The sequence below is a fragment of the Arvicanthis niloticus genome, chromosome 6 (assembly GCF_011762505.2).
Source record: "Arvicanthis niloticus isolate mArvNil1 chromosome 6, mArvNil1.pat.X, whole genome shotgun sequence".
Classification (NCBI taxonomy): Eukaryota; Metazoa; Chordata; class Mammalia; order Rodentia; family Muridae; genus Arvicanthis; species Arvicanthis niloticus.
Window position 1 is genome coordinate 72,175,305 of NC_047663.1, and position 143,425 is coordinate 72,318,729.

Genomic DNA, 143,425 nt, shown 5'->3' on the forward strand with positions numbered 1-143,425 from the left:
CCCACGTCTTTCCTTCTGGATCCAGTGGGAGCTTTACTTCTTCCTGTGCCAGTTCATCCTCTCCATGTCCCTGGAGAGTCACATCTAGGCTCATGGTGCGATCCTCAGCTTCACTCTGTGCCTGAGGCAATAGCAACAGGCTTAGATTAAATTGTACAGATGCTGGAAGCTTCCTGGACTAGGCCTAGGTTAGCAGACGGAGGCAGTAAGCCTGGGAAACAATTACAACAGGAGAATAAAAGCTACCTTTCCAAGTCTGTCTTTGCTTTTACTAGTCTGTGTTGCCTTACACATTGCAATCTCCACTTTGCCACCGAACATAAGGGAATGTAAAAATATTCTTTTGTTTTGAAAATCCCTAACACAAACATCTTCAACTCCAGGAAGTACTCCATTAATGTCAAGTGAAATAAGCCAACTAAGTTCCTTAGTCTTGTAAATATGACCCATGTTTTACTTATTGGTTGTCTAGGTCTTCCATACAAACAAACCAGGCCACCACAAGTCTGACAATGACATCAAGTTACTTGATTAAACTTACTAGACAAAGGATAACACCAACCTTTCACTTCAGAAATGTGTCAAAGGTGCAATTGGGTCCAGGGAATGAGTGTATTACCCAATAGGTCGACCATATCGAGAATTAGTCAGAACTTGTAAAACAGGCAGAATTCCTTGCATGGTCCTAGCACACACATTCCTGAAGAGTTACTGTGACTATGGTCTTATCTTGAAATGTATGGATAGAAATAAACTGCAATAAATGTAACTTTTATTCGCCTGATGTAATTCTCATCTCTGAGGCTTATTGCCTCATTCTGCTAACCTAAGCCTAGTTCTGGAAACGTCTAGCCTGTTTTCTAGGCCTAGAATGTTTCTAGCCTCTGAGACTTACTGCTGAATAAGCTCACCCCTCCCTTGTTCTTTCTGATCTCAGGATGGCTGGTCAACTCAGCTGTTCTGGCCCAAACTTGTCTCCAAGCTGACTGATTCAATCTGGCTTCTCTCAGCTTCTCCCGAATTGCTCTATCTGGGCTCAAACTAACTCTAGCAATCTGTTCTAGTCTTCTGGCTTCTTCTCATTCTCTGGCTCATTCTGTCTTCGCCTGTATCTAGCATGTTCTCTGTCACTCTGTCTTTCACCCCTCATGTAGCCTCTCTTTCCTCTCTTCGCATAAGAGTTGGGGCAGATCCTGTTCTGTCAAATCTTTCTGATTCTTTATCTGTCACTCAATTAGACATCACTTTCAAACATGGCTGCTTCCTTCTACACACTAACTTTACCTCCATTGTTTGGAATTAAAGGTGTGGTAAGAGTGTGTCTGTATTCCATCCAGAAGGATTAAATGTGTATGCTAAGAACTGTGTAGCAGCCACCAGCGGTCATGAATGAACTGGGTTCACCTGAAAGGAGGGCTGGAAATGAAAAAGAGATGGGGGAGGGGGGGCAGGGGTTGTGAAAGAAACATGAAGCCAAGACACAGTTCTCTGATCTAGGCTCAAAGTTTAATATTCAGCACTTCGTGTGTATAGGGAAAACTCCACCGAACCTATCCTTTGTTTCAGCTTGATAATGTCACAAGGCAAGCTCAGAGGGCAGCCTATTCTTCTAAGCTCCTGTAGGTAGTTGTAAGTGCAGCCAGGGTGGCTGACTCCACCTGGGTCCTTAAGGTCCTGTGGCAAACAAGGTGTTTCCAGCCTGCTCAAGGCTGGGGGAGGGCACAGGACTGAGCCACACCACAACTAGAAAAAAATTTCTTTTTTCTTCTTCTTCTTCTTCTTCTTCTTCTTCTTCTTCTTCTTCTTCTTCTTCTTCTTCTTCTTCTTCTTCTTCTTCTCTTCCTCCTCCTCCTCCTTCTTTCTCCTCCTCCTTCTTCTTTTTCAGCAAACAACACAGTCTCGAGGTTCACAGTGTTAGCAAATAGCCTGCAACACTGACTCATAATTAGAAAAAGAAATATGAGCAAGGGTTGAGGTTCTTATCACACAGAACAGTTTTCCTGACTGAAAATGCAAGTCCAAATCCTAACTGATGGTTTGGAAGCTCACATAGGCCTTCATTGACATCACCAGTGCCGCCAAGGTACCAAGCTCGGGCGTAGGCCTGGGGGATTAATGGAAGACAGACAGACTCACGTCATTCATTAAGAGGGAATGCCAAAACTTTTACTGAGCCGGTTCATTATATACACCAAGCCAGGGAAGAAAAAACACAAACAGGAACTCAACCTGGGGGGCAATGAGCTGTCAAGTGTAAATACCCTGCCTGGGGCACCATGCTTACATCAGGATGTTTTGATTTTAGAAAAACTGCAGAATGTTACTTGGTAGACAGCAGCACAGGAAATGTCTCAGCCAGGGCATGGCAGCCCTTCTTGGTCCTACACTTTATGATCTTGGGGTCTCAGTCTCATTAGCCACAGGCTGGCCACCAGCACAGCTGGTTCTGACATCTGGGTGTCACCTAGTACAAGTGAACTGACCATGCCTTCAGGAGTTTGCCAAATGGTACCCACTTCTCACTTACCTTCAGTGGTTTTGTCCATCTTTGTAGTAGTGCAGACGGCAGGGCACCATCTTGCTTTGGTCACAAAAGTGCTTCAATTTGTTGTCCTTTCTAAAAAAAAAAAAATGTTCGCCCCGTGTAGGGCTAGAACTCATGATTTGAGAGTAAGAGTCTTGAGCTTTATCAGTTTTAATTATTATTGTTTTATGAAAATGCCACTGACATCCAAAAGTGCTGTAGTCTTGCCGATGTAATAGATTCAAGAAACGGGAGTGACATGAGTTTACTTCGCAAACTTTTAAGTTCCAATTCAGTTCCTTTTTTTTTTTTTTTTTTTAATCTAGGGACAGTTTTTCAAAAAAACAGTATTTTGTGGAAGCGGAGAGCAGTTTAAAACTGTTTCCGCCCGGTTTCGAACCGGGGACCTTTCGCGTGTGAGGCGAACGTGATAACCACTACACTACGGAAACCAACTGGTAGAAAAGGCTGACTGGCAAATTCTTAAAGCTACAACTTAATTGGCTTGTGTCTACTTCCCAAAACCAGATTTGTCCCTTGAAGACTCGTGATCTTAGTGTGCTCGCTCAATTGGAGGAGCTCTGACTCACGGTATCCAACTAAATCTGCCCTCAGAGAATATGGTGCATCAATTATTTATGACTCACAAACTAACAAAACAAGCAAAAAAGCCAGAAGAGAAATGCTTTGAGGACAACAGGGATAGGATTCTCTAACAAGGTCCATAACACAGTTCGGGACTCTCCTTCCTCTTGGAAATTCTCACGAATTCAAATCTCAAAAACGTTTCGGATGAAAGACATGAAAGGTGTGCACAGCCCACATAAAGTATTAAATACATAGCACTTAGAAAATATTTTTAAAAGAGAACACACGGACTTATTTCAAAACCCAAAGGATATACAAAAGACTACGTATTCGGAAAAGTGTCTTTATTGACCGTTTAGCCGTCCTGGAGAAATTCTACTGTCTCCTACAGACAAGAATATGGTAGAGTAGCTAAACCTTAACACCTTTCCCAGATACTAGAAAACGTTCTGATCGTTTAACATGATGATATCCTCACAAAATCCTGTGAGGCAACAACTATGATTTATTTTATGTGATTTACTTCCTATTACTATATATTTACTTTATATAGACATTCAAAGTACCAAATACACTTAACACTGCTTGCCCTCCTATATACTCCAGTGTTCAGCAATCTGCATTTTTAAAACTTAATACATTCCGAAGATTCTTTTTCATATAGCTGAATAGTGTTCCATTTACTATGAACGTGGATATTAATAATAAATAATGGGACAAGTGACCAGTTGACAAGGTTTTTGTTTTGTTTGCTGATTGGTGGGTGATTGCTTTCTGGGCAGGGTTTTACTTTGTAGTCCAGGTTATATAAACCTGGAATTTGTCACAATTCTCCTGCCTCAGCCTCTCTGGGCTTATAGGAATGCTGTAGTTCGCCCGCAAGGCTGCAGTTTCTAAAACCGGCATAAAAATGTCCGGTTCAGCTGGAGGGTGGAGCCTCTCTAACTCCAGTCTTATCCTGTTTCGTCAGGCTCCGCCCAGGATCCTACTTGGAGAGACCCCCGGAGTCTCAAACGAACAAGTTTCGGGTCTAGAGGGGCCGGAAACATTTGAGGAGGCTGAGCGGGCCCGCCCCTCAGCTTCCGGCACTGGTCCTGGGAGTCCCTTCAGCAGTCGTCCGTGCCTGGTCGGTAGGATGGCGTTAGGCCGCTGCGGTTGTAGCACGGAGAACAGGGCGCTGCTCAACGTCCTCGCTACCCTCCGCCGTCTGTCCCCGCTGGCAGGGCATGGGGGCTTCTTCCGCTCCGTACGCGTTCTTCGCGGCCAGTCATCACCGAGATGTGGGCCTCCGCCGTCCTAGCCCTCCCGTCCTGTTCCCGCGTGTCAGCTAGAGCGTCTCCTCCTCGTTTCCTGTCGCTCCGGAGTCCGGGGCGGGGCGTGGGAGAAGGGGGCGTACCTCGGAGGGAACTCGTGAGTTCAGGTCGTGTGGAGACGCCGGAAACGTTGGGAGGGAGGCCGGAAGCTGGGGGGCGGGGCCAGGAAGTGAGGAGGGGCGGGGGTTTATGAGGAGGCCCGGGGAGCGTTGGGGCAGATTTGCACTCAGGTCCACCTGAGCTACTTGTCGGTGGTGCTCACCTCTGTCCCCTCCCCTCTGAGAGACAAGGTTGTCGTCGGGGGGTAGGGGACTGTGTTTGGCGGGGTGGGCTGGTCGGAGGACATTCCTTTGGCCTCGCCGCAGGCAAGGTGTGGAGAGGCTGGGCTTGGGGTGGGGACGGGTCTTCTGGGCTTCAGAGAAGGGAGACCCCCCCCGCCCCACCCCCGCTCCCCCCACCGCACTTCTACACTGGCTGACTGGACACTAAGATGGCTGCCGTTGCCATGACACCCAACCCTGTGCAGACCCTTCAGGAGGAGGCGGTGTGCGCCATCTGCCTCGATTACTTCACGGACCCCGTGTCCATCGGCTGCGGGCACAACTTCTGCCGAGTGTGTGTAACCCAGTTGTGGGGCGGGGAGGATGAGGAAGACAGAGATGAGTTGGATCGGGAGGAGGAGGAGGAGGTCGGAGAGGAGGAAGAAGTGGAGGCTGTCGGTGCAGGCGGAGGTTGGGACACCCCCATGCGGGATGAAGATTATGAGGGTGACATGGAGGAGGAGGCCGAGGAGGAAGAGGAAGGAGTGTTCTGGAGTAGTGGTATAGGCGGGTCTAACTGGGACAACATGGACTACGTGTGGGAGGAGGAGGAGGAGGAGGAAGAAGAACTGGACTATTACTTGGGGGATGTGGAGGACCTGAGAGGGGAAGATGAGGACGAGGAGGAGGAAGTGCTGGAGGAAGACGAGGAAGAAGAGCTAGACCCGATCACCCAACTGCCGCCACCTCCAGCCCCTCGGAGGTGCTTCACTTGTCCCCAGTGTCGAAAAAGTTTTCCTCGGCGGAGCTTCCGCCCCAACCTGCAGTTGGCCAACATGGTCCAGGTGATTCGTCAGATGCATCCAACCCCTGGTCGAGGGAGTCGTGTGAATGAACAAGGCATCTGTCCGAGACACCAAGAAGCCCTGAAGCTGTTCTGTGAGGTTGATGAAGAAGCCATCTGTGTGGTGTGCCGAGAATCCAGGAGCCACAAACAGCATAGTGTGGTGCCATTGGAAGAGGTAGTGCAGGAGTACAAGGTGAGTAACATAGGGGAGGCAGGATGTAGTAAGGATGGAGAGGAGAAGAAGGGAATTGGGGATGTGATGCGGGTTCTCTCAACAGGACTTTGGTATTGGAAAAGTGATTCTGACTTCAAGGTGGGTAAATGAGAAGGATCCTCTACCATCTTCTGTGGCTTAAGGATAGGGGGCTAGTGACAGGGAGTGCTTCATTGTCAGTCCTGTTTTCTTCTGGATGAATCTTAAGTCTTATCCATGACAGAGTTACTTCTGATGTGAAGAAATGGAGACCTAGAAGAACAAATGAAAGGTCCGAAACAGGAGCTTAGAAATATCTAGTGTCAGATTGCAAAAACACTTGTTTCTCAGTGGGTTCCACACCTATCCTAGGATATGGCTTCGTTGGTTTTTCTCTGCACCCAGTCTCATGTATTAACCAGAAAAGAGAGAGCCTCTTAGGGCAAAACATCTTGCTCAAGTTTCAGTGTGTCTTTGAACTTTCATTACCACAGGCATATTAGTTAATATTCACAGGGCACCTTACGTATAGTCAGAACTGTGCTGGCCACTCTTTATAGATTATCATTTATAATTCATAGTCACTGTGAGTTTGATGTTTGCTATTCTCATTTTATTGATTGGGAAGCAGATTTAAGTTGAGAACCTGGAGGTTTATATGTCGTACAGCTTCAGTGATAGACGTCCCTGTGAACGTCCTCCCCTTGGGGCCTACATCCAACTTGGATATTTTAGTTTGACTTTTCTGACTTGACTGTTCTTGTAATGTAATTTTGTTTGGTTAACTGTCTGGCTCTTTATTTCTCTGATTCTTTGGACATATGTAAAGGACATTTATCTATGAAACAGCCAGCACAGATAGAACTACCTTCAGATTCGAAGCCAGGAGCTAGGAGGAGAGTGGAGCCTCTGTTTTCCGGCTTTGTTGTTTGTGATTCAGTCAGTAACTTCACTTAGGTGATCATCATCACCTCAGCTTTAGAGTCTAAGGCTTCATTGCTGATTGTCCTACTCCTGTTACTACAGGAGGTTTTCAGAAGTACAGTGGGCCTCACTGCAGAAGTTGTGAATCAGTGAGAGTATCTATAGAAAACTCAACTTAAGATGGGCATGGTAGTGCAAGCCTCTAATCCGAACACTTGGGAAAGTGGAAGCAGGAATATGAGTTCAAGGTCACCTTTGACTACATAGCAAGATAGAGGCCAGCCTGAGTTACATGAGACCTGAATTACACAAGACTCAATCTCAGTTTTTTGGTTTTTTGTTTTTTTTTAAAGTCAATTATTTGTTTGCTTATAGTTTTTGAGACATGCTCTCTCTCCAGCCCTTGCTGTTCTGGAACTCCCAATATGTAGACCAAGCTGGTCTCAAACTCACAGCCTTTGCAGGTGTGAGCCACCACTCCTGGCTTACAGTTTTTATTTTGTGTGAGTATGAACCCCATGCAAAGGTTAACAGACAACTTTGGGAATTGAGTCCTCCTTCCACATTGTGGGTTGAACAATGGAACTTATCTTCAGAGCTAAACTATCTTGCCAGCTCAGAGAATTTGTACTGAAGGGAAAAAGGGGGGAGGAGGAAGGCAGGAGTGATAAGCACAGGCCTTTAATTCTAGAACTCTGGCGGCAGAAGCTGGCAGATCTCTGAGTTTGAGGACAGCCTAATCTAAACAGCAAATTCTATGTCAGTGTGGCTGCATAGTGAAGTTCTGTCTAAAACACAACAAAACCTTGTAATACTCTATTTAGATGCTTGTAATTTCTTGTCAATTTAGATAAATATTAAGTGATAAATTTAAGCTATGTAAATTCTGAAGTGATGGAGTAGAAATGACTGGTTCTACTAGTGGAGAAATAGCAATAATATCAAAGGCATAATTTTGTATATACTGTTTTATGGAATGACTGATTTATTACCCCAGTAATACTTCCCCACAACCAGTTGTGTAACAACTGCCTTTTGTACTCAGGGTCAGTTATCTTTTTAGTTCATGGGTCATTATCAGGATGTTACTGGCAGCTTACAATGTAGTTAGCAAATGCTGGATAACGTTTACTGACCTTTTGCCACATGTTAGAAACTTTGCTAAGTTTGCTCTCTGTGAGGTTGACATTCCCGTTTTAAAATTAGGAAATGAAGCATGGCTTGTCTCAAACTACCTAGATGCAGTTTTGGTTCTGCTTGGAGTGAGGGTCAAGGTTCATCCTACATTTTCCCCTAATGAAAAGGAAGGAACAAGTCAAATGTAAAAGACATTAAAAAAGTAAGAGTAAAAGGCAGCATTTATTATACCCATCCTGATCTCTGCTGGAAAAAGACATGGCTATAAATGCCAGGAATGGAAAGCTCATATATCTGATTGCTGTTAGAATTGTAACTAAAAGAAGAAAGCCCTTTTGTTTTTCATGTAGAGGGTAATTGAATGGAAAACAAAGCAGACAGCCAGAGCATAGAAACCAAGAAAAGTGGTAATCCCAGCACTAGGGAGATGAAAGTAGGAGTTTAGAAGTTCAAGCTCATCCTCAGCTACAACACACATTCTAGACTAGCCTGGGCTATATGAGACCCTGCCTCATATAGAAAAAAAAAAAAAGTAAGGAAAGAAAAGTAAGGGTAAGGGACCCTGTAATGTCTGCAAGGCACATTTGTAAATTGTTTATACTCTTGGAAGAAGTATAGCTCTTTCAAGTTCCTTAGACGCACAGAGGAAGTTGGGGTACATAGAGTCAGATTCATGCTTGAGAAGCTGGGCTGTAAAGGAAGACTACCCTGGACTAGTGGAGCAGGCTAATCCCAGGCCAAGGGAATAGCATAGAATCGCAACTCAAGGGCGTGGATAGGGGCCTGTAGGAGGGGACAATAAAGTGTAGGGTTTATCATTTTGAAAGTGGCATACAGTTGCCTTAAGACTTTTAGCATAGGCACAGCATCTCTACAAAAGTGTTTAGATTTGTAGGTGTTGAGGAAGGTGGCTTATCAAATGGAAGTGACCAATGGCAGGAATATTCCTATGGATAGCCTTCATGTGGTGAGGAGCTTAAGCCATGTGTACACCAGCTATTGGGAATAGAGTTCTGCAGCCATAAAGATCCAGCCTCTCAAGAAGGCACACACAGGGCCTATGCATCATGAGTGCAGGGCAGAGTTGGGGGCATTGATGGTCATCTGAGAGAAGGGATGTTGGGAGGAAGGGCATATTTGACACATAACAGTGGTAATAGGAAGCATTGCATCTCCATCGTAGGGAGGTCTGGAAAGAGGATCTGTAGGACAGGTGCTTCTCATTATTTCTCTGACTACCTTCCCTTTTCTGATCCCTCAGGCCAAGCTACAAGGGCATGTGGAACCACTTAGGAAGCATCTAGAGGCTGTGCAGAAGATGAAGGCCAAGGAAGAGAGGAGGGTGACAGAGCTGAAGGTGGGTGATGTGTATGCGTGAACTGACTGATTCTGTTGTCAGGGTAAGGAAGATGAGACTGCCAGATTCTTAGAGATCTGTGGTGATGCAGCCTTCAGAGTCAGGAAGCATGTTCCTTTCCAGTTTGTACAATGTAAAAATTGAGGCATGGCTTATTGAGGCTCGTTCTCTGTATAAAGCTACAGAGGATACCCAGCCCTTGACTCTGGATAGTATAGAAAGCAAGTGAGCAAACATGTACAACAGCTGCCAGAGGAATATCAAGTCCCAGGGTAAACACAGACGCAGGCTGAGCTTCCCTGAACATTAAGGGTTATGGTCTGGAAGGCTTGCTGGATCCTGGGTGAAGGGCAGACTGTTAGGAAAAGGAAGAGTTAGTCACCATCAGTACTGCAGAGACCTCCTGTCCTCCTTGCCGGTGTTCTCAGCCCATTTACATTGGCTTGCCTCCCTCACTTTCCTGTCTGTTTTCAGAAGGTTAGAAGGCCTTGTTGGAATGGACTAGTACTGTGGCCAAGCTAAGCTTCAGCTATCAAATGGGGACACCCTTTCCTCCTTTCCTGGTCACTGTGGGCCTTGCCACTTCTAGAACTCATAGTAGTGCCATCTGCATATTAGGAGTCACTGCTGTGCAGTGTCAGTCACAATGTGCTGTCTAGCCAGCTTCCCAAGCTGTTACTGTTAGGGTCTTCTGAGTTTAGAAAATGTATGTTGGGATCTGTGTTTTTGAGGCAGAGAGTGAAACCGATTTGACAGTCTTACCTTACCTGCTTGTTAGTTCCTGCTCCTTATTCAGGCTAATTAATCTTTGTTTAGAGTAATATTAATGGAAAAAATGTAGTTATTATATAAAATAGTCTAGCCCAGGCAAATGGGATGGGACTAGGCACTTTTCTGTTGTTAGAGGAAACTGAGTATAGCTTGTGTTCCATCTATGTACTCCTTCAAGCTCAAATTGGAAATAGCAGGCACCTCCCCTCCACACCAGTGCACACCCTTTGATTTTGTTTTTGAGATGGGGTTTCTCTGTGTAGCTCTTGCCTTTCTTGGAATTTGTTCTGTAGACCAGGCTTAGCTCAAACTCATATAGCTAGATCTGCCTGCTTCTACCTCCCAAGTGCTGGGACTAAAGTCATGCTCCACCACTTGTTTGTTTGGTTTTTTTATAGTTTTACTTTTCCCAGATTTGAGAGGCAGATACCTGCAGATGTCCATGAGTCTGAGGCCAGCCTAGTCTGCATAGTGACTTCGAGGACAACCACGGCCATATAGGAAGACCCTGTCTCACCACCCCTCTTCCCCAGAAAGTGTTTATTCTTTATATAGTATTGTCTTAGTTACTTTTTCTATTGCTGTGAAGGGACATGATGATGAAGGTAACTTATAAAACGTTTATTGGGCCTCATGGTTCAGGGTAGGAGTAGGTAAACAGAGAATAGTGTGGGCTTTTGAAATCTTAATGCCCACCCAGGTGACTCACCTCTAATAAGGCCACAGCTCCTATAGCCCACCTCCAGTGACACACCTTTCAGTGTAACCACAGCTCCTAATCCTCCCAAACAGTTCCACCAACAGGGATCAAGTATGGACCAAGCCTATGGCTGCTGTTCTCACTCAAACCACAAGCATAGCTATTTGGTAGTATTTACATAGTATTGGGTGGGTGTTATGAGACATTTAAAGTATATGGGAAGAAAAGGGATTATTTACATATCTGCTGATTTGAGTCTCCTGGAACCAAACCCACTTGAATATCTAGGAACAGCTGTACCTACAAAATGTTTTTCCTGTTGCCCTAAGTGTATAACATTTACTGTTTGCACCTTTACAGGAGTTTGCTGACTCCTAGTCTAGAGAACTTGAGTGACTGGTCTCTTCTGATGACTGTGACTACTGAGAGGACTTAATTTTGTGGCATCTTCCTTTTGTGTTTTGAGAAAGAGTTTCATACTGTAGCCCAAGCTGGCCTCAGATGGGGTAATTCATTTGTTTTAGTCTTAAGAGTATTTATTATATGCATGAGTCCTCATGTCCAGCTTCACTTCAAATCTTGCTTCCTGAATTCTATCATTTGATAATTTCAAAAATTTCTTACCAGGTACCTACCTGTGGTTGGCACTGTGCCAGCCCCTGATGGCACTGTGGTAAAGGCTTACACAGGTCATATCTGTGGGAACATGTGGCATAGTAGAAGAGAATTTTAAAAGGCACCACAAAGCTGGGCTTTGTGGCTTATCTTTAAACTAGCAAAGGAGGTAAAAGCTAGACAGGAAGATTGTGAGTTTGAGGTCAGCTTGGGCTACAGAGCAGGACTCTGTCTCAAAAACAAAACTTGACTGGCAAGATGGCTTAGTTGGTAAAGGTATCTGCTACCAAGTTTGCTAACCTGAGTATCCCTGAGACCGAGATGGTGAAGGTGAGAACTCACTGTTGCAAGTTGTCCTCTGACCTTTACACATGCGTCCCCACCCCTATCTGCATTATAACAAAGCATTTCCAATACTACACATTCTGGAGATACACAGTGGTACAAAAATCTGGAGAGGAGAAAAGGCTCCTTTGGAACATGGACGCTTCCATCTGAAAAACAAATTAGGTAGATGGGGAAGAGATAAATATTGTAGAAAGCAGTTGGTGAATTTGATCCAGAATGTAAGGAGGACAACCACAGGCTATCTCAGTGGTCTGTACAATAAGACTGAAACTGGGAAGGAGACTTCTCTTCCCATTCCCAGGGCTTGGAGTTAGGGATCATGAGGCTCCTTTGCCTGAGATTGAGAGGCAACAGACAGAAAACTTCAAGTTTACCTTTTTGTGTATTCAGGTAGTGGCCTCTATTCCCATTGCATCTCTCCTTTTTTAAATCTTAGTGTATGGATGTTTTGTATGTATGTATGTATGTATGTATGTATGTATGTATGTATGTATGTATATGCATATATATATGAATGATTGGTTCCTCTAGAGGTCAAAAGAGAACATCAAATCTGAAACTGGAGTTACATACAGATGGCTATGAGCTGCCATGTGGGTGCTGGGAGTCATACTGGGTTCCTCTGGATCATGGAACTGTGTCTCCATGCCCGTCTTTGCAATCTTTCCAGAGCCAGATGAAGTCAGAGCTGGCAGCCGTGGCTTCAGAGTTTGGGCGGCTAACACGGTTTCTGGCTGAAGAGCAGGCAGGACTAGAGCGGCGCCTCCGGGAGATGCATGAAGCTCAGTTAGGACGTGCAGGAGCAGCAGCCAACCGACTTGAAGAGCAGGCTGCCCAGCTAAGCCGCCTGCTTGCTGAAGCCCAAGAACGGAGCCAACAGGGGGGCTTGCGGCTACTGCAAGTGAGCACTGCCCGCCCCCCTCACCCCCTTTTCCCCGGGTCCACACTTTCCCTGCTCCCTAACTCTTTCCATCATTACTGGGGCCTGTGGTAGGTAGGATGGTTATTAGGTCTGTTGGTAGTAGGTTAGTTATGGTAGTTGATAAGTAGCCATGTTCATTGTGAGCCTGGAAGGTGCTGCTTTCTCCCTTCCTGTTCACATTCAGACCTTTCTCTGCTGGAGACTGGGAGAAAGCAGTGGTCCTTGTGCAGCTGACATTTCTTTCTTTTTCCCTTTCCCTCAATTTTTGTCTCTGTTATTCCCAGGACATCAAGGAGACTTTCAATAGGTATGTTCCCACTCCACCCTTTGTAACCCAGTAGTGTCTGGTTCCCCATTCCTGCCTCTCTGAGACTTCCTTTCCTTTTTCCCTTCCTTTTCTCCTCCCCTCCCACCCTCTCTCCCTAGAACCTAAGTTTCTGTTTCTTAGACCCTCTGCTCCTCCTCCCTTAGCTTTCATGGGAAATATCATGCTCCCACCCCCTACCTGGTCCCCCTTCTCCAGGTGTGAAGAGATACAGTTGCAGCCCCCAGAGATTTGGTCCCCTGACCCATGCCAACCCCATAGCCACGACTTCTTGACAGACGCCATCGTGAGGAAAATGAGCCGGATGTTCTGTCAGGCTGCAAGAGGTAGGGAGGTTAATGACCTTCCTTTGCCTTTCTTTTTCCAGCCCTGAGATGAGGTTGGGGAGCTGGGATGCTGTAGACTACTGGAAGTTACTCTGAGGTTCAAGCTAAGAGTTGCTTCCTCAGTAGCCCAGCTAAGTTTTGGATTAGGTGGAAAGTCAGGGATGGGAAGGCCAGTGTTAAGAGAATTATGGGTGAAGGTTAGATCTTGAACTTGGCCTCTAATATAGGGTGGGAGTCAAGAAGAGATGGATAGGGTAGGAGGGGAGGAAAGAGAGGTGTGAGGGGAAGGTGTTTTAGCTCTTCTTTCTCCTTCCAAGTGGACCTGACACTGGACCCTGACACAGCTCACCCAGCTCTGCTGCTGTCTCCTGATCGCCGTGGAGTCCGTTTGGCAGAACGTCGGCAGGAGGTTCCTGAACATTCCAAGCGCTTCTCAGCTGACTGCTGTGTACTAGGGGCCCAGGGCTTCCGCTCTGGCCGGCACTACTGGGAGGTAGAGGTGGGTGGGCGGCGGGGCTGGGCAGTGGGTGCTGCCCGTGAATCAACCCATCATAAAGAAAAAGTGGGCTCTGGGGGGTCCTCTGTTAGCAGTGGGGATGCCAGCTCCTCACGCCATCATCATCGCCGCCGCCGGCTCCATCTGCCTCAGCAGCTCCTGCTCCAGCGGGAAGTGTGGTGTGTGGGCACCCACGGCAAACGATACCAGGCACAGAGCTCAACAGAGCAGACACTGCTGAGCCCATGTGAGAAACCACGGCGCTTCGGCGTGTACCTGGACTATGAGGCCGGGCGCCTGGGCTTCTACAACGCGGATACCTTAGCCCATGTGCACACCTTCTCAGCTGCCTTCCTTGGCGAGCGTGTTTTCCCTTTCTTCCGGGTACTTTCCAAGGGTACCCGCATCAAGCTCTGCCCTTGATCAGCCTACCACCCGCAGGGGCCCCTCTGGTCACCACTGGGGGGGCGGGTGGTGGAGGATAGTTGCCCACTGTTAGGGAGCCACTGTTTGTTACTGAGTTGCTTACTGCTCCCTTTTGAACCCAGGCTGCTTCTCCCTCTAGGAGCCAGAAAAGCCCTCCTAGACTCCCTCCAGCTCAGTCCTTTCTCACCTAACTTTGTCTGACAGGTCTGCATGGGTCCCTGACAATTAACAGCTGCCTGATAATGACCATCCTTCCCTGTCTGCCTAGCTCAATCCAGCTCTTGGGTCCCACTAGGGTCCAGTAGGGGATATGTGGAGATTATAATTTAATTCCTCAACTTCCCTTTTCCACCCCTACTCCTCAACCATTTCTGAGGCTGGAGGGTTTGGGCAAGACACTCCATGTTTTTTGGTGTAAGCTTCAGCTAGGAGTTTTAGATGTTCTCTAGGAAGTCAGGCTGGGCAAAAGGGTAGAGCTGTGTAAAAGTCTACTTTTTGGGGAAGTAGGAATTCTGAGCTTTCCTTCCACCCCCAATTTCTACCTCCATAGACTGGCCGGGAATTTAGCTTCAGTGAGATCTGGAATGGCCAGCATGACATCACATACCATTACCCAATAAATTATTTTCTCTCTGCATCTTAGTTTTCTTATGTAGGAGCCCAAGTCTTCACTGCCAGGGTCTTTCAGTGTCAGTGAAGTTTCTGGCCTTTCCATGCCTTTAGTTCCATTTGGTAAGCCCTGTTAGGGAGCTCGGGACAGGGGTCTGGATCCTTGGGAGACCATTGGGTATAATCTATTTTTCTAGTAACCCCTTGCCTTCTGACACTTAACAGCTTTTGTCCTCTGCTTTCAAAGCTGAGGACAACTCTTGGGGAAAGGTGGGTTGTGTTGGAAAATAAAAAAGTGTTTTATTTGCTGCTTTTGTGGACTCTCTTAAAAGCAGAGGTACATTCCCACAGACAGCCTTAAAGCTGGTTTATCAAGCCCTCACCCTCTTTCCTTACACAGGAAAACATGTCTGCTGTCCTGAATTTGTGAGCTGTTGATGAGGCACAGATTGGTGATATCTGATGTCTTTATTCAGCCGTTCTGTCTATCTCAAAGATGGTTCAGAGCATTAGCTGCTCTTGTAGAACAGGGTTCATCTCCCAGGACTCATATATAGAAGCCAGTTTCAGAAAGCACAGTTTATTTCTAAGACTGTCATAAACTTTTAGCGGGTACCAATGGTCACCTGCCATACTCGCACCAAGTTGTCTGTATAGCCAGCAAACAGAGTCTGTAAGAGAGTGACAACAGGGTCATGTCATCCAGCAGTGAACTTTAGTCCAAAGACCCCCCCCCCCTTCATGATATGCTAAGAGGAAGCTTGCCATATAAATTCAGACATTTTAAGCTTCCACATCATCTTTCCCTAGACAGAAATAGGTTATCAAATAGCCAGCCCATCCTAAATTTATGTTGACATTAGTCTTGTGTCTAAGAGCAAGGAAGACAAACTGGGGAACTGAGCTGAAGGGCCAAATACACTTACCTGGCCATCTGCAGACCATGCCAAAGAGGTACACTGGGGTGGCTCTGCCTTGCTGCTGGTGCTGATAACTTCTTGCTTCAATTCATCTACAATGATCTTGCCCTCCAAGTCCTGAGGAACAGACCAAAAACCCGTAAGGACACTCATTACTCTTACACAGTGACTCTTGGAATCCTTTTTGATAGAACTGGTTAAGATGCCATTGCATGTGAAAACACCTTGCTTGGCAAGGTAAGTTTCACCCAGAAACAACTGTGGAGAAATTTGCCTGGCTATAGGCCAGCTAGCTGGGACCCACAATATGTATACACACAAATAATGAACTGCTTTTAAAAGACCATTTATAATTCAGATTTTCTTTCAAGGTTATGGAGTATCAGCCCTATACTCCACCGCAAAAATTAGGGCCTGTGGCTCAGACCTAATCTGAACTACCTGGGAGACTGAGGCAGGATTGCCAACTTTAACTGATTGCACAACTTAGTGCAAATGAGTCCTTTTTAAACTACCCATCCCAAAAACGTGCTTCATCAACTAAAAAGGGCACTACTTTTACCTTGGAAAGCTTATAAATGCTTAAGTACAAAACCAAAAGTGGTTTAAACAGCAACATTTTAAAGAGTTAAGTGCTTTTTATATACACAGGAATTACAGCTCAGTGGGCTACTGCATACCTCTAATTCTGCATTCAGGAGACAGAGGCAGGCTATCTGTGATCCCCCTGAGGCCAGTCTAGTCTACACTGTATGAACTTGTCTTTTAGTTGTCTAGAAATCCAGATTACAGAATTGAATCCAAGTGGATACTAGCAGCACCGGGAAGGACTCTTCTAAAATGCTGCTAGGGACTGAATTTGGATCTCTTGTATACTAAGTAAGTGTTCTACTAAATACACACTGTTGTCTTCCTGATACACAGCAGCTACTTAACTCCTAAATGGTTATCTGGTGGCTGGATGCCACCTGCACTGTCAAAATAGCCATTAGAATAAACACCCCATAAACTGCTATACATGGGCTTTACTTTTCATTAGGCAGATGCCACCCAGTGCTAAACTGTTAAGAGGGAAAATGAACTTCCTTGGTGCAGATACCAACTTAATGATGGCATCTACTGAGAAAGCAAGTCAATGTGCTATGCAACCACAGATCATACTTACCCAGATCTTGATACTGGGGCCAGTGGCAGCACAGAGCCAGTAGCGGTTGGGGCTGAAGCACAAGGCATTGATGATGTCCCCACCATCTAATGTGTAAAGGTGCTTGCCTTCATTGAGATCCCACAGCATAGCCTGGCCATCCTGATAGAATGATAGAAAAGGTTGAGTTAGGTCACAGTGCTCATGTCCCCAAGTCCTTTCCTCTAATGCATTAATACCTTACTAAATGTATCAAAACCCAAACTTTCAAAGCAATCATCTTTGGTATACTCTTCTACGCATTTTAAGATAATGCTTAGTCCCAGCTTAGTGCATGCTACCAGATAAAAGCTTCTCTGTAAAGGATAGGACAAGCCCCAAATACCTTGCCTCCAGAAGCACAGAGGGATCCATCTGGAGAGACAGTCACTGTGTTCAGATAGCCAGTGTGGCCAATGTGGTTGGTCTTTAGCTTGCAGTTAGCCAGATTCCACACCTAAAAAACCCCAGAAGTCTGTGGGTGACCAGGACAAAGGTCTACACACAACAAGAAAGGCACGGACACCTTTAAAGGGATCATTTAACAGGCACGTTGTGCAAGCCTATGTATATTGTCCCAGTATTTGGGTGACTGAGACAGGAGGACAGCTTAGATGGCACAGGCCAGTAAGGGATACAGAATGAAACCTGGCCTCAAAAACAAACCACATCCCTAAAGTATTCAGATTAACCATCAAAAGCCAAAGTCAAACTAATGTTCAAAATATTCCAAATCAGAATGCATTACTGAGAGAAATGGGGACATTTTGGATTTTCAGCAAGGATATGCCCTTGCTTGAAGCCTACCTTAACCAGCTTGTCCCATCCACAGGAGACAATGATGGGGTTGCTGCTGTTCGGGGAGAAGCGGACACAAGACACCCATTCTGAATGACTCTCATCCTAAGGAAGAAGCAGGGGAAGGTTAAGAGGAGGCAGTCTTTCCAGATTACAGATCTCTATCATACTTCCCTCAGTGGGACAGCACTCTTGCACTCACTTCTCAGAAGTGAAATCTTTAGGCCAACAGACTAGTTGGCAAAGCCACCTGCTGACATTTTTTTGACTCCTAAGATGACCCCAGAGCTCACCCACTACTCATGGAGCACAGGACCAGGCACAGCTCAGAAACAGCCTCTGGATTTCAGCAAAGCAACTCAGATGGCATGTTGTGGTCATCACTGTTGGGCCTGGCTTGTGGCCCCTTAAACATACACCTCTATGAGGGGGGTGAGACTTTTAAGATCATTTAACCCTTAGGGCAGTTATAGGAGACATCTGGGTATCTGCTCATGTGCCAAGACCCTGCCCAAATGATGCCTTGGTGTGGGTTTCCATGGCCCAACCTAATATGGAATGAAAGGGAGGTAAAAAAAAAAAAAAAAAAAAAAACCTCTAGCTGGGAATGGTGGCCTTTTAACCCCAGCAATTTGGAAGCACATGGATCTCAACCAGACTAAGCAAATTAAGTCCAAGTCCAAGACAGCCAGGCCTACACAAAACCCCCATCTCAAAAAACTCCAACTCCTCTAAGTCCCATGCCAGTCACAAGCCAGCAGGCATGCAAACAGCTTAAAACAAAACCCCAGACAGGACTAATAATACATAACAAAAAGTTTAAGAGCCTGGTGGCTCTTATCCCACAGCTTTATCCCAACATCTAGGAGTCAGATCACTTCAGGCCACCAGGACTACATATCCACCTCAAACAACAAAGCCCCCAGGGGATAGGAGATAGTCTTGAACATGTGGTCCCTACCACCCTTACCCCTTTACCTGGACAGTGTACTTGCAGACACCCAGAGTATTCCATAACTTTATGGTCTTGTCTCGGGACCCAGAGACAATCTGCCGGTTGTCAGAGGAGAAGGCCACGCTCAGCACATCCTTGGTATGGCCCACAAATCGTCTCGTGGTAGTGCCCCTAAGAGGGAGAACCTGGTCACTTTCTAGACAGGCTTTACTCATCTAGTTAAGAGCCTTTTCTTAGCTTCATCCTTGCCCTGTAGGCTCTATTATTCCACACAATCCACACGTGGCCTAGAAGTTATTAGCCCAGGCCATGTCTGATATGTACCAGAGAACCCATTCAGAATTGCAGGACATGTCCTCATTCCCTTGTGGGGATTGGTTGACAATGTCTTCTTGTCATCACTAGGATCCTCTATTACATCTCCAAATACCCGTCTAAGACAAGTTACAAGATGAGACACTTAAAAAAAAAAATAGCCTAGCCCATGGTACCCAGTTTAAAAACAAAACAAAACAAAAAAAACTGCCGGGCAGTGGTGGTACATGCCTTTAATCCCAGCACTTGGGAGGCAGAGGCAGGTGGATTTCTGAGTTCGAGGCCAGCCTGGTCTAGAGTGAGTGCCAGGACAGCCAGGACTACACAGAGAAACCCTGTCTCAAAACCTTAAAAAAAAAAAAAAAAAAAAAGCTACAAGGGAAGCCAAACACCTCATAATGTTGCTTCACCCTCTAAAAAACAACCAATTACCAAGGGGAGACCACACCCTGGGGAATCTACCCCAAATTTTGCCCACTTTCCCCCAAGGTCCCAAAGCAGCTACTTGCGTTGTGAGATCCCAGAGGCGCAGTGTTCCATCCCAGGAGCCTGAGAGGGCAAACTGACCATCAGAGGAGATAACGACATCACTAACAAAGTGAGAGTGACCTCGCAGAGCACGTTGTGGTATGCCATAGTTGGTCTCATCCCTGGTCAGTTTCCACATGATGATGGTCTTGTCTAAAAAGGTTGGAAAAAGGGAAAGAAATCTCATGAGGAATCCCCAAAGCCTACTTACTGTGCACAATTTACAGTCTTAAGGCCACTGGTGTGGTAAATGGGAGAGAAACTGCAAGTTGTAAATAAAAGGGGCTTACTACTCTAGAATACAAGAGACGTAGATCTAAGCTGTAATTAGAGACCGTGGACACACACTTCCTGGGGTTGAGATGTAAGTTCCCCATAGAAAACTTATTTAATATGGTTCCCTGTATGCGTCTATGGTGTTCAGAAGTGGGTGTCAAGTCCCCTGGAACTAGTTGCAAACGACTGCAAGATACCGTGCAGGTTCTGGGAAGCAAACCTTACCCTTAGCTATCCTAGCCTTATTTAGTCCATAGTACTTAACAGCAGAAGCACTGTCATTTGGGTGTAGGATCAGCAGAGACAGCCTTTCGAGCCTCCGAGAGTTAACAGAAATGCCGAAGTTATGGCAGCATCAGACCCAATCCTAGCCAGGAACCATTTCGACTTACACAGAAACTAATAGAAAGCCCGATAAGACTAACATTAAGTAGGGGAGAGGATGAGCATAATTTTGGGTGGGTAGGGAGGATCCGGGAGAGACAAAACACACTTAGATATATCATGAAAGAAAAGTAATAGCATTAGTTACAAGGAAAGAAAACCTAGGATAGGATGGACGATCCCGGAAATCTAGAAAACAAGGCACCTACAGAGTTTACCCACGTCTATAGAGTTTAGGGCCAGGCGGCAGCAGCTCAGAAACAGCCTCTGGATTTCAGCAAAGCAACTCAGATGGCATGTTGGGGTCATCATTGCTCCGCCTGGCTTGTAACCCCGTAACTACTTTAAACACCTCTCCAGGAAACAAGCGAGAGATTTAAAATCGCCAACTTTGGAGGTGGCGGGCGTTGTGCAGATTGCGCGGCATGCCTCGGCTTCCGTTCATGTGTAAAGGGTCGCCCTGGCTGGGGCCCAAGTTGGGGTCTGCACGCCCCAACTAACACCTGGGCTGGGAAATGGACCAAGCCAGACAACACGCGCGTCACTTTGCTTAGCCATGAGACATGCAGTCCCCAGGACACAGGATGTTTCACCCGGCATGCAGCCCGTACCTCGAGACGCCGACAGGATCATGTCCGGGAACTGCGGTGTGGTGGCGATCTGTGTTACCCATCCATTATGGCCCTTAAGGGTCCCACGAAGGGTCATCTGCTCGGTCATGGCTGCAGCTGATGCGAGTGTCGCCGCAGCGACAAGGATGGCACCGGATAGCTCAAGGAGCCTGGCACCGCAGCGGCTGCCACCACGACCCTGCGGAGAAAAAGAAAGACCGACGTCCGCCGGAACAGGAAATAGTCGGAGAGCAAGGCGGGGATTCCCATGATTCACTGCTGCCCAAAGAAGGCTGCACTAAGTGGGAGGAACTGGGTGAAGAAGGTCGCAGTATCGTCGTTTCTTCTGCCACGCCAAATAGTTTGGCAGCGCTGTACAAATGCATTCCGAAGCCAGATGCACCAGGTTTTTAGAAAGGCTTCCCGGAAGATTAAAACGCCGTGGCAGCAGAAGTGGGGCTGACGGCACACTACAAAACTACGGCGGCCTCTCCGCCCCTACGTGGCAGAGGCGGAGCTCCGCCCTTTCCGCTTCGTGTTCCGTTCCTCCGTTGGAGACGTCGGCTCCAACTTTGACTTACCGAAGTACAGTTAAAGTTTCAATTAAAGGCATGTGCCACCAAATCTGGCCTTTTTTGGTTTAAAGGCAAAGTTTCATGTAGTGGAGGATAGTCTTAAACTTGGCTATGTTGCCAAGGATGGTTTTGAACTGATTTTTTGCTTTAGTCTCCCAAGTACTGGAATTATAATCCGGGCCGCCGCTGGGCGAGGCTATAGAGGAAGTGCTGGGTTCAGATTTCTGAAGACTCTGTTGGAAGTCCTTTCTGTGCTTCTGATCACTCCTCAGAAGAGCCTGCTAGTCTGTCTTGTGTAGCCCTCAAAGAAGTGTTCGTGGAAGGGAAGGCAGAGGAACACTGTTAACCTGGCAGCCTGATGACCTTCCCCTCAACACTTGTTCAAATTATGTAGTGTTTCCAAATGTCACAGATCTCTCCTGAAAAAAATTTAACTGTATGTTTTAAAGTGTTTGTGAGTGCGCTTGTGATTGCCACAGTGCACAGGTTGAAGTCAGGAATTTTCTCTCCTGCCATGTGTGTTTGCCTACAGCCGACTTTACCTCTTGTTCAGCTTAAATATTTTTTTTAAAAAGGAGCACAGGTCAGGAAGGTAAGCAGCTACTAATGTCTATGTGAACTAAAGGATACATTTAATTATTCTAGTGCTATGGGTTGAACTCCAGCGTGCTAGGAGACTTATGCAGTTACATCTACCTCCAACTCCCAACCTTGTTAAGTTTTTGTTTGTTTTTAAGACAGTCTCACTGTGTAAAAAGCAAAGCTGGTCTGGAACTCACCTGCCTCTGAGTGCTGGGAATGCTGGTATTAAAGGAATTTGTCGGACTGAAGAGATCCACACGATCCACACATCCCCTTCCCCCGCCCCCCCCCCCCCCCCCCCCCCCCCCCCCCCCCCCCCCCCGCAGTTAAAAGCCTTGGCTGCTTTTCTAAGAGGACTTGGGTTTGATCCCAGCACCACATAATAGCACACAACAGTCTGTACCTCCAGAGGCTCCAACAATCTCATACAGACACACGTGTAAGCAAAACACCAGTGCACATAAAAGTAAATCATTAAAAAAAAACCAACAGTTTAGTGGAATTCATCACCACTTTTTTTTGTTTTGTTTTGTTTTTGTTTGTTTGTTTGTTTGTTTCAAGACAGGGTTTCTCTGTGTAGCCCTGGCTGTCCTGGAACTCACTCTGTAGACCAGGCTGGCCTCAAACTCAGAAATCCACCTGCCTCTGCCTCCTAAGTGCTGGGATTAAAGGCGTGCGCCACCACCGCCCGGCCCTTGTTTAGTTTTGATACAGGATCTGCATAACTCAAATTGGCCTTAAATTTTTGATCCCCCTTCCTCAGCCTGCCAAGTAACTGGGATTATAGACATAAAACACCAGGCCCTAGATATAAGTATTTGTTTTTCTTTTTTTCCTCTTTCCTTCTCTCTCTTTCCTTCTCTTTCTTTCTCTTCCTTCCTTTCTTTCTCTCTCTCTCTCTCTCTCTCTCTCTCTCTCTCTCTCTCTCTCTCTTTCTCTTTCCCTCCCTCCCTCTCCCACCCCCCCTCTCTCTCTCTTTCTTTCTTTCTTTCTTTCTTTCTTTCTTTCTTTCTTTCTTCTTTCTTTCTTTCTTTCTTCCTGAGACGGTGTGTCTCTATGTATCCCTGTTTGTAGACCATACTGGCTTGTTTTTCTATTTGTAAATTGCATTGAGTTTAATTTCTCCTCCTCCTCCTCCTCTTCCCTTTTTGTGTTTCCAGACTCTCTAGACCAGGCTGGCCCTGAACTCAGCTCTGTGACCTACCTCACCTGCCTCTGCCTCCCACGTGCTGGGATTAAAGACATGCACCACCGTCACCTGGCTGAGTTTAGTTTCTTATCTGTGATATGAGATTGAAATCAGTACTCATATAAATATGGTAGTGTGGAGAATAAAGGAATATAGGAGACTAAACATGGTGTCAGAGGTTTGGGGATCCGAGTATTCAGGACTCAGAGGTAGGAGGATCATTGTGATGTCATGGCCAATCTAGTCTATTTAGTAAGTTCCAGGCAGACCAGTTTAGGTCATAGATAAGAACAGAAGGAAGAAAGAAGCCGGATGGCCATTTTGTTTTTTTTGCAGTTTACGTCTTATCTTGGTGGAGTAAGATATTGTGCTTGAGTCTGGAGGGAAGCCATAGGCAGATGTGAAAGCACAGTATCTTGTGGGTATGTGGGGAAATGTTCTATTGCAAAGGCTCTTGGCTGGTATCTGAAGGCTGTGCAGTGAGAGGCAGCACAGAATTTCCTAGGATTAGGGCAGGACCTTAGCAAGGTGCACTGGAAGGCATTTGGAAAAGAAAGTATATGTTAGGTAAATGTAGTGGCAGAGCTGCAGCCCCCTGTGGTTGCTCAGGAGAGTAAAGGCTAGGGTTTCTCAATTAAGACCACTTGCTCTGCTGGCCTGTTGCAGACTCCTGTTGTAGTCTCTGTGGATTATGCAGGGTACTATCTTGGATGTATTTCTTCACAAGGCACCAGAGGGGTACCTTCTTAGCACCCGAGGTTGTGCATCACCTGTCCCCTTGGTAAGCCCAACTGGCTGTCTTTCATTTGTCCAAGTCTTAAGTCACTCTTGTGTTTCTCTGGTGGTCCTGAAAGTCACCTGTCCTTCCTTACCTTATAGCTAGTTCCCTGCTCTAAAATTAAGTGGGTCATGGGAGCACTTGTCTATCTCTCTGTACTACACTACATTGGTGAGGCACTACACCCACATACCAGCTTCCTTAGTGCAAACTGACATTTCCACTGGGGAAAAAAGTGTCCTTCTCTTTTTCTTTTGTTTTTGGGGATTGAATCCAGGGTTTCTGTCTTGCAAGATAAGCATGCTGCCTGTGAGCTACATCCTAAGACCCTTTTCTTCCTTTCTTTTTTATTCCCATTTTCCTCACCTTCCTCTTTAGCTTTATTCCCTTCCTGAGACAAGGTTTCACCATGCAGCTCCCTGGCTGACCTTTACTTTCCGAGTGTTTACATTATCGTCATGCTCCACCAGACCCTGCTCGCTGCTGTTTTTCTTCATCTCTGCCTAGGGTATCCCTAGGAAACAGCACATTTCTCAGCTAGCACTAGAAGTCTGAGTTTAAAATGAACCCTTCCCAGACCTGCCTGAGACGGGAGTGCTGCAGATCCTTCTCCCAGGTGTAAGTTGGGGCCACGGTGTGTGTGTGTGTGTGTGTGTGTGTGTGTGTTGGGGGGCAGCCTCGCCCACATAGACCCTGTTTTCCACAGAGTCCCTGCTTACATTATTCTGCCTCTATCCCTCTCAGGAGCCATCCTCCTTCCTAGGATTACAAGACCAGGACTGAGGCTTGAGACCTGAAGCTGCCTTCATCCTTATGCACTCTTCCAGCTCCCATCCCTTGCTTTCAGATGTGATTCTGGCAGCATCTCATTCTACTGGGCCCTACAGGGAGAGTTTAGGGGTTGTTTCGGAACCCATGTTGGCCGAGATGGTGGTGTCAACTATCGAACACTGAAAAAAAAGTGTGTGAGGAAAAGTGTGTGACCAGATTCTGAAGGACTGGGGTTTCCCTTGCTAGTCTTCCTTCAGTTCCTTCACAGAGACTAAAGATGATGTGTGCAGGCCATTATGGCCTCTGGAGGACAGTAGAGCCTGGTGGGTCAGCTGTATCGTAATGCTGTTGACCTCTTGAGGTGAAGCTTGGGGTTCGGGCCAGATGAACAGCGGGCACCCTGTCTGCCCGCACCCAGTGGAGCTGAGCAGCTCCTCATCACTTGCTTTCCGAAGCTAAATGCCATTGGCAACTGTGCCTAGTTGAGGCCAAGAAACCCTGACTCTGAGGGAGGAATCGTAGAATCACAGATTCCTGGCTCCTTCTGGCAGAGACTTCTCCAGCTACAGGATATTTGAGTATCAGCCATGTTTCTCCCAAGTAAGCCTGCAAATCTTGGGAATGACTTTCGGTTTTGTTCTCACCCACTGTCCTATCCTCCGGTCATTCAGAGTTGGAAAGCCTATTTGATACCCCCCAACCCCCAGCACACACATACACACACACAGACACACACACACAGACACGCACATACACAGACACACACATACATACACACAGACACATACACACACAGACACAGACACAGACACAGACACAGACAGACAGACACACACACTACTTTTGGGGGAAAAGATTCAGGGTTGGCCCATACCGTGTTGGCAGAACCCTTCCTGGCTGTGCCCATTGTTCCTTGCCTGAAGTTCTGTGCCTTCTTCTCTCATGTCTTCATGAACTGCTTTCATCCCACACAAGGGCAGCATCTCTTGAGAAACTGGAAAGGCTTCTGAGAAAGCCTATCTCTTTCTTTTGTAGAAACCCACAGGAGCTACCCAGTATACATCAGAGAGCTCCGCTGTTCTACAGGAGCTCTGTGACCTTGGGCTCCACCCACTTTTGCCAGCATTTAGTCCTCTGAAGGTGGTGGCCCTTTATAGAGAAGTGAGGGACAGAGAGCTGTGTGGTCAGGATCAGTCAGTTAAAGCCCTGGCAGATGACTTTCCATGTTTCAAGATAATGGCTTAACCCTTTCTCCTGGCTATGCAGATTTCTGGTGAGTGGTTCCATAAGGCCTCTATGTGGTCACACCCATCATTTTCCTCTACTCAAGCTTTTACATGTTATTCTTCTGCCTAGAAAACCCTCTAGATCCTACCATCCTCAGACAAAACTAAATTTCCTTGGTTCACCTGAGGTTGCTGGAAGTGCTTGGTGACTGGCAGGTCAAGGTCACGTTCCTTTGGCACTCTCAAGCCACGCTTGTAGTCATTGGTTCCAAGCTCAGTGCATACTTACTGGACTCTTCCGGCTCCCTTCATGAATTTCTTGGGGATGGGACCACTCTACTTCTGCCGACATTTTGTATTCTCAGTACCATGTTGAGGGTTTGGCCTGTAGAAGATTCTAATCTTCATGGTCAGCTTCACAGACTTACTATTAAATGGCAAAAAGGGAGGACATTCCCAGATAGAGAGGTCAGTAGGGTACAGAGTCTTGGCTTTGAGAACTTAGGTGGTAGACAGAGAAACCCTAGATAGACAAGGACCACTAGTGAAAAAAGTGTTGTTAAAGAGTCAGAATTTTGTCCTGAAGTCTCAAGTGATTCTGCAGAGTGGCTTGGGACTTTGTGGTTCTTCATAAAACTATTACCCTATAGTCAGTCTTTCTCTGTCTGTCTGTCTGTCTGTCTGTCTTTCCTTCTCCTCTTTCTCCTTTTTTTTTTTTTTTTTTTTTTTTTTTTTTTTTTTTTGGTTTTTCAATGCAAGGGTTCTTTGTGTAGACTTGGTTGTCCTGGAACTCACTCTGTAGACCAGACTGGCCTGGAACTCACACACATCCGCCTGCCTCTCCCTCCTAAGTGCTGGGATTAAAGGCATGGCCACCAGCGCCCAGCAGCAGCTGCCTTTTATCACGTATGAATTCTAGATCTTGATTTTGTATCTGCTTTGCCTGTCATAGTCCTTATTTTCTCAGCTGGATATGACATAACAGCTCTAACATTTAAAACATATTGAGGGGATCCTGCTGCCTCCATTCTGAGCTCTGGAGAAGTGGGTGTCATATCCATTATTCCACAGATGCTGTGGGCACTGTTAGTAAGGTTCTGGCTAGACCTTCCACCGAGAGCATCTGATTGCCAATGCCATGCCCTGGCTATAGGTCCTCAGTCTATACTACTAAGTCTACAGGGCTTGCTTTTTTGTTGTTGTTTGTTTTTTTTGGTTTTGTTTTGTTTTTTTTTGAGACAGGGTTTCTCTGTGTAGCCCTGGCTGTCCTGGAACTCACTCAGTAGACCAGGCTGGCCTCAAACTTAGAAATCTGCCTGCCTCTGCCTCCCAAGTGCTGGGATTCGTGTGCCACCACTGCCCAACATCAGGGCTTGCATTTACACTAGTGGTTCTCAATTGGATATTTAAACAATTTTAAAAAATGTGTATGGGAGTTTTTTGCTTGCGTTTGTGTCTGTTCACCATATGTGCAGTGCCCAAACAGACCAGAAGAGGGCGCGGGATCCCCTGGAACTGATGTTACAAGGGGTTGTGAGCTGTGGGTGCTGAGGACAGGAGCTGGGTTTTGGGGAAGAGTAGCCAGTGCTCTTAACAGCTGAGCCGGCTCTTCAGCTCTGTGGCGATGTTTTTTTGGATGTCTCCACAGGTGATATTTTGTACTGTCTGGAGACATTTGATGCTGTCACAACTGGTGTGTGTGGGGGGGTAGTGTTACTGCTGTTAACTGGAATCTGACAAATCAGAGAAGAGCCCCTCAAACCCAAACAATTACCTTGTTCAAAGTATCACTTGTGTGCTTTAGAAACTTTAAGCTAGTCAAAGCATGGACCAGGTCTCCATGTCATGTAGGTGCTGGGAATTGAACCCTGGTTCTCTGGAAGGACAGCTAGTGCTCTTTAGCGGCTGAGCCGTCCCCAGCCCACTGAGAATATCTTTGTAATAAAATGTTCCCCCAAATCAAAATTCCTCTGTCGCTCTTAATGGTTTCTCTGCTTTTCCAAGAAGAACCTGAAGCCCATGAACTCAGAAAGTTGAGCCCTGGGCCTTCCACTCTTCAATCTTCTAGGCAGCCATCACTATCTGCATTACAGACTCCTAGAGAAGAAAACATTTGAAAAATGTAGAGAAATTAAAGGCAAAAAAAAAAAATCAGTAAAAAAGCAAAACAAGTTAAAAGGAAATAATGTCAGGGAGTGTAGCTCTGTGGTAGAACCCTGAGTAGCACATGCAGAGCCCTGTACTTACTCCCCAGCACTAGTAAATAGGAAATAAATTTGACTTTCACCTGGAATTCTGTTTGAAAGAACTCAACATCTAAGAACTACCTGAAGGAGCTCAGGAGAGCAATGGAGGTTAGAAAGCTGGGTCTGAGGCTGAGCACCCACACGACCTGACCCACACTCAGCGTGCTTACTGTCTATCACCCGTGACTTCAACTCCAGCAGTGTCTGCTGCCTCTGATTTCCAAGAGCTCCTGCAGTCATGCTCATACGCCCCTCAAAGACACACGAGCAAACACATAATTAAAAATTATGTTGTTGAGATCGGGTCTTGTTATATAGCACTGGCCTAGCATTAACAAGCCAATGAAGCTGAAGATGAGCTGACAGAGACCTGTCTACTTCTAGCTCCCGAGTGCTGGCAATTAAGACATTCGTCACCATTCCCAGCATTAAAAGTCCGGGACGTGCTTCACTTGATAGGCTGCCTGTCTAGCAGGTATGAAGCCTTGGGTGTGATATCACGAGCATCATGAATTGGCCACAGTGCAGTGGCACATGCCCTGCACTTTCAGTCCTTAGGAGGAGGGTACAGAAGGATATGCATAATCGTATGTGGAAGAAGGCAAACATGGGAGATCTGTGTGCCCCACTGACTGAGATCCACAGTACACAGAGCATGCAATGGATAATCTTACTAGATCTTGCTGCCTTTTCTAAGCAGAGGGAAGTGGTGCTATCTCCTCATGGCTAGAGTGAGGTCCTCATAGGGGCCAGAGGGGTCATTGTGAAGAGGTGTTTGAGTAAAGGGCAGATACCAGGCCAGGTTTAGCATGGGTTTCCCAGAAAATGACCGTGGCACCATATTGTTACAAATTAGAGTTAGAAATTAATGAGAGATCAGTCAGACCTTATCGGCTGGCTCCAGGCCCGTGCACTTTCTGACTCTTCTGTTCTTTAGGGAGACAGCTCAGCAGAAAGTAGGCTTCCAGCCTCTGCCATTCCACACTCCAGTGGATTGATGGGCTTACCTCTAGGTCATGGTGGTTGCTCCTAACTCCAAGTTGGCTAGGTCTGCCATTATCACCTTTGCTCAGCTGGCCATCCGCTTCCATGGGGGAGCCACTAGCAAGGGTAAATGGGGAAAGATATTCCAATTGCAAAATGTAAATACCCTGCGGGTCTTGCTGACTGTTGGGAAGGAGGTGTGTAAATGGTAAGGGGTGATGACGCCTGTGACATGGAGGCCTGGTTTCAGGACAGACTGAGGACTTTCAGCATGCAGGAGAAAAGCCATCAGGCCTGCACTCTGGGCCTCTGCAGGCCTCATTCCGGTGTTACAAGCACTATCGTTCTCCTTCTCCCATCTCTTTAACTTGCTTACACTGTTTTGTTTTTGTCTTTTAAAGCAATGTCTTACAGCTAAATTGCCTTGACTCTGAGAAGACTGCTCTCCTGAGTGAGTGTGTGGTGTATGTGCTCGCTCGCCTGGGTGTCTGCGGAGTCTCACTCCCAGACTCTGGAGCTCAGTGCTGCCACCCCGTGGCCGCTTCGGTTCCCAGTTTACTCCTCTGTAAATTAAGCACAGATCTCTCTTGGAGATTGATTGACAATCAACAAGTTCCAGGAATTCTCTGTCTCTCCTCCCCTCAGCATGGGGGTTACAGACATGTGAAGTCTTGATCTCGGTCCAAGCAATAACTTCATTTGAGAGAGAGAGAGAGAGAGAGAGAGAGAGAGAGAGAGAGAGAGAGAGAGAGACACACACTGAGGTAGGTGGACGACCTCTGTGTGAGAACACAGAGAGTAACCTAGACAAACATAGTCTTGCGATTCAGGATCTAGAAGGTAGACACGGGCAGAGAGATTGTTCTGGAGAACATATTGGGGTGGGAAGATGCTAGGGTTTAGGGATTTTGTGAGCAGAAATCCAGAACAGTGATGCATATGACGAAGAAAGGTTTATGCAGACTAATGTATTATAAAGTGTCCCCAGACACTAATGACTATCACCTGGGAACTGTTAGAGATTCGAGCTCTTGGGCCCTATAACCAGCTAGGTTACTGTGAGGCTCAAAACTGCTCTAATATCTAATATCTGATTCCCTAAAACTTATTATCCATTCTTTAGGCTTGCATCATTTCTTCTAGGAGCACTTCTTGAAGACCCAAGTCTGGCTCCTTGGCCTGGTGTCAGAGATCCTGGAAGGGACCTGGCTGCCTCTTTTCTATCTTCCTCGAAATTTGGCCGGTGTCTGGTTTTATCCCTCCCTCTATGGGGGCATCTGCTCTGATTATCTCCACGCTGGGTTACAAGGCCTGTGTGCACTCACCTGTTCGAATCCTTGTCACACAAGTCTGGTAGTACCTAGGTATTCTTGGGGTGCTCATGTTAGGCAGAGGTGTAAGAAAGACTGAACACCTGGACTGCCAGGGCTGTGTGAACTAAACGTTTATAACTTGGAGAAGAAATTGAACGTCTAGGAAACATTTAGTTGAAACAAGACAAGAAGGTGCAGCTGGCTGGGCAGGACTTGAACCTTAATCAGGGTCAGAGCATGGGTATTTTTGCATCACATGAAGGCTCTCACAGGTCCCTGGGACACTTTCTCTACTACTTCTAAATGCTTGGAATTACTGGTCTTGCCTCTAGGTAAGTTTTTAAATGTGCGATCTCAGAGGCATATGTGTACTACTTATCACATCTTTATCTTTTTTGTGTGTGTGTGTGTGTGTGTGTGTGGTGCTGGGGCTCAAACATAGGCAACAATTCTTTTTTTTTTTTAATTAAAAAATTAAAATAACTTCAGAGCAAGTCGGGCAACTTGGGGAACTCGGGGTTCCTTTGTCATTGTGGATGATTCATTTTAGATTTTGGACATTAAAATATTTGGAGGCTGTCTGTGAGAAGGCTCAGAGGGTAACGCACTCATCAGGCAATAAACGGGCATTCCAAGAAGTGTTCTACAGGGTACAAAAAGGCACTGCAAAGCAAGCAAAAATCTCCGACTCTGGAGCTCAGTGCTGCCATCTTGTGTCCGCCTCGGTTCCCCGTTTACTCATTTGTAAATTGAGCACCAAATCTCTCTCCCCACCCACCTCTTGTCTTTCTGTTTCTGACTCCCTGACTCCTCCCCTTCCCCTTCCCTCCCCTCTCCCTCTCCCTCCCCTCGTCTCCCCCCCCCCGCCCCCCCATCAAAAGACAACGAGCAATAGTTGGTTCTATTCCTTTCACCATTTGGGAGTTACCTGGGGATCGAACTCAAGTAGCCAGACTTGACGGCAAAGGACCCTTATCCACTAAGCCCTGTCGACAGCCTTCATTTAATTTTCAGTTTAGTATTTTTTTTCATATGATTAGGACATTATATTGATTTTTATTAAAAAATAAATGGGTATGCACGTTTAAGTTATCCCTGGATTTCCCCCTCAGGGCAGTAAAGATATTCTGAAATCTCTGTAATAAGGAGATTCAATCTGATTGGCTCCGATGCACGCTTCCCCACAGGTGACACCAGGACCGTGAGGTAGAAGAGGAGCTAGTCAGGTGAAAGTCCTAAGGGATGGTGCTATCTGGCTTGGATTTTGGCAAATAGGCAGAAGAGAATGCAAGTGTAGGATGGAAAACTGTTCTGGGTAGGGAATGTGCTCACATGGTGGAGGACGGGGGAGGGGGTTGGGGGGGGGTCATAAAGAAAGCAAAGGTTTTCAGGACCACAGGAGCTTGGATGCCCAGCTAGAAAAGCTGGTGGCTTGGCTGAGTTGTGGACTCTGATCCACAAAAGCTGTGAGCACGAGAACACCAAAGGGGGGGGGGTGTGGTGCGGATAAAAGAACAGATTGAAATCAAGTAAGCAGCCCAAATCCAGGTACTTAGTAAGAGACTGGGATTTGAATCCAGGCATTGTGGTTCTCGGCATCCTATTCTGACTAAACCAGATCTTCTTAAGAATTTGCTACTTCATATGTGGCAGAGGATGGCCTTACCTGACAGCAATGGGGAGGGGGGAGACCCTTGGTCCTGGGGAGGTTTGATGCCCCAGCTTGAATGGATGCTGGAGCGATGGGGTGGGAGAGTGTGGGTGGGTGGGGGAGCACTCTCATACAGGTAAAGAGGAGGGGAGGGCAGATGTGAGATGAGGGGTTGGTGGAGGAGTAGGGGTTACCTGGAAGTGGGATATCATGGGATGGGGGGGTTGGTGGAGGGGTAACGGGGAAGTGGGATATTACTTGGGATGTAAACAAATGGAATTATTAATAAAAAAAAAATTTGCTACTTGTGATCCCTTTTGCCCAAGAACCTTTTAGGCAACCTGGGATACAAAAATATATCAATTATATTAGTTGCTTTTCTGTTGCTGTGACAAAATGCCTTAACCAAAAGCAGCTTAAGGAATAAAGGGTTTTTCTATGGTCTATGGTTCCAGGGGTATAGAGTCCATGTTGGTGGGAGACAGGGGCTGCAAGCAGGAGTGTGTGTGTGTGTGTGTGTGTGTGTGTGTGTGTGTGTGTGTGTGTGTGTAAGTAAAGCTGGCTGGTCACGTGTTTATTTGCTGAGGGAAAGGGAGATCAAGAGGGTGAGAGTGAGACTGAAAGCAGGAAGTGCAATCAGGTTATCAACTCTCAGCCCCAGCCCCCAGGGACACACTTCCTCCAGCAAGGCTGAACTGCCCAAAAGTCCCATTGCCCCCTCAAACGGCACCAACTGGGGAACAAGCGTTCAAATACAAGAGCCTGTTGTTAGTACTCTGTCTAAACTCCATCTCCACAGTTACCTGGCAACAGCTAGGTAGGCCTGGCTCACTATATCAGTGTGTGACTGGTCCCTCGGAGGGAAAAGATGCCTCTGCATGGGCCTGCTGAGACATCCCCTTTCCCTATACCTCTCCATACACCCACAGAACATATTCCTTTTATCTCTTTATTTTTTTTATAAACACTTCACTGATGCCGAGACTCAGATATAGAAATCTGCAGGTTTGCATCAGACCAGCTACCAAAGGATATCCATGCTCACTAGCCTAGCCTAGAACTGGTAAGCTCCCCCATCCCCCACTGATCAGAGTAACCATCCACATGGTCCCAGTAAAGATTTCCTGAGCTCAGAGCTAACCCTGCCCTTCCCTGACCCTCGTGCTAGGATTCCTCCCCTTGTGTGAGACACTTGCCCTCTTCTCTGAGACAGTTTCTTTCTCACAGCTGAGTACCCCAGGCCAGGCCTGGACAGACTGTTCTCTCTCTCTCAGGAGCACCGGCTCCAAGCTCTAGTCCCTAGTGTGTCCCCAGGGGTCAGTCTTTCCCCTGCCGCCTGCTAATGTAGGCCTCTTCCCCTGCTCCTCCTTCATTTGCGGCAGCTGCAACCACTTAGTTCAGCCGGTGTACCTGAAGCAGCAGGTTTTAGGACCCCGCTTGCCCCCTTTCCCTCTGTTGTTCTTAGCTCTGCTCTGGGTCTACTCCTTGCACCCTGCCAGGGACCCTCTCTGAGACTTGCTTCCCCACATGCACAACCAGCACAAAGGACTTGGCTGCCTGTGCACTTGAGGGAGTCTCTCTCTCTCTCTCTCTCTCTCTCTCTCTCTCTCTCTCTCTCTCTCTCTGCCTGGGACCTGTAAAGTGAGTGCTAGTGGTGCCTTCTGCCACAAGAACAGCTAACATGAACGTTGCTTTTCCTTGCCCACCGTGCAGACTCTAGCCGCCAGAGGCACTGGGCAGTGACTTCCAGCTGCTAGTAGGAAGCCCTGCCCTGCTGCCACCGCCGCCATTGCCAGGGACCCGACCTGCAGCACCTATGCCCTCAGCTGTGAGGCCATAGCACAACCCCAGGTCGTGACCTGTGGCCCACAGCCCCAACCCACCAGCCATTCAATAGTATGCCACTGCTGCCAGCTTTCTTATTCTGGTCCTAGCCAAATGTTTCTTTGCTAATACAAAAATGTGCTTTTCTCTACCTACACAGTCTGTCAAAGTTACTTAAGACTTTTTCCTATCCTGTCTTAATAGATTTTTACTACTGTTATTAAATTCTATTCAGTTACAACCAATCCTTATGGCGCTTAATCTTGTCAGAAGTTTAAGAATTCCCAAAGCCTCTAACAGTCGACCCAAGATGGTTTCAGAAGACTTGGACACCTAGAAGATACAACCTGGATTGTATGCGATGATATACTAACAAACACAGTGAACAAAAACTGGATGCCCTGAGTCAAATGACTTGGCTAAACCAAGGTAAATCATTTCTTATGTCACACGTATCCATTCCACAGAGAAAAAGCCCTGTGTCTTCTGTGCTTGGAAGCCAAACTGACTTCGCCCAAGAGACCATGGAGACCACTGGAACTGTTGGCTAGTGGACTCTGTCATATTTTAAAATAATATATAACTGGTAGATTATTGTTTACTCTTTCTTAGACTTCTGACTACATTGACAGCTAGGCTTTCACAGATTATCTGTTACCTCATTACCTAAACTCAGTTGCCATCAATTAAATGCTTCATATTTCCTCTTCTTGCTATGCCACTGTCCTAATATTATCTGAGTTCCTATAAACTTGCCTACCTCTAATAAAACATTCCACTATACGATCCAGCAAAGGCTCATCTTGAAGACTGCTCATGTTATTAACTCATGCTGTTATCTCTTTTATAAACTTATAAGCTACAGGAAACCCACTCAGATCTACCTTTCATGGGCCAAATAGATGCCATCCAGATAAGTACATCTGCCTAAAGTTCCCACTTACTACCTATTCCAAAGGGGGGGGGGGATCCCTCTGGGTTTCAAATATATACCTTAGAAATTTTTTTTTTCTCCCAAATGTACTTAATCTTATTCTCTACATCTTGTCAAGTCCAGGCACATTTAGAACAGCTCCAGAGAAGCAATCTCCAGATGTTCCATCTTCTGTCACACACACAGCTGCTTCTACTGGACCTGTTCCTTCTGACCTATCCTCAGATGGCTTCATAGACCCTGGACAGCAGGAAACAGCCAACTCTCCTAAGACAGAACAAACATTCCCCATACCCGTTCTTCTAGGTTCCCCCTAGAGACACATCACCCCCAATGCCAGCAGGAAATAGCCAGATATCACGACAACCCCATTCCTGCTTCACCGTCACCTCTTTCTAATTTTTTTTTTTAATTAAACCAAAACGGGGAATGTTAGTATTCTGTCTAAATTCCACCTCCACAGTTATCTGGCAACAGCCAGGTAGGCCTGGCCCACTATAAAAGGGGCTACTTGCTCCTTTCTCTCTCTCTTACTGTCTGTTAATCTCTTGCTCTCTTGCCTCTAGCTTCTCTGTCTCCTCTCCCCTCCCCCCCTTCCCTTCCCCTTCTCATGGCCAGCCTCTCTACTTTCTCTCTCTCTCTCTCTCTCTCTCTCTCTCTCTCTCTCTCTCTCTGCCTCTACTACCTTCCTGGCCCCCCTCCCCATGCCCTGAATAAACTCTATTCTATACTATACTGGTGTGTGACTGGTCCCTCAGGGGGAAGAGATGCCTCGCATGGGCCCGCTGAGACGTCCCCTTCCCCCATACCTCTCCACACACCCGCAGAACGTACTCTTTTTATCTCTTTATCTTTTTATAAACACTTTACCTGTGGAAGACATTTCTTACTGAAACCACACAATGGGTAGGTATCTAAAATAGAGGTAAGGATAAAACACTTACTGATAAAAAAATCACGAAGAAATTTATTTCATGGCCAGTGAGATGGCTCAGCTGTAAGGGACTTGCTATGGAGCTTGAGGAGCTGTATTTGATGCCCAGGACCTGTCGGGAGCCATAATGGGACAAGCTAATAATGAGCAGATGATCATCCTGAAATGCTTGCCTCGGATTATTATATAATCTGCGGCGAGTGTCCCCATTAGCAAGGCTGTGGTGGACGTGATTTTAGGAAAGATTCCTGCTATTAATATGCTTTTCCCATTATTATTATACATATGCTACTATCACTAAGCAATAGCACTCCCCTTTGTAGCAGATCTTCTCTGCAGATCCACGAAGATGTACTGTCTTATAGTGATGCTATATAGACAAATAGATGACTTCTTAAATCTTAATGATGATCCTATAAGAATTCCTAAAATTATATCAGTGATTATTAAGCTCTTTTATAATGGGACTGCTATTAAGTCCCTCAGGCATAGTCGAAACTGCAAAGAGAACTCTGCCAGTCTCCTGTGTTATCACTTAATTGCCCCAAGAGAGATAGTAACTGGACCTTCTCCTGTTCAGAGTACATTCCAAGAGGTCATAAAACAATTAGCCTAGGTTACTAGAGGGAATCCAAAATTTATTATAGGTACCAGGACAGAAGAGAAAATATTGCCTGGGTTTATCTATACAAAACTTCACTAATTTCTTAAGGTATAGTTTCAAACTTTCTGCGAACCTGTGGAGCTAGACAGGTGATGAATATCTAGTTAGATAATTACTCCTAATGGATATTCATGTAAACATTCTGTGTTGTAAACTTCTATTTCAATTTATGACTTGAATTTTGGTGTGAACTTATGATGAACCTTGTAACATGTGACCATGTACTCTGAAAGATGTATAAGTTCTGAGGACAAAGAGATGAGAGAGTAGTTAGAATGGTGAGTTAGAATAGTTAGAATGGTCAGTTAGAATAGTGAGTTAGAGTGAGTGAGTGAGTGAGTGAGTGTGTGAGTGAGTCAGTTAGCTAGGAGCCCTTTGTCTTTTCCTTTTCTTCTACCCCTGCCTAGAATTTTTTTCCCTTAGAATTTTACTTTGTCAGAATCTCTTCTTCTTCCCCACTCAGGACCTTTCCATGTTTCCCCTCAGATAGCTTTCATAGGATACTTTTTACACTTAATAAACTCTATAGCAACTTTTCTAAGGTGTCTTTTCTTCTTGCAAGTTAGAGCCCAGCAGTTCCTGCTGAGATAGAACAAAGGCCAGAGAAGAGTCCTAATCCTCTGCTGTTAGGCTACAGGTGTTAATCACCCTAGCCTGCAGTCCCATTATCCTCAGAAGAAGTTTTTAGGATAGCACAAGGCTATTTATTTAACACCTTACTGGTCTTAGGGCCAGAATGCTGACTGCAGGTCAGCTACAGTAGCATAGGGGCTGCCTCGGAGAAGAACCGGACGGTGGGAGGAGGAGAAGAAAGAAACAGCAGCTGCAGCTCTCTCTCTCCCCCTCTCACCCCCAAGCTGGGGGCGAGGGGGTTGGCTCCTGGCAAGGACCTATATGGTAGAAAGGAAGAATTGATTCCCTCAAGTTGTCTCCAGCGTCCACTTATATGCTGTAATGTGCACACATGGCTGACTGTAATGACAATTAATTAATTAATTAATTAATGACCTACTTATCTATTTATTTAGATGTGTGGCCTCACTATGTATCCTTGGCTTGCCTGGAACTCACAGAAATTCATCTGCCTGTGCTTCCCCACTGTTGGGATTAAAGGTGTGTGTCACAGCCCAGCAGAGAATGTACAAAATTTTAAAAAACAAAACTCAAACTTAGCCTTTTGTGTTTGTTTGGTTTTGCATATTTTGGGGGTGAGGTTCAAAATAGAGTCTCTCTGTGTAACCTTGGATGTCCTTGAACTCACAGAGATCCATCAGCCTCTGTCTCCCAAGTGCTGGAATTAAAGGTGTGTGCCACCAATGCCCAGATAGGATAGCTGTGAAGTTGTTGCTGTTATTCTGTTTATTTTTTAAAAATGAGATACAGAAGTTATGTGACATATGCAAGGCCATTCACTTAGGAAATCAGTGAAGATTTAGATTCAGGCCTGCTTCCCTCCAGTCTCTACTCTCAGTTCCATGACTCCTAGTTTTGTATTCTTTAGTTAAAATATTGGAACCTAAGTATGTATGACAAAAGGACAGGTTTTGCTTGTATTTTGATGACACTTGGGTGGTAGTTTGTGTTTTTTTTTTTTTTTTTTTAACTTTTTTTTTTTTTCTTGGGTTTTTCTGAGACAGGGTTTCTCTGTATATAGCCCTGGCTGTCCTGAAACTCACTCTGTAGACCAGGCTGGCCTTGAACTCAGAAATCTGCCTGAGTCTGCCTCCCAAGTGTTGGGATTAAAGGTGTGCACACCACTGCCCAGCTAAACTTTTTATTGATTGTGAGTTTCACACCATGAATTCCAATCCCACTTTCCCTAGTACCCACCCTCCACCTACGGAATCTCAACCAAAAGAGAAAATAAAACACACACACACACACACACACACACACACACAAAACCTAAGCACAGAAAACATCTCATCGTGGAAGCTGAGGTGTGTCACAGTGTGTCCCACAGTATACCCCTGTGTCCTCATATCTTCACTTGCAAATGTTCATCTCAATGAGTCATCGGTCTGGTTCGAGGTCTCTAGCTTCTGTGACATCATCAATATTGAATCTTCACTGGGACTCCTCTCAGTTATCCTGCTGTTGCCCTGAGTCATGCAGACCCTGCAGCTTTGGATGAGCAGGGACGGCCCTTTCATGTGCTTCAACAGTTCACAGATGATGTTTTTGGGATGGGCTGACTCAGAGTCCTGGATCTGGGCCTGGCTGGTAGCTGAACTGGTTGGTGCTCTTCCTTTGCTGCACCACAGGGCGAGTTCTCCAGCACTGCTCTAGCTAGACCACCCAATGCTGCCATAGGCAGGAGGCAAGGTCAGCTCTCCTGCCCTCATGTCCTCGGGGCTGGCTCACCCACACCCAATTCTCCAGAGCCAGTTCCACTGAGCTGCCCAGTCGAGACATGGGACCAATTCTCCCAAGTGCTGAAGCTGGTGAGGGGCAGGGCCAACACATCCATTCTCCTGACTCCGGGGCCATTTTTTTTTTTTTTTTTTTTTTTTTTTTTAAAGGCAGTGTCTTATTATGTAGCCCTGGTTGGCCTGAAACTCAATTTGAAGATCAGGCTACTCAAAAATATCTTCCTAGGCGGATTTCTGAGTTCAAGGCCAGCCTGGTCTACAGAGTGAGTTCCAGGACAGCCAGGGCTATACAGAGAAACCCTGTCCTGAAAAACAAAACAAAACAAAACAAAACAAAACAAAACAAAACAAAACATCTTCCTGTCTCCACTTCCTGATTTCTGAGATTAAGGGTGACCCAATTTTACAATTAATTAAAACTAAGAAAAAGTTATAGATTGGTTTGAATAGCTTTAACTCCCGTAGATTTATGTGTTTGGGTGCTTGGCCCACAGAGAGTGGCTAGTAGGAGGTGTGGTCTTGTTGAAGGAAGTGTGTTATTTGTGGAGGGGGGGGTTGCTTTGAGGGCTCCTCTGCTCAGCTTCTGCTGAGTGTGGAATCAGAGCCTCCTCCTGATTGCCTGCCCTTTCTGCTGCCTTCAGATCAAGATGTAGAACTCCATACCTAGCCCCGTTTCTGCCTGCACACTGCCATGCTGCCTACCATAATGATAAGAGACTGAACCTCTGAAACTGTAAGCCAGCCCCAATGTAATTAGTTATTGCCTATATTATTTTCCTGTGCTTGGTGTTCCATACCAGACTAAGACAGGTAATGGAACTGGCTATTACAGTTATTTGACTACAGTCAAACATTTGAGATATTTTGTTGACAATTTAATATTGAAATTCCTTATTATCCTCAAAATTGTGAAAGAGAGGTTATGAGACTTTAATATCTTTATAACTCTCTGAGTGTGGGAAAAACAGCTATTGGTGCTTCTTCCCTGATTTTACAAATACTCTAAAAGGTTGGCTTTTTAAACTAAGGGGGGGGGGAGAATTATACCCTCCAAGGTCACCAAAAGCACATCTTGCTTTTGTGTTGTCTTAAATTTTCTGCAAACTGATGTTAAAGGTCAGTCTGCAGCAGATTGGCACTGGCATCCAGTCACTTCCAGGGTCTATGGAGAGACCCCCCTAACTAATTCTTGGAATGGTCCTGACCCTGTCTTAATTTGGGGTCATGGATCAGTCTGTATTTCTTAAGAAAAAGAAAATGGAGCCCAATGGCTGCCTGAAAGATTGGTCCATCAAGTAGACACAGATCTTGAGCCCAATAATTATGATTCTGATAATGAAGAATCAGATAACAAATCTAGTCAGAGTGTTTTAGCCATGGAAGACCATGAGACTCTAGGCTGTTACTCTATCCAGGGTGTTCTCAAGTCTCATCTCCACCCAACCTAAAAGAGGGGACTTCCACCCCTAGACCAAGCAGAGAGGGGCCACCCAGAACCCCCTCTGTCTGGCGATCTGAATTCTTGCTAAGGCTGCGAGGCTAAGCACTGCAAGGAAATATAAATAAAAGTTAAAAATATGTTTCTGGGTTCCCTGAGGGACAAGCCTGACTGCATAGGGGTTAATGTCGAAAGTATCCCCTCTCCAGGAAAAAGACATCGGGATGGGTATGGCCCTCAGGCCTTACTGGACAACGACAGGAGGACTGGAGCCATTACAAGGTTCCCTTTAATTATTGGAGGTCAGGCCTCTATCCCCGCCTGGGTAAGATTAGAATTGCCACGGTCCTTCTATATTTGGAGAAGAGAGGAGACTTCAGGGACAGCCCTGCTTAACACTGAAGGCCTAAAATTCAGCAATAGGCCTGGCTTACTTGCCTGCTCAAAGTCTTAGGTCTCCATGGAAAAACACTGAAACAGAGGGCTATAAAGTATTGTAAACAGACAGCTTTTGTTGAAATCTACCAGCCTGAGTAGTCATAGACTTTGTATCTGATCCCTGTCAGTCAGCAGTTGGATGAGATACTAAAACAGTTCCACCTTCAACCTTATTTCCTACTCGGCTTGGATAATCATATTGCTGTTAACTTTTGAACCTTGTGTCTCAAGCAGATAAGTTGCCTTCACACAAAGATCTCTCCCAACAAGCCCGGCTACTCGGTACCTCAGATGGGATGAAATTGTGTACCTCACACAGCTGCTTCTACTGGACCTGTTCCTCCTGACCTATCCTCAGATGGGCTCCATAAACCCTGGACAGCAAGACACAGCCAACTCTCCTATATCCCCCATACCCATTCTTCTAGGTTCCCCTTAGAGACACGTCGCCCCCAATGTCAGCAGGAAGTAGCCAGATATCACGACGACGACCCTATTCCTGCTTCACCTCTCTCTTTTCTTTTTAAGTTAACCAAAATGGGGGAAACTGTACTCTCCCCCCCCCCCCCCCCATGAGCTGGACTGAGAGACCTTGGTTGCCACAGCAAGGTCAAGTGATCTAGGTGGAGTTACCCACCTTGGCTGCCCGGAACACAGAAGCAGAACTGAGACATCATCTCAGGGCAAGTCCCTGGGCTTGCCCTGAGACATCTCCGGCCATGACCTGGAATGGACTATGGATTATCCCACCCATCTGGAACCAGGAGGGGTTGTGGGTTGGGTCTTCCCCTTTAAATTGAGAGCCGAACATTAAAGCTTTGGGCCTTGATCAGAGAACTTTGTCTTGGCCTCATCTCTTCTCGCCCTCCTTCCCCTTTCATTCCCAGCCCCCCTTTCAGGTGAATCCAGTTGACTTGTGGCCGCGGGCGGCTACACTAAGGGTTGCCTCGGTCATGGTATCTCTTTACAGCAGTAAAACCCTAACTAAGACAAACATTTTCATAAATATTGTACATAGAATATTATTTTATTTTTTAAAAAAGAATTAATTTGGAAAAGTTTCATGTCTTAATTCTTCTAATATTGTTTATTTTACTTTATGTGTATGTATACATATACTACAGAAAAAAGCTTTGAATCCTCTGGACTGGAGTTAGAAGCTGTAGAGAGCTGCCATCCAGGTGCTGGGAACCAAACCAGGCTCCTCTGTAAGAGCAATGAGTCCATTTAACCTCTGAGCCATCTCTCCAGTGCCAGTTTTCATTATTTTTAAGTGTGTGTGTGTGTGTGTGTGTGTGTGTGTATGCAAGGTACCCATGAAGACCAGAGATGCTGGATCTCCTGGAGATGGGATTATAGGCAGTTGTGAGCTGTCCACTGTGGATGCTAGGAACTGAACTCAGGTCCTCTGCAAGAGCAGTAAGTGCTCTTAGCCAAAGCCCCCACATGCTATTTTTCACACTAACTGAGCTTTCTTTACATTTTTCCTGAGGTCATTGAACTGAGATATTAATATATCTGATGCTACTCAGCAAGGGCCTGGTGTAAGTGCATCCTGCATCTCACAGTGCCAATCTTTTACATTTTAAAATAGAATACACCAGGACACATCCTGAGTGGCAAAATTCAAATAGCTGATAATAGGCCACTCACTTCAGTCTAGTAAAGGAGCAGTGTCAACCCAGGAGTTTGTTAGTGCTGAGTCTACGGAAACTATCCTGGCTAATTTATTTCGTATCATATATTCAGTCTACATACTGTATGTGTATGTATTAAGAATATTCTTAGCCGGGTGGTGGTGGTGCATGCCTTTAATCCCAGCACTTGGGAGGCAGAGGCAGGCACATTTCTGAGTTCGAGGCCAGCCTGGTCTACAGAGTGAGTTCCAGGACAGCCAGGGCTACACAGAGAAACCCTGTCTCGAAAAACAAAAAACAAAACAAAACAAAACAAAACAAAAAAAGGATATTCTTTATGGAAGCACAGTTTGATTTTTATGTCAGCATTTTGGGAAAAAGAAGTACTTTATTTTGGATAAGTTTTGCTTGAATAACCCTTGTTAGCACAAATTGTGACTTTGGACTTAAAACTCTTTTTCTGACTTAAAATGATATTCACTGAATTGACATTTGTGTGTCAATTATACCTGTTATGACAATTTTACTTGTTATGACTAAAATGCTATACTTTCATGAATATTTATGTTATTTACTGGGGATAATTTATCCACTTAGTCACATGTTTTATCATACTGTATCATTATATACAGTGAGTATTCTCTTTATCTGTCACCCTTAATTCTAGGTAGGAGGGATGTTCATTGACTTGCCTGAATTGGAATTCAGTGATAAAAAAGTGCTTTAATAAAGAAAGTGGTAAACTTGTAAGATTTGAAGGCTGGGGGAGTCAGGGACAGATTATCTTTTTTAATTCAAGAATTATTTATTTTAATCATTTAAATGACTTATTTTTGCTGGTATGAGTGTGCTGCCTGTGTGTATGTTCATGCACTATATGGGTACAATACCTATGGGGGCCAGAAGAGGGCATCAGATTCCCTGGGACAGAAGCTAGAGAAGGTTGTGAGTTATAGAGTGGGTGCTGGGAATTGAACCTGGATCGCAGGAAGAGCAGAGGGTGCTCTTAACTGCTAAGTCATCTTGCCAACCCCCAGGTAGTACTTGTTTTGCAGGTGTTTTGGTGAGCTTAGATGAAGTCTTGAGTTCTCAGAATTTTATGAGGCAAATGTATACTTTATATTATGTGTAGGTTTGTATGCTTATTTGTTTATTTGTTTGTTTGTTTATGTGTGTCTGTGGAGGTCAGAGGGTAACTAACATTCAGGAGTCAGTTCACTCCTCCTACCACTGTAGGTCCCAAGCATCATACCTGGGCCATCAGGCTTGATGGCAGCTACCTTTACACACTGAGACATCTGACCAGCCTGGAACATGTCAACTATAGAATACTCTTTTATTAATTTCTTAGGGATGTTGTATGCTTTAAAGATATTTTCTGCTGGGCAGTGGTGGCGCACGCCTTTAATCCCAGCACTTGGGAGGCAGAGGCAGGCGGATTTCTGAGTTCGAGGCCAGTCTGGTCTACAGAGTGAGTTCCAGGACAGCCAGGGCTACACAGAGAAACGCTGTCTCTAAAAACAAACAAACAAACAACCCCCCCTCCCACATTTCTGGGGTGGAGAGATGGCTCAGGGGTTAAGAGCACTGACAACTCTTCTAGAGGTCCTGAGTTCAATTCTTATCAACCACGTGATGATTCACGACCATCTGTAATGGTGTCCAGTGTCCTTTTCTGGTGTGTCTGAAGACAGCTGCAGTGTGCTCACATATACTAAATAAATAAATCTTTAACAAAATGAAATACAAATATTTTCTGAGATTCTTTATATGAATTAGACACACGATTATTTACTACCTACAAAATGATAAGCCTTAGGCTTAATGATGGGGAGAGGATGTCTATTTTTATTTATATTTATTTGTGTGCGTGTGTGTATGACATCTGTATGTTTTTACTTTACAATCTAGTAGTTGAATAGTGAGATTAGTGGATTCAAAATTCTAGGAGTTTCCATTATAACACTGGGGTTTTACTGTATTTAATTTAATTCAGAATACATTTATTTACCATCTGTTAAATGCCTGGCCTTGAACCTTTATTTTATTTATTTAAAACAATTTTTTTTTTTTGAGACAGGTTCTTTTTATGCAGTTCTGGCTGTCCTGGAACTTGTTATGTAGACCAGGCTGAACTCAAACTCACAGATTCTCTCTGCCTCCTGAATGATGGGATTCAAGACATGTGCTATCCCTTGCCTGGGTAGCACAGTAGAGCTGGCCCTGGTGGCACTGCTGCAGGTGAGTGAGTCCAGCCCCTAGCTGACTGCAGCACTCAGCACTCACTATTCAGAGAGCTGGCCCTGCTCTTCACCTGGGGAGTGCTGGAGAGCTGGCCCTGGTGGAATGGGGGAAGGAGAGCTGGTTCCCATCTCTTACAGGTTGCTGCAGGCAGGGGAGCTGGTCCTGGTTGTGCGGGTGCCAGAATTAGCCCACTCCAACATTTCTCGCATCTATGAACTGCTGAAGCACATGAAAGGGCCGGTCCTGCAGAACCAAAGCTGCAGGATCTCCATGACACAGGGCGGCAAGAGGCTATCCAAAGAGGCGTCCCCGTGAGGAGCCAGTATTAATGGTGTAGCAGAAGCCAGAGGCCTCGGACCAGACCAAGGACTCACTACAATGAACATTTGCAGGTAAAGCTCTCTGAGCAAAAGGGTACATCGTGGGGCACACCACAGCTTCCATGGTGAGATTTTTTTTCTTACTTCATTTTTTTCCCCTCTGAGGGGGCAGTTGAAAGGTTGGAGGGCGGATATGGAGGGACAGGAAGGTGAGTGGGATTGGAACACAAAATGTGAGATTCACAAAGAATCAATAAAGATACGTGCTATCACGCCTCCTCTACCTTTATATTTAAAGGAGTAAAGAATCTACTATTTGATATTTATGGTAACAGTTGTTCTATTTTCTTTAAAAATTAAAAATTATTCAGTACATGGACACGCGCGCATGCATGCATGCAAAGGCATGCGTGTGGAAGTCAGAGGACTTGTGGGGTTGGTTCTCCCCTCCTACCCTGTGCCTTCTGGAGCCCGACTTGGGTCCCCAGGTTTGGTGGTAAGCACCTTTACCTGCTGAGCCATCTCACGACCCAAATAATTAACTTTCAAAAAGGATTTTTAGAAAATCCTTTTAAAGTTGTATTTGTGTCTGTGTAAGTATTCACACGTGAGTGGCTTGAAAGCCAGAGAAGGGTGTTAGGTCCATCCCCTGGAGTTGAAGGTAGGTACACATAGCTGTGAGATACCTGATATGAGTGTTGGGGACTGAATTCTGGTCCTATACTAGAGCACCTGTCCTGGAACTTGTGCTGTAGGCCAGGCTGACCTTGAATTCAGAGATCAATCTGCCAACGCCTCTGGAGTGCTGGGGAGGGATTGAAGGCGTGTCCATCCTTGCTCCCGCCTGGGTTTCTTTTTAAAATTTATTTATTTATTTATTTATTTATTTATTTATTTATTCATTCACTTTACAATCCAATATCAGCCCTTCCTCTTCTCCTAGTACCCCCTCATGCAAGTATTCTCCCATTCTACCTCCCCCAAACACCCCAGCCCTCGGCTCACAAAGCAAGTCACTGGACCAGGAGCATCCTGCTGAGGCCAGACAAGGTTGTCCATTCAGGGGTGCAGGATCCACAGGCAGGCAGTCAGCCAACAAGCTCAGAGACAGCTCCTGCTCCAGTTGTTGGGGGACCCACATGAAGACCAAGCAGCTAATCTGCTACATTTGTGCAGGATGTCTAGGTCCAGGTGGTGCTAGCTCTTTGGTTGGTGATTCAGTTTCTGGGAGCCCCCAAGGTGCAGGTTAGTTAACTCTGTTTGTCTTCCTGTGGACTCCCTGTGGCGTCCCTCAATCCTTCTCCCAACTCTTCTGCAAGCCCCCCGCACCCCCAGCGCCATCTAATGTTTGGGTGTGACTCTGCATCTCTGCATCTCTTTTCCTTGCTGCTTGGTGGAGCCTCTCAGAGGCAAAAAAAAAAAAAAAAAAAAAAAAAGGCAGGTTCCTGATTCAGCCATGGCTTTGTGCCTCACCTTGCCAGTGGCATTGCTTACAAGAAGGTTTCTTACTACTGGAATACACTTGCTGTTCAAATTGCCACACATTTGCATAGATGCTTTCTTCCATTTTAGGTCAAAAGTCTCTACTTCAGGGATGCCTCTTTTTATGGGGTAGGTGCATTGAGCACAGTCTCCTGTCTCATTACGTAGTCACAGTGAGGGAGTGTTGCTAGTCAAGTTGATGCAAGGCTTTCTGGTTGAAACTCACATCCCCTTGCCTCTGTCTACCAAGGACCGCAGGTGCATGCCACAACGCCTTGCTCAGGGATGCTGGGTAATATCTTCAATGTGACATTACCTTCACTCACTCCTATTTATTTTATGTATAGCACTTGCCCACTGTGCAAATTTATTTATTTTTCTCTTCTCCAAGATGGATGCTGAGTGAAGGCAGGGGGCTACCAGTCTTGTCTGCTCTTGTTACTCTAACGCCAAGAACGCTGTCTCCTTCTCGGTGCCAGGGAGATGATGGTCTCTAGTCAACCAGTGGGTGCCTGTAACACAAGGATCCAGAGTCAGGAGAGAATCGCTCAGCTGGCCAAGCTCTCGGAACCTATGGAGAGCAACCTTTTCTTTCTTTTCTTGTAATTCATTCTCTCTCTCTCCTTCCTTTATGTAGCTGAGTCTGCCTTAGGGTGAGGCTAGTATCTGAAAGACATTGGCTACCATGGCAGAGAGATGCCATTGGCTTGGAATGGTTCATGGCTGCTACCTTGTGAAGCTGGAGGAAAGACCCTCACTCCTGCCTGAGGTACTGTCTACTGTGACTAAAAGCAAAGCAGAGAGAAAAGAGTGTTTCAGCTTACAACTCTCGGGTCACTCTCCATCACTGAAGGAAGTCAGGGCAGGAACTTAAGGCAGGAACTGAAGAAGAGGTATTGGCTGAAAGCTGCTTACTTTCTCTTTTGGGGGTTGGGGGTTTGAGACAGGGTTTCTCTGTGTAGCCCTGGTTTCCTATAACTCACTCTGTGGACCAAGCTGGCCTTGAACTCAGAGATCTACCTCCCTGGGCCTCCCAAGTGCTGGGATTAAAGGCATGCACCACCCCCACTCTGGCTCAGCCTGTTTTTTTATATACTCCAGGACCTTCCCAGGAGTGGCATCACTCACAATGGGCTGGGCCCTCCTTAATTACAGTCAGTAATTAAGGAAATGTCCCACCGGCTTGCCTGCAAGCCCATTTTCTGGAAATATTTTTCTCCAGAATGGTCCCCTGTTCTCAGATGACTCTAGCTTGTGTAAAGTTGACAGAAAACTGGTCAGCACAGGTTTTCAGAGTGATGCCTTCCTAAGTGAAGAAGTGTGCCGTGGCCACATCGACATTCATACTCTGTGACAGGGATACTGACTCCACCATGTCTGTGGTATGCTGTTTATTTTTTGAATAAACTAATAGACAATTTTTAAATGAGTTATCATTGAGTTGCTGAAAGGGTATATAACTTGCACTTTAATTTTTTAAAAAAGTACTTTTTATTTTTACAGGGATGGGTATGTTTGTTTGCATGTATGACTGTGCACCCCATGTGGAAAGGGAGTTGGATTCCCTTCAACTAGAATTGCGGATGATGCGGGTGCTGGGAATTGAACCCAAGTCCTCTAGAAGAGCAAATAGTGCTTTTAATTGCTGAGCCATTGCTCCAGCCTCTAATTTTAGTGATTTCATTATTGTATATTAGTGATTGTGTGTGTTTATAATAGCATGGAGTAGAGATACAGGGCAGAGATCAGGCAGTTCTCTCCTTTCACTGAGCCCCAGGCTGGAACTCTGCTCATCAGGCTGGTGGCAAAGCTTTCACTGGGTGAATCTTCTTGTAAGTCCCTGGTGCAAGTTTTGCACGATTATTTAGAAAGATTACTTTGCTCACTCATCTTTGATGGCCATGAGCAGGCCTGCGCAGCTAGAACTGGAAGTGAGCCTTAAACATAGTGAAGAGTCCGGGACTCCCCAGAAAGGAGGTCCACTTAAGTCACAGGATAGCACGCACCCAAAGGACACACGAGAGACCGTCTTGCTGTAAAGCACATGAGGTGGTTTATTAAATCAGAGCTCTGGGCCAGCCCATATCCCCATATCTCACATAGGGGATAGAGGGACTGACCTCGTGGCTCAGTGGTCTAGCGCTTATATATGGGCGGGGTGGGGAAAAAGCGAACTTTCACGCGGGTGCACAGGATTGGTTGTTTTACTTTTTTTTGAACACTAGTAGGCCGTACCATGGGGGCAGGGTGTAGTTCCTCTCTTGGCCAGTTTCTGGGATGTTCTTAACAGGCCTTTGTCCTGTAACTCCCCCTCCTCTGTAACTAATTAGATGGACCCAAACCTGCTGGCAGGTGCTTTTCTGCCCAAGGTCTAAGGCGAAAAATTTACACATATTTCATAAAATGGCCTTTATAATTTTTCACTCTACAATAGCAACAGCCCCCATCCACCCCTCAACCCCCACCTCCAACCCCCTGACAACAGGTAAAGAGATACCTTGTTGGTGATGTTCTTATATCAGCCTGGGGTAGAGCAGTTGGCAGTCCTTTGTTCATTGTAGCCTGACGCCTGGCTTGGTGGTAAAAGCTGTTTTATGCCTAGGACACATAAAAATCACATCAAATCTAGGCAGTGCAGCGGAGGAGGTGGAGGAAGACAGAGACTGTCATGCCACGTGGTGAGGACTGGGGAAGATGCCCACAGACCTGTCCTCTGGTGCACAGCGCCCTCTTGTGGCCAGGACACACAGTGCAGACTGAGGATGTCAACAAGGGGCTCTCTCAAGCCTTGTGGTTAGCCTGCAGAGGGAGCCACCACAATGTGTGAGTATGTGGTGTCAGATGAGAAAGAGAAGTGGAGCAACTTGAGCATCATAAAGAGAGACGGAACTGGAGACTCGAGGGTAGAGAGGAGTGGCCAGCCCTGCCACCTGGGGCCATGGTGAAGTCTCAACCCTAGCTGCCACTGAGGGCCATGTTTGGGGGCCTGGCTATTCAGCAGTAGCACGGGTCAGTGTTGATGTCCATGGCTTCTGTCACCACTAGAGAACATGGGGATGTTCCTGGCTGGGGCAGCTGCCTGAGACCATGTGGATGTCCAGGGGCTGTGCAGAACTGGCTCTGCCCCTCACTGGCTTTGACTCTCTGGAGGGCCGGCCCTTCGTTCATGTAGCACAGTGGAGCTGACCCTAGTGGTGGAGGCTTGGGTGAGCTGGCCCAGAGGGCATGAAAGCAAGAGAGCTGACCCTGTCTCCTGCTGATGGTGGCACTGGGTGGCCTAGCCAGAGCTGTGCTGGAGAACTTGTCTTGGTGGTGTGGATAAGGGAGAGCTGGTGTGCTTGCCAGCTCAGCTACCGCTCAGGCCCAGATCCGGGATTCTGAGTTGGCCCACTGCAAAATCTAAATCATCTGCAAATGGTTGAATGAGTGAAAGGGTCGGTCTTGTTTATCCAAAGCTGCAGGATCTCCATGACTCAGGGCAACAACAGGATAACCGATTGATGATGTCACAGAAGCCAGAGACCTCGAACCAGACCAATGTCTCCTTGCGCTGAACATTTATTTGCAAGTGAAGATATACCGTGGGTACACCGTGGGACACACTGTGACACACCACAGCTTCCACAAAGAATCAGTAAATCAAAAAAAGTTAAAAAACCAAAACCAAACAACAAAACAAAAACAACAACAACAAAACCCAAACACACACACACACACACACACACACACACACACACACACACACTCTCTAACATAGCAACAGCTGGTTACCTTCAGGGTCTTGAGTAACTTTTTGGACGTGGATAGTTAGCTTTCCAAGTCTTGTCCTGCAGGTGGCAGTGTTGGGATGAGAATCAAATAGAACAAGACAGGACAAGAATACCTGTCCCAATTTCCTTTCCCCTGGGATGGGGGAAGCGTACCGGAAGTGAGGGAGCTCAGTGGTGTTTCACTGCAAGGTTTTAAGGCACTTACCGATTCTGTTTTTTTCCTTTTAGTATCGCCGTGGGCGATTGGGTGAGGGATTATGTCTTCCTTTACTGTTTCAGCAGTGACTTGAAATGTCAGGAGTTACTAGATACATTAACTTCAGACTGCAGAAATGCTTTAATTTTCAAAGTTCTCTTCAAGTTAATAAAAAAAAAAAATCACATGCTCATATTTCCTCCCAAGAGGAGATTGCTTTTCTACAATTTGGATACCTTTAGGATCAATCTATTTTTCAAGGCAAAAATCAATCATGGAGAAAGGATTTGAATCAACTTTAGGCCTGTGTTCTACTGATTGTCGTGTGTGTGTGTGTGTGTGTGTGTGTGTGTGTGTGTGTGATGCTGCACACATGGAGGTCACAGGACAACCTTCAGCACTTAGTTCTCACTGACATGGGTCTCAGGGATCAAACTCGGGCCATCATCAGTCTTTGTGGCAAACAACTTCATCCACCGAGCTATCTCACAGTCCGAGCCTTGCATTCTGATTATACATGTGTGTATGTGTCGGTGTGTGGGTGTGTCCTTATGAGTGCTTATGCTTTCAGAGACCAGAGGTGTTGGATCCCTGGAGCTGGAGTTAACAAACCCAGGTCCTCTGGAAGAGCTGTGAAGCACGGAGCATCGCCCCAACTCCAGCTGAGCATTCTAAAATGCACCAGTAGGTGGCGCTCACTTATTTCTTATTCATATTAAATTAGCATTCAACTGTGCCTGGCCTTCTGTGATACCTCGTTTTCATTGATAAAAAGCATTCGCTCTACGGCCCTAGTCAAATCTACCTCATGCTTTTGTGTATAAAGGAAGGATCTTGGTTCCTTGCTTGTGAATGCAAACTTCTGGGTCCCACGGCTGTTGTGATCCACTAGGTCTTTCGACTGGCTAGTTCTGGAAACGTGCTGTTCAAGCAAGCAGTTGCAGGTGATCACATGGAACAGCACAGCACTCAGAGAACATTCTGAGTGAGGGATGAGGTTGCGGCGCCATGTTTTAAGATGGATTAATAGCCACTGCTTACAGGGACCTCATTATTTACTGAGCTCGGTGCTAGTGGTTTTATTAATATGCAATTCTTCACACCAAGAGGCAAATGTGTTGTTTTACCTCTTTACATGGGGAGAAAGAAAAGCACACAGGCTTCAAGTAATTGTCACGGAGTCACGCAGCATGTAAATATTGCCACTGTGATTTAAATTAGGTTTCCACAGTGACTGGGTCTGCATTCCTAACAAATGCACAGAAGGGCTTTTGGGGTCTCTCCAGCAAATCTATTTCATGTGTGAAAAGACCTTAAGAGTCTGTGGAATGAACCAAGCTTCAGGCCAGGTTTCTTCAGGGGCCCGAGCTGCATAGCATGGAGTCACAGAAGCCTTCTCCGGTGTTATTTCTGTGACTCCATGCTATGCAGCTCCTCTCTCCCTACCAATTTTATTCACTAGAAGGTAAGGAGTACAGTCTTCTGTACAGTCTTCTGAATGAGTAGGAAAGTTAGGCATGGAGCTGCATGCCTGTGAGGTCAGCTCAGGAGAGTCTGAGGTCAGCTTGGACTGTACAGGGAGACTCTCACTCAAAAAGAAGGGGAAAAGGAAAGATTTGTTTCCAAATCAAAGTTCTTTGCCCTATTCCCAGACCAAGTCAAGCCATCCAGTATTGGGGACCAGGAGATCTCCACTTTAACAAATGCCTTGATGATCTGTTGCCATGTTGGAGAATCGGTGGACCAGAGGCACTCTGTTTTCAGCACAGGTACAGATGCTCCATGGTTTTTAGCTTTGGAGGTCTGTCTTTCCTTGGTTAATGCCTCACCTCAGAGTTATATGATGAAAAGACAGCTTCAAGCAGGGGCTACTGAAAACAGATGAGGAACAGGAAAAAGTTGTGTGTGTGTGTGTGTGTGAGAGACGCTTTTGTGCTGAAGTCCTTATACGTGTTAAGCATATAGCCCAGGCTGGCTTCAGACTTGCTATATGACCAGTGAAGGTTTGGCCTTCATTGTCATCCTCCTGCCTCTACCTCTCTGGGGCAGGGTTATGGATACATACCAACATACCTGGCTTGAGCACTTTTTAAAGTAAGAGACTGTACAGATCCCAGTTTCAGTTTAACATTACAAGCTCAGAAACGAATATATTATTCTTTTTTTTTTTTTTTTTTTTTTTGGCTTTTCGAGACAGGTTTTCTCTGTGTAGTCCTAGCTGTCCTGGAACTCACTCTGTAGACCAGGCTGGCCTCGAACTCAGAAATCCACCTGCCTCTGCCTCCCAAGTGCTGGGATTAAAGGCGTGCGCCACCACTGCCCGGCTATATTATTCTTTAATACAATCTTCAAATACTTGGGGTTTCCTTCTTTCATTTTCAGAATGATGGTACTTAAATTTGTTGCTCAGTGGATCACTTTGAGGAAGTGTTAACATTTCCTCTAGGCTCCGCCCAACCGTTACCTAGCAACAGCCAGGTACAAGCAAGCTATAAAAAGCTCTCTCTCTCTTTCTCTTTCTCTCTCTCCCCCCTCCCTCCCTCTCTCCCTCCTTCCCTCCCTCCCTTCTCCTTCCTCTCTCCTCCCCCACGTGTCCCTGACTGGTTTCTCCCCCTCTTTATCTCTTCCTCTCTCTTTTCTCTTTCTGTCTCCCTCCCTCCTCTGCCTCTACCCTCTCCCAGGTTCCAAATAAACCTTCTGCCGGGTGGTGGTGGCGCACGCCTTTAATCCCAGCACTTGGGAGGCAGAGGCAGGCAGATTTCTGAGTTCGAGGCCAGCCTGGTCTACAGAGTGAGTTCCAGGACAGCCAGGACTACACAGAGAAACCCTGTCTCGAAAAACCAAAACCAAAACCAAAACCAAAACAAACAAACAAACAAACAAACAAAAAAGCCCTTTTATATTAGGCTTGATTGTTCAGGTGATACTTTGGCAGGGCCCCCGGCAGGGCCTCCCTCCCCCACCCCTCATTCCACTGATTTATGATACACAACAGGAAGCAGGCCCAAAAAAGTCCCTCCAGATAAAAAGAATATTCACAGCAACTCAAAGTCCTCTCCCTGCTCTCACTCGGTTACTATTTTTCTGCTCCTCAGATCTAACTACTGTTGTTGTTATTATTATTATTACTATTATTATTCAGACAAGATCTCACTATGCAACTCTGGTTATTCTGGCTCTCCATATGTAGACGAGGTCTGCCTGAACTGAGGCTTTCCTGACTCTGCCTCCAGCTAGCTGGGATTAAATAAATGTGCAACTGTGCCTGGCTGTAACTCACACCTTAATCTTTAACAGAAGGTGATTTTTAAAAAGACAGTCAGCTTTTGTTTTGTTCAATTTCATGTAACTCTTTGGGCACCCGTTATATGCCTGCTGTTGGGGATACAGAATGAATGCTCTTTCTGCCCAGTGGAGTCTATTATTGACAGAAAAGGCAAGACTGAAAATCAGTCATAAAAAGTGGTGATTGTTCTCCGTGTTACATCTTGGAGGGACAGGAGACTGGGCACAGCTGTTTCCTTAAAGACACGCAAAGAAGGCTGGAAAGATGGCTCAGTAGTTAAGAACACACACTGCTCTTGGAAAGGACCCATATTTAGTTCCTAAGTCTTACATCTGGTGGCTCCCAACCACCTGCAATTCCCATCCCAAGAGGATCCACCGCCCTCTGCTGGCCTCTGTGGGCACTGCCCCATAATTAAAAAAAAAAAAAACACCTTTAAAATAACAAGAGACACGACGAGAGTAAAGGAGTAATGGCAAATGTATGAACCAATAAAGAGCTGAATCAACTCAAAGGGGCTTGTTTTTATACCGTCAACAGCAGGATCATGCCACCCCTCCACAAATATAGGATGGTGTACACGTGACCTTCGGAGACGAGTGGGTTTAAACAATCCGTATAGGGCTCTGGCTAAGTCCAAGTAGAAGGACATGTGACATGTCCTGCAGACACTGTAAAATAAAATGGATCTGTTTATGTCTAAATGATGAAGTAGAATTAGATATTTTTTCATGCATTTCGTCTTAGTTAACAGAGAGGTTGCAATACCAACTTTAGCTGATTAAAAGGGGGTTTGTTTCACATGTGGTTTTAAAACAGGAAATGTTTTTGGAGTGCGGTGAACATTCAGACAGATTCCAAAGCAGAAGAAGCTGATACTATGTGACAGTAACACTTTTTGGGGTGAGCCTCTGAACTTGGTCATTTATATTTTTATGAACATGTACACTTTTTTTCTTCTTCTTCTGAGGCAGGTCTCATATAGGCTAGGCGGGCTTTGAACTCATTATGTAGTGGATGATGACCTTGAACTTCTGGCCCTCCTGCTTCTACACACTGTGCTAGGATTCTAGGCCTGTGCCACCACACCTGATTTATATGGTGCTGGGGATTAAGCCCAGGGCTTTGTGCTTGCCAGGAAACACCCTATCAATTAAACTTCACCCCAGCCCTAGGCTATATTCTTAAACCAGCCTGCTATGAATTTCTTAAATGTATAATTTAGAATATGTCTGTTATAACGTTGTAGGTACATTGAACGAAAGAGGAAATATTGGTGGGTGAATTCCGCATGTGCACTAAAGTAAAGCATTTTAAATATTTTCCCATTAGAAATGTGAATGTACGGTCATTTTTCTCTTATGGCCTAAGAAGAATCATAAAGATTTCACTTTGGAAAGCAGGGGACGACAATATTCCTGTCAAGGAAAGTAGAATTTAATGAAAGAGTGTCACACGAACCCCAAAGTGTTCTTTAATGTACACGAGGAAGAACAGATTCTGCAGCTACTTTGAGAAAATGTCTAAACTCCTCGAAGATCAGCTTCATAAATCCTAAGGGCCCGAGGTGGGCTGAAGGGTAGGGACTCCTGATGCTGAGCACATAAGCCTTGCTTGTCACGGCTCCTCCCTTACCTCTCTCCAACACCCATGCTCTTTGCAATGTGACTCTGTGGAGTGAGTCTCTGAACCTGCATTGATTTTTGTGACATCTTTAACAAACAAAATGTATTACAGACGATTATTGTTAGTTGCCAGCCAAGGCGAGACCGAGAAAATAGGTATCAATGAACAATCACTTTTATTATGTTTACTTACTTGTGTATAAGTATGTGGGCACACACTATGGTGTGTGTGTGTGTGTGTGTGTGTGAAAGAAAGAGACAGAGACCGAGACCGAGACAGACAGACAGACACAGAGGCAAACACAGAAACAGAGACAGAAACAGAGAGACAAACACAGAGAGACAGAGACAGAGATACAGACAGACACAGAAGCAGAGACAAAGAGACAGAGACACAGAGAGAGACAGAGACACAGGTAGAGACAGAGAGACAAAGAACAACTGGCTGGAGTTGGTACTTTCCTTCCACCATGTGAATTTGAAGGATTGAACTCAGGTCTTCAGGCTTGGCAGCAAATGCCTTAATCCACTGAGCCATCTTGCTAGCCCAACAGACACTTTTTTGGCCAAAATAAAGAGAGATGTTTGGCATTTTATGGGTAGCGAAATAACCTTACTGTTGTCTGCTTAGACAAAATTATGAAGTGACTAACTTCATCGTATTTATTTGTTGGTTATCTATCTATCTATCTATCTATCTATCTATCTATCTATCTATCTATCTCCAAGATGAGATCTCTTGAAGCTCAGAATGGCCTCAAACTTTCCTTGTGGTTGTGAAGGAATTTGAACCCCTGAATCTTCTTGCTTTCACTTCCCGAGTGTCGGGATTACAGGATGCCACCACTGTACCCGGTGTGCTGCATCTCCTGTAGTCTTGGGGTAACATTGTTGGAGGTTGTCTTTCTGAGATGGTTTCTGTCCAACAGACAACTTCATGGCTGTGCTTGTGAGCATCTGGGTAGCTTCCGAATGTCAGGTCCTTCTCCTTTCTCCTGCAGGGGATGGGTGAGAAAGATGATTTGTTCTCTCTGCTGTGGGTATAATCATACTTGCAGGTGGTCTGGTGTTTCCCACCAGGAATGCCTAATATCCACTATTTTTGTTGTTGTTGTTGTTGTTTTTTTTTTTTTTTCTGAGACAGGGTTTCTCTGTATAGCCCTGGCTGTCCTGGAACTCACTCTGTAGACCAGGCTGCCCTCGAACTCAGAAATCCTCCTGCCTCTGCCTCCCGAGTGCTGGGATTAAAGGCGTGTGCCACCACTGCCCGGCCACTATTTTTTAACATACTATTTTTATTGATTATTTGGGAATTTCACATAATGTATCCCAATCATCCTTATTTCTCAGTCCTCCTGGGTCTGCCACTCCCCACCCTTGTGACTCCTCCTCCTCCTCCTGCCTCTCCTTAAAGAACAGTGACTCCTTCCCCACCCCACCCCTGCCAGTAACTCTCTATGGTGACGAGATACACTTCAACATCCTCATGACAATTTTTAAGAGTTCCCTTCAATGGCTTTCTGTCTAGGTTGTTATTTGTTTGGGGGTAGGGTGGGTGGGAGTGGGTGTGTTGTCACAGAAGCCTCTTATGTCTCTCTTTCTCAGATGTGAGTCTGCAGTCATCCATACCACTGCAGAAGAAGCTTCCTTGTCCTTTACAGTCATCAGGAGCTCAGATCATAGACTTACACATGGTATCTGGTGATAGCACAGATGACAGACATCCACCTGGTCTCCAGTGTCAGCACATGCCATGGACCTCAGCATGGTCCCATGGCAGCTTGCCTCATGGACATAAACACAGCCTTCTGACGTAGCTCTGCCCACAGATACCACCTTAAGCCAGGGTAGTGGCATGGGCCACAGATATCAACATGGCGTCAGGCAGCATCGCAGACACAGACATCTGCATGGCTTTCAGTGGTGACACAGGCCACAGGTAAACTGCAGTAGAAACATGACCCAGGCATGGCCCCCAGTGGCAGCATGGCTTACGGACATCAACATGGCCTTAGGTGGCAGAATAGGCCATGCATATCAACATGGCCTCTCTGGCAGCATCCATCCGGCATCAGTGTGGTTCAGCCTCTTTCCACAGAGTAAATCCCACTCTGTTGCCCCATTGCTCATTGCACTGGAAACCAGCAGCGTGTCACTCAGTGTGTGTGTGTATCTCTCTGTGTGTGTATCTATATTTCTTTTTTCCCCTCCCATACAGCTTTACATGAAAATACTGCCACGAGTCATTGGTCTTGACTAATGGCGGCCTCTCTGGTCTCTGAAGCACTGGACCATTGCCGAGACTTCTTAGATCATAGCTGTGCTTCAGGTTTTCATCTTCTGTGGGGATGACATGCTCCTGGTTCTGGTTCTGCAGCACCAGCTTCTTAACGAGGCCCGGCAGCTTGTAGGTGTTGGGGTTGACTAACTGGACGCACTGGATCTGGGCCCTGATGGCAGCCAAGTTGACTGGGCCACCCCAAGCAGTAGGCACTTTCCTGGCAGCCACCCTGGGTAGTGGGCCCAATATCCACTATTATTAAGTATTTCCGAGAGTTCAAATGGAAAACAAATGATTTTATTAAAAAATGAATACATAGATTATTACTTGCATATTACTTCGAAATCTAAGAAAGTCAGTGAGGATTATTAGAAGGGTCTGAAGCAGTGACTCAGTTGGTGAACACTTTCTGTGCATGTAGAGGGCCCCTGGATCTTAAATAACAAGCTGGTCTCTGTGAGGCTTGCTTGTAATTCCACCAGTGGTGAGATGGGCAGAGACAGAAGGACCTTGGAAGCTCTCACAACAGATCACCTAGCCTACTTGGTGATGTTCCAGGCCAGTGAGCGACCCTGTCTCAGGCAAAAGGGGAAAGTGCCTGAGGAATAACACTCAAGGCTGTCTTCTGATTTCCACATGCCTGTGCACATGTGTGCATGCTTCACACACTCTGCCCCCTCTCCCCCAACTTTCTTACAAGGGGGGTTTCTGTAAGACAGTTGGCATTAAAATCAAGTTGTAAAATTCAAGGCTTATTCTTTAAAATCAACACTCAGCCAAAAATACAAAAAGGAAGAATTTTTAAAAAAGACAGGATAGAACTAAATGTTTAGGGATTGGTGAAGCGTGTGGGCATACATAAATAAAATTATGAAGCATCAGTGAGAGACTTGAAGGAAAGCTTGAATAAATGGTAAGGCACATCACGTGACTCAATGTTCCGGCCCTTTAAATTCTAATAAAAAAAAACCACCAGGTTTTAAAAGTAGATGATATCAATCTAAGGCCACCTGGCAAGCTTAATAAAGGGGTGTGGAAATTTTGTAAGACTGAAGGGTGACTGACAGAGCTAGAGAAAAGAGTTGTCATTAAGACAGTATGAGTCTTTTGTAGCAACAGAAATTGTCCTCTGGCTTGGGGATATACAAAGTTGTCATTTAAATGGACTTAACGCTTCTTTCTTTCTTTCTTTCTTTCTTTCTTTCTTTCTTTCTTTCTTTCTTCAAAGTATTATTTATTTTATATATGAGTACATTGTAGCTGTCTTCAGACGCACCAGAAGAGGGCATCCGATCCCATTATAGATGGTTGTGGTTGCTGGGAATTGAACTCAGGAAGAGCAGTCAGTGCCCTTAACCACTGAGCCATCTTCGCAGCCTGGACTTAACGGTTCTTATGATACGAAGCTGAGAATGCATCATTCCCGCCCCGACAACAAGAAAAACAAGAGGCAAATGGTAAATATTATGACTTTCGTTGAGTCATTTGGAGATAAGGTTAATGATGAGTCACATAACATAATCCAAGAGAGATGAGCTTGAGTTTGGAGAGAGAGCAGACAGAGTCCCTGTCAGAGAGGAGAAGCTGCCAACGTGAAGCGGGCGAGAAGGAACCAGCCAAGTTGTAAAACATTGCTGAAATGCCCGGGTGGGTGAGTGAGTGAATCGGGGCTAGCTGAGGGAGCAAAGGGATCCACATTCAGCTGCAAAGTCTGTTCCAGAGAGTCCCCGAGTTCCCACAGTATGTACACGAGTGATATCTGAGGCAGTGAGAGGCTGGCTGTCTCCAGCTGATATCCAGGGATAGGTGCCTATCAATGACTTTGGAACGTGACATGCCTTCTCATCAACTTGGAGTTTTCACATACAAGCTGAGGTGTCAGGGCAGAGCAGGCGATTCTAGGACATTAAGTGGATGGTGGTAAAGACGGGACCATGTGGTCATGTTGAAACGCGATCAGGCTGTGTGGTGTGGGTGCATGCGCAGCTTGGGACCTGGGCCAAACTGTTCTGTGACCTACCTCTGCTCATTATAGATGTTAAGGTCCCAAGAAAGTCTGGCATGGGGCAGGGGACAGATAGAGAACCCAGTGGGACGCCTTAGGTAAGTAAGTCACAGAAGCAAAGAAAGCCTCTGGACATCCCATACTGTGTCTAAAGTGGAAGGGGAAGAGAGAACAGTCTTTTGGGAGTTCATGCTTTAGGCTTGCTTGGCCAGGCACTTCTCTGTAGGGAGCCCCCTTTTCTGTGTTACACACAGTCTCCCTTAGTAATCTGTCTGCCCTTTGGCCAGTATGTTAACTGTTTCTGTCGGTGGGCAAAAAGGCCAAGGCTAAGTGAACTGTGTAGGCATCCATGTCTCTGAATCCTAACCTTAGTTTTTGTGCCTTTCTCTGTCTTAGTCTGTACTATCCTACTTCGTACTCAAATGACTCCAGTGGCTTTCCATAGGCTTTGGGATAAAGTCTATACACCTCTCCTTGGCCTATAAACCACGCTGGACCACCTGACTTAGTTCACACCTGAACTGTTTTGTGCTTTGGGCTTTTATAGTCTTGCCAGTGTGGTCACTGTTACACTGTTACAACGGTTACACTGTTACAGTGTGGTCAGCAGTACACCTAGTATGTACTAGGCATTGTGCTTAATATGCATTTTCCTCTTCCTAATCATTCTGTTTTAGAGACTTGAATCGGGTCTCTGCTTTCTTACTCAGTAATCTGGGGGCAGGAGAGATGGCTTAGTGGTTAAGAACAGTGGCTGCTTTTCCAAAAGACTCGGGTTTGACTCCCAGCATCCACATGGTAGCTCACAAACTGTCTGTGAATCCAGTAACAGGGCATCCAGTCTGTCCTCCCTTGGTACCAGGCATGCAGTGGTGCACAAACATGCATGAGAGCAAAACCACACGTACACACAATCTAATAAAATGAACTAAAAAATAAATCTGAGGGTCAGAATAATGAGACAATTGTCAAGGATCACAGCAGCTCAACAGAGGCAGAGTTAGAAACTGAATTCAGGTTTGACCTCACAGTTAAAATGACGATTTTAAGGAAATTGGGGTAAAATACAGATAATATAAAATTTACCATTCTAGGCCGTTAAAGTGGGTAATTCTGTGGAATTAAGTACAGCTATAATGCTTGCAAGTACCTACACTAATCATTTTTAGAATCATTTACATAGTAAATGATGCCTCCCCACTTTCCCTCCCAGGAGCCCATGACCTTCTGCCTCCATGAACTTGGTTATTCCAGATATCTTATGTTAATGGAATGAGACAAAAGTGCATGTGTTTATTTATTTAGTTATTTATTTATAGACAGGATCTCATTGTATATTTCTGGTAGTCCTGGAGTTCTCTATGTGGACAAGGCTGGCCTTGAACTCACAGAGATCTGCCTGCCTCTGCCTCCTTAGTGTTGGTATTGAAGTAGCATGACACCATGCCCGATTTTTGCTTTTGTGACTGGCTTATTTCATTTAACGTAATGTCTTCAAAGTTCGTCCGTGTTGTAGGACCTGGCAGAATTTCTCTTTATAGGCTACCTTGCATTCCATCATTTGTCATTTGTTCATTTGTTTTGCCTGTTCATCACTGATGGATGCATGGGGGCTGTGCATCCTTTAGCTGTGAATGCTACTGCTATGGATTCTGGTTTGCAAATCTCTGAATAGCTGTCTTGACTTTTGAAATATTTGCTTGGAAATGGGCATTTTTGAGTCATATGGTAATTTGTCTATTTCCTTCCCTCTTTTTTTCTTCCTTTCTTCCTTTCTTCCTCCCTCCCTCCCTCCCCCTCTCTCTTATTTCTTTTTTAATTGTGACTTCCATGTTTTTTGTGATAGTCATTCTATGTACATTTCCAACAGCAATGCACAGAGAATCCACCCCCTCCACACGTCTGCCAGTACTTTCTGCCTGTGTGTTTCTATGCTAACCATCATGGTGAGGCAGAGCAAACACCTCATTCTGGCTTTGATTTGTATTTTCTGAATGATGAGCGAACTTGCACATCTTTGCATGTAAAAGCCTGAATTCCCAACCTTGGCTTATTTAAACATTTGGTGATTTATTTATTTATTTATTTTTTAACCAAAGAAGTAAATAGTTCTAGTGTCAAGTGCCATTCTCCCTTACAATCAGGCTTGTCTGTAGAATGAAAAAAATGGAAGCATATCTCATGTACACTCGTATTGAAAATGGCATATAAAAGGAGATCGCCTCCTTCGAGAATAGCAAACATGGCACCTAAAGAAAAGAGGCTTTCAAAACAAACAGTGCTGGGGACGGAAGCCAGGTCTCATGCATGTTAAACACTGTATCATAGCACTGCACCCCTAGTTCCTGGAAATAGCTTCAAACTCCCAAGTTCTAGGCATAATAGTACATTGTTTTTCTTGTTGCTTTGAGCAAACCCTGACATAAATACAGCTTAAGGGATGGAGGGCTTATTTTGGAGCACAGTCTGAGATACAGTTGAGCATGGTTAGGGAGGCATGGTGATGGGGCGGGGGGCGGACCACTGGGACTCTTCACTTCCTCTCATTGTGGTGGAAGCAGAGCTGGGCTTTAAGATCTTGTGGTCTGTCTTCAGTGACCCACTTCCTTTAGTGAGGCTCCACCTCTCAAAGATTCCATGACCTCCCAAAACAAATCCATCATCTGGAAACCAAGTATTCACACATGTGAGCCTATGAGGGACATTCAAAATACAGAACACAGCAGCTATACAGAACCCTGGTGTAAACTTCGTAGACAGCTCCCACGGAGACGAACTGTTTCAGGGATATGCTTGATTGCTGAAGGTCCAGTTCAAGTTCATGTGTAGCATCCAGAGTCCATGTCTCTCTGGTTTCTTTCAGTTTGGACCAGATCCTCAGCTTTTCCTGGACTTCCGTGAGCTGGATATGAATGAAGACTGTAAGGCATGCATTTCACAGACTCCCTTTCTGCTCTTGCCCTGTTTATGGTGAGCTCGAACATGCCTTTTGGCTGGAGTAGCACAGTGTGGCTATTTGGTTGCTGTGTTTTTAGTTTTAACCACTTAGGCTGGCCTCTGTCTCCACTGCAAAACCATTCTTTGTTCTCGGTGTAGTTAATAAATATCCTGTGAGGAGATACTCTGAGACCCTGTGAATGTCTTTTTCCTTATCAACCCATCACTTGCTAGAGTTTCAGCAACCACTGATGTTTCTTGCCTGAATTAGTTACCACTGTGATGGTTGCCATGGTGTCCAACTTATCATAGATTACAAAACACTACTGCTTATTTTTCTGTTTGTACACACATACACACACACATGCACACACACATACACATGAGTGCACACACACCTGTGCACATGAGGAGGTCAGAGGAGGACAGCAGGTATCCTGCTCCGCCATTTCCACTTTATTCTTTTGTAGGTAGGGTCTCTCACTGAACCTAGAGCTAGATTGGTGGGCATCATGCCCTAGCAATGTCCTAGTCTCCGCCAACCACAGCAGTAGGGCTATGGGTGGGCATGAGGCCTCTCTCAGCTTTTTATGTAGGCGTTGCAGATTAAAACCCAGACCCTCATGCTTATCAGTCTTGTCCACTCAGCCACCTTCCCAGCCTTTACCTTTGTTTGTTTATGTATTTAAAAAAACATTTTATTTTATATGTGTGTGCTTAAATGTATATATACATACCACGTGCATGTGGGAGTGAGCAGAGGTCAGAAGAAGAGTCAGATCCCCCAGAATTAGAATTAGCAGGTGGCTGTAACCTGCCATGTGGATGCTGAAACCCCAACCTGGATCTCCTGCAAGAGCAATGATCATCTTAACCACCGAGTCGTCCTTTCAGCCCTGTTTGTATTTATTTATTTATAAACTAAAAAATGATATTATCTCAAGTGTATGGAGTATTTTGCTTGCATGTGTGTCTGTGTACCACATGTGCCTGGTATGTGTAGAAGCCACATTATATTCTTTGGAACTGGAATTTCACACTCTTGTGAGCAGCCATGTTGGTTATGGAAATTGAATCCAGGTCCACTAAGAGAGCAGCAACTGCTCTTCATTCCTGAGCCAGTTCTCCAGCCCTTCCATTTGTATTTAATTAATTAATTAGCAATTTTAATTTAATTAATTTTTTTAACTTAGTCACTTTATATCCCACTCATTGTTCTCCTCCCAGTCACCCTCTCCCACAATCCTTTCCCCCCATATCCCCTTCTTCTCCTTTGAGCAGGTGGGGACTCCTGGGTATCCCCCCACCCTAGTACATCAAGTCTCTGTGAGGCTAGGTGCATTCTCTCCTACTGAGGCCAGATAAGGCAGCTCAGTCAGAAGAACATATCCCACATACAGGCAACAACTTTTGGGATAGCCCCTGCTCCAGTTGTTTGGGACCCACATGAAGACCAAGCTACACATCTGCTACATATGTGCGGGGAGGCCTAGGTCCAGACCATGTATGTTCTTTGGTTGGTGGTTCAGAGTCTGAGAGCCCCAAGGGTTCAGGTTAGTTGACTCTGTTGGTCTTCCTGTAGAGTTCCTATTCCCTTCCAGGCCTGCAATCTTTCCTCTTATTCTTCCATAAGAGTCCCCAGGTTTCATCCACTGTTTGTCTGTGGGTGTCTGCATCTGTGAATCAGCTGCTGGGTGGAGCCTCCCAGAGAACAGCTATGCTAGACTCTGGTCTGCAAGCATAATAGAGATTCATTAATAATGTCAAGGACTGGTGCTTGCCCATGGGATGGGTCTCAAGTTGGGCCTGTTATTGGTTGGCCATTTCCTTAGTGTCTGCCCCACGCCCTGTCCCTGTATTTCCTGTAGGATAAATTTTGGGTGGAAAGTTTTGTGGGTGGTATCCTATCACTCCACTGGGATTCTTGCCTGGCTACAGGAGGTGGCTTCTTCAGATTCCATATCCCCAGTGCTGTGAGTCACAGCTAAGTTTATCCCCATTGATTCTTGGGTGCCTTCCCTATCCTAGGTCTCTGTCTTGTCCTGGAGATGCCCCCTACCTCCCCAACTCCACCAGTTGCAGATTTCTATTCATTCTCATGGTCATCTGGCTATCTCTCCTGTCCCTCTCCACACCTGACCCTGAACCCCCATTTGTTTTTATTTTATTTATTTATTTATTTATTTATTTATTTATAGTTTTTTGAGACAGGGTTTCTCTGTGTAGCCCTGGCTGTCCTGGAACTCACTCTGTAGACCAGGCTGGCCTCGAACTCAGAAATCCGCCTGCCTCTGCCTCCCAAGTGCTAGGATTAAAGGCTTGTTTTTATTTTAATGCTTGGAATTTCCCAATTTGGTCAGTGGAAGTCTCTTTAAGTTAGTTTCTGGGTTTTTTGTTTGTTTGTTCGTTTGGCTTTGATATCTCTTGATCATTGTTTGAACATTTCCTTACTTTATGAACCAAAAGATATTGCAAGCTCACCCCACTCATTTCTTCAATTCAGTGACTTAAAGGTAGTATGTTTCAAATGCAAAAAGAGCTTTTCTCACTCTCCGGCCATCTAGGTTGGGGATTGTCCCACAACTAAGGCAGGAAGATGGCAGCTGCAAAGAAGATAAAAAAAGGCCCTGGAGTCGATCAACTCTAAGCTCCAGCTTGTTATGAAAAGTAAAAAGCACGTGCTGTGGTACAAACAGACGCTGAAGATGATAGACATGGCACAGCGAAGTTGGTGATCTTCGCTAACAGCTGCTCAGCTTTGAGGGAGTATGAAACAGGATAGAATGCCACGCTGGCTAAAACGGGTGTCCATCACTATAGTGGCAGTCATATTGAATTGGGCACAGTGTGAGGAAAATACTACAGAGTCTGCACACTGGCTATTAGTGACCCAGGTGATTCTGATATTAGAAGCATGCCAGAACAGACTGGTAAAAGTAAACCAAAAAAGCTTTCCTTTAATAAAACTTTGCAAGAGCTCCTTAAAAAAAAAAAAAAAAAAAAAAAGCAAAAAGCAAAAAGAGATTAAGTCCCTTAGTCTGTTTTACATGGACACCCTATTATCTGAGACAGGAAGGTTTGAGAAGTCACTCTGTAACCAGATCAATTCATATACATCTCATCTGATGTATGTGTCATAGCCACATAAATAAGAGTTAGCTGCAGGGCCGGGCGGTGGTGGCGCATGCCTTTAATCCCAGCACTTGGGAGGCAGAGGCAGGCCGATTTCTGAGTTCGAGGCCAGCCTGGGCTACAGAGTGAGTTCCAGGACAGCCAAGGGTATACAGAGAAACCCTGTCTCGAAAAAAAAAAAAAAAAAAAGAGTTAGCTGCAAATTTGTAACCTTGAGCATTCTTTTCCTCAAGACAGGGGCTCTCTGTGTAGCCCTGGCAGTCCTGGAACTCCTTTTGTAGACCAGGCTGGCCCTGAACTCAGAGACCAGCCTGTACAGTGCTGAGATTAAACATCATCATTCATTCTCTCTCTCTCTCTCTCTCTCTCTCTCTCTCTCTCTCTCTCTCTCTCTCTCTCTCTCTCTGTCTCTCTCTCTCTCTCTCACACACACACACACATTCAGGAGCCTGCCATCATGGGAGCTCTGTCTAAAGAGAAACCAGTTTTCACATATTTCTCTATAATGGCAACAGAAGTTAGACTATTGTGAAAAGCCATTAGGCTTAGACTTCTTAGACTTCCCATACTTACTGCATTGAGAGGTGCTCATCCCCACAACCCCTAATGGCTAAACTCAAAATAGCCCATATTTTTGCACTGATAGAGAATGAGCCACCGAGGGCCAAGAAATATTCATTGTGACCACCCTTCAGCCATGTAATTTAAAATAATTACCAGTTAAATGAAAATAAAACAGAGTTCATAATAACAATAACAATCCCTGTAACAGCAGTTCTTACCCAAGTACTGTTTGTTGGAGCATTACCTAGGAGAAGGTCCCCTGCAAGAGGAGTGTCTGCAGAGGGAGCCGAGGCCAGCTCATTACTGCTGAATAAGGCATCCGGACTGCTCTGGGGCACTTGGCAGCCACAGACTCATCTTATGTTCCGTCTCTATTACTGGTCTCGTGTGCTTTCAAGGAATTTGTTCACTAGTGCAGAAGGCAGGATGCCATTGAAAATCAAGGGTAGGGAGTAGATGGTGGTACTTGTCAGTGGCTTTATGTCAGCCCAGAGAAGGGCTGAAGCAATCTCCTTGTCCTTGGTGAGGGTCACACTGACACTCTCTCAGAAAAGGTGACGCTCCTTTGTGAGGATCTTTGAGTGTATGTGTCCTCGTTGAGTGGCTTTGAGTGGGTACATGTAGTAGTGTGTCTGGAGTGGGTTCGGATAGCTGAGCAGAAACTTCTCGGGGTGTCCAGAGAAACCGAAGGCACAGGCTATTTGGGCTAATGCTAGGTTTTCACATTTTTCTGTTAGGGTGCCCTAGAAGATTGCCCATTTCTCTCTTTATTTCTTCATTCAACGTACATGTATTGAGTGCCTACTGTTTACTGTATATTGTATTAAGTACCGGGGTTGTTCAGGCAGCCCTGATTGCTACCTCAGGAATCTGACAGTCTGGGAAAGAATAGACTCATATGGATATATAAAAAGTGTCATGGGTCGGGGAGAGAAGAGAGCACTTGGGTGGGTAGGAGATAGATGGCGTCACTGAGGGATATTTTAGGAAAGTTCTACTTCCGCTGAGACCGGAAATCAAAGAACGATTTCGCCAAGCAACTGACAGAAGAGAGGATGTTCCAGGCAAAGTAACTGACAGAAGAGAGGATGTTCCAGGCAAAGTCTCTGAGTGAGCATGAAGCCTGGTTGCTTTGAGAAACGAAAGGAGTTTCAAAGCGTTGGAGTAAGCAGGCTAAGGGAGAACGTACCACGAGGTAGGGATAACCCTGCCAAGTGTAGGGTCAAGGAAGGCTTGGAGAGGAGTGCAGACTCTATTCCAAGTGGGTCTGGAAGCTTCTGCCTGTAAAGGCTCAGCCTTGTTGCTGGTGGGGAGCAGCCTGTGGGGAGCACGGCCTGTGTGGGTGCTGGACAACCAGGTAGGAGGTCCTTTAGGAATGGCTTAGTTCAGGAAGATGGCAGAGATGGATACTCACTCAGGCAGGAGGATGGTTCTGGAGTGGTCAGGCCATGAAGAGGAGTCAGGATGAGTTTCCTGATGGCTGGCTTGGAAGTAGAGCCAACAGTACAGCACATCCTCACGGGAGATAGAAAAAGACAATGGAGTCTGAAGATGAAAGTGTGGGAGTGGCTGACTATGCACAACACCAACCTCATTCTGAGCACACAACTCCCTCGCCTCTGCTGCTCATCTTTCGTCAGGATCTACCTCCGGAACTTTAGCATCTGACCCAGCTGAACTCCATCCATCTTGTTCTCATACTAATGTCTCATCCATTACCCCAGTCCCTGCCCACTGTCATTCTATAGAATGTTCCCACAAGTCTGTCTGCTTTAGATGCATTATAAAAGGGGAGGGGGCCATAGTGGGATACATCAGTTAGGATCTAAGAAAAGGCTTTTTAATATAATTTATTGTTGTCGTTGTTGTTGTGTGTACTTGTGGACTTGCTCCCACTATGGCATGCCTGTGAAGGTCAGAAGATTATTTTGTGAAGTCAGTTCTTTTTCTTCCTCTTTATTTGGGTCCCAGGGATCAAACTCAGGTCATCAGACTTGTGCAACAAGTTCTTTACAGGCCGAGTCATCTGACTCTGATCCATGTAGAGGTTTTCTGGTCAGTTGAATCCTAGTGACCAAGATGTGCAATGAGTTCATAAATATCTCACCATGGTGTTCTTCTGAAGGCCTCTGGTTTCGACCAGCATGCTCTGTGTTTGAGGGTATGAACATTTAGGCATTGGGTTCACTTCTGGTTAACAGATGGCAATTTGTACCCATTTCTCTCTCTCTCTCTCTCTCTCTCTCTCTCTCTCTCTCTCTCTCTCTCCCTCTCTTCCCCTTTCCTTTACCCTCTCCCCCTCCTTCCCCTCCCTTCTTTCACTCTCTCCATATCTCTCTGGGTTTTTGAGGCAGGGTTTCTTTGTGTCCTGGAACTCATTCTGTAGACTAGGCTGGCCTCGAGCTCACAGAGGCATACCTGCTTCTGCCTCCTAAGTGCTCGGATGAAAGGCATGTGCCACCATTGCCCAGCCTTTTAAAATTTTTATTCATTCAAGGTATGGTAAGATATGGTCTCATGTAGCCAAGGCTTGTTCAAGGTTGCCATGTAGCTGAGGATGGCTTATTACGGGTGTGTATCACTACATCCGGTTCCCCTTTCTGATCTCTGTTGTTGCTGTCATTGAAATTAATGGATGACAACTGTGTATAAGCTGCTCGTTAGAGCTGTGGAGAGCTTCAGAAGTGAGGATTTCACTGTTATGTCTTGGAGGGTACATCTTCTGAAAGTCGGGTTTGATGACCTTCAGAACAAACAGGAGACATTTTGCTTGCTTTTACTTTTTTTCCTCCCCTAACAAAGGAAATGCGGTTTTAAAGTACTTTTCAATTTCTCTATGGGATTCCTTTCCTTCTCTGGTTTCTCCACTCCTAACGAGCTAACATAAAGCAGGCCTTTGTCTTCTATTATTCTTTAAAGCTGTTGATTTACCCTGAACAGAACGAAGGCCAAGATATTATTAAAATAAAACAACTTCCAATTGAGCTGCTAATAAATGCTGAAATGCACCCGTATCTCCCCTATTGATTACCTCCTGCCAACAAAGGCAAACACAAGCTTGTAAGGCAAGCTGCCCGTGGAAATGAAAGGTTTAATTAGATGAAATGAAACGAACGGCAAAATCCACCGCACGTGGTCATCAAACGATTGCATTTCATAATTGGCTGTTTGAGACATGTCTGCCTCTTGAGCCTTTTCCACTTAAGAGTTCCCTACAGTGCACCCGGAGGAGTGCATCTCAAGTAAATATCCCCCTGAGTACCTCACCTGCCCAGGGTTGTGGACTAGAATGAGGCCTGTCAGGCCACAAATCAGGTGGAGTGCATTGTCTTGGAACTGAGAGGTGGCAAGCAAGAGCAGGGAGACTGGTTCTTCTGCAGTCCAGGTCCATGTCCAAATGTTGAAGAAGGGGCTTTGAAGAGGTGTTGGTGGAACAGGTGAGGAGAAACCACTGATTCCTAGAGTGGAACTCTGGAACACACCAGTTTTGTGAGTGTCTTCCTTGAAAGTCCAGAGCCTGGCACCTGCACTGGTATTTAGCGGTGGGAGGGTATTAAAAAGCTGGTATTCACTGCATAAGAGTGTTTCAGACTCCTATCAGTGTGCAGCTTTTAAAGCCAGTGGGAGAAAAGAGACATTACTTTGTGGCAGCATGTAGCTCTCAGCCACATGTGGGTTTTGCTGCACAGATGCCCAAGCATGTGATTAACCTCTGAAGGGCGGGGTTCCTCCTTCACACACTGGTTTGTGGTTTGTTATGAACATGGAATATGATAATGTAAATGATTCCTTTCCCATGGTAATGCAACACACCAGAGCACTGAAGACCATCAGTGTTTATAGTAACAGTTCACTATATCTTCAGGTCCTGGGGAGAGATCATTTCTTCTATTCATAGCAAGTAGGCTTGGACCTTAAACTTTTGTTCTCCACTTGTTCCTCTGCGACTGGGAGTATAGCTCAATGGTAGAGTGCTTGCCTAGCATGCCCAAAGCCTCAGATTCAATCCCAGCACCACCCACACACAAGAAAATTAAACCTTAGAAATGTCTCTCTGAGGTAGTGAAGCATGCATTTAATCCCAGTGCTTGGAAAGCAGAGGCAGTCAGGTCTAAGCAGATTGCTTTAAGATGTCATATTATTAGATTTTAAAGCACCCTTATAGGATTGGGTACTACTGCCTATACCATAGATTAAGAAGGACGGTCTCAGGTACTGGACAGGTGGTGTTGTGGTTAAGACAACTGGCTACTCTTCCAGAAGATATGGGTTTGATTGCCGGCACCCATAGAGTGGCTCACACGTGTTCTAACTCTATTTATAGTTCTAGTGGGGAGCTGGTGCCCTCTTCTGGCATCTGCTGGCATTGAAAGCATATGGAACCCAGATAAACATTCAGGCAAAACCCACCCATATGCATAAAAATAAATAAATAAAATAAAAAAGAAATTCTCTGGTGTACATAATTGGACCTATCTTTAATCCCAGCAATTGAGAGGTAGAGGCAGGCAAATCTTTGTGGATTTGAGCCCATTTTGACTTGCATAATGAGGTCTGGGCCAGCCAGAGTTACTTGGTAAGACTCTTGTCAAAAACTATAAATAATAAATAAATAAGAAGTTCCTTTGCATTAAAGGATTGCCCTTATTCCAGTTCTTAGACATTCAGTAGGGCTTTATAGTCATCTCACAAATATATATTTAAAAACCTTGAATTACTTTTAAAATAATCTTTTTTTTTTTTTTTTTTTTTTTGATTGTACAAAACTAACAGCTACTCATTGGTGTGAATAGAGATCTAGAGGGCAGGTGTGGAACCAGGCAACCGGGTACCTAATCCTGCTCTCTCTTCCACTAAGGAAATGACTGGGCTCTATGAAAATCAGGGGGACTAGTGCTGGGACAGGGCCTAGCACAAACTACATGTTCTACAAGTACTAACTAGTACTGAAAAAAAATAGCAACCCTACCCTAAAACCAAACAGTTAAAAACCCCAGAAAACCCAAAAGTGCTTATTCTCACGATCTTGCATAACTCCTGTAAGTGTTTTAGAAACTGTATGCTGCGTGACAGCAGTGCCTATATTACAGGACATTTATACAGACTACTCAGCCCATGTTCTGTAAGTCAACCTAATGGGTCCCCGCTTAATATATATTTATTCTATCAGTTCTGTTTCTTTACAGCCATGGTTCTCAACCTTCCCAATGTTGTGACTGTTTCATACAGTTCCTCATGTTGCGGTGACCCCAACCATAAAATTATTTCATTGCTACTTCACAACTGTAACTTTGCTACTGTTATATATTGTAATGTAAATATCTAATATGTAGGATGTCTGACATGTGACTCCTGTGAAAGGGTAATTTGATCCCCTCAAAGTGGTTGCAACCCACAGGTTGAGAACCACTGCTCTACAGAGCCCCAACTAATACCAGTAAATATATTGATATATATTTAAAAGCTGTAAGAAAAAATTTTGAATGTTCCGATTTGGACAACACACAGTAGTTCTGTGCTCTATGCTTCTTACATGTCGTCATATGTGGTTTACACAATGGGTCTGGTTCTTTCTCCCCTTTCTCTTCTTTCTCTTGTGAGGAGCAAATCAGATCAGTGAGGTTAGGTGACTCCTCAAGTGTCACTCGGGGGTTAGCTCCATCATTCACAGTTGGGTCTCTTTGACTTCCAAGTTGACATTTATGTATGGCCTTACAAGCCTGATTCTCATTTAAGAGCAGGCAGCCCACTCGAGAAAGAGAAGCTTGATCTAGATTTAACCCAGATGGCAAATCCAATACTCTGGGCTCAGACTTCTTCACCCAGTGATTTGGACAATAAAGTAAAGCTAGAGTTTCTGCTGCATATTTAACAGCCTCTCAAGAAGGTCTAGTGGTTATTCTTTAAGAAAAGATTTGTTTATGTGTATGAGTGTTTTGCCTTTATGTGTGTATGCGCACCATGTGCATGCCTGATTCCCATGGAGGCCAGAAGAGGGAGTCAGAATTCCAGGACCTGGAGTTATAGATGATTGTTAGCCACCATGTGGGTGCTGGGATCTGAACCCAGGTCCTTTGTAAGAGCAGCAATTGCTCTGAATCTGCACATCTCTTTAGTCCCAGTAACAGGTTATTCTTTTTTTTTTTTTTTTTTTTTTTTTTTTTTTTGTTTTGTTTTGTTTTGTTTTGTTTTGTTTTGTTTTTCGAGACAGGGTTTCTCTGTGTAGCCCTGGCTGTCCTGGAACTCACTCGGTAGACCAGGCTGGCCTCGAACTCAGAAATCCGCCTGCCTCTGCCTCCCAAGTGCTGGGATTAAAGGCGTGCGCCACCACTGCCCGGCGTAACAGGTTATTCTTAAAGGATGTATTTTTATTATTTTTAAATTAAGTATAGGCATGTGTGTCTGTATGTGAATGCATACATATGAGTGCAGGTGTCCACTGAGGCCAGAGGCATCAGATCTCCTGAAGCTGGAGTTACAGACATAGGTGCAGGGAACAGAACTTGAATCCTCTGGAAGAGCAACAAGTTCTCTTAAGCACTGAGCTTTCAATTGGGCTTTAAGAAGGCTTTATAGAGTGTCTGTTCAGACCCATTTCTTCATGCCTTGTATGATACCCAGTTTTTTTTTTTTTAAATATCTGGACCCTGTTTATAAAATGTAAGTTATTCTCGGTTTTTTTTTTTTTTTTTTTTTTTTTTTTTTTCAAGTGGAATTTCAAGTCAAGGGGAGCAGGTACACAGAGTCTAGGAAAATATCTTTTGCAGACAGTGACAGGACTTATCCTCTGGAAATGGGGAGACAAAGTTTGCATAAATGTTTAATTTTACTGTGCATATTAATGTAGCCATTGAGCACACTTGGCCCCCAAGCAAATTAGTTGTCCCAGGATGAGGATCATGGCCACATGCTGTGTCTGACAAGTATTTATTGCAGTGTTTTTCCAATGGCTGAAAAATGGAAACAGTTTACATATCTGCCCAATGAGGGAAAGACAAGGAAAAAAAAGTACCTATATATTATAACACAATACAATTCAGCTTAAAACAGATGAGATTTGCCATTTGTAATGAAATGGATGGAGCTGAAGAACATTACGACAAGTGAAACAAGCCATGCATGAGAGGCACACTCTGCTTTATCACACTCACATGAGGACTGTCAAAACTTTTGTCTCACAGTTGCTGAGAGTCGAAGGGTGGCTACTGGATGCTTGGAAAGTGGCTGGGAAAGGTAGTGGGTTCTATGTGACAGTTAATTAAAGACAGGTGTGGAGTTCTGTAATTCTAGTGTGGACTACAGAGATGGTAGATAATGGTAATGCCCTTTGGATGTTCAATCTTGCTTGTCAACTTGATTAGATCTGGAATAGATTAAGAGACAAGCCCCTGGGTAGGTCTGTGAGGATTAATGGAGGTGGGGGCAGGGATAGCACCTTCCAGTGGTAGCCCAACCATAAAGAGGCCCAGTGGAAAAGCTGTTACTTGTCTACCTGCCTTCACCCTTTGCTGGTGAGTCCATTTACAACTGTCCTGCCATTGTCCTTCGCTGACCTTGGAATCCAGCTTTTTTGGCTCTCCAGATTGACAGAAGATAGTGGCTCTCCAGGAATCCTCTAGGCCTTCAGTGCTAACTTGGAATCACTGAGGCATCCAGTCTGGTGGACTGAGCAGGACATAGGTTATCAGACTCTATTGTGACAATAGCCATAGTCGGACTACCCAGACAGTACGTGTAAACCAGTCAGGTAAATCCCCCTTGTAATACGTATTCATTGCTGTTCTGCTCCTCTAGAGAACCCTAATGCTTGTGTATATGCTAATGTATATATTTTTAAAAGCCATAAGAGGGGCTAGAGAAATGGATTGTCAGTTAAGTACTGGCTGCTCTTCCAAAAGACCATGGTTTGATCCCAGAACCCACATGGAGGCTCATAGCAATTTGTAACTCCAGTCCCTCTTCTGGCCTTCTTGGGTACCAGGCATAGATGGGGTATTCAGATATATATGCACTCAATTAATAAATATTTTTTAAAAAAACACAAGAAAAGATTTTGAATGTTACTCTGATTTGAACAATTCACATTATAAATGTATTGAAACATCACATGATATTCTATAAATATGCATAATTTTTATGAATCACTCAACAAAAAAGAGTTGTAAGAAGAATACTCCAAGAAGTAATTACAGGCAGGAATATAAATCTTAGGCTAGAGTACAGAAGTAATTTCAGACAGGAATCTAAATTTTATGCTAGAACCAGGAAGTAGGCTTTAGACATGAAAATGACTTTGGGCTAGGGTAGGGAAGTAGACTCAGATATTTTGGTCATCCTGGTAAGCCCTTAGAAACAGTGATCATGGGAGTGATCAAGGGACTATTTACTGTCTTGCTTGTTCTTTGACTATTGGTGTTTATTGTCTTGCTTGTTCCTTGTCTATTTGCATCTATTGTATTGCTAGTTCCTCAACCTAGAACTGACCTTAATACTTGCATGAAATTAAAATGGTGTAAAAACAAAAAGGAGGAGGGAGGGATGTGATAGGGGGTTTATGGTGAGGGGAATAGAGAAAGGGGAAGACATCTGAAATGTAAATAAAAAATATCCAATAAAAAAATGAATAAAAGAATATTCCATGTTCCAGCATAGAAAGATGTGGAAAATAAACATCCCACAGACACTGTAAAGGGTCTTCCTGCCCTGGACATCTGTGGTTGCAGTTCTGTCAATCACAGCCTTAATATATCTGAGTGCTTTAAGAAATTCTGTTTATGAAATTCTGAACTATTTGGATATCTGGTTTTCAATGCTGGGTGAGCCAAAATTTTTGTTTTTCTATTTGCTTATTTAATGTTTTCACATTTATTTATTTATTTATTTATTTATTTATTTATTTATTTATTTATTTATTTATGTGTGTATGCATGAGTGTACATGCCACATCAGACACATGGCAGTCAGAGGACAGTTTTGGGGAGGCAGTTCTCTTCTTCCACTGTGTTGGTTCTGAGGATTGAATTCAAGCCTTCAGGCTTGGTGTCAAGCACCCTTACTTCCCGATTCATCTCACTCATCCCCTTTGCTTTTTTTTTTTTTTCGAGACAGGGTTTCTCTGTGTAGCCCTGGCTGTCCTGGAACTCACTCTGTAGACCAGGCTGGCCTTGAACTCAGAAATCCGCCTGCCACTGCCTCCCAAGTGCTGGGATTAAAGGTGTGTGCCACCACTGCCCGGCCCCTTATTTTTAACCTGGTTATGTGCTTCACTGTGAGCCCTGTTCATCAGAAAGCACAAGAGCACAGCAATGTTGGCAACTTCTGTCTGTAGCTCTGAAGTAAGTGGGACCTTTGAGAGAAGCCAAGGAAGGATGAAGATGCCAAATTACAGTGAGGAGAACGGGAAGTATATACTTTAAAAGTAGATTTAGTGTATCTGATGTGTGTGTGTGTTATTGGGAAATAGTCTGATACTGGGCTAACACTGCCATTCCTCTCTCCAACTCTGTACCTAGCGTTTTTGTTTTGAGAGCTCTGAAGTTCTCTCCACTCTCTCTCTAACCAGAAGGGAAAATACTTCATCAACACAATGATAACCAGTCTACTGTTTACTGACAATGCTACTACCACAGAATTAATTTTAAAAGAAGATCTACAAGGGTGCATGTGGTTTTCAGAGCTCTGATGCTCAAGACAAGGGCCAATGAGGTGCAGGTAAGGGAGATACTTTAAAGATGTGTGCTCATCAGTGAGGACACCTATGTCTGGGCTAAAGGCTTTTGTTCACATTGTTGGGTACCAATAAAAACCAGTGCCATCTTGGTCCTGCTCATTGGAAGCCAAAGGAAAAAAGGGTGGAATCCTTAGGATTTCTCAGGTCTTTACTCAGGAGAAGGTGCAACCTCTAGCTCACTGATGTAAAAGGTTATGTTGAGCATGGATGTGGATGTCCAGTTTGGGAGAGAATAGTCAAGTGTCAGCCGAGTGAGATTTCAGGACAGGTATAGAAACATGAATTCTGACTACCTTATGCTTTGAGGCTTGGTCCACTGCCTACAGAACAAGTTGGGTATGACAGTTGGTCCCAGAGGGTGTTCTATAGATATAGAATATCCAGAAGTGGCAATTCCCTAGGAGCAGGAAGTGAACTATTGGCTGCCAGAGGCTGCTCAGCAGGAAGATTGGGGAAGAAAGAGCTTCTTAGTGTTTTCTTTTAGGGTCATGCAAATATTTTGGAACTAAATAGTGGTGGCTATTGCACAGCATTGTGCATGTGTGAAATACTCCTAAACTGTACACCTTAAAATGGCAAGTTGAGATATGAATTTTACCTCAAAACAAAAACAAAAACAAAAACAGAAACAAAATTAGGTAAAACTTCTTCTCAGGTGACCTTTGCAAAGCTGCTGACTCTGGATGGTCTCTGCAGTTGGTAGAGCATCCTTGACTGAATACTGTGGGGTACAGAATTTTTGGTCTCTCTGACCTGTCCTGAACTTACTGCTGGCAGAACTCAGTTTCCTGCATCAGCCCCAAGTGGGGCTGAGTATGGGCTTTCTGAGGCCTTTGACCCGAGTGTGGATCCTGACCCACTGCCATTGATAGTGTGAACCTGGCTGTTGTCGAAACTCTTAGACCTGTTTTCTCACTTGCCAGTAAGTGGCAGTATCTATTGGGTAGTGTTTTCTGTAGCATGAGCTAAGCATGGACAATAAGTACTTCAAAGTGGCATGTGGTCTGACTCTCCAGTGGAAGTGGCTATTATCAATAACAATCCTATTATCTCTTATATCTGCCTAAGCATGGATTGCCCAAATCCAGAGCTAGCACGAATGGACTCGTCAACCAAGTGCTTCAAACAGAATCCCAACCTCGTACAGCCTATTACAGAAGGCAGTGGATTCAGGCAACAGTTGAGTGTCTTGTTTTCTTAGTACTTTTTCTGAAATGGTTCCATAAAGAGCTTCATTTTTTTTCTCTACCCAAGAGAGTGCTAAACCAATTGAAAACTCAGAGAGAATCCTCAGCACAGGGGATGCCTACAGACTGACCTTTAGACTCAAGGTCACCTTTAGACTGACCACATTGATTTGGGGATTAGAGCAGTTTCTTACAGCTCAAACATAGAATAAGTCTTTTTTTTTTTTCCAGCACAGAGAGAGCCAGAGCTGCTCGAACAGGGGCAGGTTCTGTCAAATGCTTCTTCCTCAGAGAATGAAAAAGAAGAATGCAGTCTTCTGCACAGGGCTGGTTCCCAAGCCCACATACTAGAGTGGGCACTCAAACTCCAGGGTAAATGCCAGGAATGCTGCAGGATCACCTTACAAATGGGAGGGGTAGGTACCCCTTAATATCAGCCTGTTATGGGCCCCCATGAGTTGTCTCTGTGACCCTAACTTCCTAGACTCAGGATTGAAGTGGAAATGTTTGGTTTCATTTGAAATTCAGTTGTGTTTTATGAATTTTTTGGAAACAGTTTTAGGAGAGGGTGTTTTGCTGAAGTAGACATGTGAGATGATATTTTGCTGAGAACAGACATGTGGTGCTTGTCTGGAAGCTGTCTTGTGAGAGGGCATGTTATGTTTTTGCTGAAACAGACACTTGAGAGGACATGGATGTTTGGAAAGAGTATAAGTATAATGTAACAGACAACGAATAATGCTCTTACATTGGTTCACCTTGCAATACTTTGCTGGTCTTCATCGATCTTAACTTGTCATGACGTTGTAGAGAGAAAACCACCAAATAAGTTCTGTGGTATTCTGGTGGGTTCTTGCTACATCCATGGACCAATGCCAATTCAGTTGAGCCTTGAGACTTCTTCTGGATTGAACTGCCATTATTGATTCATTTTTGGTGTTTGCTATTTAGACTGGACTACTACTGATTTGTGTTTGGAATTGATGTAAAGAACTACTTCTAAACAGGTCCACATTCCCCTTGTCTTATTAACCACCTTCTTCTCTACCTTCTTTTTATTTACCATCTTCTTCTACCTCTGGTTGATGGGCTAGAATAAGGGTTGAAGCATTTAAGAACAATTATTAAAGTAGGTTTTGAAAAATCTAAGCCTACAGGTGGCACCCAGCAAGGCTTAGGCATAATGAGTAACTCTGCTTCTAATGTAGCGGAGGAAAAGTCAGGTTCTGTGGGGTTGGAAATGTTGTTTAAAGAGGCTGGCAAAATAGCAGCAGCTGCTGCTAGATGGTTTCCTGCCTTGCTCCTGGAGGGCATTTTCTGGTTTTACGTCATAGTCTTCATATACCATTTTGAAAAAGATTGGGAGGAAAGCTGAAAACTCGGAAGGTTCACCCAATTCTCCTGTGTTAGAAAGGATTGCAGAGTTAGCTTTGCAGATAGAGAGTTTATGGATACAGGTTGAAGGGCTTGGAAAGCAAGAGTCAGTGGGAGGAGAACAACAGGGTTCAAGCTTGGTGTCTGAGATTGGGAATTTAGCCCATGATGAAAGCAGAAAACAAACTGCTGCCTGTCCCTGGACCAATGCCAATTGTCCCTGCTCCACTCACTTTCACTGCCAGGTTCCCAGAGCACCTCAGTGAGACAAGGGGCCAGGAAGAGCAAGAGGCAGTACAGAGACAACAGGTTAGTGTTCATCCAGGTGCACTATCAGAGGATTTGCTTGGGCCTACACAGGCACCTTCAGCCTTCTCAGTCTTTGTGCAGCATATGCCTGCTGAGGATGGTGGTCATGCTTATAATAAGTTGACATGGTGTCCAATAGAAATACCAGTTCTAAAGCATTTTAAAGAGGCTGTTGAATTGTATGGCTTGCATTCTACATTCATTAAAGGAATGTTAAGGACCATGGGGTATGCAGTATAGAGTTATTCCCCAAGGATGGAAGGCATTGGTTTCACTTATGCATAGAAGCTGGTCAACAATTACAGTGGTTGTAATGGTGGAGGCATGAAGCCACAAAAATAGAACAATGTAATATAGCAAGGGATAAATATTACTAAAGATAAACTACTTGGTGAAGGGTGTTATGCTGATCTACAAGAACAAATTCAATTTGATGATGTCATAATTTAACAATGTTGTATTGCAGCTTTAAGAGCTTGGGATATGATTGAGGGGCCTGGGGGGAAAAGTCTACCTCATTCACTAAGTTAATATAGGATCCTACAGAAGCATTTGCTGATTTCTTAGAGACTGGGTTCATCTGTAAATATCAGACCTTGAAACCTGACAGTCACTGATAGAAATCCTAGCATTTTCAGAGAGCAATCAGACCACTGAAGGCATGAAAATCTCTGATAGATGAATGGATTGGAGTGACAACTGGTATTGGTTTTCAGGAGCATCATAGGGCAAATTGTAGCTAGGAGTCTCAGGAATCAAAATTCCTGATGCTATAATTGTGGTGAATTGGGTCATTTCTAAGGAAATTGTAAGGTTAGAAGATTCTGAGTTCAAAATAGCATGTACATTGACTTTGGAGAATATGATATTGATAGAAGAGAATAAGCAGGTCTTGGCTGCTATGAACCACAAACCAGAGTATTTGCATCATTTTACCCCTCTCTCTCCCACCTTTAATTGCTCCCGTGTTCCCCCAAACTCCCTTTCAAATTCATGACCGTTTAAAAAAAACTATTACTCTCATAAAATATATCCTGACTGCAGTTTCCCTTCCCTTTACTCCTCCCAGTTTACCCCACCCCCAACCTCTCCTTTCCCCCAGATCCACTTTTCCTCCGTTTTCCTTCAAAAAAGATCAGGCCTTCCAGGAATATCAACCAAACATGGGATATCAACATGCCATAAGACTAGGCACAAACCCTCATATTAAAACTGGATGAAGCAGTCCAATAGGAAAAAAAGAGTCCCAAGAGAAGGTAAAAGTCAGAGACACCCCAACTCCTATTGTTAGGAGTCCCACAAAAACACCAATGTAAATAACTATAACACATTCTCAGGGGGCCCTGTGCAGACCCGTGCAGGCCTTGTGATTGCCTCTTTACTCTGTGATCCTCATGAGCCCTGCTTAGTAGGCCATGCTCTCCTGGTGTCCAGATCCTCCTGGCTCCTGCAGTTGTTCCTCTCTCTTTTCTGTGCGGTTTCCCTAGGTCTTAGGGGAGGTACCTGGTAGAGATCTACAATTTGGGCTTTCTCTCTCCCTATTGTTTGGTTCTTGGCCTCTTCATTTGTTTCTATCAACTGATGGAGGAAGACTCTCTGATGATGATTGAGCAAGGCACCAATCCATGAGTATAGCAGAATGTTGTTAGGGATCATTTTATTGATTTTTTTTTTATCCTAGGTCTGTGGGCTGTTTAGCCTTTAGTTCCTGGTCATCCAGGTAGTGTCAGGCATGAACCCCTTCCATGGAATTGGCCCGACATTAGATCAGTCATTGGTTGGCCACTCCTACAAGTTCTGTGCCTCCTTTGCCCCTGCACATCTTGCAGGCAGGATAGGTTTTAGGTTGGAGGTTTTGTGGCTGGATTGGTGTCCCAGTTCCACCACTGGAAGTTTCCTGGTTACAGAAGATGGCCAGTTGAGGCTTCCTAGCCTCCATTTTCTTCACTACTAGGAGTCCTCATATGTGTCACCCTTGTAGAATCCTGAGAGTTTCTCCTGGTCTCTTAGGTTCCCATATGGCCCACTCTTTTTTTTTTCTTACTGCTATATACATGCATGCATTCATTCACACATACACATACACAAATGCATACAACCTACTGAGCCCATTTAGTGTTGCTCCTATGTGTATGTGTGTATGGCTTGCACTTATGATTCAATAACTTTTCAAGGGTTCAACTATGGGAAAGACGGATTCTCCCACTCTCAGTAGCCATTGATTATTGCCTGTAGCTCTTCATGTGGGGTGGGGCCTTGTTAAATTCTCCCATTCATATTGCCATGTCAACTGATATCATTAGGCAAATCTTGTTTAGGCAACCATACTGTTGAGAGTTCATGGTACAGTTTCTTTGTCATGTGTAAAATAGGCAATAGGCACCCTGATCTTCTGGCTCTTAAAATCTTTCTGTTTCTCTAAAGTTCCCTGAGCCTTAGGTATAGAGATTGATATTTTATGGTCGGTTCTCTGCATTTTGACTAGTTCTGGATTTCTGTAATAGTATCTATCTGCTGTAAAACGATTCTTCTTTGATGCAGGCTTGGATAGACACTTATCTGTAGGTATAAGGATAAGTTTTTAGAATTTGGTTAGAAATCATACTGGTTTAGAAAAATGGCAGGAGAAGCTTTTCCTCTGGGGACCATGACCTTTCTAACCATGAGTAATTGGTTAGTTTTATAGTACAAGCATGGCTTCCCTCCTGTTGAGTATGCGTTAAGTCCAATCGGTTATCTGTTGGTTATTTCCAAGATAAACGTACCACTCCTGCACCACTGGGGAATCTTTTGCCTGGCTAGTCACTGTTGTGCTTCATTGGCCTTACATCTGGGTAAAACTATTGATTTCTTTTCTCCCTTGGCAGCTTGCATAGTGCCTTTGGATACTGTGGGAGATGCTCCCCAGTGAGGAGGCTTAGGAAGTCATTTTAAATGGCTATTTACAAAGAGTTTGTAATGGTGTGGGAATTACATGTCATTATAAAATAATCTCAAGTGGAAAGAAGCATCCACAACTTGTAAATATAGCTTGAATTCAGCTATATTGAAACTTCCTTAATATTACACTCAGAAAAATGAAAAAAAAAAAAAAACCATTGGGAGGATATTTTCAAAATAGTCACAGTGGCTGTCTTTTTAGTTTTTGTTTTTTTTTTTTCCAGAGCTTACTAGTGTTCCCTTAATGAGAGTGTATCTCCTTTTTAATGAAAACACCAAACTAAACCAAAACTAAAACTAAAACATACAGAAAACATTTTACAATGGTAAAAGTTACTCATTATATACCAGCTTGAACCAACACGTTTGGGGTTCATAGATTCATAAGCCTGCAGAATGTTAATGCTGTAGGGATTTTAAGTATTTTTTTTGAGGTGGGTAGCAGATCACATATCCTTTTATAAATCTTCTAGAAATAATGACTTCTGAGAACATTATCAGTATAAACATGTTGTCACTAAAGTGTCTTCTAGATTTAAGTTACAGTATGCCACCCTAAAAATCAGGTTAAGCAATGGAATCTAATCATTGTTTGGGATTTATGTTTTAATGGGTATGTGTGAGCGAGGGAATGTAGGTGCCTATAAAGGCCAGAAGTGTTGGAGTTCCCTGGAATCGGAGCAACTGACAGTTATGAGTTGCCCAATTTACATGGTAGTAAGAGTTTGGGTCCTCTACAAGAGTAGTAGATGCATAACTGCTGAGCCATCTCTCCAGTCCTCCCCCATTATTGTGTAATGGATTATTGCTGAGCCATTGCTCCAGCCTCTGTCCCATTCCTATGTAGTTGACTTATGGAATGAAAAACTTTCAGAAGCATAGATGCTAGGCTATCAGGTAAGGCTTGATGCATCACTTGATGAACTCCACGATGCTCTTGTTTCTTCTGTCTCTCTGTTGTGCCTCTTGCATCATTAGCTCCACCCCAAGCTTGGCTCTCTGGTGAGTTCCAAGAGGAGTGGTAGAAGCTTTGAACATCCAAGTCCAACAGGAAAGGCTGCCTGCTTCAGCATTCATAGCAGATTTGGTTTGATTACAAGGTTTAGACAGATGATCATTCTTGTGCTGTGACTTTTCCCAGGAAAAAGCACTTCAGCTTGATCTCTTACTCTGCCTTAAAACTAACACGGAGTCCCTGTCTTTTGGGACCACATTATTTCCTAACAGAAACTGAGGGTGGTAGGACTGTTCTAGTACACACAGCATTTTGGATAAAACTTAGCTGTTTTGGGTGTTTGATGGGGTCTCACTATGTTGCTTAGGTTGGCCTGAAACTCATGGTTTTCCTGGCACAGCTTCCCTAGTGCTGTGTTTCCAGGCTTGATCCACCACATCTAGTTTATTACATCTAGTTCACTTAGTCTCATTCTTTTTTTTTAAAGTATAGATTTATTTATTTATTTTATGTATGTAAGTACACTGTCTTCAGACACACCAGAGGAGGGCATTGGATCCTATTACAGATGGTTATGAGCCACCGTGTGGTTGCTGAGAATTGAACTTAGGACCTCTGGAAGAGCAGTCAGTGCTCTTAGCCACTGAGCCATCTCTCCAGCCCCTTAGCCTTATTCTTAAACTCCCTGATGCCCACCTATGCACTGCATAAGAGTATTCAGTCTGATCCAGTTTTCTCTGCTTAGTAATGAGGATTCAGGAGCTCAGAAGAGGTCACAGATATCCAGGGCCTCCTAGTCCTGTCAGCCTGCTGCTCTTCTGGACCCCAAACACCCTCTACCTCCACATACAATGAGTTAGAGATGACTAATAATAAGCAGGACTGACAGTGTCTTGCACTGGGGTCCCCTGGAGACCCAGGATGGATGCATTTTGATGAAGAGACAGGGAAGACCTTGTATGAAGGAATGGAAGGCACAGCATAGATCTGGCTGTATTGAGCTGCAGCTGGAGGCGTCCCATGTGAGAAAACATGGGAGGAAAGTGATCGAAATGAGGAAGGAGGGGGAGGATTCTATTACTCACACCTCTATCTTGAAGATAATCATTGTAATTTCCCCTCTTAAACATGCTGCTTGTTCAGAGGCAATGGCTGTATTCTAATAAGCACTTGCTTATGAAATGTGCAGTAATTGGATTGGGATATGAATTATTAAACTGTGTGTGGGGTATCATTTCTTGCCAGGTATTTAATGACTATGTTCAAATGTGTGGGGCTTCCCTATCTGCCTTGGAGATAACACTCCTAGGAAGAAAAATGCTTAACCTTGGGTCAGGATGAGGGTGGCTTTTTGAAATTGTCATGTTGAAAAGACCCTTAGGAACATCAAAGTCCAGCTGCCTTATCATTTATTTGTTTGTTTAAGACAGGGTCTTGTGAAGCCAAGGCTGGCCTGAAGCCTGATAGGTAATCAAGGATGTCTTCTGCTTCTACGTGCCAAGTGCTAACATTACATGCCTACAACCACCATGCCTGGTTTATAGAGTGATGGAGATTGAACTCAGGGCTTCATGCATTCTAGGCAAGCACTCCACCAACTGACCTATGTCCCTGTGTGCCTCATTTTAGAGATGAGACAAATCCATCATTATTGCTAGGGATCTAGAATAAGATAATTGGCCAGGCCTAGGATACATGAACATCCTATGGAATATTTTCACTCAAACAAATCTGAGCTATGGATGTGGCTTCCTGAAGGAAACTTGGGGAGCGTTTTTTCAGAAAGGAGGAGTGAGAAGCTGCATAGGGGTCAATTAATGTTCCCACTATAATGTGTTCTTTCTTTATTCCTTTTCCTCAAAAAGATTTAGTTTATGTGCATGAATGTTTGTCTGCATGTACATGTATGTACCATGTGTATACCTGGTGACTTTAGAGGCTTGAAGATGGTATTGGATATTCTGGAACTGAAATTACAGATGGTTAATGAGCTACCATGTGCTGGCAATCAGACTTTGGTTCTCTGCCAGAGCAGTGAGTGCTCTTAACCACTGAACCATTTCTCCAAACTGCTTAATTCTTGATTATTTTCTCTTTGAACCACTGCTATAATATCTCTGCTTTTCTTCAAACATTCTTCTTCCTCTTCTTTCAGCCTATCTTACTTGAGATGCTGGATGATCACTCCTCATTCCTAGACTTTCTCTTGATGTTCTTTTACACATTCTACCAAGGGCTTTCAAAGCCATCAGTGGTCCAGTCTTTATTGTGCAGCCTATCCTAGCCCATCTCCACAGGTACAGATCTGATTTCTACTTACTTACTTTTCTCACTGCCATGGTTGATATCCAGTTAGAGAGTCTAGATCAAACTCCATCTCTTTCAAGCCCCTCTCTAGATGTCTTCTTAGCTGGTATTTTTTCCCTAGTCTGTGAATATTGTTCTCTGTTTCCTTCATGTTTTATTAGTCTGCTAGGATTGCTATAACAAAATGCTACAGAGTTGATGGTTTAAACAACAGGAATTTGTTTTCTTGCAGTCCCAGATGCTAGAAGCTCAAGATCTAGGTGTCAGTGGAGTTCGACTTGGCTTCCATCTTGGCAGCTGTCTTCTTGCTGCATCTTTGCCTGGCCTTCCCTCTGTGTGTGCATTCCTGTTGCTTTCCTTACAAGGAAAGACCTATCTCCAAGGCCAGTCCCATGGATTATGGCCACCATGTACACTCATTTAACCCTAATTGCCTCTATAAAGATGCGGTCTCCAACTGTTTTATTCAGAGACACTGGGGAAATATGACATCCACATATGAATATTTTCTAGGGTTAGAATTTAGTTCTTAGTAGCACTGAAGTGTCTTCATTTCATATTGTTAATATTTGTGTGCTTATCTTAACTCTCATAGAAGATGGAAGTTCTTTGAAGGCAGGAGCTGTTAAAGTTCCTAATTGATATCCTTCATTGCCCATTTTACTTAATATAATTACTTAAACTTAGTGTCTAAACTTTTTTTTAAAATTGAGAATAGTTATTTCATATAATAAATTCTGATTAAAGTCTCTCCTCCCCCAATTCTTCCCAGATTCTCCATCCCCTCAAAATAAGATAAAATAACCACAAACCAGAATAGGACCAACTAACTAACCAACCAGCCAACCAACCAACCAACCAACCAACCAACCAACCAACCAACCAGTCAAAGATAAAGCACAAGAAACACATATAGACTCTGAGACACACACATTTGCACACCCAGAAATCCCATAAAAATGGAAGTGACTAAACATTGTTATTGAATGAGTAAATGGTTAGATGTAAGATTTTCTCATTTTATAATCTCTCTCTCTCTCTCTCTCTCTCTCTCTCTCTCTCTCTCTCTCTCTCTCTCTCCAGTTATATAGTAGTGCTTATGAAAAGAGAACACTGTTTTCTCTAACCCTGTCACTTGTAGTTATGTGATCTCAAGTGTCACATTTTTCCCCTTGTAGTTTTGGGCATATCACTCTGTTGGGCCTCTTACAGTTCCTTAACTGTAGAATGGGGATGTTAACAATTTCTTTTTTGTTTAATAAAGACGCTTATGGGTATTAGTGAAATTATTTAATGCCAAATGGGGCACCTTCTGGGCACCACACAGTGTTCCAGGTACAGGGTATACAGGAGGAGCAAGGTGAGCAAGGTTTCTGCCCTCACAGTTACTGTTGGAAGACAGGTGACAAACAAGATCACTGCTAACACGAGACATCCTGGTAGAGGCTTAACTCCTAAAATGAGTGTACAGTGACCATATTTAGTTGAGATTTGAAGACTGGGAAAGAAGTGTCTGTTGTCTCCTTGTGGGGAGGGAGAATGAGGCAGGAGGAGCAAAGGCCCTGGGGTCTGGAGGGTGAGATTAAATAATAAGCCGGGACCATACTGACGTGTCACGTCAGATGCCTGGCCAGTATGCAAGCCTCCTGGACAGCACACGTGGAGTGGATTATAGTGTTGACTGTCTTAGTTACTTTTGTTCTTCCTGTGATAAATACTCTGATAAAAGCAACTTAAGTGAGAAAAGGTTGATTCTGGCTCATTGTTCCTGGGTACTGTCCATCATGGCAGGGGAGTCAAGACGACAGGTGCTTGAAGAAGTACATCACATCCGCAATCAGGGAGCTGAGCAGGATGAATGCATGGCGGTGCTCAGCTTTTCTTGCAGCGTCTGTTGATCCATATCTAGGCAATGGGGAGAGGCTTCCCATTTTATTTAACCTACCAGTCTACCTTGGTTCACCATGTTGGCTTTTTTTTTTCTTCTTGGAGTTAGGTTTACTCTTTGTAGCCCTGGCAGTCCTGGAACTCACTCTGTAGACCAGGCTGGCCTTGAACTCGGAAATCCATTTGCCTCTGCCTCCTGAATACTGGAATTAAAGGCATGTGCTATCATACCCAGCTTCCATGTTGGAGAAAAATATTTTATTTTGAAGTGTGTGTGTGTATATGCATGTGAGCTTAGGTGCCCTCAGAGGCTAGAGGTGTTAGAGGCTCATGGAACTGGAATTACAAGTGATTGTGAGACACCTGATGTAGGTAGCGGGGACTGAACTCAGGTCTTCTGAATGAGCAGTACATTCTTTTAAACATGGAGCCATCCCTCTAGCCTCCTGGAATAAGATCTGATTCAACTAGTGAAGATTCTATATTTGATGTTTTGGGAATATCAAATCGGATAGCCAGTGGTAGCTTTTTTCATAAAAAGTTATCAACTATGAATGAGCAGGCAATCAGAGATCAGAAGATTTCTATTTCCCCAAATGAATTACTAGATTTTAGACATAGATGAAATAGAGCTAGGAGACATCTTTAAAGGGGAGGGTGAGGGATTTGAAGCTGGGATGTATAAGGCTCTGGACCAAAGAGACTTCTTGTTTTGGTTTCAGAATCTTGGACAACATTGCACAAAGGGCCAGAGGATGTCAGTCTATGCCAACACTTGAGAAAGTGTACAGGTTGTACCATAACAATGGGCTTCTGTAGTCCAGAGGATCTGATGCCAGACTCTCTTCTTTCTCTGCGTTGGCACTTGTTAATGTCCTTCGTGCCCTCAATTATTTCGAGATTCTTTTCAGAGGAGAAAGCTGCAGGAAGATTTCTTGAATATCCTAAGAGGAAACATTGTTCTTGTGCCTGCATTCTGAATGATTTCCGAGGTTGTTTCTCTGGGGAGATGGTGGAAGCTGTTCTCTCAGTGTCTCCAGCCCTCTCTGTCTCCATCTGTCCACCTGACACCACACCCTGCAGTAGCTGTGTGACCTCCATCATGAATATTCATATCTATAGAGACAGGGAGAAAATCTTGTGCAAGCATATTTGTCTATTTAAAGACAGAATGACTCGGGACTATAACTCTTATGTGCTCAACAAGTTACTGACTAAATGCATATTCAACAAAGAAAAACTAGAGAATATAGATAACAAGAGAATAAAGTTTGCTTGCTGTACAAAGAGTTTTCTTTTAAAATAAGATATTAGCTTTTTCTTCTTTTGTGATTTCAAGATAGGGTTTCTCTGTGTAACTCTGGTTATCCTGGAACTCACTCTGTAGACCAGGCTGGCCTCAAACTCAGAGATCTGCCTGCTTCTGCCTACCAAGTGTTGGGATTAAAGGTGTGTGCTACCACTGCCTAGAAAAATAAAATATTAGCTTTTAAAAATTAAAAGGGTAATTTATATGTAGCAAAAAATTATAAATACTTCAAAAGAGCCTGAAATACAGAGTGGAGTCCCTTGTCACCAGATTGCCAATCTAGTTCAGTTGAGACAGGGAATTCCAGAAATTTTCTGATTGTGCAAAAATATGTCTCAATTTATATTAACTTAAAACTCATGAAGGAGGATGTCACAAACTCTTTCGTTCCTTATTTTATCACTGAAACATTTCACTTATAGATTGGTGGCTGAGCTACCAAACTAGTGCAGAGCTCAAAAACAAAGAAAAACATCTTGGGTCTTCCCCAGAGTATGTCCAGCTAGGCAGACATTGGTGACATTTTCAGCTTTACATGGTTCAGTGACTGTGATCTTGATTGATTCGGGATGACTGCAGTCCATCTCGTGTGTATATCCTCCTGGACACAGTTTGGTTCTCCCATGTCTCCTCCTGGAGGCATGCTTGGCTTTGTTTCCAGTGTTTACAGGGGGGACAATTTTTCCTTTTGTTTCTTGGCTAGGAGTTGCCTGATGCTGAGAATCCTGTGAAATGAAACGGTAAAGATTGGAACCAAAGGCACACGCCGTGTTGGAGGAGAAAGGGAGCCTCTCCTTACGTTAAAACCTAATATGATTCAGGTACCTTCCCATGATAGAACATATAGAAGGTGTCTTTAGAATGACAAGCATTACTCATGTACTCTTGCAAATTATGGATGCTGTCCTGATATTTGAGTATCTCTGAAACACACATTGAAGCATGAAGCACATCAGAAATAAAATGGACACAGCACTGCTGGGAAACGATACTTCATTATTCAGGAATCTGTCATGTTTATGTATTTATGTTATCTTTGTGGAAGGAAGTGACAAGTTAATTAATTTGTCGTCTCTCTAACCAAGCATTCCCACTGCACAAATCCTCTTGGCATGTTGAATTGCTGTCCTCTTGATGCCAGCAGTGGACTAAGTCCCATGCCTTTGTGACAAGTGGATTCAGTCATAATTTATCTAAGGGGTTCATGGGAGTGAAGAGCTTTTTCTTGAGGCCTGAGTGGTTACTGGTCTTGAGAGAAGCAGGTGTTTAGAGAATGGGTCCTGCCATTACTGCCGAACAGCGGCAGTTAAAAGTGCCCTTGTGTTCTTTAATTCTTATTTATTTTTATTTTATTTATGTGTGTGTGCCTGTGTGTTTATGTGTCTGTGTGAGTGTATGCATGTATGTATATTTGGGTGCTGCTGAAGGCCAGAAGGTAGAATCAGGTTTCCTGGTGATGAAATTACAGGTGGTTGGGGCTGCCCAGTGTGGGTGCTGGGATCTGGACAGCAGTCCTGTGGATGAGCAGCAAGTACTTTTAACTGCTGAGCCATCTCTCCAGTTGTTCCATGTTCTTTAATAAGTGTGTTAGTGACAAAGGCCTTCTAAAGGGTAGGGTTCAGAGCAGGTATCCCTCCTGCCTAGATCTGTGGGTGTGAGTGTATGTTGCTAATGACTGCATTGCATACAGAACCACACCCATAAGCTGATAATGGCTTCTACTTTGAGTGCCTAGTGATTTCTCCCCATGACTTCTCTTGCCCTGATTCAGTGAAAGTACCACCTCCAGCTCAAACCTTATGTGTAGCAGGATAATTTCTTTCTACTGTTACATTATTTGCAATAAGCTCAGTTACTGGAGAGGAGCTAATGTGGGAGGAGCAAAGAGAGAGAAGGAAAGGAAGAGGAGGAGCTAGTAACCGGAGGAGAGAGGTAGCGGCCATGGAGAACTACGGATGGATCAAGAGCAGTCCTGGGTAACAATTTATATCTAAGGTTAGGTATTGGGTAACAACCCGAATTGTGTGGGCATCTTGTTAATTGAGCATTTCCAAATATATAAATATTGGATAATCTTTAAGCATTAAGAGTCTCATTTCTACCAGGTGCCGCAGTCATAGCGGGATGGTCTGGGCTCAGCCAAGCATTGTGGACAGACAGTGTGGTGGATTGGCAGAGCCAGCTACCATGCTGGTGTCTCATGGGTGCCAAAGCCGGTGTTTCTAAATAGCTGGAGCTATGGGAAAATGGCGAATGTCTGGGGACAGCTGGCCCGGGCCACAGTTTTTAAATTTTGCCCACAAGTGTGGCGCCCAACGTGAGAATCGAACCCACGACCCTGAGATGCTCTACCGACTGAGCTAGCCAGGCTGAGGTCAGAGCTGAGAACCAGTGGGAACAGCCTGGACCAGGCGCCGTTTTGTAAATATTACCCGCAACACTCAGGAATCCCACACTTCACGGCTAAGGCTGAGTGAGTACACTGGAGACCTCGAGAGTACCATTGTAGGGAAGACATGCTAGTGAATGTGCCAAGTAAAATTTTAGTATTTTGAGTGTTATTTTGTGTGTGAGACAATGATCAGCGAAAACTACGCTTTTACTTCTAATAAAGTTTGTGATGGAACGGAGAGCATGGTGGGAAAACCAGGCTCAGGTGCCGGCTATGAAACTTCAGGTCACATTTTCTCCACCAGGTGGCATGTTGTGAGGGAGGATGTTAATGCCACCTTGACATTAGAATCACTGGAGTGGGAAGCCTCACCTGAGGTAGCAGCCTGGATAAAAAGTGGTTTCTCCTCTCTCCCCCACCCTCCCCTGCCTCCTCAAGTTTGGCCTTCTGCTCACTGCTGAACTAATTTATTTCTCTGCTGTTCATTCATTCGCTGATGTCAGAACCAGAATTTTCAGGTTTCCCAGATAATGGAGGACCAGTGGTTCTCCAGGAAACCCTCTAGGTTTCTGGCACCAGCTTGGGACTGCTGAGGTATTCTACCCTGTGGCTTGAGCAACTTCAGGCCTTTCCAGTGTGAGCCAGCCATTGTGGGATAACTTAACAACGGAGGCATCCATCCTCAAAAGACCAAGCAACCATCAGCTGCTCAGCTGCTCAGGTGTGACTCAACTGTTGCTGCTGCTTCACAGAAAGCAGATTTAATAAATTTTACACACACACACACACACACACACACACACACACTTCCTATCAGCTCTGTTCCTCTAGAAAACCCCAACGAATACTCCTGTTGTGAGCCACCTTGATCCTTTTGTCTCTTTCATGACAAGCACACTTTGCAGGAACCCAGCAGCAGGCAAGTTATAGTTTTCAGGGGCAGTTGTGAAGCAGCAACTACTAGCCATGGTATCTTGAGAGAGATGCTTAAAGCTCAAACATTTTCTGCTGGGACCAAGTAGAACATTAAGAAAGATTCAGTGTTGGTGCTAACTCTTCGTTCTTTGTTTACAACTCACATCAGTAAATTCTTTCTTCTCTTTATGAAACCTAGAGCTAAGTGAATTTAAATGAACTCTACTGAAGTGGAGTAAGTTGCCTTGTCTAGCTCTTGAACAATGGGGACAAAATCATAACCTGTGTCAATGAGATAGCATCAGTGAGTCTATTTTTCTTTGTGGTCTTTTCATATGCATATAAGTATATAATGGTCATAAATATTGGTTATCCATACATAGACAAATAGGCATACCTACATAGACATACATGTATTTTGAGAAAGGGTCTCATTGTGTAGCCCAGGGTGGCTTGGAACTGACTTTCTGCCTCAGCCTCCTTAGTGTATGTACCATGTATGTATGTAGTGTATGTACTACATATTCCTTCTAAAAAATTAGATTATTTTAGTTAGTTTATATAGTCTTTTGGTTTATTCTTTAGTTGTATTAAAACCAATGACGAAGTAATTTAATATTCTTATGAGACAGAATATTTAGTGTTTATATACACTACTTCATCTCAAGGCTACAGCAAATCTTACCCAATAGTTTTGCTATTTTGTTAGTGTAATACAAGGTCTTACTATGTAGTCCAGGCTGGCTGGGGACTTGCTATGTAGAACAGACTAGATACAGACTACAGAGTTCTGTTTTCCTCTGCCCCATGAGTGCTGGGATTAACGGCATATCACATGCCCTGTTTTTGGACATGATTTGGGTTGATTCCCAAATCTTTGCTAATGTAAGTACGTATATGCTGAACAGTCATATCTTTCCACACATTTCTCCACTAGAACAGAGAATTTCAGCTTCAGAGCTCTCTCTTTTTCTTGTTCACATGCCAACACATAATTTCCAGTGACATCATTAGATTTAATTTTCTCATGGTCTTTTCACAGCTGAGCACTTTCTTAAATGATTCCGAAAGCTCAGAAGCTCAGTATAAAGAATCCAGCAGTTAACGAACAACCTTCATCTCTGGCTCATGAGCTTTCTAGACCAGAGGGCAGACAATGGCTTCAGCCAATAGCTCCCAAGTTCATGTGTACAGTGTCAGTGTCCTTTCCCTCTCTTGGTTCTCTTCCCCTATCTCTCTCATTTGTTCCCTCTGACAAATACAGGCATAATCTGAATGAGAGGCTCATATTTGCACCCACACACTGTGGATCAGGTAAAGCAAATAACAGGCCCTATGTATAATGGGAAAAAGAAATTTCTAGAAAATACAGCTTGTCATAGCAGGATATCGTGGTACAGGAAAATCCCTGGGGTTCAATGGCAAGCCAGCCTGTGATGCTTGGAAAGTTCCAGACCAGTGAGAGAGAACTTGTCTCAAGAAAAGAAACCTTTGTCTCAAGGGTTGACTACCCTTAAAGAATGACACTAGAAGTTGACTTCTGACCCCTACACATATGTACACACATACACATGTAACCTGCATATATATCCCAGGTATGTGGAGAGAGAGAGAGAGAGAGAGAGAGAGAGAGAGAGAGAGAGAGAGAGAAGAGAGAAGGGGAGGAGAATATATACACATATGCCTACTGGCCAAACAAAACCACAAAATCTGTAACAATTGAGTTCAGTAGAACAGGACTTAAATCCAGGTTCTGCCATGAACTTGATGACTGAATACCGTCATATAATCTCCTTCTCTAGGACTCAACACATTCATCTTTGAAATGAGACAATTGGCTTGCTTCATTCTAAGATTCCTTACAGTGTTCTCCCCCTTGTGAGAGGTAAGTTTGAAGCTTTGAAGCTAGGACTTCTGTCTCATGATGTGTCTCCTCTGGCTGGCAGCTTCTCAATCTGTATTTATAATGCATTCTGTGATGGGCATCTCTATTCTACTGAGCCAGAATGATGACATTGACCATAGCTAACTCTACCTGCCATGAAGGATGTCTTTAGACTTATGTTGTAGGTGAAGTGTGAGTCAATAGAATTTGGGATAATCATTTTTCTCATCAGTTCTGTAATTACTACTATGATTCCAGGTATATTTTTTTCACTACTGAAAATATGAGCTATCGGGAAGCCCTTAGAAGTCATTTAGTATAGGGGCCCTTTATTTACATTCTGCAACTCTCTCAAGTCTGAGAACCTGCTATGAGTATAGGAAGAGATATTTACATATGATCCATTAGAACCCAGTCTTTAATTTATAGAGATATGATTTTATTAAAATGCAGATTGTTTGGTTTGGTAAATTGATAACTTGGTCAACCAACACTAAAACAGTACATTAAGTATTTCAATTACACCAGAAAGTCACTCACTGTGGCTCTTTTAGCCCACCATTCCTTTGGCATTCTTACCTCATCAACCAATTTCTTAATCTTTTTAATTAGTACATGTCAATTCTATAAAATAAGGCGTCTCATTGTGACTCTTTTGTAATTGTACTTTGATCACATTCATCTCTTCTTTCCTCTCTTTTGATCTTCTTCCTGGAGTCCATTTCTTCATAACTCCCTCTGTTTTCATCTTTTTGGGGTTTTTAGATTTTATAAATGAGAGATAACGTGTAGCATTTATCCCTGTGAATTCGTTTTATTTTATTTAACACAAATCTCTAGTTCTATTCATTTTCTTGAAATGGATATTTATTATTATTATTACTAATCATTACTAATTATGTGTATGTATGTGTGCCTCTGTGGGTTCTGTGCATGTATGTGCAGTGTCTGCAGATGTATCAAATACCTGTCCAGATGTAATTATAAGTGGTTATGAACCACTAGACATGGGTGCTAGGAATTCAGCTTAGGTCCTCTGGCAGAGCAGAAATTGCTCTTAACCACTGAGCCATCTCTTCAGCCCCAAAGAATATATTTTGCAGCTGAAATATATTGTTATATATGCACTTGTTTTATATATATATTTTATATATATGCACTATGTTTTAGAAACCAATTTGTCTATTGATGGGGACCTAAGCTGATATCATAACTAGACTATCATGATAAACGTGAACGTGCAGGTGTCTCTGTGGTATGCTGACTTATATTTTGTTGAGTACACAATGTACTCAACAATGTTCAGAAGAATTGACATTTCAGATAGATTTTGTGAGGCCACCATCAGTCTGATACCAAAGACATGACAAGCAAAAAGACTGCTGGTCCATATTCTACATGAATAATGATGTGAAAAATTTTAACAAATACTAGCTATGACAATCCTCAAGAAACACCAGCACAGCCAAAGCTCATTAAAAGGCTCCTATATGGTGACTATCTTGGATTATCCCTGAGGTGAAAGAAGGATTTAACATACAAACATCATTTTTGATGTAATGGAACAACTTAGCAGAGTAAAAGATAAAACCACATGATCATCCTATAGATACAGAAAAAGTACTTAATCAGAATTCACTACTTTATATTAAAACATTTTAAAATTATTAAGAATAAAAAAATGGGGGCTGGAGAGATGGCTCAGTGGTTAAAAGCACTGACTGCTCTTCCAGAGGTCCTGAGTTCAATTCCTAGCAACCAAATAGTGGCTCATAACCACCTGTAATGGGATCTGATGCCCTCTTCTGGTTTGTCTGAAGATAGCAACAATATATTCATATATATAAAATAAATAAATAAATTAAAAAATAAAAATAGAATGAAAGAATGGAATGTTTTTACTCAGTAACAAACAAGGCAGATTTAGTGTCCTATTTTTTTTTTTCTGTTAACATAATACTAAAAGGTCAGCAGTCAGGTGGAAAGGCAGAAGTAAAATATTTGCATATTGTTATGCCCAGATTGTGGGGTGCCACTGACTACCAGAGACCATCCAACTTGCATGCAAAAGCAGAGTCTTTATTCAAGCTTGAGCTTGGACTTCTCCAACCTCTCCAATGCAGTGGATGGTGTGGAAGGCCCTGTGCTAGTAAAATCTTGTCTTTTTTATCCTGTTTTCAGCAGGGCGAGGGGCTTTCCAACTCAGCAGTTACATGATTGGTTAACATTTAAGAAATTACAGCTTGGCACATTTCTATTGGCTGGCAGTGATTTTAGCTTGTTATGTGCAATTGTGACTAACTTGAGCCATCTATTTTGAGACATCTGGAACATTAGGTGTTTCATCCTAAGAGCCGATTGGCTGTCACTAAGGGTGGAGTAGCTGTTATTTGGAAAGCCGTGACTGTTGCTAGAGGTGTCTTGGTTCCTGGAACGAGTTGTGGATTTTTCAGTTCCTGAGTTTAGCCTGAGGACAAGTTTAACATAATATGGAGTCTGGATACCAAATGGGGTTTGTAATGTTAGGCTAGGCCCTTCATATATGGCACAATGATATTATATGTGTTGGCAACCTCACTGCCTCACACTTTGGTGCCACTTTGTTGAGGACCACTCTGCCCCACACTTTTGTTCCACTATGTTGCTGTCCACACTGCCCCATGCTTGGGGCTAAGTGCTCTGGTCAAGAGAGAGAGTGGGGGGATAGAGGGGCAAGAGACACGAAGAATGGAGACAAGACAGGGTGTGTAGTCAAGTCTCATTTACTGTCTCCCATTGACTCCCTTGCAAGAAAATCCTGGGTATTTATAAGCACAAGCAGGAGAACACAGCTGAAGACACTACCATGTGCACCCTGCAGCTGGGGTCACTAAACAGCAAAACAAGATATGTGGGATAAACAAGATGTTTATCAGAGTGTGCTCAGCTGTTGTAGGCTGTTGAAAAACAAGTCTCTTACCAGGGTATATGGCTCGAGATGGCTGCAAAATTGATAGCTGCTCTCTGCTAAAAGTCAGCTCCCAACAATATGTATGTATATATTTACTATTTTTTTTTTTTTTAGTTTACTAACTTTTTATTTGAGAACTTTACACATGTATATAGTACATTCTGGTTACTCTTACCTCCTACCACTCTTCTACCTATTTTCTCTCTAAGTGTCTTTCTTACATTCATAAGCGTTGTGCCTACAGCTAGCTATTCAGTCCTATGCATTTGGTTGGCATTAGGAGTGACTCAGTGTTTTTCTTTTCTCTCTATGTATTCCTGGCTATCTATCCTGGAACTCTCTCTGTAGGCCGGGCTGGCCTTGAACTCACAGAGATTGGCCTGCTTCTGCTTCCAAGAGCTGTGATTAAAGGTGTGCACCATCTCTGCCCTGCTGACCTAGTGTTCTTAACATGATAAGGCCACATTTAAAACAATATTGAAATTTACTTATTTAATTAGTTATTATTTTTGTAAATTATGTGTATATGTGTCTGTTCACCTAACTGTAGGTACTCTTGAAGGCCAGAAGAGGACATCATATCCCTCGGAGCTAGAGTTGCAGGTGGTTGTGAGCCTGCATATGGGTGTTGGACTTAATCTCAGTTTTCTGTAAGAGCACTATGTATTCGTAACTACTGAGCTGTCTCTCCAGCTCCCAAAATAACATTGAATTTTAAGAGATTCTTGTTGAGGTCCACACTTCCCCATGCTTGGGGGCCAAAATGTTGAGGCTCACACTGCTCGGCTCTTTGGGGCCACTATGTTGCAGTCCACACTGCCCCACGCTTTGGGGCTAAGTGCTCTGGTCAAGAGAGAGAGTGGGGGATAGAGGGGCAAGAGATGCGAAGAATGGAGACAAAACAGAGTGTGTAGTCAAGTCTCATTTACTGTCTCCCATTGACTCTCATTGCAAGGAAATCCTGGGTATTTATAAGCACAAGCAGGGGAACACAGCTGAAGACACTTTACCACGTGCACCCTGCAGCTGGGGTCACTAAACAGCAAAACAAGATATGTGGGATAAACAAGATGTTTATTAGAGTGTGCTCAGCTGTTGTAGGCTGTTGAAAAACAAGTCTCTTGTCAGGATATATGGTTCGAGATGGCTGCTAAGTTGATAGCTGCTTTCTAGCCGCTTTCTGCTAAAAGTCGGCTCCCAACAGATTCTGTCTTAGGGTTTTACTGCTGTGAACAGACACCATGACCAAGGTAATTCTTGTAACATTTAATTGGGGCTGGCTTACAGGTTAAGCGGTTCAGTCCATTATTATCAAGGCAGGAGCATGGCAGCATCCAGGCAGGCATGGTGCAGGCAGAGCTGAGAGGTCTATATCTTCATCTGAAAGCTACTGGGAGAAGACTGACTTCCAGGCAGATAGGATGAGTATATTAAAGCCCATGCCTGCAGTGACATGCTCACTCCAACGGGGCCACACCTCCTCTAAGAGTGCCACTCCTGGACCAAGCATATACAAACCATCACAGGTTTCAAAGTTGCGATGACCAAATAGAGATCATTAACCATTAAATACCAGCTTCAAATTGTCACAGTTGTTTGGAAGGAGCTTTCCTGTTGAGGGCCACAATAGCAAAACGTCTCACATCAAATGACTTGAAAAACAGAGACTGGTAACTGACTTGTCTGCAACATTTCCTGACCTTCCGTCATCCCCTGTGGAGCTCCTGGTTGGTCTGAGGCTTTGTTCATTTTTTTGGTGTGTGGGAGAACCACAGTGCCTCACGTTGTTCTACATCTATTAATATTGTTTGGCTATTTTCTTGTCCTGTCTTGACTGTCAGCTTGCTCTCTGGTGCCAACTCTGTTCATTTCTCCTGAGATTTTGGTCTGAGCGATTAGCATGTCCTTTGTCCACTTGTAAATGGAGACCCACTGAGAAACAAACTGAGAAAGAGCATTTGGAATGGGGAGCTGCAGGAGGTGGTAAGAACCAGTGGGTGGTCTGTTCTAGGTCTTAGAGCTGAGTGGAGGCTGTCAAGAAGCCCCTGGGGATGCTGAGTGTGGTGATGAGCCCTCTCATCCTGCTGGGGACCAGCGGCAGGTACTCAGGTCCAGACACACTGGTAGACACACCCATGGAAGCCCCTCTGAGTGCCCTGCTGCATTCCCCCTGGACTCTTCTGTCATTTCTACTGCAAAGGGGTTTTACATGTGAAAAATGTGTCTCATTTTCTTCTCTCAGACTACCAGGAGCTAGGAACTATTATTATTCCTTTTGTAATGTGGAAAAGAGATGAAGGCTGTCCAAAGGCAGCCTCACCACAGTTCCTCAGGTGTGATTTCACTTACTTTTAAAGTAACATTTAAAATAGCTGATTAATTTTTGGTTTCAGACCTGGGACAGAGGACTGAGGTGCATATTTCATGTATTAAAGCAGACCTGGCCTCCAGGTTCAGCATCTCTCAGCCCCTACCTGGCCTACCCTGCCCCCAACCCTGAACTTTCCAGCCCAGGGTGTGGGCTGCCCTTCCCCCAGAGGTTCCTTTCTATAGACTCCAGACATTTTGTGCTGTCTCTCACACACTCTCTGTCTCTCTTTCCTCTTCCTCCTCCTCCTTCTCTTTTCTTCTCTCTGCACCCACTCTTTCTCTCTTTTTCTCCCCCCTCTTCTTGCCCCATGAATACTTCTGTGACCTCAATCCTTGGGGCAGGTGAGCCCTGAGAGCTCTTCGTAATAAACCTGCCTTTAATGTAATCTAATCTGGTTTGAATTGGCTCATCTCACCAGGGGAGGAGAAAAAAACCTATCAATTAAATTTAGGCAGGATGACAGGTCCCCACCCCAGTTCTTTACCACTCCCTGCTTGGGGTATAATACAGTGAGCTATTTCATGTTCTTTGTTGAATGCTGGAGATCTTAGGTAATATAATGTGGCATTTTTTCCTTCCCAGAAGATTTGTTGTTATAGTTCCTTATTGTTTGATAACCTTAAAAGCCAATTCTCTACTTATATCATATATCATGTGTCATGACACATGTGGTCGCTAAAGTCTCCACTCAGTCAGCTAATATTGGGATTTTTTCTTTAAATGAAGGCATCTCCAGTCCTTGCCAAGGAGCTGTCAGTTAGGCACAGCTTCAGTGTTCAGATAATTTGCCCTTGACTTCCAGCCATAACAGAGCCCCTTTGTTAGCTAGAGGTGAGAACTTAAGACCTCTGTGAGTCTCAGCACTCATATAACCCTATATGTAACTTCCGAAACACACAGCAGTTTGTACAAAACCAGCTGTACACATCTCATTTTTTGTTAGCATATATTAATTGTTCATTAACACATTTTAATCATATCAATCATGTCCACCACATTACTCTCTCCCTCCCTCCTACTACTCTTGTGAACCCCTCCCTCTTCCCAACTAGCCTCCTTTGATAGACTAAAGAGGCGATGTGGGGCCACTGTTGGCGGAAAGCACCAAGGTATGCCACTGAGAAATTACAACACACCAGAGATCTAGTGTAAGAGGTTTACTGCGGAGGGGGAGAGCAGAAAGCTGTCTCAGAGTAGGGACATGAGGGAGAGATAGAGATAGGTAGGTAGACAGAGAGGATGAACAAGATGGGGTGGGGGGAGAGAGAAAGAGGGAGGGAGAGAGAGGGGGGAGGAGAGGGAAAAAGGGGGAGAGGAAGAAGGAGGGAGAGAGGGAGAGGGAAGTGGGGAAAGAATGGGAGAAAGAGAGATCTAGGATGGCTGGGGCCATTTATGCACTGCACCTGGCGCACCTGTCAGTGGCGGGTGATGATCTAAGCTGCTGCTAGGTCCCTGAGGGCAGGCCAATGGAAATGCCCGATTGCTAACATTCTTCTACTTTCATACATGTATATGTGTATATGATGTATATGTATTTGTGTGTATATATGTATTTGTGTGTGTATATGTATTTGTGTGTGTATATGCATAATGATGTATATGTATTTGTGTGTGTGAGTTTTATTAGGGATGTTTACAGGAGCATGAACAAAGGTTGTTTATAGGGGCATGGACACCTCACCAGTAGCTAACACCACTGAAGAAAATGTGTCTCCTTTTTTGAACCATGAACTGCAGATAGATCCTCGGGGAGGGGTGGAGCACCGTGAGTTCCCTCTGTAGAGCAGCGGGCTGTGGATGAGCTCAGTCTTAGGCCAGATCGTGTGCAGGTGATCACAGCTGCTGTGAGTTCAAGAATGCAGCAGCACAGAAGTCAGCATTCCACATTGTCTGCCACTTCCTCTGGTTCTTACAATTTTTCCCCCCACATTTTTCTCCCCTGAGGTACTTCTTGAGCTTTTGAGGGGGGTGATAGAGATATTTAATTTATGACTGGGTATTCAACAGTCAGTCATTTATTTTCAGTGCTTTGACCAGTTGTGTCTCCTTTTGGTCACTGATAATCCCCATAAAAGTGAAGCTTCTCTGATCAAAGCAGACAGCACTAAGCTATGGGTATAAACATAGTTATTTAGAAGACAGTTTGACAGGCATATCATCTACTTAGCAAATCAACAACAATAGCTTCCCCATGGTGTCCCCGTCCATTCCGGTCAGTCAACAGGGTCCAGCAAGAGAGAGAGTGGGGATGGAGGGGCAAGAGATGTGAAGAATGGAGAAGACAGAGAGTCTGTTCAAGTCCCGTTTATTGAAAGGAAATCCTGGGTATATACAAGCACAAGCAGGGGAATGCAGCTGAAGACACTTTACCACGTGTGTTTTGCAGCTGGGGGCACTAAACAGCAACACAAGATATGTGAGAAAAACAAGATGTTTATCAGAGTGTGCTCAGCTGTTGTGGGCTGTTGAAAACAAGTTTCTTGTCAGGGTATATGGCCTGAGATGGCTGCAAAGATGATAGCCGATTTCTCCTAGGAGTCCCTAGGCTCCCAACATCATGGTAGCCTGTGATCTCCCCAGCTACTGGCTTTCAACTGGGTTTACAGCACCAGAAATAAGTTCACACATGTGGAGTGAGCCTTAACTCTGATCAGATCAGCATGTAGTTGGTTATCCCAGTAACAGACTTGTCACTATTTTTTCTTTTTTTTTAAATTGGATATTTTATTTATTTACATTTCAGATGTCATCCCCTTTTCCCATTTCCCCTCCCTAGGAACCTCCTATCCCATTCCCCCTCCTCCTTTTTGCTTTTATACCATTTTAATTACATGCAAGTATTAAGGTCAGTTCTAGGTTGAGGGTCTAGCAGCACAATAGATGCAAATAGTCAAAGAACAAGCAAGGCATTAAACAAAGTTCCATGAACACTCCCATGATCACTGTTTCTAAGGGCTTATCAGGATGACCAAAATATCTAAGCCTACTTCCCTGTCCTAGACCAACAGACTAGCCACTATTATACCAGTGGACTTGTGGTTACCCTGGTAACAGACTTGCCACTGTTGCACCAGTGGACTTGTCTTTCCCAGCCACTCAGTATCAAAGCACACAACATCCACAGCTGGGTTAAGACTGTTGTCCATACTCTCTTTAGCACCTCCTAGCACCACAAGTGCTATCCCGCAAAGAGGAATCCTCCAGCCCAGCTCCGGCTTGATTTCTCCACGTCCTGTAACCAGTGTGTGATATACTGAGCAATAGGGTCTTGACATCTACTCCTGGTGGGCAACCAACAGGAGTGGCAATTGCCTGTATTGTTTGGGAAACTTAAGGGGCTTCAGTGACCAATAACTTATAAGGAGGCAACTCACATGTGGCATTAGTATTTTTGTTTAATGACCTATGGTATTGAGGAGCAGTTTTATCTACCCATGGAGGGAAACTCTGTACAATGTTTGCTTTTTAAAAATAATTTGATTTTTTGGTGATCTTCTGAAATACCAGATTTCTTTATGGCTTTTTCATGTATGGTTAGTTTTTCATATATTTTTAGTTACCTCCCTCATCTGACTTCCCCCCTCTGTCTCTAGTATTCACATACTTTGATATCAGAAGTGGTCCACTATCTTCCTCCAACCCCTTAAATAATCCTTTCCTCCACCTTTCATGGATTCCTTTTTAGTTTCTTAGGTTCTATACAACTTATTCCCCCCAAAATGCATTTATATAAAAGTCAAAAGCCAGGATCCTTATAGGAAAGAAAACATATGGAGTTTGTCTTTCTGAGACTGAATTACTCCACTCAGTATATTTTTTAGTTCATTCATTTTCCTGTGAAGTCCATTGCTTTTATTAACTGAGTAAAATTCCATTGTGTATAGTTATCTCATTTTCACTATTTGTTCATCAGTTGATGGGCATTTAAGCCAATTCCATTTCCTTGCTATTAGGAGTAGTGCATCAGTAACCATGGATGTGCAAATGTCCCCACAGCAGTATATCTATGTATGTATGTATGTATGTATGTATGTATGTATCTATCTATCTATCTATCTATCCATCCCTTTGGGTATATGCCAAGAGGTGGTATAGCTGGGTCATATTTTCATATGACCAGACTAATTTCCATATCAGCTGAACTAGTTTATGCTCCCATCAACAATAGATATGGGTTCACCTTTCTCCACATCTTCACCAGCATTTGTTGTTACTTGTTTTCAGTGCTATAGCCATCCTGACTGGGTGAGGTGGAATCTCAAAGTTTTAATTTAGATTTCCCTGATGGCTGAAGATGTTGAATACCTTAAAGAATATTAGGCTTTGTTTCTAGAACTCTATGTTCAGATCCTTAGCCCACTTTTATTTTTTCTTCTGGGTTGTTTGTTTCCTTGTTTAGTTATTTTTAATTATTTTTATATTCTGGATATTAATTCTGGACTCTCATTTCCCAGCTTTTGGAATGCTGTCTCCCAAAGACTCCTCTGTGATGTACTCTTTTCTTTACAGGTGGTGTCTCAAATCTGGTCACATCAAATTCCCTGAAGGGCTCCAATTGTGAATGCTGGCCCAGCTTCCATGCAGCTCTTAGATTCCATGTCAAAGCTCCCATGTCTACTTTGGTTTCCTCCAAGGTTTTCAGCTCCCTGAATGCTATGTGGATCTGATTCCAAGTTTATTTTCTGCAGTCTCTAGTGAGATTTCAGTGTGTAGTTCTGAGACACTAGGTCTGAGTTTCTTGAGAGTGTGTTCCACAGAGGGTCTGAGTGTCTGAGCTGCTGTCAAGCTGAATTCTATTTGAGGGGCTGTCTTGCTTTTGCTCTGTTGGTTGTCAGTGCTTTGGACCCAGCACCAGAGGAGAGGATTTTCTTTACCTTTTTCTGTCCTTGCTGTTGCCGCCCTGGGTATTTTTCTCTCTGGGTATTTGTCCTTTGCTCTTCTGATAGCTGTTTTTCAAATCTCTCAGGTTATTCCCTGAAGACTCTGGCCTACTCCGCCTAAGTATTGTCTGCCATCTTGGATTCCTCCTTATCTTTCACCTTTAAGCATTTTGATTGGCCTATTGATCACCTCAACTGTTATTTACTGCTCCATTTAGCAATTGCTTTCAACAATTGCCTCCAGGGAAACTATCCTCAGACAGAATGAGTTCCAAAACAGGTCAAAGACAGACTCTCAAGTGGGGTCATCCAGGGACCCACCAGGCGGGTTGGAAATTGGTTATCTTCTGGACATGAGGCTTTGAAGGAGCCCCGTTTTTATTTTGCCCAGCAGCAATGGTCAGAGATGCTTCCATCACAGGGTATTGGTTTTTTCAGGTACTGCTGATCTAGGGAGGAAGGAGGGGAATGAGCAAGTTACTAATCTGGTTGTTCTTACTGACATCTAGCCAATGTTCCACGGGTCGATGCTAACTTTTGGCGAATTTCTACAGTTCTGAAAGGATTGACTTTGATAATCTCTGCCTCATTCCCATTGTTTTTATGGAGAGAGTTTCTAGACAGATTTACTCTCATTCTCACTGATGTCAGCTCATTCATAGACTTATTTTACTCTGTAGTTTTTCTTTATCAGCGCATGGCTCTTTGAGATGTTTTTAGAGGTGAAACCACATTGCACATTACTTTGTGTGATGTGGGTTTGCTGATTGCACACATGTCATCATTTAGTCTGGTCCTCTGTCTTTATATTTTGTGTCCAGTGGGAGTTATAGGTGAGATTGCATTCATATTTGATTAATTTTTGCAAGACTGCTCCACAGGTGCTGTGTCCTTCCATAAGGAAGCACATAAGGATGGTCCTTTAAAAATGCTTTTAGGGGTTGGAGAGATGGCTTAGCCAGTAAAGGTGCTGAGAGCCAAGACTTCACCTGAGTTTGATCCTATGGGAGTGTGTGTGTGTGTGTGTGTGTGTGTGTGTGTGTGTGTGTATTGTGAACCTACTTGCACTATTGTAGGTATTGCAGAGACAGTAGTGGAAATACAGGATTCTCCTGGTGGAAGGAGATGTCCAACTCCAAAATATTGTGCCCTGATCTTCACACACTGTGCTACTTAGGCTTTTAATGCTATGGTAACGATCATGAGTGAAAACAACTTGGGGAGGAAAGGGCTTCTTTGTACACATCCAAGGTCACAGTCCATTGAGAGACACTAAGGCAGGAAGTTAAATAGGGTAGGAATCCGGAGGCAGGAACTAAAGCAGAGGCCACAGAGAAATGCTGCTTTCTCACTTCTTGCCCACAGTTTGCTTATCCTGCTTTTGTACATAATCCAGGACCACCTGCCTAGGGGTAGCACTGCCCACAGAAAGCTAAGATCTCACACATCAATCTCTATGAGGTCTCTCCTTTGGCCAACAACTCAATTGGATGTAACCTAGTCCTAGAGATGAAAATTTTGGTGACAGGCAGTTGAAATTATCCCAAACTTAAAGGAACACATTTATTACCTCATGCTTTTGTACTTCAGGAATTCACAGTTTTAGGGTGTCTCATTAGGCTGTAACCCAGGTGCAAGCCATAGTAGGTGTCTCATATGAAGATTGGACAGCATGGGGGTGTCTTTCCTAGGTTATTTGCATGACATTTTGGGTAAAGTTTAAGGTTTTCTAAGGGCTGTTGGGTTGAGACTTGTTCCCTCACTGGTTGTTAGCTTAAGTCTCTAGCGCCAGGTCTTTATTATAGGGGCTTCTTCAACATGGCATCTTCTTTTGTCAAAGCCATCATGAAAAACAGAAATCATCAGCTTTGGTAACTGAATCAGCTGCAAAAACATCACCCCACTATCCTTGCATGTTTTTTTCAGCCAGAAACAAGTCAGCAGACAAAGTTCACACTCGAGGAAGCTAAGTAGGATGTAAATGATAGGAAGTGGGGCGTCACTGGGTGACATAAGTCTGCCTGCTGCAGATGTGAGGTGTGTGTGTATGAATGTGTGTGTGTGTGTGTGTATGAATGTGTGTGTGTGTGTGTGTATGAATGTGTGTGTGTGTGTGTGTATGAATGTGTGTGTGTGTGTGTGTATGAATGTGTGTGTGTGTGTATTGTGTGCCTACCTGCACTATTCTAGACACTGCAGAGACAGGGATGGAAATGAAGGACAAACGTGCATCCTGCTGGAACTTAGGTTCTGCCTTCTATGAAGACACGGACAGAAGAAGCCAACAGCTGAGTTACAGTTAGAACTAAGATGCTGATTGTTGTCTCCTGTATCAGGAAGGTGGGATAAAAAAAGTTTCTTTCTGTTCCTCAGCTGTATATCTGAAATAAGTATTGAAAAGCTGATCTTGCTAAAAAATCATTGATCTCATATGAGCCCACGAGGTGGCTCAAAGCTAGCTGGTAGCCTGGCTTCCCAGTCTTCATCCAGCATCTGTTTTCTTACCTTGGGTTACTTCTTACCTTGCAGGTGGGCGTGTTGCCTACTTAAGGAGAGTTTATCTAATACATATCATTTGTCCTCAAGACATGACACAAAGAGATAATCCTCATATTAAGCCTGTAATCTCCCTGGATTTTAGGAAAAGCAAAACCTCAGAGGACATCGCCCTGTAGCTGGTCTTTGCTACTTTGTGGGTTCTCCTTTTTTTTCCCACCCTTCTCTACCCCTTTTTCTTTTATTCTTTCAATGCCCTAACTCTAGATAGGAGAGAAAAAGTATAGAAAGGAAAGGAAAGAGATCTCTGAATAAAGTCAGGGGTCAGGAGAAGGGTGACATTATTGTTAGATGACTTCCTGCTGGTTAGGGGGGTTGAGATCCTTGGGGCAAGATCAATCTTTACCGTCAAGTTATCTAATGTCTTCTTGTTTCTTCTTTGCACATGATTACTTAACAAACTGTGACCACCAACCAGCCACCAACCCACCCTACCTCTCAGGGTCCTAGCATTTATAAACCCTCTGAAAAGTCCCCAGATTTCCAAACATCACACAGTTGCAAAAACTATCTGCAGAGATAAAATTATGCACCTGCTAGAGCACAAGACAAATTATAGTTAGCTGCTGCGGGCAATTGGAAGCAGCCCCATATTCCACACCTGATATTAAAATGAAAGCGTAGTCTTATAATATTTATGGTTTTAAAGAAACAAAAATTCCAAAATTGGCACTACACTCCCACATTAGAGGAGGGCAATTATCAATGAGGTGAGTCTGCACCTGGACTCAGAATAATCATTGTAGAAACCAGGTTGTTCCTGTTGGTTGATGACAGTGATTGACAGATTAATATTCTACGGGACCACCTTTCAGGATCTATCTGGGAAAATGATGCGTTAGCAATGTGTGGAACCACATTTTGGCAGTGCTAATTTAGTTTTTACATACCTCTTCCCATCTATTTAAGTCCAAGATCATCTCAGGCCCCTGAAACACACTTGGTTCACTGGAGCCTTCTACCAGTTCCCCTTCTCCCTGCAGCCAACTTAAATATAATGCCCCTCTCTGCTTTTCACCATCACTATTGACTTATTAAGGCCAGGTGATCAAGTTTAGTTTGTCTAGGCTCCTGGAGCCTGGCTTTTTGCTTCAAAATCTTGGTTGCATACATATGAGGGTCTTCCTGTCACCGCTATAGCTGAGTGTGTGGTTGTTTGCTTGTTTTTGAGGCAGGCTCTCATTTTGTAGCCTTGACTGGCCTGAAATTTGCTGTGTAGTCCAGACTAGGCTACGATTCAGATATATCTGCTTGCCTCTGCCTCTTTGGTGCTGGGATTAAGAGATTAAGGATATGTACTGCATGCCTAATTCGTTTTCTTTTTAAAATTACATCTATCTATCTATCTATCTATCTATCTATCTATCTATCTATCTATCTATCTATCGATCTATCTAGTGTGTGTGTTCATATGTCATAATGTGAATGTGGACATAGGAGTTGGTTCTATTTCATAATATGGGTGCCTACGACTGAATGCAAGTGGTTAGTCTTAATGGCAAGTGCCTGTATCCCAGGAGTCATCTGCCAGCTCTTGTTTATTTATTTCACCTTCTTCTGAAAAAACTTTGAGAACTCAAAGAGAAGAGGGGATTCACTCTGATACCCGGGTGAGGGCAAAGCAGCTAGCTGGACAGTAAGCAAAGCAGGTACCAGCTGGACAGTGAGCAAAGAAGAAAACAGCTGGACAGTGAGCAAAGCAGGTACCAGCTGGACAGTGAACACATCTTTTTGCAACAGAGAGGACAGAGAGGCAGAAAAGGTTGCAGAGATCTCTACAAAATTATCCTGAAGCCCTCCCCCCCATGGTCTATAAAACAATGTCTTATTATAGTTATGGAAATTTTCTGAGCCCAACCCTCTGATACCAGTTTTCATTGCTCAACTTTCTTCACATCTTAGAATTTTGGTGTTAGGCCCCAGAGCAGTGGTTCCTGACCTTCTTAATGCTGTGACCCTTTAATACAGTTCCTCATATAGTGGTGGCCCCCAATCACAAAATTATTTCATTGCTAGTTCATAACTGTCATTTTGCTACTGTTATGAATCATAATGTAAATATCTAATATGTGATGCCCAAAGGGCTCCTGACCCACAGGCTAAGAGCTGCTACCCTAGAGGCATGAAGATGGACATGAGTTTGTCAGAAAACTTGTTCCAGGATCTGGGTACTTCAGAGCTGAGTGGCAGCAGAGGGTTTGAGGGTTAAGTGTTACATTAGTTTCCTTTTCATGTTGCTATGTCAAAATACCTGATGAAAGCACTTTAGGAGAGGTTCACCCTCATCATTTGAGGGGACAGGCTACCATGGTTCTAGCTGCGATGGCGGTAGCATGCAGTAGGTAGCTGGTCAGGTTGCATCCAGTCAGAAGGTAGAGTAAGATGAATGCTGGTGCTTGGATTTCTCTTTTTATTCAGTTTGGGACTCCAGCTCTTGGAATGGTGCTGTCTACGTCCAGGGTGAGTCTTCCCACCTCAGCTACACTATGAAATCACTTCACAGGCATGTCCAGAGGGTTGTCTCCTAGCCGATTCTAAAATCTCATTACGTTGACAATCAGGATTAGCTATTTCATCTTGTCCTAGGATCTTGGAAATCGTCCTCAGAAGTGTTTAACTGGGTTAGGAGATAATTCATCGTGGGGTACAGGAGGTAAAAAAGATTAATCTGGATTGGGCTTAATGAGAACAATGAAAACATCTCATATTCCCACCCTTCTCCCTGCTCATGGTTGGTTTCCCCTTCCAAATGCAAGTCAAGGAAGCCACTAGTATTTTTTGGAATGTCAGTCCTGTCACTTATAAAATGGAGAAAATTATTCCTGCTTATCTGGTTATTTAAAAAAAATAAGTAGGGCTTGGAAGATGGCCTAGTGAATACACATTTGCCATGTATCTTAGTTTTATCTCTGTTGTTGTAATTAAATACTCTTACAAAAAAAAACTCGGAGTAATTAGCTAACAATTTCCAGTTACAGTCAGTCACTGTGGGGGAAAGCAAGGCAGGAACTTTAAGCAACTAGTCACATCCACAAGTCAAAAGAACGGCGAGTGCATGCAGTCTCACTTGCCTTTCTGCTTATTCCCCACTCAATTTCTCCACTTTTTGAACAGTTCAGAGTCCTCTGTCTGGGGAATATTGCTGTCCACAGTAAGTTGTGTATTCTCACACCAATCAACTTAATTAAGATCACCCTCCACAGGCATGCACACAGGCTAACCCAATGTAGACAGTTTATCACTGAGACTCTTTTCTAAGATGATTCTAGGTTGTGTCAAGCTGACAGTTAAAGCTAAGCACAGAATCCACTGTGGAATGAAAAATTCACTTCCAAAAGATGTCCTCTGGCTGTCTGCAACTCACATTCACATGTGCATCCCCTCACACACACACATGCACACATGCATGTGCATACACACACAAATAAAAATAAAATAAAGCACAAACATTCTTGGTATGGTACCTGTCACCTCAAAAAGTTCATGTGCGTGATGTCTATTTCTAGTAAGACAGATTGGAGCATCACAACTTTCTGATGGAAAAGCTGAGTGCATACAGCATGAGTGGGCCTGGGTATGTTGATCCTCCAGTTCTTGCTTACTGGGATCACCCTTATCAGTTAGAACCTTATATCTTTCCCAAGTTCTTCAGGCTTGAAGTCTTGACTAGTCTCCTAGTGCTGAGCTTGCTCACCCCAGAGGAGTTAAGGGCTATTGCCAGGGACCATCCATACCTCTGTCTCCCCAGACCAGAGCTCCCCACTCTCCTTGCCCTGGCAGGGAGTTGGGAAGGATGGATCTGAAAAGCATTCTGAATGGGGTTCCCTGGGGAGGCATCCGATGGGTAAGTGCTGACCTGCTGGTGGAAAGCATTTAAAGTGATTCTCTGGCATTATCCTAAGAGCATTCATATGCAATCAGGATGGACACATTTTCTAAAAGGCAGATCGAAATGCATCCCTGCTGTGCTCAGGAGCCCAAATTTGGAAGGCTGTTGTCCAATTAAAGTATTATGGAGTCCAGCTGCTCTTCAAGGTTATTGCTGGAGAGGGAGGAGTTTATTTTTTCTTCTACTTTTATGGTGGAGGTGCAACAGACGGGCCAGTGCTTACAGAGAACAAGATAAATGTTTGAGTCCATGTTGCTAGGAATAGACCTGAATTTTGTGTGGATGTGTGTCTATGTGCACAAGCTCCTAAGTGCACATGTGTGCATATATGTGTATGCATGAGCTGTCTTCTTCCTAGTTTTGTCTCTTAGTGGCTTTGAAGATTTAGACTACCTAAGTTTGAGTCCTATGAATCTTTGAACACATAGATATGATTTAACTTTCTCTTTCTTTCTCTCTCTGCCCATCCCCCTCTCTTGACCAGGTTTTAAGTATCTCTGGCTGGCCTTGAACTTTCTGTATACCTTCAGATGATTTTGAACTTCTGATTCTTCTGCTTCTACCTGGGATTACAGTTATTCACCACTATAGCCTGATGTGGGGTATGATAGTAACTTACTCTCAGGGCTGTGAGAAGTGAATATAAAGCATTTAGGGTGCCTCACACAGAATGCATGCTTGGTTAATTGTTCCCTCCTTTCCTTTCTGAATGTGGGCGTGCCTATTTTGTGGTTATATACAGGCGGCTATACTAGGTGCCCAAGCTGTGCATACAGAAGTAGTGGCCGGTAAGCTTAGGCTCTGTGGTATATGCGTTAGGGTTGTAGTTCATTCAGCACCAAGGACAGCACCAGATCCAGCTCAATTCTCGGGATGCTCAATAGATGAATGCAGGACAAATGAAGGGAGCCACTAAGAGGCAGGAAAGATAACCTAGGAGGCAAAGATGGGGGCATAAAATGTCACATGAAACCCAAGGATGGGAATAGGTTGTCAAGACGACATAAACCAAGCCAGAATGTCACTGTAGATACACTCAGTGATAGCCTTGCTACCTTTGAAACTTTGCCTTATTCCCTGTACACTGTTAGATCACAGCCTGTCCCTTTAAGACCCCGGTCACTCTTAAGAAGCCAGATCCCACAGCCTGAAAAAAGTTAGACCATGCTCCCTGTAGCTTTCTCCTTGGGATAGAGAGGTAAAGAGCTGTTCTATGCTGTACACCCAACAGCAGCATAATATAGTTCTAATGTGTAGTTCTAACCATATCAGGCCTCTCATATTCTTTGTCATATGCACTATGCTGAACTTAATCATGTGGTATGAAACTTTCTGACACCTCTGAAAGGATATAGAAGCCAGATGTTTCTTTAAACCTAGAGAGAAGCTCCACTGAAAGAGAAAACAAGGAAAGAAAGGGAGGGATGGCGAGAAGAGGCCCAGAGGAGCCCTCAGAGAAATCTCCCACCTCAAGGCCTGATCATGGCTTTTATCTCACTAAACTTTATTCCTGAGGGGAAATTATATGTCAGCTCACCACCACCTTCAACCAATTGCTGGCTCTCTATTCTTATATTTAACATATGTTCATTTTTCTCCTTTTTAAAGGTTATCTGGCTAGTTCATAATTATTAGTCCAACTAACTTCAGCTACTGATTGGATATCTCAGGATTCCAATTTCAAATTCTTAGGACTGCCTCTGATTGGCTAAGCTTGAGTCAGGTATCTATTAGAAATGTTAGAGAACATCCAGTGTTGTTAGTGGCCCCTTTCTCTCCAAGGATGGGAGCAGTGGCTTAGTGGCTGCAAACATGCAAGCATGTAAACATGGCTGAGTCTGTGCAGAATAGGAAATCTTCAGAACAACAGTGGGCAAGCTGGGAGCATCACCTTCATCTTTATGGCATAGGATATGGTAAGGAGACACAAGAGTGTAGAATTTATAGGACTAATGGACTCTGATCCTGTCCATATGGCTTATACTGGAGTTATATTTTAGGGGGTAGGAGTTTGAAAAATTCTTCCCCCCTCCAAGGCCAAAAACTTCCTAAATAACATCTAATGGAAACAATGGATGTTAACAAATATAAGAGCTTAGTTCTTGAGCGAAGTATGTCAAAAAGTCAATTCATGTGTTCCTGTGAGATATCTGTAAACCCAAGGGGAATGAATTAAATATGCAAATTCTTAGATTTAGTTTAGAGTTCCTGCTGGGACTTCACATTAGTGAGCTGTATGTTTCCCTAATCCAGTGACTCTCAGAGTGGTCACCCACCAGTACCCCAACATTGGCTGAAATGCAAATCTGTGGGCCCCTCCCTAGACCTACAGGTTCTCCACAGCTAGGTTTAGCAGGCTCTTCAGCAAGCCTTAACTTTTTGAGAACTCAGATGCACGTGAAAGCTAGGAACGCCCTTGTTCCAGATGTAGGACAGGGCTATTCCATGGCTTAAGATGTCATAGGGTGTATAGTGGAGCAGTGTCTCTAGAGTAAGCCCCCGTGAGACTGAGCAGGTGTGATCACATCAAACACAGCTTTGGAAAGAGTTATAATTCCCAAAGGGGTGTTGTTCTGGAATCCCTTATGGTGGCTGAGCTGTAGAAGGTACAATTGTTTTCTCTTTCATCCTTCAGAAGACAATGTCAGCATGAGATTCATGTTCATATGACTGACATATTCTTCTCAGGCAGGTGTAAGTAAGGCGCTCTGCATCAAATTACGATGGACCAACAGCAATTTTCAATCTTTAGTTGTTAAGTAGCGTGGGCAGGTGGGTTCAATATCTGCTATCCTTTGAGTGGTATAATTCCCACAGTGGTCCCTTGAGGTAGATACTATTATCCTGAAAAATAAATGAAGTAGTATGGCCAGTACTAGGTATTGACAGTGCAGACAACCACAAGGCAGAACCCAAACCACTAGCCACCACGATTCAACGTCTCTGGTGGCTCTTCTTTCTCTTCTCTCTAGCCTTGTGTTATATTTTGCCTTAAACTATTTACTCACCTCAGGGAGGTTGGGGCAAGGCTTCCAGGACTTTTATCTTTTCAACAACTGATGTTGGAGAGGTTGGGGAATAGAGAGATTTATAACCAGGGGAAGATCTGTCAGTGTGTGTGTGTGTGTGTGTGTGTGTGTGCGCGTGTGTGTGCGTGTGTGTGTGCATGTGTGCATGTGTGTGTGCATGTGTGTCTGTGTGTACATCTCTCTGCGTGTGTATGTCTGTGTGGCATGTGCAGTGAGTTGGAGGTAATGAAAGCAATGATTTTCTGAGTTAGTTTCTAGTCTTGGTCTGGACTTAGCTCTAGAAAGTGAGAAAAAAAATCTGATGAGACCCATCTTGTTAGAGCAGATTTTTTTTTTTTTCCTTCCTAATGCTGTGACCCTTTATAAAGTTCCTCATGTTGTGGTAACCCCCAGCCATAGGATGAGTTTCATTGCTACTTCATAACTGTGATTTTGCTACTGTTGTGAATCATAATGTTGGTATCTGTGTTTTCTGATGATCTTAGGCGATCTTTGTAAAAGATCATTTGACCCCCAAAGAGACTGTGACCCACAGGTTGAGAACTGTGTTAGGTGGAGCAGAGTTGCTCTTGCAGGTGTCATGAGAAAGCCTTTGGCAGACATTAGAACAGAGCAGCTGTGGTTGGTTTGGGAGAGGGGATGACATATACTTACCCCCCTTGAATGAAGTTTATTAGGAGCAAAGGCCATAGGACCATGATAAAGCTTTAAGGTGAGAGAGCATTAAAAAAAGGGACAGTAAAACATATTAAAAACAGCATAAGGGACCTTAAAGGGAAAGGACAGTTTCCCTTTCAAACCTGGGGAGAAACTTTATTAAGAGTAATAACTTAAAGTAGGGGTAAGATAGAGATAAAGTCACAATGAAAGGATAGTGAGGGGAGACCTTGAGCACCACACACACACACACACACACACACACACACACACACACACTACTTTCTAAAGTTTTTGAAGCAGGCAGAAAGTTTTATATACTGTGACTTAATATAATATAGCATTCGGTGACTAAGAGCATTGAAGAGCCAGGTACCCAAAACTAGGAGCTGTTTGCCACAGCACAGAACAGCTCCCCAATTCTCTGCCCCATCTGAGAGAATATGGACTGATTCCTTCATCTCTTAGAGCGATCAGTGTCTTGAAGGGACAGGCCCACATTCTAACAGTCTGGAGTGAATCCCAGAAGTAATCAGTCTCAAGAGCTGTCTCAGGTTCTGTGCTCTCCCCAAAAGAAGAAACCAAACAGACACAGTAATAGCGGAATCAGCCAGAATTAAATTTAGTGAGCAAGGATACATGCTTTAAAAAAGAGTGGTCTGAGCCAAGCAGCAATGATCTTGACCTTGACAGGAATTAAGGTTTGTATTTTTCCTTTTCTTGCTATCCTGGTAGCCAATTCTACCTAGGATTCAGTATAAATAGATGTATAAGATACAATAATATCTAGAGAGATATAAGTGTTCCTAAAGTTGAGAGGGTCACTAGACAAAAGGATAATGACACTCTGTCATCTGGCCAGGATGTCCTTCCAGCAAAGCTGACCTCACTGGGGTCAACCATCACCAACTATTGTACACCTTTTTTCCCCAACAAGGCCCCAAGCTGGCCTAGCTCAAGTGACTACCACCACCTATTCTTATTTATTTATCCATTGTTTTTGTTTATTTTATTTTGTTTTGTTGTGATAGGGTCTCATGTAGCCCAAGTTGGCTTCAAGTTTACGATGTAGCCAAGAATGACCTTGAACCTCTGATATTCCTACCTTCACCTCCTAAGTATTGGGGTGTGATATCACACCCAGTCTTACTTAGTGCTGGGAATCAAAGCTAGGGTTCTGTGCATTGTAGGCAAGCACACTACCAACCGAGCTGCATCCCTAGCCCCGTATTCCTTCTCATGTACTGTTCTCGGGGGTCAGTTCATCATCTCTTCCAGAGATAATTTCTTACCTAGCTAACACATGGACTTCCTCATGCAAAGGCAGGCTCAGAAGGAATCAGTCTCACAGGCAGACAGACTTGTGAGCTAACTGTTGTCAGGTTCCTCTAGAGTAGGTGGTTTTCAACCTGTGGGTAGGTCTCCTTTGTCAAACCACTCTCTCTAAAAATATTTATATTGCTATTCACAACAGCAGCAAAATTGCAGTTGTAAAGTAGCAACAAAAACAGTTTTGTGGCTGGGGGGGGGTCACCACAACACAAGGAACTGTGTTAAAGGTTGCGGGGGGGTCACCACAACACAAGGAACTGTGTTAAAGGTTGCATCATTAGGAAGGTTGAAAATCAGTGCCAGCTTAGAGCTTACGTCCTTGGCTTGTTCAGTCTGGTTTTGGAAAAAGGTCCTGTTAATTGAATTTAGCAAAATCCCCATAGCCTTACTGTTTCCTTTAAGTGATCTTTCATTTACTGCCCCTCACTCTGCCTCATGGCTATAAATCCTCAGGAACCCTTCTTTACCTTGGTGTGAAGTCGTATCTCCCCTGGCATCAGTCCTCTTGGATGAAGCCCACCTTACCTTGTTGACAAGCATTTGGGTGGCTTTCTTTTGACAAGGCATGGGGACAGCTTACAGTAGACCTAAATTTTCTCTCCTAGCATATCCATTCTCAGAGACCCCTCCTTTCATGAACTTTAATACACTCCTAGTGACTTAGTTAGGGTTTTACTGCTGTGAGCAGACACTATGACCAAGGCAACTCTTATAAGGACAACATTTAATTGAGGTTCAGTCCATTATCATCAAGGCAGGAACATGATGGCATCCAGGCAGGCATGGTACAGCTAGACCTGAGAGTTCTACATCTTCATCTAAAGGCTGTTAGCAGAATACTGACTTCCAGTCAGTTAGGATGAGGGTCTTAAAGCCCACACTCACAGTGATACACTTCCTCCAACAAGGCCACACCTACTCCAACAGGACAACACCTTATAAGAGTGCCACTCCCTGGGCTGAGCATATACAAACCATCACACCTAGTGTTCCATGTGGAAGTGTGTTTAGGAACAGTGGCACAAGTTCTAGACTGAGAACAAGTCTGTGGCACCTTGGTAGAGTCAGGGTTCAAAATGGGAGTTCAATGAAGTTATAAGAAATGAAATGTTTTCATTGCACAGCTGGGAGCATAAATGTGGAATTATAACTTCTGTACATTGTTTTCCCACTCATCCTCACAGCATACCTGTGAGAATATGGGGGTCCCTAGGATCCCCATTTGTCATCAGCTATGGTGTTTTACAGCCTTAGCGGTAAGACATGTTTCCTGTATGGTTGGATGTCTTCAGTGACCACTTCTTGCCACTAGATGGGATTATACATTGCAGGATGCTTTGAGCGTTGCTGGGATTTGAGTGTAGATTGCAAGAAAAGCAGGTTAAGAGACAAGAAATGTAGGGTGTTTCTAATTCCTTCTTAATGCTCAAAGATGGCTCTTCTCTTCCTTTGTCACAGCCTTTAACATTCTTATTTTGGAAACTGTCTTGTCAAAGCAACACAAAATAATGTTAGCTGTAAATAGTTAAGGAATTTATCAGTTACAAATATTTTCATTTTCTTTCTCAGAGATACTCACTGGCAAGAGTTTTCTCTGTTTCTTTTATGATTTTTTTTTCATTTGCCTTTAAATAGAGATACATTTATGTGCCTATATAAGTATATCTGTGTTTCCTCATAAAAGGCACATATAACCTGTACACTGCTTTCCTACTTAACTTGTTTCCTCTTGGCATGTTTTGTAACCTTTTCTTAAGTCTGGACAGGTCTATTAACACATTAAGTGACTGTATAGAATTCCATAGCATCATGAATTTTATTTATTTATTGTTTTAAAAAGATCTTTGATTTATCTGTACGAGTGTTTTGCGTGCATGTACATATGTGTACCATGAGTGTGTGATGCCTGGTATCATACAAGGAGAAGGTATTGGATCCCATAGAAGTGGAATTATGGGTAGTTGTGAGCTGTCATGCAGACACTGGGAACTAAAGCCAGGTCCTCTGCAAGAGCACTAAATGCTTTTAGCTGCTGCTCTACCACTCTAGGATCAGCTTTCTTTCTTTCTTTCTTTCTTTCTTTCTTTCTTTCTTTCTTTCTTTCTTCCTTCCTTCCTTCCTTCCTTCCTTCCTTCCTTCCTTCCTTCCTTCCTTCTTTCTTTCTTTTAGATAGAGTTTCACTATGTAGGATGAGCTGGTTAAATTCATGGCCATCTTACTGCTTCAGTTTCCCGAGTGCTGGGATTACAAATCTGAGCCATTAAAACTGGCTATGTCCTAATTTTTTATAGCCACACACCTTGGGATGGACACTTAAAAAACTTCCCCCTTTCCTCCCTTTCTCATTATTAACATTAATTACATGTGGAGGCTATTAGGCAGAGAGAATTCCAGAACCTAGGGAATCCCAGGAGAGTAAGCTATCCCCCAAACTGAAGCTTAACCAGTTACCAACCGTGAGCTAATACCTAGCTAGGCACTTTCTGCTTTCACTTATGATTTCTTTGCCTTATAGAAGTTTCTTCCAGCATCCCGTAGGTCACGCCATTTCATGAATGGCTGAATATTCAAACTCTTCAATATGTAAAAATGCTCCCATTTGTCTTAAAAAATACACAGAATATGTTTTGATCAAATTTACTCCTAGCCCCTCCTATTTAGTTCCTCCTCTGTCTTTCTGTCAATTTTCAGTCCACTTTATATGTGCCTTTTCTTTTTAAGACTTTTTATTTATTTATTTATATCTATATGTATGTATGCACCTGCCAGTGTGCATGTGTATGTAGGTGCCCACAGAGGCCAGAGGAGGGCATCCAATTCCCTGGAACTTGAGTTACAAGCAGCTGGAAGCTGCCTAATTTGGGTTCGGGGAATTGAACTCGTCTGTAACACCAGCAAGTGCTCTTAACCATTGGTCCATGTCTCCAGCCCTAAGTGCTCTTTAAGAAAACCCATCGAGTCCACATAGTGTTGCCAATGTGTGCCTGGTTGTATGACTACCTACTGGAGTGAATAGCCTCTCAGGGGCTGTACCCCTGAAAAATCATCCTTTCACTCCCTCTTCCCTTCTTTCTCCCTCTCCTCTAGTGATGTGTTATATCAAATTTATCCTCTATGCCCACTCTTCTGGTTCCTTCTTTGTCCACATACCACTTTCCATCCCTTCCCTCTCTCCTCTCTCTCTTTCTCCTTTTTCTCCTCCTCTTCCTCTTCCTCCTCCTCTTCTTCCCTTTTAAAAACTATTACTAACAGTGTTGAAGAGACTATTTCTTGTCTATAACATTTAAAACATTGTGCCCTTGTCTTAGTATCTTCTGTTTAGCTTAGTTTGGCTCTTGTTTTAACTTTATGTCTCTTGGATCTGATGTTATATGCATTTACAATTTTGATAGCTACTGCAATTTGCCCTCCAAAAGGTTGTACTATTTTAAACTCCCACCAGCAGAGTTGCAAAGAACAATGATTGTAAATCCTAACGTGTGTGCTCCGTTTAATGACCAGTGTGTCCTGCCAGATTGTAACACTCCCTGAGGGTGGGAGTCTGTTGCGTCACCTTAGTACCGTTGTCAGCATTTAGCACAGTGCCTGGGTCACTGTGGGTGCTCAGCAAATGTGGAGACAAACAGTAGGTGCATAATGAATGCTTGCCAAGCACTCATTCTTAAAAGTCTACCTGGGAACAACTTAAAATGGGAATCTTAACTGGCGAGGTTTGGAAGGGCCATAATTTCTTAAATTCATTTGGGAAAGTAAGGCTAAAAATGGTAGTTTTTTTTAAAGTTTTAATTCTAAAACTTTAATCTGTTGTTTTAACACAATGGGAATACTAAGAGGGAAATAGATACCTTTCACTTTGAAGGTATGCTGAAAATGGGTAATGCACTTACACAGAGATACGAATGTGAGCCCCCTTTGAGAGGCTGTTTTTACTGTGTTCCCCAACTTCGTAACTTCACTTGATAATTCTACCAAATGTCGGGTCTTCTGCTAATGTCCCCTTCTCATGACTAAGAGGCAGTGAGGCATGATTTAGGTTCAGTTATGGCCCAGGTGGTGAGGGTAAAAGAGAGGGGATCTCTCCCTTGCTGATGCCAGCACATAGCAGACAAGAGGCAGGCAGACCAGCTCTTCCACATTCATGCTTTGGGGCTGGATTACCTGCAGCACCTACATCCAGGACCAGCAGCTCTATTATGCTGCACAGACAAGGTGCTGGTGCCATTCTCCTGAGTGCTGCAGTTGGTGAGGGGCAGAGCCAGCTCTGCTGTATCATGACCCCAGGGCCAGGTCTCCCACCTGCCTTAGGTGACAAGGGGGAGGGGGATGGAGTGTATCTCTCCTCATCTAAGCCACTGCATGACAGGGTCAGTTCTCCCATGCTCATACCTTCAGGGTCAGCTTACCCACAACTCCTACAATCGGGGCCAGTTCTTCTGTGCTTTCTGGGCGATGTGTGGGGCTGCTCTCCCTAGTACTGCAGCTGGCTAGAGGAAGGGTCAATCCTCCTCTCTCAGTCCCCAGGGCCAGCTCTCTCGAGATTCCTAGGTGAGGGGGTCTAGTTCTACATAGCCCTCAGACATCAACATGTCCCTGGGCAGCAGCCCACACTAGGGACATCTGCCTGGCCTTTGGTGGTAATAGTACCCTGCTGCTGCAAGGCCATTGTCTTAGGGTTTTACTGCTGTGAACAGACACTATGACCAAGGCAACTCTTTTTTTTTTTTTTTTTTTTTTTTTTTGAGACAGGGTTTCTCTGTATAGTCCTGGCTGTCCTGGAACTCACTCTGTAGACCAGGCTTGCCTCGAACTCGGAAATACACCTGCCTCTGCCTCCCAAGTGCTGGGATTAAAGGCGTGAGCCACCACCGCCCGGCCAAGGCAACTTTTATAAGGGCAACATTTAAATGGAGCTGGCTTACATGTTCAAAGGTTCAGTTCATTATCATCAAGGCGGGAGCATGGCAGTATCCAGGCAGGCATGGTGCAGGAAGAGCTGAGAGTTCTACATCTTCATCTGAAGGCTACTAGCAGAATACTGGCTTCTAGGCAGCTAGGATGAGGGTCGTAAATCCCACACCCACAAGGCCACACCTGCTCCAACAGGGCCATACCCTCGAATAGTACCACTCCCTGGACTGAGCATATACAAACCATCACAGCCATGGACCCAGAGATGCCCCCTCCCCCCCAGTGGCATCACAGGCTAGGACCCCATCATGATCTCAGGTGGCATCACTAGCTACTCACATCAGGCTGTTCCTCACCACCCTCGAGTCTCCAGTTCTGCCTCTCTTCACGGTGCCCACATCCTTCTGTTTCTTTCTCTCTCATTTCTCCATCACTTACTTGCTCCTTTTAATGGCACTCAGGGTCTCTGAATATCTGGGGTTGTCTCAGGAGTGCCATGCTCCACCTGTGCATTAGGGTACCAGGAAGGGTCATTTTGGGCATGGTCTGCCTTCTACCCCCAGGCCTGTGTGGTGCCAGACTGGTGGTACATACATCAGTCCAGCCCCATGTCTGGGCCCCATGGTGCTGGACAGGTGGTTATTTTGAGCTTGTTCCTCACCCTGGCCACCTATATGACCCTCTGTGGGGGTCATCTGTCTCAGGTTCACCCCTGCACGAGGGTAAGCAATGGGCCCAGGTGAGGTTCTTCTAATCTTTAGCTTTCTCTCACTGGGCCATGTGGCCCCACATAGGGGTTCATCTCATTTTTGGCTTGCTCCCTGGGAGCCCATCTGGGTCTGTGCAGCACTAGAATGATGGTCATCTCAGGCTTGCTTCTTTCAGAGAGTGTTAGACTCCTAATCATTCAGGTGTTACAGGTTGGAACACTGAGCATAGACATAGCCTCTCTTTTCTCTGCCACCCGTGACAGAGCAGCCACACCTGCAATGCCTCTAGTGCAGGATCATTTCTTCTTTTTTTTTTTTCACCTTTTCTCTCATGTAATACATCACAGTTCCCTCCCCCCTCCATCCCTCCCACTTCCTGCTATCTTCCTCTTCCCCAGATCAACTCCTCTCCCATTTTCCTTCAGAAAAGATCAGGTCTCACACTTTATCCTCAGTTTCATAGACAGAAGCCTTTTCTTATCATAGGTCTTAACATCAGAAAATGGTCTTTATTTAGCTGAGAATGAAAGAGAAATTAGTCTCTGTGTGTGTGTGTGTGTGTGTGTGTGTGTCTGTGTGTGTGTGTCTGTGTCTGTGTGTGTGTGTCTGTGTGTGTGTGTGTGTGTGTGTGTGTGTGCATGTCATGAAACATAAGTAGAGGTTAAATAATAACAGGTGGGAGATAGTTCTTCCTTTCCACTATGTGAGTCCTGGGGATTGAATTCAGGTCAGACTTGGTAGCAAGTGCATTTATCCAATGAGCCATTTTATTGGCCTGAGAATCTGTCTGTCTGTCTGCGAGGGTCTCATATAATCCACGCTGTCCTGGAATTCACCATGTAGTGCGGACTGGCCTTGAACTTGTGTCTGTTCACCAGCCTCCACCTCCCAAGTGCAGAGATTACAAGCCTGAGCTGCCATGCCTTGTTCAGTCGAGAACGTCTACCTTTTTGTTTATAAGAAACACTTTAAGGTGTCTCTCCCAGATTATGTAAAACAAGGGTTACTTCTGAAAACTGACCAGTGACATGTGATCACCCCACATGATCCTGCCAAGATTGATCCTGTTATGTTAACATTCCTTCACAGCAGGAGACGTGAGGGCTAAGGAAGAGAGTGAGGTTTCTAAGGCCCTGGGGTATATAGGTTATTCATAATTACTACACTCTTCAGTGGTATAGCTATTATGGGTTGTTTTGATCCTTTAAGTCACCAGTCACCCACGCTCCTGTAAGTAACCCACAATAAATTTCCGTTCTTGATTGAACTAGAGTTGCGTGATTAGTTTTGCTTTTGTCTGTAGTGACCCTTCTTTTCTGGAGCTGAGTAGGAAGAGACTTCCAGTAAAGTCACCCAACAGGTGGATATCACAGAAAGCTGGGATATACTGGGCAGAGGTACTATTCATGTACTGCATGGGATGGAGAAGGAGGGAGAAGATTTCCTCAGACTTCTCCGAAAAAGGAATAATTTAAAACCTAGGAATTATTTCTGAAACTTTCCGTGGAACAGTACTGTGGTTGGCCACAGGTGACTGGAGCTAGGAAAAGCTAAGCTGCACATGAGCATGTACCATGATTCAGGGAAATCTCAAAGAGTGAAATATGAGCAGGCCGCAGAATTGTCTTATACATCAGGATTAAATGCCATAATTTCCCATTGTAAAAGGCTAGCCCCTCACTCTGTTTTCAGAAATTCTCCTGTGCCTGCTCCTCCTTTAAAAATTAGCAGCCCAAAGAATCCTGTGTTAAAGAGGCACACAGTGAGGAGATAGAGTCTAGGCTTTCTTTTTCTCTTTCTTTTTATGGGCATTGTGGGTTTTTTTTTTTTTTTTTTTTTTTTTTTTTTTTTTTTTTTTTTTTTTTCCGTGCATGACTGCATGAGGGTGTCAGTTCTTGGAGTTACAAACAATTAGTTGTGAGCTGCCATGAGGTTGCTGGGAATTGAACTTGGGTCCTCTGGAAGAACAGTCAATGCTCCCAAGTGCCGAGCCATCTCTCCAGCCTTAGTCTAGGATTTCACAATGATTATGGATGGTCTTGCCCTGAGCCTCATCAACATATAGTGATGAGTTCAATGGTGAAGTGAGCATTAAGTAAAGAACAGCCCCCAAGGGGCCATGAGACAGCATACTATGTGATAAGATGGAGAAGAAGAGTTGCAGAGTGGGTGGGGTGGGATCTAAGGGTGGAAGGCACTAATGCAGAGAGAGGGTCACAGCCAAGCAATTGAGGGGCAAGAAGAAGCTCTGCTGCTGCCGTGAAGCCAGGGCCTGTCTTCTTGGGGTTGCATTTTGGTTTATTTGGTGTGTTGTTAACCTTTGCTCTACCCTGGCAGTACTTAACTCGGGGCTATAAGGCAGGGGGAGAAGGGCACAACAAATTTAGTGGGAAGCATTTTAAGTGAGTATAAGCAATAAATCCTCGTGTACCATGAGCCTGCCTAGGCTTCCCCAAACCTGGGAATTCAATTTTGTACAGTGTACACAGTTTGCCAAGCTTGCTAGGTCACCAGGAGAACAGCTTGATGTATTGCTGGGGGAAGAAATTGTTCTGCCCCTTTCTTCATTCAAATTAACACCTTTTCATACTGGGTTGACAAGTGACAGATCACCTGAGAATATATCCTGGCTTCAAGTGATTTGATATCTCTTCTCTGTTTTCCAATCTTTACTTCCATCCCTTAGAAACAGTAAAGAAAAAGCATTATTATTGTAATTGCTATAGACTCAGGCCCTGTTTTGTAAGCTCCATACCTCTGGGCTTGACATATGGCAGGCGTTAAAAAGTGACAAATGGATGAATGACTAGATTCAGTTGATGTCTGCAGACTCCCCTCCTTCCCAGAGGGTCACCGGAGTGTTTTGCTTTGTTTTGCTCTTTGACTATTTATTTACGTATTTATTCCCATGGTAGATGTTGTCTGGAGGACATCGTGTATGCTACTCAGCTCGCTTTGAAGGAGGGTCATGTTCTGGCGGCTGAAAGTGTTGGTGGCTCTTTGAAAGTCTCCTTGAATAGCAGAGAGCTACCTAAAGTAAGTCCTTCCCAGGATTAGCTTTTCCTGATCCATACAAATTGTGAGGACTTGGTTCCTCACCCAACTGGTGGGTGTGTGGAGGGGTGGGGGGTGAGGTGGGGAGTGGGGGTGGGGGATGGAGTGTGGGGTGGTGGTGGAAGGTGGAGAGGTGGTGGTGTTCTGAAAGAGCATTTTAGCTCCAGGCAGTTTTAGATGTTGGCTACCATTCAGCTACACCACAGAGATTCTCTCTCTCTCTCTCTTTGAATTTTGACTTTTAATTCTATTTTACATTCCGACTACAGTTTTCCCTCCATCATCTCCTCCCAGTCCCCCCTCTGCCCCACCACCCTCACCCCAATCCACTCCTCCTCCATTTCTTCAGAACTGGGCAGCCTGCTGGATATCAGCCAGCTGCGGTGGCATACCAAGTTGCAGTAAGTCTAAGTACCTCCTCTTCCATTAAAGCTAGACAAGGCAACCCAGTAGGGGGAAAGGGTCCCAACTGCAGGCAACAGAGTCAGAATCAGCCCCTGCTCCCACTGTTAGGAATCCCACAAGAAGGTCAAGCTACACAACTGTAGCATATATGGCTTAGGTCAGTCCCATTCAGGTTCCCTGGTTGGCAGTTTAGTCTCTATGAGCCTCTACAGGTTGGTTGATTCTGTGGGCTTTTGGTAAACCTTTCTCTTTTACTCTCTTGCTCCCACTTTGTATTGACCCCACGGAGATTCCTTTACAACCCTCCTGCATGCTACATTCCCTCTCAGAACGTGCTTCCCAGGGAGGCCAACTGATCACGTTTTATTTTGACTTTAGATTTCTCTCTGACTTTCTTCCTCTCTGGCAGCGACATCAGCTAACCTTTATTGCATGTTTGCTATGAACTGGGACCACTGATTTGTCTCACTCAGTCCTCACGACACTCCGTGGAGAGGCCTTATTAGAATCATATAAGAGAATGTGGCTGGGACTCGGTGACTCTTGTGTGGCCACAGGACCAGTTTTACTAGAATCAGAACTTGAACCCTGCTGGGAACTTGAGATTAGGATGAAGGGTCCTATCAAGAGATGGAAAGAAATTTGGTATATATACACAGTGGAGTTTTATTCAACCATAATTTATAAGAAAATGGATAGACCTGGAGGTCATCATGTTAAAAGAAAAAGACAAGGCTCTAAAAGTTAAATAACACATGTTTCTTTTGTCTCATTGCTGAAAAACATTGAAACATTAAATAAAAAATTATATCTTAGTAAAAGGCAGGCTGTTTATGGGGAGAAAGATGAATGCCAGTAAGCAGAAAGAGTGAGCAAGGTACATGCTACATATACATAATGTATACATAACATATACATAACGTATACTTTAGTAAAGCCAGGCCTGGTGGCTAAGCCTGTAACCCCAGCTACTCAGGAAAATAGGCTTCGAGGCCTACATGTGCTACAGAGAAAATTCAAGGTGAGCTAGGGCGACTGAGCCAGACCCTGTCTCAAAATAAAATGTGGAAATGGCTGTTTCTTTTATCTTAGTATGTATTATTATTACTTCTTTAGATGTCTATTTGTATTCTAATAAGAGAGAAAAAAGGGTGTGGAATTGGGTGGGTGGGGAGTGGGAGGATGGGTTGGGGAGAAGAAGCCTTAATCAGAATAATTATAACAAAAAATCTATTTTTAATTAAAAAAAAAAAAAACCCTAAGAGAGTGGGTATGTCATGGAAGTGTGTAGCAGGCTCAGATTCCTTGTGTGATGTTCCCAAGAAGGTGGTATAAGAAGTTTTGAAGGTGAAGCCTAGACTGCAATGGAGATGTTGCAGATGCTGGGACCATGGAACAGTTGCAAAGAAAAAAAAAAGCTGTGAGTACCATGTGAAGTTGGTCCCTGATAGGTCACGTGCGCTGGAGGCAGCCAAGCTCTTTGGAATCTAGACGAGGCCACAGTGAGCCTTAGAAACTATAGAATTTGGTGTTTGAACTTGTTGGCTTTACTTTGTTCTCACCTTTCCTGGCTCTCTTCCTGCTTTTCCTTTCTAGGCGGTGATTGTCTCCTCTCTGCTATTGTATATCCCCTGTGTATCTTGTGTTTTGATTTTATAAGACCTTAGAGTTAAGAGTTTCCTTTTGAGTCTCAGAGAGTCTTTATACTTGTTTTCTTTTTTTAAACATTTATTTTTATTTAATTAAAAAAAAATTTAATTTTAATTTTATTTTTTTAATTTTATATTTTATTTACATTTAAGATGCCATCCCCTTTCCACATTTCCCCTCCCTAGAACACCCCTGTCCCATGCCCCCCTTTCCATTTTGCTTTTATATGATTTTTTTAAAATGTTAATCAAAGGATTTATAAGTTTGGTAATGCTCAATCAGAAGCGTAACCCAATACCCAACCTAGATATAAAAACTATCTTTGACTGGTGGAGACCTGTGAATATCTGCCTCCATGCCCCCTCTCTCTTTCTGTTTCTCATCACCTAGCTTCTCCTCTTCTTCATCTTCTCTCCTTGCTCCATCTCTTCCTCTCAGTACTCCTTCCCACTTAGCTCCTCCTACATATCGCTCTTCCTGTTAAAGTAGAACTTTTCTCTCAAAATGCAATTAGAGCATACTTATTCCTAATTGTACCAGTGAGGTACAAGATAGTCCTAATACCCAGTCCATCATTCTGTTGACTAACCAGAACCTCTGTCATCTCTTCTAACTAAAACACTTACTTTTGATCCTGGCTTTTTGGCTTTAGAATGAATGTCAGCTGAAAACCATCTACTCAGATCTTTTCTCTCAAAGTAAATAGCCAGGATTGGTTATGAGACTATAGGTCTTCAACCCCATCAGAAATCCAGAATGACTGAGTTAACTGAAGTTATGGGAAGCACTAAGCATAGCTTCTAAAACTTAGCCAATTTATAGAGACCACTGAACACCTGAAAAGCCCCTATACTACCAAACGTTGGAGCATCAAATTTTCAGCCTTCTGGCCCAGAGTCATCTGGCAGACCTTAGTGATGTAGGATTATTAAGGGCTGATTACTCTGTCTAGGCAGATATAATCAGTCGACTGTTCTGCATGTGTGTCCTTTTCTGGATAGTAATTTGTCTGTAGATGGAGAGAGGCAATTCTTGCCTAGTGGCTGTCACCACACAACTGGAGTATCTCCAAGGATGCTCAATTTCTTCTTAGAATCCACGACAGGAAGCTATCAGGAGCAGACAGGTCTCTAATCAAAATGAACATTAATGTATAAATATTTGTTTATAAAATTTTCAATTAGGAATAATTATATTCTGGTACAATTAGGAATAAGTATGCTCTAATTGCATTTTGAGAGAAAAGTTCTACTTTAACAGGAAGAGCGATATGTAGGAGGAGCTAAGTGGGAAGGAGTACTGAGAGGAAGAGATGGAGCAAGGAGAGAAGATGAAGAAGAGGAGAAGCTAGGTGATGAGAAACAGAAAGAGAGAGGGGGCATGTTTATAAATCTGATGTTTTGAAAACCAACTATCCATGTAAGGTAACCTGGACTGTTGTCTGTTCACTCCTCTCAGCTATTTCTAAATAAAATATGGAAAACACCCTAACAATAAACTCAAAACCATGAATTTGCTATAGTCCCTTAACTCATAGGTTAACCATCCCAAATCAGTTAAAAAAGTTAAAAAAGGGCTGGGTCTAGGCCTTGTATTCCTAAATGTGTTATACAGGCACAATGCCCATGAGAGTATCAATATTCATCTCATTTTTATATTAATAAGAGGCTCATATCAATGAAAACCTTAAATTTGAAATCAAAGTAAATTTTGTACCATTTAAGAAATTATAACTTCATCTTGATAATAATTATACAGATTTCTACCAATAGGTTATGGCTATGCAAAAAGTCCTAGCTAATCCTCCCTGTTCCAACAAAACCACTACTTTTCCCTAGAAAGACAGACCATTATTAACCACATTAGTCCCCAAGCCCAGGGAATAGGGGCGCTGACTCTTTAACTTCTTCAAGCTGATTAAGGGCGTTGAGATTTTAGAAGAGGGGTGGGGGGAAGAGTAAGTTGATAAGCCTCTGATGCTGTGTCTTCACTGAATCCAGATGGAATTGCAGGACATCGGAGGTTTGGGCAGGTCTGCTCAGTATGCTTGATGAGTAGATACACCAAGGCTGTGTATTCTGCAATATACAATTCTCAGAACAAGTTTTAGTATCAAGAAAAAAAAAATTTCCCACCCCCAGGGGGCTGACTTTTTTTTTTTAAAGATGTTGGTTCTGACGACTTTTTTTTTGCTTGTTAAAATTGGTTGTAGTATTTACGTTTCAGATTTTATCCCCTTAGCCTACTTCCTCCCACCACCCAGAAACCTCCTATCCCATCCCCCTCATCATGCTTCTATGAGGCAGTGACTGCACCTACCTCCCTCACTATCCCCTCCCCGCCCTCACATTCCCCCCCCCCCCCCGTGTATTCATTCATTTTTTTTTTTTTTATGGGACCAAGAAACTCCTCTCCCACCTCTGTCCGACAAGGCCATCCTCCCCTACATATACCTCTGGAGTCTTGGGTCCCTCCCTATGTGTTCCCAGGCTGGTGGTTTAGACCCTGGAGGGCTCTGGTTGTTTGGTATTGTTGCTTTCCACCTGGGGTCACTAACCCTTTCTGCTCCTTCAGTCCTCTCTCTACGTTCTCCATTGGGAAACCCCTGATCATATCAGTGGTTAACTGTGAGCATTGTCCTCTGAGTGTGTTAGTCTTTGGCAGACCTCTAAGGAGACAGCTATATCATGTTCCTCACATTATGCACTTCCAGCCATCCACAACAGTGTTTAGATTAGGTGGCTGTACATGGGGTGAATACCCAGGTGGAATGGTCTCCTGATGGCCCCTCCTTCAGTTTCTGTTCCATGTTTTGTTTCCCTATTTGCTCCCTTGAGCATTTTTGTTTCTCGTTCTAAGCAGAACTGAGGCATCCCCTCTTGGTCTTCCTTTTTCATGAGCTTCATGTGGTCTGTGGGTTGAGTCTTCGCTAATCCAAGCTTTTGGGCTAACATCTGTGGAGATATGTTTGGGTAACTATCTTCTTTTGGGGTTTTTGGAAGATTACTTTCTTGCTTTTTCTAGGTTGTAGTTTCCCTCCTTGTGTTGGAGTTTTCCACCAATTATTCTTTGAAGTGCTGGATTTGTGTTGAGATACTGTGTAAATTTGGATTTGTCATGGAATATTTTGGTTTCTCTATCAATAATGATTGAGAGTTTTGCTGGGTATAGTAGTCGGGGCTGCCATTTGTGTTCTCTTAGGGTCTGTATGATATCGGTCCAGGATCTTCTGGCTTTTATGGTCTCTGGTGAGAAGTCTGGTGTAATTCTTATAGGTCTGCCTTTATATGTTACTTTGCCTTTTTCCCTTACTGCTTTTAGTATTTTTTTCTTTGTTTTGTACATTTGATGTTTTGACTATTATATGGCGGGAAGTATTTCTTTTCTGGTCTAAACTATTTGGAGTTCTGTAGGCTTCTTGTATATTTATGGACATCTCTTTCTTTAGGTTAGGGAAGTTTTCCTCTATAATTTTGTTGAGGATATTTATTGGTCCTTTAAGTTGGGTGTCTTCCCCCTCATCTATACCTATTATCCTTAGGTTTGGCCTTCTCATTGTGTCTTGGATTTCTTGTATATTTTGGGTTAGTAGCTTTTTGTATTTTGCATTTTCTTTGACAGTTGTGTCAATGTTTTCCATGGTATTTTCTGCACATGAGATTCTCTCTTCCATCTCTTGTATTCTGTTGGTGATACTTGTGTCTATGATTCCTGATCTTTTTTTTTTTAGGTTTTCTATCTCCAGGGTATTGTCCCTTTGTGATTTCTTTATTGTTTCTACTTCCATTTTTAGATCCTGCATGGTTCTGTTTAATTCCTTTTCCCGTTTGGTTGCATTTTCTTGCAATTCCTTAAGGGATTTTTGTGTTTCCTCTTTAAGGGTTTCTATCTGTCTACCAGTGCTCTCCTTAAGTTCTTTGAGAGTGTTATTTATGTCTTTCTTAAAGCCCTCTATCATCATCATGAAAAGTGATTTTAATTCTGATTCCTGCTTTTCTGGTGTGATGGGGTGTTCAGGGCTTGCTCTGATGGCGGAGCTGGGTTCTGATGATGCCATGTAACTTTGGTTTCTGTTGCTTACGTTCTTGCTCTTGCCTTTTGCCATCTGGTTAACTCTAGTGCCGCCTGTACTTGCTGTCTCTGACTAAAGCCTGTCTTTCCAGTTATCTAGCTTGTGTCTGATCTCCTAGGGGTCCAGATGTCTCTGTGATCTTTTCCAGCTGCACTGATTACAGTGGTACCTCTAGGATGCCTCAGGATATGGTGCCTCCAAGGTAGTAGTCCAGCTAGGTGTCTGCTGTTCTGGGTGCAGTGTCTCCTCTAGAATATCTCAGTATATGTTGTCTGATGCTCTGAGTTCATTTGTTCTTCTGTGGCTCTGGGTTGAGTGGGCCTTCCAGTATGTCTCAGGTGGAATCTGGGGTCCACACAACAATAGACCTGGCAGAGGTCTGATCCAGCCTCACATCTGAGAACTAGTTTCTAAGACACTGTCCAAGTTAGAGCGCCTGGGATCCCTGCTTCCTCTGGGTTCTTGGAGGTTGGGGACAGAGCTGCCACCCAAGATCTGCTCAGTGCTCTGGCCCAGACTGGAAGGAACCAGTGTTCCGGGATGGGAGTGACTTCCTGGGTCCTTTTGGTTCCCAGTTACTCCCTGTTTAGGGCGGGCCCTGCTGTCTGCTTACCTAAGATACTGCCTGAGTAAGAGCACCTGGGATCCCTGCTTCCTCTGGGTTCTTGGAGGTTCGGGGCAGAGCTGCCACCCAAGATCTGCTCAGTGCTCTGGCCTAGACCGGAAGGGCTCTTTTAAACATTTAAACTGTAGGACTATGAGGGAAATTTGAAGTTGAACTGAATGCTACTTGGATTATGAGATGGTCATGAGTTTATGTGGGTCAGTGCTAGGCTTTTATGATTTGAATTAAAATGATCCCTATAGGCTTATGTGTCTGAGTAATTAGTTAAAGCTGGTGGTACTGTTTTGGGAGGTTGCAGAGCCTTTAGGAGGTGTGGCTTAACTGGAGGAAGGCTGCTGGCGTTATAGCCAAGGACCTCAAGGGGTCTAGTCAACTCCTACTTCGGGACTAGTCTCTCGATGGTTTTCTCTCTGCTGAAGTATAAGTATGCCTTATAGAAGTATATACAATGCCTTGCCAAGCAGTTGGCCACAGAAATGAAAAAAGTAGCTAATACAGGGGACTACCTTTTCTGATTCTAACATTATCAGGCAGTTCTAATCAAGAAGTTGGTAATACTTACAGTGCAAATATTTCACCATGGGAAGGCCGTGAATTCTTCAAAACCTTTGAAGTTTATCAACATCAACATGTAGATTTAAACACTTTGGAAATCATTAGCAATGCCATGGCTAGGAGGAATTACTAGGGTATTAACATTTTAAGATTCGGCAAACAGTGGAGGGTTGATGTGGCAGGACATCAGGGCAGAACCCACCTCTTCTGGGCTGGCGAGATGGCTCAGAGGTCAAAAGTACTTGCTACCAAACTGGACAACCAGAGTTCAATTCCCAGAAAACACGTGCTGGAAGGAGGGAATTGACTCTGTGACCTCCACATATATGGCAAGGCATGAGCAGGCTTCTATACACTCTCAAAATAAATGAATAAATAAATAAATAAATAAATAAATAAATAAATAAATGTAATAAGAGAACAAAGGAAGCAAAAGAAATCATTAAAAAATCCCTTTTATATAAAAAAAATCTAGCTTTGAAAATTTGAGAAACCACAGTAGTTGAGGATTGGCGTATGAGGTGAAACCTGTTTTCATGAAAATCATATCTATAGAGTCTAGATGTGTGACCAAAGATTATATATTAATGGAGAACAAAAATCAAGAGAATTGTAACATTGGAGTATGCAATATACACCATAGATGTGGCTAATCAGGGAGGATTTCCTAGAAAATGCACATATTAAGCTGATTCTTAAAAGATGGGGAAGACGCAGATAGCTTCAGTATGGGTGTAAAGAAAATATCCCAGGACACCTTAAAGAACTGAATCTCCAAACATGTAAGTGATAGTTTCAGTATAAAGTCTTTGCTGACTGCCTCTCTGAGTGTGAGCACTGGTGCTTCCTCATTGTAGGTTCTAGAAGACTGATCTCGTTCGAAGTCACTTTGACCTTCTGATTGACTGTCGGCATCTGGATTGTGATTTTGTCTGCTTGCCTAGTCAGAGCGAGAAAACCCACGATTCTAGGGGCTCATAAATTACTTCTAGTTATTGCAACGACAAAAGACCTCTTTGAAGGTGACTTGCTCTCTCCTTATTTTATAGCCCTAATATATCAAGGGGGAAGATGGAGTGGAATCAGTTACCACCAGGAGCTCTAGGGTGTAGGAGAAGAGGGTGGCAACTGTCAGAGAAATTGAATGCTTTCTGTCAAAACTTAATTCAATTATCCCTGATTCTATAAATAATAGAGCAAGGTTTTCCTCCTGCACCTCTTCCTGTGCATCCTGCGATGACTGTATTCTGAGTGTATTACAATAGCGACTGTATAAGTTAGGAAACAATTAGCTCAATTCTATTCATTTGCATTAATTTCTAGAAACAGAATATGATGCAGATTAGAAGAGGGGCAACAAGCGGCTAGGGCGTTGACTCAGTGGTTGAGAATGCTTGCTGTGCACTGTGTAAGCACTAGGACCTGAGTTTGTTTTCCCAGCATCCATGTAAAAGCCAGGAATGCCTAGGGGGACAGGGGCCAAGGATTCTCTGAGCTCTGGCCAGCTAGCTTAGTCAAAAGGGCAAGCTCAAGGTTTAGTGAAAGACCTTATTACCAAGGAATAAGGTGGGGAACGATTGAGCAGGACATTGATGTTCTCTGCTGGCCTGCACATGGGTGCATGTGGGCTCATACTCCCCCTCACCTCTGCACATACACACATTGTCCCATCAGCTCCCCAGAAGGAACAGTGAGTTGGAAGATATGTGCAACACTTAGTGGGGTATAGGGTAAGAAAGCTGAATGGAATGACAGAGATGCTACGTGTTGCCCTATATGTATCCTCTATGAGGCTGAGCAGGTCTCTTTCTTCTTGTGTTCTTAAAATTGCCATCCAGTTATCCTCTCCTCTCTTCCTCCTCTCCTCTCTCTCTTCCTCCTCTCCTCTCTTTCTCCTCTCTCTCTCCTCTCCTCTCCTCTCCTCTCCTCTCCTCTCCTCTCCTCTCCTCTCCTCTCCTCTCCTCTCCTCTCCTCTCCCCTCCCCTCCCCTCCCCTCCCCTCCCCTCCCCTCCCCTCCCCCTCCTCTCCTGTCTTCCTCCTCTCCTCCCCTCCCCTCCCCCCTCCTCTCCTCTCCTCTCCTGTCTTCCTCCTCTCCTCCCCTCTCCTCCTCCCCTCCCCTCCCCTCCCCTTCTCTCCTCCCCTTCTCTCCTCCCTCTCCTCCTCTCCTCTCCCCTCCCCTTCCCATCCCTTCCCTCTCCTCTCCTCTTCTTCCCTTCCTTCCCATCTCTCTTTCTCTGTCTTCTTCTTCTCCTCCTCCTCTTCTAAATTTAAGTTTTTTGAGAGAGGGTTTTTTCTGCATAGTATGGACTATCTTGGTACTCACTCTGTAGACCAGGTTGTAGACCAGAACGCAGAGATTTGCCTGTGCTGGGATTAGAGGTACTCATCACTACTGCTGGGCTCATCTAGGTATTTCTTAAAGCTATATATCAGCAGGCATAGCTACCATAGTGATATCTGTGGTCATTCATGTCATGTGTTTACTGAGGGCCAGCAAGGACTCAGTCTGTGTCCTCTTGTTCTGGATTCATGTTGGTGGAGTAGGTGCCATTTCCACTGCTGTGGATTTTTGTGGTGAGAGAAAGCAGGGTATCCTACTGGCAATCAACTGGCCTAGAAGTGACATATGTCTTATTCTTTTATTGGTCACCATAAAGAACTAGCTTCACAGCATCACACAAACATAGGGAGCCAGAAAGTAAAATTCTACCACATAGCTGGCATTTGGTGAGTGGCATTAGTAACCATATCAAGCCTTTTTTTTTTTTTTTTTTAAACAATGGTGTTTTTTAATCGTTGAATTTCTATTGACTTCTAACTTTACATTTCTGCTTTTTATTTTGATTATGACTCCTGAATGGAGCAAGTTTTGAATAGATCCTCTTCACCCATTCACTATTGACAATTCCTTAGTTTCTTCATGGATGAGTCTACTCTCCCTCATGGTCCTACTTAGCCATCTGATCCCAAGCAATTACTCCATGACTCAGTTACCCATCTGCCCAATACTAATAAAAATGGTACCTACTTAGTGCAGTTGTCATGAGTTACTATTTACAATGGTGCCTGGTCTATAATGAATGCTTGAAAATTGCTAAACAGAAGGGCTAGATTATGGCTTAGTGGTGAGAACAAGTACTTGGTGTTGTTGCAGAGGACCCAGGCTCAGTTTCTAGCACCAACGTGGCAGCTCACCACTGTCTATAACTTCATTCCAAGAGACACAATCCCCTCCTCTGGCTTCTATAGGCACTAGGCACACACATGGTGCACAAATATACAGCAGGCAGAACACTAAACACATTAAACAAAAAATTATCTTTTAAAGCTCTAGTTATTACTCTAGGAGGCAATACAGAGTGGAGACTGTGAATACCAGCTTGGGGAATACTATTTGACTCCACCTCTTGTAAGCCATGGCACTTGGACAGGTAGATTTCTGTTGGGAAGGAAGGATGGTAATTGTGCCCACCTCATGAGATTGATATGTGCAGCATATGACAATACTGAATTCACCCTCTGCTTTTGAGACTTTCGTCCCTCTTTGTTTTCTTGGCCCCATTTATTTATAATTTTTCTCTTGCCTGGATTACACATTTTTTTTTTTTTTTTGAAGATGCTTCCCTGGTTTTTTAGCATTTGGGGTTGCCCAGAGTTCCATCTAAGACTATCTTCTCTCTAAGTTCTCTACTTGAGCTGGCTCATTCTCAGGGCATCAGCTTTTTCAATGATGGGTTCTAAGGACTCACTTTCTGTCGCCACCCTTTTCCGTATCTACTGACTTTGTCTATGTGAATAGTTTTGTCTATGTGAATAGTGAATAGCACCCCACAGTTTTATAATGTGACTCCTTATCTCTTCATCATTATCATCCAGCTGGCTACTGCCTTCTTTCACTGACTCTTAGCATGATAGAAATTATACATGATAGCTTTGAAATTATACGGTTCCACACTGGAATCACTGCTGTACATCAGAGGTGTGGACTTGGGCAAGTGACCTGCTTCCTAGACCTTTCAAATAAGGATACATATAATGCCTGCACTGCGGCTTTAATCTGAAGACTGAATGGGATCATTATGCAAAGCGCGAGCATAGTATCTTGCCCATAAATGCTCAACAAATGGCAGCCATTACTTATACCATTGTGTGCCACATAATAATGTGTTGTTTAATGCTGGACCACATATGTGATGGTAAGTACCTAAGGTTATAGCATCCAGTGACACCATAGAGATGTTTATATAAGTACACAAAATAATGTCTGCACAACCATGAGATCACTTAAGCATTTTTTTTCTTTAGCAACATGTTGCCATTATACATAATGAGGCTGACACTATTCATAACTCAGGTGCTTCTGCCCTGTTTCAACATTATTTTCTATTGTCTCGATGACAATGATAACCTTGTTATTGATTAATTTTCTTGCATAGTCTGGTCCTGTTCACTTCTACTGATTATTTTTTAATTAATTAATTAAGTAATTAATTAAGTAATTAATTTGCTTTACATTCTGATTGCAGCTTCCCTTCCCTCCTCTTCTCCTAGGCCCTCCCTCTTACCTCTCATCCCCTCATGCCCCCTCCCTTTCTTCTCAGAGAAGGGGAGGCCTCCCATAGATATCAACCCACTTTGGTGTACTAAGTTGTAGTAGGACTAGAAACACTTCCTATTGAGCCCAGACAACGCAGCCCAGTTAGGGGAAAGGTGTCTAAAGGCAGGTAACAGTCAGAGTCCCTGTTCCAGTTGTTAGAGGTCCTATGTAAAGACCAAGCTGTGCATCTGTTACACATGTGAAGGGGGCGTTGGCTCATCACATGCATGCTTTTTGGTTGGTGGTTTAGTCTCTGTGAGTTCCTATGGGCCCAGGTTAGTTGATTCTGCAGATTTTCTCATGGTGTCCTTTGACCCCTAAGGCTCCTTCAGTCCTTTTTTTCCATCTTCCATAAGATTCATTGAGCTCTGCCTAATGTTTGGCAGTAAGTCTCTGCATCTGTTTCCATTAGCCACTGGGTGAAGCCTCTCAGAGGATAGTTATGCTAAGTTCCTATCTGCAAGTATAGGAAAATTAATAGTATAATTAATAGTGTCAGGGTTGGGCTTTCTCTCATGGTATGGATCTCAAGCTGGGCTCATTGGTTGGCCATTCCCTCAATTTCTGTTCCATCTTTATACCTTGAACATCTTGTAGGCAGAACAAATTATTAAGGTTTAAGGTTTTGTGGATGTGTTGGTGTTCCTATCCTCCCACTGGAATTCTTGCCTGGTTATAGGAGGTGGCCTTTTCATGTTCCATGCCCCTTATTTATTGCTAGGGTCACCCTCAAAGGCTCTTTGGAGTTTCCCTTGTCCTAGGTTTTTAGTTAGGCTCAGAGATGGCCTTCCCCTCTTCCCAATCCCAGGTCTCTCTCCCAGTTCTGCCTCTCTCTATCCTCATACTTGGTCCTTTCTGTTCTCTTCCTCACTCTACTCCTACCTAGTTCCCTCCCTTCACTTCCCCCATGTCTATTTATTTCCCCTTCTCAGTGATATTCAAGCATCCTTCTTTAGGTCCTCCTTGTTACTTAGCTTCTTTGGGTCTGTGGATTGTAGCATGGTTATCCTTTACTTTATGGCTAATATCTACTTATAAGTGAGTACATACCAGGTGTCTTTTTCTCAGTCTGGGTTGCCTCACTCAGGATGATATCTTCTCGTTTCATCCATTTGCCTGCAAGTATCATGCTGTCCTTGTTTTTAATAGCTGGAAAGTATTCCATTGTATAAATGTACCACGTTTTTTTAATCCATTCTCCAGTTGAGGGACATCTAGGTTGTTTCCAGTTTCTGGCTATTATGAATAAAGCTCCTATGAAAATAGTTGAGCAAGTATGGCAGAACATCTTTTAGGTATATGCCCAGGAGTGGTATAGCTGAGTCTTGAGGTAGAACTCTTCTCAGTTTTCTGAGAAACTTTACAAATTTGCAAGCTCACCAGCAGTGGAGAAGTGTTCTGCTTGCTCCACATCCTTGCCAGTATCTGCTGTCCTTGAGTTTTTGATCTTAACCATTCTGATTGGTTTAAGATGGAGTCTCAGGGTCATTTTGATTTGCATTTCCCTGATGACTAAGGATGTTGAGCATTCCTTTAAGTGTTTGTCAGACATTTGAGATTCCTCTGTTGAGAATTCTCTGTTTAGCTCTGTACTCATTTTTAAAATTGGGTTATTTGGTTTGTTGGTGTCTAATTTCTTGAGTTCTTCTTTATATATTTTGGATATCAGCCCTCTGTCAGATGTAGGGTTGATGAAGATCTTTTCCCATTCTGTAGGCTGCTGTTTTGTCCTATTGATGGCATCTTTTGCCTTACAGAAGCTTTTCAGGTTCACAAGGTCCCATTTATTAATTGTTGATCTTAGTGCCTAAACTGTTGGTATTCTCTTCAGGAAGTTGTCTCCTGTGCCTACAGATTCAAGGCTATTCCCCTCTTTCTCTCCTATCACATTTAGTGTATCAAGTTTTTTGTTTTTTGTTTTTCTTCTGAGACAGGGTTTCTCTGTGTAGTCCTGGCTGTCCTGGAATGGCTGTCCTGGAACTCACTCTGTAGACCAGGCTGGCCTCAAATTCAGAAATCCGCCTGCCTCTGCCTCCCAAGTGCTGGCATTAAAGGTGTGCGCCACCACCATCCGGCATGTATCAAATTTTATGTTGAGGTCTTTGATCTACTTAGACTTGAGTTTTGTGCAGATAAATATGAATCTATTTTGATTCTTCTACATGCAGACATCCAGTTAGATCAGCACCATTTGTTAAGATGCTTTCTTTTTTTCACTCTATAGTTTTGATTTCTTTGTACAAATCAAATATCTGTAGGTATATGTGTTTATTTCTGGGTCTTTGATTCAATTTCATTGATCAACTGGTCTGTTTTTATGCCAATACCATTGTCAGTTTTTTTAATTTTATTTATTTTATTTTTATTACTATTGCTCAGTAGTACAGCTTAAAATCAGTGACGGTGATACCTCCAGATGGTCTTTTATTTTACAGGTTTCCTCCAGATGGTCTTTTATTATACAGGTTTGTTTAGCTGTCCTGGTTTTTTTTTTTTTTTTTTTTTTTTTTTTTTTTTTTTTTTCATATGAAGTTGAGAATTATTCTTTCAAGGTCTATAAAGAATTGTGTTTGAATTTTGATGGGAGTTTCATTGAATCTGTAGATTGCTTTTGGTAGGATGGCCATTTTTGCTATTTTAATCCTACCAATCCATGAGCACAGGAGATCTTTCTATCTTCTGATGTCTTCTTCAATTTTTTTTCTTCAAAGTTTTGATGTTCTTGTCTTTTCTAACGTCTTTTACTTGCTTGATTAGAGTTACACCAAGATAGTTTATTATGTGTGGCTATTGCCAAGGGTGTTGTTTCCCTATTTTTTTCTCAGCCCATATATCATTTATATAAAAAAGGGCTACTGATTTTTTTGAGTTAATTTTGTACCTAGCCACTTTGCTGAAGGTGTTTATCAAGTGTAGGAGTTCTCTGGTAGAATTTTGGGGGTCACTTACATATATTATCATATTATCTGTGAATAGTGATTCTTTGACTTCTTCTATCCCAATTTGTATCCCTTTGATCTCCTTTTGTTGTCTGGCTTTTAGAGTTTCAATTGAGAAGCCATGTGTAATTCTGATAGATCTATCTTTATATGTTACTGCCTTTTCCCATTGCAGCTTTTCATATTTTTCTTTGTTCTGTATGTTTAGTGGTTTGATTATTATGTGTCAGAAGGATTTTTTTCCTGGTCCAATATATTTGATGTTCTGTAAGCTTTTTTTTTTTTTTTTTTTTTTTTTTTTTTTTTTTTTTTTTATGTTTATAGGTATCTCTTTCTTTAGGTTAGATAAATTTTCTTCTATGGTTTTGTTGAAAGTATTTTCTGGGCCTTGGACCTGAGAATCTTCTCCTTTTTCTCTTCCTTTTATTCTTTGGTTTTTTTTTTTTTTTCATAGTGTCCCAGAGATCCTGGATATTTTGTGTCAGGAACTTTTTAGATTTAACATTTCCTGTTAAATCTGATATGTTGATTTTGTCTATTGTATTTTTTATATCTGAGATTCTGTCATCCATGTCTTGTATTCTGTTGGTGATGCTGTGTCTGTAGTTCCTCTTCTCTTCCCTGGGTTTTCCATCTTCAGAGTTGCCTAAGTTTTCGTTTTCTTTATTGTTTCTATTTTCATTTTCTGGTCTTGCACAGTTTTATTCATTTCCTTCACCGGTTTGCTTGTATTTTCCTGTATTTCTTTAAGGAATTTATTAATTTCCTCTTTAAAGGCCTCTATCATCTTTATAAGATTGGGTTTAAGGTTATTTTCTTGTGCTTTGGCTATATTAGGATATCTAGGGCTTATTGTAGTTAGATAGCTGCTTTCTGGTGGTTCCATATTGCCTTTTTTTTTTTTTTTTTGGATTGTGTTCTTATGATGGCCTTTAGACATCTGGATGTCTTGGTGCCATCAGGCCACTGGGTATTCAGGCAGAGTTGTGGACCAGAAAATGGGGTGAGTGGGTTCAGTTTACCACTGTTGGGTGTGCTTTAGGGGGACTTGGAAGGCAGGGGATTTGTGGGGAAGGGTTTTGCCTGGAAGTCCCTGTTCCTGGCAGACCTCAGGGAATACAAACAGAACTGGGGGCTGGGAAGTGAAGCTCAGGGGACAGGATGCAGCTTACCTCTGCTGAGTGTGCCCAGGGATACTGGTAGGCAGGAGATTGGGGTGGGGGAGGATTATAGCCTGGATGTTCCTGGTGTCAGCAGGCCTATGGGAATTCGAGCAGTATTGTGGGTCTGATATGGAGTGTTGGAGACAAGGCTCAGTTCAAAGTTGTTGGTTGTGCCTAAAGGGGCCGGGCAGTCAAGAGACCTAGGGTAGAGTCCTATTTGGTTGTTCCAGATGTTGGCAGGACTGATTGTCCCTGGTTCCACCAGGGTTCCAGGAATATAGGGGGAGCTGGATGTTCCAACAGGATTACAGGTCTATTGATTCTTAATTTCAGGATAATCCTCTTTCAATTCCTAGCTCTGATCACTACATTCTCTCACTTAGGGTTTTTAGGTAGCTCCTTGTTTCCTGAAGAATAAAGGTTAGACCTTTTTGCTCCACATGTCCCAACTGTGCTAACTTACAGAAGCATTGCACTCCACAGTTGACACAGGATAGCTATGGGTGCAGAAGGTGGCAGCTGTCTGGATAAGGGTTTGATCAGAACTCAACAATCCCAGGGAAACTTTCACATTCCATTCTTGACGAGTGGCAGCTAGAACATAGCAAGGCTTCCTGGAAAAGAGCAGTGGCCTATCAGAGTCCTGGATTCTCATGGAGTCCATGTTCTTGGCCCAGCTGCAGTAGCTTTGAGCCTTAGTTGTAAGGTGAGGGTGGCAAGGCCTGATCTGCTTTGTCTTGCCGTTGTGGGTGTGTAAAAGGCTTGTGGCCTTGAAATATGATTTCTCACCATGTACCTTAGTAGCGACTATGCACAGTTTAAGTAGAACCTAATTGCTGCAACAAGTTTGTAAGCTAGAAGGCCATTATGGCAGGCATGTGATAGACCCAAGAGATCACATGTTTATAATTTAAATTACTTCATTTACTTTATTTTAACAGCAGTCCCCATAAAAGTTCTTAAGAAAAAGCCCAGCAAAAGGAGAAAATAAAAACACCCACACAAGAGGGAATATTATTAATTCCTTCATATATTTCTTTGTGGACTATTTCCCAAGCATCTGCGGTGTGTGCATCATTTTATAGTCTCCCTTTATCTGTATTTAATGTCCCACAAACCTATTTTCACGTTAACAAGTGCACTTCAGAGTGTGGTTATGAGTAACTGTGTATTTTTTTTTTTTCACCTAGAAGCTCGGCGTTCACTTATTTACTAGCACTCTCTTGCATTTAGGGTGATTCTTCCTCTGCTCCTCACAGCCTGCAAGGAACATCTTCATAGCTAAACCTACACCCCTGCTTCCCCCTCAGGTTAGACTGCAGAAGCAGCATTACAGGGCAAAAAGAAAAAAAAAATATACATTTTTTTTCTAACAATTGCCCTCTAGTAAGATTTTAAATACAGTTGGGTTTTTGAAGGTTGTTTCTGTCTAATAGAGTAGAGGAAAAAAAATAAACTTTGAACTTTCAAATGGAATTAATTTCTATCAGGTTATAATGAAGGTTTTAGTGAGAGGTGTTTCTAATGTTAGCTGGGGAGCCGTGCTGAGGGAGAGGATGGAGGGAGTGCCAAGCTGTATTAACAGTGCCTTGTCTCTCTTCCCCATTAGGTCTGTTTAATATTTAAGAGTTAGATTATACTTTATATAGCATATAGTGCCATTTTAGTTGATTTCAGTGGGGATTGGCAAGTGTTCACACATGTCTGATTTTCCCCAGGCATATGAAGAGATGGCACCCTCCAGTTGTTTGCAGGTGGGAATGGTAATTGGGCCAAACTAATGGCCTGTGAACCCAGTGATATGGGTCACTTTTGGGGTGAAGAACTAAATTACAACAGAGGATGCCCTGGAACATTCTTCTGTATGTTGAGAGATGTTACCAGGCAGGATGATGGAGCTTCCCCCAGACTGGGTCTAAGACAGTTGCCCTGGAGGGTCCGTCAATGTTCATGGCAGACTTGTGCAAGAGATAAAGAAATTTGTGCTAAGTCATTAAGTTTGGAGCTTTAAAAAAATGAAGCACAGTCCAATTTAACACAGTGACATAATTCTATGCCAAGCACTATGGAGGACAAAAAGAAGGAAGCATAAAAATAATCCCTGACCACAAAGAGTGCAAAGCTTTTATTGTAATATGTATATATCTAATGCTTGTTGAATAATGTGTGTATGCATCAAATATTATAGACTGACATAGTGTCTATTCTTAAGAGGGATTTTTGTTATACTGGTTTATATCTCGATAATAGGGAAAACGAACATCTGTTGTTTTGGAAAGATTCCACTTCCTTTAGGAAATATGTCTCAATTCTATTTTGTTTTACAGGGTGACAAGCTATGTTTCCCATTTCTATGACTGTTGAAATGCATGTAACTTCTCTGGAAGTGATTTTCCTTTTTCCTACGTAGCCCAGGCTAGCCTCCAGCTGACGATCCTCCTGCCTCTAGAGTGCTAGGATTATTGGTGTGCCACAACACCTGGCTTCTGGAAGTTTGGGTTGAGGATATAGATGGGAAATCTCTGGTTCTTTTGTTCCTTGAGATATAAGGAACTGGCCTTGGGAGTGATGTCTTCAGGAAGCCTGAGAAAGTGACAGCAAGTCATAGACCACAGCTGAAATAAAACTAGAATACAGAACAGTGACAGATTTTAATGCTGCCAGAGTTCCTGGATCCATGTGAGCCTGAGTCAGTATTATTCATATACATCCATATGTGGTGGTTGGTAATTCCATTTCTTTTTGTCTCAAGTGGCTTCAAGTTCTTCCAATCATAGTAATTCAAATGAATTTGACATATATTTGTCAACCAAAACAGATGATTCCATGCTAATAACACCTATATATATGCAAATGTTTATCACAACCCTCACTTAGCCCTTCAGCAAGCCCACCACACTGGTGCAGTAATAACTTTATCATTCCCACTTCACAGAATAAGGAGAAGAAGGAGGAGGAGGAAAGGAGTAGTAATAGTAGCAGCAGCAGCAGCAACAGTAGTAGTAACTATATCACCCCTGTCTTGGGATGGCCAAGACAGGTCGCTTACCAAAGCTTAGCATTTGTAGGATAGAATAAGACCCACTCTGACTCCCCAGCCTGCTTGTTCACAGGCAGGTCTTGTACAAAAGTTTGCAGGAAGTATTTTCTATTTTTGTCTTGTGTTTGAAATTATCTTCAAAAGTTGACCCAAGAGTCTGTGGCTGATGTACAGAGTAAACACAGTTCCTATTTTTTTTTTTTTTTTTTGGTGAGGAAGTAAAATACAAATCTTAAAATTTTTCTTTAAGAATTTTGTTGTTGCTTTGTTTTTTGAGACAGGGTTTTTCTATGTATTCCTGCTGTTCTGAAACTTGCTTTGTAGACCAGGCTAGCCTTGAACTCATAGATCTGGTTTCATCTGTCTTTCAAGTGCTGGTACTAAAGGCATCTGCTATCATGTTCAGCTCTTCTTTTTAAAATTTAAAGATGTGAAAAAGAAATGGTTGGCTATTCAGCAGAATTCTGGCATCTTTGGTTAGAGATAACTGAGTTCCTTCAATTCTTCCCCCAACTCTTCCACAAGACTTCCCAAGCCCTGTGTAATGTTTGGCTGTGGGTCAAACTGCTTCAATGTTTCAGTCAGCTGCTGGGTAGAGCCTCTCAGAGGACAGTTATGCTTCTGTCTGCAAGCATAACAGAGTACCATTAGTTGTGTCAGGGGAAGGGGAGAGGGTTGGTGGGAAGGACTATGTGAAAGGGGGGACTGGGAGGAGAAGAGAGGGCTGAGATTGGGATGTAAAGTGAATAAATAAATAAATTAGTGGGAAAAACAAGTAACAGAGTTTGGGAAGGTTAGATGCTG

General features: G+C 43.8%; 2 protein-coding genes, 5 non-coding genes and 1 pseudogene across 9 annotated transcripts; 2 read left to right on the forward strand and 6 right to left on the reverse strand.

Moving 5' to 3' along the window:
- Nucleotides 1-2,903: 2,903 nt before the first annotated feature.
- Nucleotides 2,904-2,976, reverse strand: Trnav-cac (transfer RNA valine (anticodon CAC)). The gene has a single exon. It is a non-coding gene; the product is annotated as a tRNA-Val (tRNA).
- Nucleotides 2,977-4,608: 1,632 nt separating this feature from the next.
- Trim41 (tripartite motif containing 41) lies at nucleotides 4,609-14,989 on the forward strand. 3 transcript variants are annotated; one of them, XM_034504537.2, is made up of 7 exons: nucleotides 4,609-5,725; nucleotides 9,048-9,143; nucleotides 12,248-12,478; nucleotides 12,784-12,806; nucleotides 13,023-13,150; nucleotides 13,468-13,649; nucleotides 13,739-14,109. In XM_034504537.2, exons 1-7 carry the CDS (start codon nucleotides 4,916-4,918, stop codon nucleotides 13,895-13,897), a joined length of 1,629 nt encoding a protein of 542 aa, XP_034360428.1. In that variant the 5' UTR covers nucleotides 4,609-4,915; the 3' UTR covers nucleotides 13,898-14,109. The 3 variants fall into 3 exon arrangements, with proteins under 3 accessions (XP_034360428.1, XP_034360429.1, XP_034360427.1); XM_034504538.2 differs by having other exon boundaries at nucleotides 13,468-13,643; XM_034504536.2 differs by having other exon boundaries at nucleotides 13,468-14,989.
- Nucleotides 14,990-15,245: 256 nt separating this feature from the next.
- On the reverse strand, nucleotides 15,246-20,883 carry Rack1 (receptor for activated C kinase 1). The gene is made up of 8 exons (XM_034504539.2): nucleotides 20,652-20,883; nucleotides 19,362-19,533; nucleotides 18,561-18,708; nucleotides 17,592-17,687; nucleotides 17,131-17,241; nucleotides 16,767-16,907; nucleotides 15,608-15,718; nucleotides 15,246-15,352 (listed from the first exon to the last, which is right to left on the reverse strand). The coding sequence occupies exons 1-8, from the start codon at nucleotides 20,758-20,760 to the stop codon at nucleotides 15,287-15,289; spliced, it is 954 nt and encodes a 317-aa protein (XP_034360430.1). The 5' UTR covers nucleotides 20,761-20,883; the 3' UTR covers nucleotides 15,246-15,286.
- On the reverse strand, nucleotides 17,905-17,972 carry LOC117712138 (small nucleolar RNA SNORD95). Its single transcript, XR_004607207.1, has one exon. It is a non-coding gene; the product is annotated as a small nucleolar RNA SNORD95 (small nucleolar RNA).
- Nucleotides 18,867-18,946, reverse strand: LOC117712126 (small nucleolar RNA SNORD96 family). Its single transcript, XR_004607200.1, has one exon. It is a non-coding gene; the product is annotated as a small nucleolar RNA SNORD96 family (small nucleolar RNA).
- Nucleotides 20,291-20,358, reverse strand: LOC117712139 (small nucleolar RNA SNORD95). The gene has a single exon (XR_004607208.1). It is a non-coding gene; the product is annotated as a small nucleolar RNA SNORD95 (small nucleolar RNA).
- Nucleotides 20,884-48,723: 27,840 nt separating the features above from the next.
- Nucleotides 48,724-48,864, forward strand: LOC117712171 (small nucleolar RNA SNORA48). The gene has a single exon (XR_004607239.1). It is a non-coding gene; the product is annotated as a small nucleolar RNA SNORA48 (small nucleolar RNA).
- Nucleotides 48,865-120,698: 71,834 nt separating this feature from the next.
- On the reverse strand, nucleotides 120,699-120,816 carry LOC117712200 (small nucleolar RNA SNORA17; annotated as a pseudogene).
- Nucleotides 120,817-143,425: the final 22,609 nt, after the last annotated feature.

Excerpts from the sequence above, each read along its gene's own strand:
- Trim41 (XM_034504536.2), top strand. The coding sequence starts at position 4,916 with ATGGCTGCCGTTGCCATGACACCCAACCCTGTGCAGACCCTTCAGGAG. Across the intron at positions 9,144-12,247 it reads GGAGGGTGACAGAGCTGAAG|AGCCAGATGAAGTCAGAGCT; the intron begins GTGGGTGATGTG and ends CAATCTTTCCAG. Across the intron at positions 13,151-13,467 it reads GTTCTGTCAGGCTGCAAGAG|TGGACCTGACACTGGACCCT; the intron begins GTAGGGAGGTTA and ends TCTCCTTCCAAG.
- Rack1 (XM_034504539.2), bottom strand. The coding sequence starts at position 20,760 with ATGACCGAGCAGATGACCCTTCGTGGGACCCTTAAGGGCCATAATGGA. Across the intron at positions 17,242-17,591 it reads GATGGGACAAGCTGGTTAAG|GTGTGGAATCTGGCTAACTG; the intron begins GTAGGCTTCAAG and ends GGGGTTTTTTAG. Across the intron at positions 16,908-17,130 it reads TCTGTGCTTCTGGAGGCAAG|GATGGCCAGGCTATGCTGTG; the intron begins GTATTTGGGGCT and ends TCATTCTATCAG.